This window comes from Aethalodelphis obliquidens, unplaced genomic scaffold (genome assembly GCF_003676395.1).
Source record: "Aethalodelphis obliquidens isolate GAN/ISIS:26980383/991018 unplaced genomic scaffold, ASM367639v1 scaffold20, whole genome shotgun sequence".
NCBI classification, from domain to species: Eukaryota; Metazoa; Chordata; class Mammalia; order Artiodactyla; family Delphinidae; genus Aethalodelphis; species Aethalodelphis obliquidens.
In genome coordinates, this window is record NW_020837964.1 from 18,954,905 (window position 1) to 19,075,708 (window position 120,804).

The 120,804-nt window shown below is 46.3% G+C and overlaps 4 protein-coding genes across 19 annotated transcripts; 2 read left to right on the forward strand and 2 right to left on the reverse strand.

Annotated features, from left to right (window-relative positions):
* The first annotated feature begins 1,340 nt into the window (after positions 1-1,340).
* On the forward strand, positions 1,341-26,009 carry TPPP3 (tubulin polymerization promoting protein family member 3). Of its 11 annotated transcripts, none has more exons than XR_003435464.1 (15): positions 1,341-1,597; positions 8,070-8,116; positions 9,513-9,755; positions 14,548-14,723; positions 15,018-15,168; positions 16,212-16,423; positions 16,835-16,959; positions 17,042-17,218; positions 17,492-17,604; positions 20,436-20,518; positions 20,757-20,850; positions 20,990-21,122; positions 22,558-22,580; positions 22,769-22,879; positions 24,883-24,995. XR_003435464.1 is itself a non-coding variant. In XM_027119592.1 (15 exons), exons 3-15 carry the CDS (start codon positions 9,513-9,515, stop codon positions 25,645-25,647), a joined length of 1,788 nt encoding a protein of 595 aa, XP_026975393.1. In that variant the 5' UTR covers positions 1,356-1,597; positions 8,070-8,116; the 3' UTR covers positions 25,648-26,009. The 11 variants fall into 11 exon arrangements, 7 of the variants coding, with proteins under 7 accessions (XP_026975395.1, XP_026975394.1, XP_026975396.1 ...); XR_003435467.1 differs by having other exon boundaries at positions 20,990-21,068; XR_003435465.1 differs by lacking the exons at positions 22,558-22,580; positions 22,769-22,879 and adding exons at positions 25,189-25,342; positions 25,459-26,009 and having other exon boundaries at positions 1,342-1,597; positions 24,883-25,076.
* A 4,035-nt stretch (positions 26,010-30,044) lies between these two features.
* LRRC36 (leucine rich repeat containing 36) lies at positions 30,045-64,543 on the reverse strand. Of its 3 annotated transcripts, none has more exons than XM_027119590.1 (11): positions 64,419-64,543; positions 61,966-62,054; positions 51,067-51,194; positions 48,941-48,992; positions 44,288-44,728; positions 40,953-41,242; positions 37,237-37,402; positions 35,294-35,439; positions 34,377-34,500; positions 31,685-31,799; positions 30,045-30,387 (listed from the first exon to the last, which is right to left on the reverse strand). In XM_027119590.1, the coding sequence occupies exons 1-11, from the start codon at positions 64,541-64,543 to the stop codon at positions 30,216-30,218; spliced, it is 1,848 nt and encodes a 615-aa protein (XP_026975391.1). In that variant the 3' UTR covers positions 30,045-30,215. The 3 variants fall into 3 exon arrangements, with proteins under 3 accessions (XP_026975391.1, XP_026975390.1, XP_026975392.1); XM_027119589.1 differs by having other exon boundaries at positions 35,294-35,481; XM_027119591.1 differs by lacking the exon at positions 31,685-31,799 and having other exon boundaries at positions 30,269-30,387; positions 35,294-35,481.
* Positions 64,544-76,440: 11,897 nt separating this feature from the next.
* KCTD19 (potassium channel tetramerization domain containing 19) lies at positions 76,441-108,743 on the forward strand. Of its 4 annotated transcripts, XM_027119601.1 has the most exons (16): positions 76,441-76,518; positions 81,602-81,898; positions 93,651-93,801; positions 94,602-94,793; positions 96,170-96,301; positions 98,162-98,372; positions 100,800-100,960; positions 102,241-102,344; positions 102,817-102,959; positions 103,151-103,234; positions 103,506-103,617; positions 104,014-104,641; positions 106,622-106,813; positions 106,991-107,145; positions 107,478-107,579; positions 108,496-108,743. In XM_027119601.1, the coding sequence occupies exons 1-16, from the start codon at positions 76,516-76,518 to the stop codon at positions 108,607-108,609; spliced, it is 2,781 nt and encodes a 926-aa protein (XP_026975402.1). In that variant the 5' UTR covers positions 76,441-76,515; the 3' UTR covers positions 108,610-108,743. The 4 variants fall into 4 exon arrangements, with proteins under 4 accessions (XP_026975402.1, XP_026975400.1, XP_026975403.1 ...); XM_027119599.1 differs by having other exon boundaries at positions 107,478-108,609; XM_027119600.1 differs by having other exon boundaries at positions 76,463-76,569; positions 107,478-108,609.
* Positions 108,744-108,870: 127 nt separating this feature from the next.
* On the reverse strand, positions 108,871-118,337 carry PLEKHG4 (pleckstrin homology and RhoGEF domain containing G4). Its single transcript, XM_027119603.1, has 22 exons — positions 118,226-118,337; positions 117,748-117,799; positions 115,645-116,379; positions 115,407-115,502; positions 115,208-115,331; positions 115,025-115,118; positions 114,864-114,938; positions 114,664-114,780; positions 114,408-114,506; positions 114,166-114,314; positions 113,875-114,013; positions 113,664-113,780; positions 113,307-113,489; positions 112,549-113,051; positions 112,227-112,473; positions 111,418-111,507; positions 111,115-111,336; positions 110,851-111,021; positions 110,599-110,776; positions 110,107-110,223; positions 109,724-109,960; positions 108,871-109,636 (listed from the first exon to the last, which is right to left on the reverse strand). The coding sequence occupies exons 3-22, from the start codon at positions 116,147-116,149 to the stop codon at positions 109,506-109,508; spliced, it is 3,594 nt and encodes a 1,197-aa protein (XP_026975404.1). The 5' UTR covers positions 116,150-116,379; positions 117,748-117,799; positions 118,226-118,337; the 3' UTR covers positions 108,871-109,505.
* Positions 118,338-120,804: the final 2,467 nt, after the last annotated feature.

Consider the following 120,804-nt stretch of genomic DNA (forward strand, 5'->3'; position numbering starts at 1 on the left):
GAGAGTCTGCAGGCCCTGGGACAGAGGAAGCAAGTGCCTGTCCCCTGGCAGCCCCGGTGCAGCAGGCATGGCCCCACAAGGCCCAAATCTAAAAGTCCTGTAGGTGGGTGGGACAATGGCTGTGGCCTTAGTACCAGAGAGGACCCATGACCAGACAGTGCTTCTCACAGTGTTTGCTCCTGCAGGAGATCCTGAGTCCTCGGAATAACCTGGGTAAAGAGAAGCCTAGTAGAGACCAAGACTGAATTTCCCATAAGCCTGGAATATGGGAGCTCCCAGTAGGATTTATGCTTGATTTAAAGGAAATAAAGAGGGCTTCCTTGGTGGCACAGTGGTTAAGAATCTGCCTGCCAAGGCAGAGTACACGGGTTCGATCCCTGGTCTGCGAAGATCCCACATGCTGTGGAGCAACTAAGCCCGTGTGCCACAACTACTGAGCCTGTGCTCTAGAGCCCGCAAGCCACAACTACTGAGCCCACGTGCCACAACTACTGAAGCCCACGTGGCTAGAGCCCATGCTCCGCAACAAGAGAAGCCACGACAATGAGAAGCTCGCACACCCCAACGAAGAGTAGTCCCCGCTCACTGCAACTAGAGAAAGCTCGCGCACAGCAACGAAGACCCAACACAGCCAAAAAATAAATAAATAAATTTATAAATAAATAAAGGAAATAAAGAAAGAAGATGTTATTATTACTACACCTACTATTATTTGGCTGCACCGTGGGTCTTGTGGGACCTTAGTTCCCCGACCAGAGATTGAACAGGACCAGGGATTGAACCCGACTAGAAATTGAATCCAGGCCATTGACAGTGAGAGCACAGAGTCCTAACCACTGGACTGCCAGGGAAGTCCCAGAAAGGAGATATTTTGAGCTCTTATACTTCACACTTTATATTATGGGCCACAATATGTATACTGTATTTATTTGTCTCTAGATCTGTCTTCCCCTTAGCCTGTAATCTCCCTGAAGGACAGGGATCTCGTGGGTGTTCCCCATGGTATGTCCAGTGCCCAGCACATACTCATTAAAAAGTGTGCAGGCTGACTGAGGGTCTCCCTGAGAGTGGTGGGCTCAGGGGGGAAACTGGAGGGGAACACCTCTGGGACAAGTTAGGATTTCGAGAAGACAAGCTGTGGATTGGGGGTGGGGAAAGTGGGTTTTTGAGAAGAAATGTTGGAAAGGAACGGAGAATGGTTGGGCTAGGACGCCAGGGGGTCCCTGGTGAGCCCCGCCCGGAGCCAGGGTGCCGGGGCGACGTGACGCAGCGCGGTTTGGCCGCTGTGGGGCGCCGTAGCCCGCGCCGTTGCCAGGGGAACGGGCCCGCGCCGGACTAGGCCCAGCCCGACTCAGCCTCGCCCCGCGGTACAGCCAGCCCGCTCGAGCCGGAGCCGGAGGTCTTGCGGGCCTAACCTCCCCCGCGCGGCCCGGGATGGGGCCCCGATCCGGGGCGCACCGCCTCCGGGTCTCGGGGACCGTCTCCGCTGCGAGAGTCTGAAGCGCCGCCGCCCTGGGGTGGGTGGACGGCCAGGCGTGGGGGCTGAGCCGCTGAGTGACCTTGGCAAGGCCGACCTGGCTCGGTGGACGACGCGCAGGTGAGGAGCCCCCGCTGCAGTTCTCATCTCGAAGCCTGGCCTGAGCCACGGGGCCAGAGCTGCCGCCGCCCGGCCGAGCTCTGCGCCTAGATCCCGCGGCCTGGGCTCCAGGTACCGGGCAGAGCGCCCGGCTTCCTTCTAGCATTCATCCGGTTCACAGATTTGCATTGACCGTCTGCTGTGTGCCAGGCTTTTTGCCAGGCGCGGGGCCACGGAGGGCTCCAGAGAGGACGCCGCGGTTCTCCAGAACCCGCAGTGTTAAGAAGGGGCGGGGCGGGGGGTGCGGGGAGCAGGCGCCAGATACACGACTAAAGTGATTTCAGGTCGGGTTAAATGCTCTGGTGCTGAAATGAAGGGAGGTGGTGAGGGAGGGTCCGCTCTATCATGTGACATTTAAGCCAAGAGCTGAAGGTTGAAAAGGAGCCAGCATTGTGATCAGGGTAACGGTGTTTCTGGAAGAGGCAAAAGCAAATGCAAAGATCTGGAGGGAGCAGGTCCAGAGGAACAGCAAGCATGAGGGGAGCCTTGAAGGATGCGGTGGCAGTTTCAACTTTATCCTAGCAGGAGAAGGAAACCATTGAGGAGTTTTGATGAATTTCAAGTTTTGAAAAGCTCATCTCACTCTGGTGAGGTGAGCAGTGTGATTGTGACAGGGCACACCAGGAAGTCAGTTGAGGGCAATCCTAGTTCTGCCAGTCTAGCTGTGCCTCCTAGAATTTACTTAGTCTCTCTGAGACTCAGTGTCCTCATCTGTGAAAGGGGCATATTGTTCTGCATGTTGTTTATGAGGGAAAAAGTGAGGGGCCATCGGCATCTGAGACCAATGACTAGAGAGGCCTATGAGAACAATTTGAAATGATAGGACCTACCTCAGAGAGTTGTGAGGGTTTAATAAGTGAACTCCATCAAAACACTTAAAGCAGTGCCTAGCACAGAATAAATGCCCTCTAAATGCTAGTGATGGTTATTGTTATTGTTGAAATACCGTAGGGGAGCAATGACTGGGGCTTGGATTAGGGTGATGGCAGCAGAAATGGTAAGAAGTGGCTTAACTTCCTTTCGTGAAGGAGAACTGGATTAAGAGATGGGTGAGGGGTGGTCCCTGTTTTTGTGGAACTGGTGGTTCACAGTGGGAGGTGGGTTTGTAAACAGATAATCACCATGAGATTCAATAAAAGCAACATTGGTACTTAATTAGCCAGGTTTTTTTCTTTTGTTTTTCTTACTTATCTGTTCTGTCACAACTTTGTTCTTAATGACGGTTTCTTGGTGGGTGTTCCTCAAGGCTTGCTTCTACCATCATGGGAGTTGATTTCCTGGTTAAAATCAAAAATGCTTGCCTCTGCTCACTGGCCTTGTTTCAGCTCCAAGTTGCTCCCTTCTTCTTGTCCTCTTTCCTTGGCTTAACTTGAATCCCAAATAGTTTGCAGTGGTTGCTTCAGGAAGAGAATGGCACAGGAAATGTCTGCAGACCACGTCAGCTCAGGAATGACTGAGGTTTCAAGCTTTTCCTGCCCTAGCATCAGACTTCTGCGTGTTGTTGATGTGAGGAGCCCAGCCACATATGAGACCAATGACTAGAGAGGTCTATGAGAAAGGCTTGAGGTTCCAATTCATTTTCTGGGAGTTGTTGTGATGTGTATCTCTTAGTCAAACTAGCCACTTCCCAGAATCTTAAGTCCAGAGACTTCTTTGGCACCTGTGGGTAATTCTAATAAACAAAGTACTTGCCCCTTGAAAGTTCTTTTATAAATGACATTTTGTGCTGTAAAACAGTGTGCACCATGCAGCATTTTCTTTCCAGCCCCTCCCTTAGATGGTTAAATTGGGCATCTGTTAAATCTCAGTGAAAATGGGTTTAAAAGTAGATCCTGGGAAAAAACCAGAAAACTTGTTTTGAAGTATCCATAGAAAATCACACACACAACAACCATAAATCCTCTAGCTAAAAGAAAAGATGGTTGGGAATGAAACCTTCCTGTGGCATGCACCTTCCCTTTGGGTTCTGGAGTCACGGGGAGCTGAGCTGACCTTCAGCTGAGAACTGGAACAAGGTCCTGCCCAGCTGCTCCTCTGTTGTGCTGCCTGGTTGTCTGATTCCAGCTTTAACAAAAGCCCTAACAGCTCACAGGGAGCTCTTCAGCTGAACAACTCAGGACTTCTTCCGAGAGTGAGAAAGCATTGAACTAAAACTGAGTGCTCTTTTGTAGCATGGTTGTTAGGCAAGATTTCCTTGTTTGCCTGGCGCAGTACTGGGCTCTAGATCACACGAGCACATTTGGTCCACATGGCAGCCCACTGGGGCCAGGAGGGTAAGAGATGACACCCTTCAGTTATTTATTTGATGAATTTTTTTTTTCAAAAGTAGTACCTGCACATGGTAAAAAAAAAAAAAAAAATCCAAACAGCACCAAGGAGTACATAGTAGAAGCAAATCTCTCTCATCCCCAGCCACTGGATCACCTTCTCACAGGCTATCTCTATGTTTGCTTTCTTGCATTTCTTTCCAGAGAGAATCTGTGCATATAGGAACGCAGGTGTCTATCCATCCACCTTGGTTTTCACTCACTCGCAGCACACTCTACAACTGTCCCACATCTTGCTTTTCTGCTTAACTGTGTATCAAAAGTCATTTCATCCCTCATTATTTTTGATGTTATATAGCATTCCATTGTGTGCATGTGCCATATATTTGTTTATATTGTTTTTTGTCCTTTATTATTACAAACAAGACTGCAATGAATCTTTGTGCACTTTATGAGCATATGTATAAGATAAATACCTAGAAATGGAATGTCTTGGCTCAAGGGTATGTGTGTTCTCAAGTTTGGTAGACATTACCAAATTGCTTTCCAGCTAACCTTTTTGAAAAATAAATAAAGGAGAGATCCAAAGAGATGGCTTTGTGAAATTTGCCCACCAGGTTCCTCCATCTGTGAGTGGCAATGCAGGGACCAGAACCAGGCTATGTCTCCAGGCCTAGCCCTCTTCCCTGGTTCCAACCTGTTTCTCCCTGTTGGTAACTCAGATCCTCAGGCCCTCCAAGCCCCCACATCAGCCCTGTCACCTCTCTTCTGACCCCATCACTGTACCTTCCCAGTTCTGTGGCCTCTACCAACAAACCCTCTGGTAACTAAGTAGATTCTTTCCTGAAATTCTCAGACATCTTGCAGAAATGCAGGGATGCCTACAGCCTCTCCAGGGCTGGTACTTTTCACCTCAGTCTGCTTCTTTTACAATGCTGTTCATGAATCTCAGAACAACATTCCTAAATATTTTTTTTTGGTGAGAGTAGAGGTGGGCAAGTGGGAAGTGGACCAGTCAGGTAACTATTCTGTAGTTCATAATGAGAATCTGAAATGGTAAGATTTTCCTCACTTAAATTAGGCATATAAATTAAGGTAGCCTGACCTTATTTGGAAAATGCTATTTTAGACTTTTAGCAAGTCAATGTTAACATAGATTATTGTCATCCTAGCAATGGCCTTCCCCTTGTTGGGACAGGGAGGGACCTGCACAGGCCCTCCAGCCTGCCTCAGAAGCCAGGTGGGCCCTTGGCTTACCAGGGCAGTGGCTACCTTTGGCCTAACACTCCACGGGGCCTCTTTGCTCTTGTCTTCTTTCTGTCTCCACCAGCTTAACTCTGTTGTTTGTTCGTGGCAGCAGAAGGTACTTGAGAATCTTTTGTCAAGGTCCACATACCTCTCAGCCCACCAAAGATGCAGCAGGGCATCAGGGAGCTTGTGGGCTTGACCCCCACTTCTCACCCAACTCCTCCCAGTACACAGGGCTGCTGGGCTGCTGCCCTCCCTAGGCCAGCCTGCTGTGGTGTCACCACCCCCCATGCCTTTTCGCTTCTTGCTCATGCCCTCCTTCCCAGTGTGAATAGAAAGCTTTCTAAAAATACCCATCACCTTTATGTCAACTCCCCTGTTTAAACTTTCTGTGATTCCCTGTGGCTCTTTCAACAGTGCCTAAACTTACTCACCTGGCCTCCTGTGATCACCTTGTTACTGAACCAAAGTCGGATCTGCTTGCCCAACACGTAGCAAAGCCAATCTGCTGACACCAGGCTGTGGTGAAGGCAAGTACAGTGTTTACTGCAGGATGCCAAGCAAAGGGAGTGGGAGACATGCCTCAGGTCCACTCCAGCTTGGTCTTTGAGTTAGAATTTTCTTTTTTTTTTTGGTGGGGGGAGGGAGGAGAACAAAGAGGCTGGGATTAATCATCGTCCTGTGACATTTTTGTGACATTTCTTAATTGTAGTTTCAGGAGTCAGAATGCCTCTGGTTTATGATTCTTTGGCCAGGTGGTCCATGGCTCAGGGATCTGTTAGCTCATCTTGCCCTGGAGAAACAACCTGAGTTTGTACATTAATGATGACATCTATAGTAGCAATTTTAGTACATTAACAATGTCATCGACAACAGCAGTTTTAGTCATGTGACTCTGGTTGTTTAGTGTTCAGTTAGCACAGGATTGAGGTCAGAGGTGACTTGAACGGGAATAAAGTTTTGGATAGAGAGATTAATCATAATCTTGGTTAGGGAACTTGGTTTTAGGGGCACTTGGTTTCAACCTAGGATCTGACCCTGCAACTTCCCAGGGCTCATCTCTCTCTCTCTCTCTCTCTCTCTCTCTCTCTCTCTCTCTCTCTCTGTGGATCTTGCTCTCTGACCCCAAACCCACCCACTCTGTGTTCTGTCATACTGAATGGCTGGCCCTTGCAGGGCTGCCAGAATACCCATTCACCCACTTCCCTGAAATCTGTCTGGGCCCCCAGAAAGCAAGCCCCTGAGGGCAGGAACATGGTCTCATCTTTAATGCACAAGGGGGCTGGACCGCAATAAGCACTGACTGGGCCAAGGCATGAGTGCACAAGCTGGCCATGTTGTCTGGTAGCAGAACCGCGCATCTTTTAATCTGGTCTCCTAGGGAAGTGCTGAGAGGGGTAGGACAGCCAGAGAAGTCCCTGGGTCTGGTGACAGTGCCTGGTCCCATCCATGCTTGAAGCCTCATCTTGGATTCTCTCCTACCTCCAAGCCCTTTTAATCAAAATTTTGGGGGCCAAAAGAATTTGTGGCCACCAACTCCACAAGGGAAAATATCATCAGTTAAGAGTTGGTTGTTTCAGGCTTTTGTTGCAGGTGGCATGGTACCAGGCTGCCACCCCTGCAAGGGACTTACACCCAACAGCACCATCCCCTCATCCATGGTCTCATACAAGTGGTACCTCTCTGGGCCAAGGGTACTGGGGTTCGGTATCAGAGCAACCCCTAAGGCTGTTTGTGGTAGGCCCCTGGCCTCAGGTGGTGACTCCTCCTGCCTCAGGTGTCAGGGATGCAGCAGCACTGGGGGTGCCTGTGGCCACAGCCAGCCCACTCTGGCAGTGAGGACCTGTCAGCCAGCCATGTACCTCTGCTTCTTTCTTTATAAACTACCTCAAGGTGTTGGGTTATTCAGGTGTGAGGATGGCAAAGAGAAAGTCAGGACTTAGGAATCCCAATTAATGGGTTCCCTTCAAAGAAGTTGCCCTGGTGACATGGCTGGAGAACCTATGTGGAAGCCACAGGGATTTGTCCTCCTGAGCAGAACTGCCCAGCTCAACTGTATACACTGGGCTTGACCAGATGATCTTTGTTTCCAAAAATCAAGGACAAAGATTTGCCACCTCTGGGGACATTCCAAATAAAGTGAGGCCAGCTTTTTGATCATCTTTGTCATCTTTGGTCAAAGCTGAGAAGTTTAGAATGGCAATCCAGTGGCCCAGCTCTTATGACAATGTGTTCCTTGGGACTACTAACTTAAGAAAGCGACTTGAACCAACCCCATCACTTTGGGCATAACCTCATAAAACCTCACAGAATATCAGATGCAGTAGCCTCCTCAGTCTGGAGAGATGAGGACACCCCAGAGGGCTATTTTAAGGGTAATCATAACGTCTACCATTTAGGGAACATTTATGTGTCAACGCTTTACCTACAGTTTTGCTGATCTATATACAGCCCTAGGTAGGCATCCCTACCCCTGTTTTTCAGATGAAGAAACTCAAGCCACTCAGCTAGTAAGTGAAGAACCAGGACTTGAACCTAGATCTGTTTCCTCCAAAGCTGGGGCTCTTTTTTCACCTTTCATTGCTTTTTACTGAAGACAAAGCAAGTGACCAAAGAATTCCAGTGGAGTCCCTGGGAGAAAACTAGGGTCACTCCATTTAGCTTTGTGATGAGGCTACTCAGACTCTCCAAGTTTGGTTTACAGGAGGCTCTGGGCCTCAGGTGGGATGAAGGGCAGAGTCGCTGAGTGTGAGTGTCTGGTAGCTAGGGTAACAGCCTTGGGGCTGGCGTGGGGCGGGGGGGGTGGTACGGGTGCCTGGCGACTGTGCAGATTGAAGACAGGGCAGAATGGCCCAGATGGCTTTGGGTGAGTCAGGATTCCTCATCATTTACCGTGCCCGCATTTCCTTTTATTTCAGATGTTTTCAAGTCAGAAAACATTTACTGAGCACCAACTGTGTACAAGGTATGTTCTGGGTGCTTGGGGAAGGGGTTGTGGGGAACAGAGATGAATGAATCACAGTACCTTTGCTGCCCTTAGGGGGAGCTGGCATAACAGGGGGGCAGACATGGAGATGGCAAAGTGTTCCAAACAGCAAAGTGACTTGCCCAATAAAGACTGAGCGTGAGGGCCCCCTGACTAACTTGGGACATCAGGGAAAGCTTCCTGGATGAGGTGATGCTTGCAGTGGGCTCTGAAGGTCAGGTCACATTTTGTTGGGTTTAGAAGTGAGGAAGGTGTTCAAGGCAGATGTGCTGAGCAGGGTCTGCCATACCCTTTGGCTTAGTCAGACTCCCTGGCCAACAGGCATGGACTCCTGAAAGGAGAGTCCAGCTGCCAGGGTTTTTTCTGCAGCTCTTGACCTTCCCACCAAGAGCTCCGAATTGGCCTGTCTACCCAGGTGGGGCACTGCCTGCCCAGGCTCTGGTCCCACCTCAGGCCCAGAAGATACTGGGGTTGGGCTCTTTCTCCTGTAATGACAGGCCTACCCGTCTGCCCTGCATGTATCTTTGAGCACTGAGTCAGCTCTTGGGCTGAGCGATGGTGGGATGGGGGTAAAGAGTGCTGCCATCTGGTGGTTTGGCTCTGACCAAGGCCTGTCTTTCCCTGAACTCCCTCAAGTGAGTCAAAGGCATCAGTTCACTTTTTTGTTCTCACTGTACCAGACCCACATTTACTTAGAGAAACACGGTCATTTCCACTGCTGGAGGGAACCAATGAGGATTCCTCCCCTCTCTTGTGTGCTGGCTTCTCTCCAGCCAAGAAGCCCCAGGTAGCTTATCTGAGGCACAGGGGACATGGTTCAGGGTCCCCTAGTCCTTAAAGGGATTACATGCTTGCTGAGGGGCAGAGGCCAGGTCCCTCTTTTGAACACCTCCACTCCCTGTTTCCCTAAGCAAAGTGTAACGGGGCCCTCTCTGACACTTGCATTTGGGCCTCAGGACAGAGGTGACTAATCCTGACAGAATCAGCATGTGTTCTCATCACTCTGGCCTCAGCCTGATATTGTTACCAGATGAGAACATGTCTTATTGGGTTTAACTCTGATGGCTGTGGAGACAGAGCAGAATAACAGGCAGTCACACTGTGAGCTGAATAAACCCTGGAACTTCCTACCTTGTCCTGGCTAGGACTGGGGCCAGAACTTGCTCTGGGGCTTTGAGACTAGCACTCTACTGCCATCCTCCCTCACTGCCAGGCTCCTCATGCTAGGGCCCCGGATTCCCCTGCAGAGTAGCTGGAGATGGCTTCACATACTAGCCTGCCCCTCCTGCTGAAACCTGACTGCAGGCACGGGGCTCTGGGCTCCAGCCTGGGCCTCCTCAGGCTAATGATCTTTCTACCCTTTCTCCCTCTGGAGATGAACATCTGCAACAAGCCCTCTAACAAGACAGCCCCTGAGAAGAATGTGTGGACAGCACCTGCACAGGCCAGCGGACCCTCCCCGGAGCTGCAGGGCCAGCGGTCCCGCCGGAATGGGTGGAGCTGGCCCCCTCACCCGCTCCAGATTGTGGCCTGGCTGCTGTACCTCTTCTTTGCTGTGATTGGCTTTGGGGTCCTTGTTCCCCTCCTGCCTCACCACTGGGTGCCTGCTGGCTATGCTGTATCCTTGGGAAAGTGTGGGACTGGTACATAGAGGAGTGGGGACAATGGATGGAGGGACATGGGCGAGGCCTGAAGCTGGGTTCCAGAGCCTCAGAGAGTGCAAATGGGCCCTGTCTCTGCCTGGGGGGACCAGTTGCCTACCTGCCTGGCCTCCAACCCCCATCTGACCCCTCTGCCTGATTGGGTGAGGGAACAGGCCTGACGAACCTTGGAGCGTTGAAAGCCCCACACAGATGGGAACCTCATCAACTGAGGTACCACGAGAGCAATTACAGAAGAGAACCTTAAAGCTCTCTTTAAGCTAATTGTGTCCAGAGCTCAACAAGGGATAAAAGAGAGTAACTTATTCCATTTATGAAATAATTTTTCACTTTTTGGAAAGAATAATGGTAGAATTCCTTTACATGGTAAGTTTCCTGGTACATTTAAAATATGGTTTTATTTACAGAGATTATTATGCTGTACCCAGGACTGTTTAGGAGCTCATCGATTTTATAAATCAGACTCTTTTAGGGTAAGGTTGAATTGACAAGAGGAGGGACAGATATGCCCTGGAAGCTCCTGGGAATTGTGACAAATATGAACTTGCCTGAACTTAGTGATGTGACTGCCCCAGCCCTGGCCACGACCCCCAGGAGCAGAGGATGTGGCTGCAAGTCTGGGCGGTAGAGGGGCAGCATGTGGCCATGTGCCCCAGGCCAGAGGGTGCCCATGAGAGTGTGCCTTGGTGTGTGTGCTTCATGGAGATGATTCTTTGGGCCTCTGCGAGAAGGTGGCCTGGGGTGAGCTAAAGGAGTTAGCAGGGATGAATTTGAAAGTCTCAGGCGTAGAGTCAGCACCCTTCACCTCAGCCCTTTCAGAGCTGCACAAGGCTGAGCAGCTTCTGCCAGCTCTCCGCATCTTAGCCTCCTCCTCTATCTGACAGGAGGAGTCCTGCTTGCTTCCCAGGCAGGGGACAAGGAGCACACAAGGATGTGTGTGTGTGAGCACCAGAACATATGAGCCATGAATGTGAGCATGCTCGCTTGGGAAACCATAGAGCCCCTGGCTGGTGGGTAGCCAGGGCAGGTGGGTGGAGAAAGACTCGAGAGAAGGTTGTTGGTCTCCGACGCCAGCAGTGTCACTGAGGGGCTTCCTGGTTCACTGGGGCCCAGGGCCTAGTCATCAACTTTGTACATGAAAACTAGACTTTCTCTGAGGTGACCAGCAGGGCTTAGTCAGTAGAATCTTAAGTAGAATGCTCTTAAGTAGAATGCTTCATGGAACATTCCTCCCATGATCCAGAATGGGTACACCACTCACTCAGGACTACCTGGCTTTCTGCCATCAGTGTACCTGGGAAGCCAGATTAATAACCACATGTTTTGGAGTGAGCAGAATCAGAGCAAATAACAGTAACCAAGAATAACTAGCATTTATTGAGCACTTATATGTGCCAGGCACTGTGCCAACCCCTATACATGGATGATCTTGTTCAACTCTCATAATAATCTGTAAGGAAGGTGTTCTCCCCACTTTCATAAAAGAAATTGGGGCTCAGAGAGATTATAAAGTTTTTTTTAAAAATTTTTATTTATTTTATTTTTGGCTGTGTTGGGTCTTTGTTGCTGCACGTGGGCTTTCCTCTGGTTGTGGCGAGCGGGGGCTACTCTTCATTGCGGTGCGAGGGCTTCTCATGCGGTGGCTTCTCTTGTTGTGGAGCATGGGCTCTAGGCGCTCAGGCTTCAGTAGTTGTGGCGCGTGGGCTCAGTAGTTGTGGCTTGCAGGCTCTAGAGCGCAGGCTCAGTAGTTGTGGCGCACGGGCTTAGTTGCTCTGCGGCATGTGGGATCTTCCCGGCCCAGGGCTCGAACCCGTGTCCCCTGCCTTGGCAGGCGAATTCTTAACCACTGTGCCACCAGGGAAGCCCTCAGAGAGATTAAATGACTTCCTCAGGTCACACAATTGCTACCCAGTGAGGCCAGAAGGACTGCTCAGGCAGTCTGACTCTGAGGCAGTGGGATGGTTTGAGGGTTTTGTCCTCCCCATATTTATTGCTTTGGGCAATGCTGGAGGCTCTTAGAACCACCTGGTTTGGCACTCCCATTTCCAGGCCTGAATGGTTCTCTGTCGTCCCATCAAAGCTACCTTCCTTCTGCAGGCTCCCTCAGGGGTCCCTGCAGAATGAGGTAGGGTAAGGGTGTATACCAAGCACTCACCTTGCACCTAGAACTTGCCTGGGCCCTAGGGTTGCAAAGATGGGTAAAACAGGGCCCCAGCTCTAGGTGTTCCGCTTCCAACAGGAGGAAAGCCTTGTAGATTGGAGATCATCACATGGTAAGTATGGGGGTAGGGATTCATACAGCAGACTGTGGGTGCAGGAGGAGGGCCACGTAGACCAACATCACCACCCAGATGCACCCACCTGTTGCTCTCAGCTCCCCTCCTTCCCTCTTCCTGGCCTCTCTAGGTACTTTTGGCTCTCCGCCCCTTTCCTTATCACCTATATCCAGTCAGTCATCAAGTCCTGTTGATTTTGCCTCCTAAAAATCTATTGTATTTGCCCTCTTTTCTCCCCACTGCCATCTGCCTCTTTTACCTAGATGACCATTTTGTTTCCAAACAGGTCTCCCCACACATGCTCTCACCCCGGCCAGTCCATCTCTATCCCTGCAGCCAGAGTGCCCTTTCAAAAAACAAATATGATAAAGTTACTCCCCAGCTTAACACCCTCTAATAGCTTCTTCCTGCCTTAAGGTTCAAGATCATCATGGCTCTCCACATTCTGGACTCTGCTTATCTCCCCAGCATCTTCTTATTTTATTTCCTCTGTTGTTCTCTGTTGCAACAACACTGGTCTCTGCCTGGAAGCTCCTAGCCTCTCTCTCCACCCCAATACCCAGCTAAGTTAGAAGTCAAGACCTAGCAGCTCATGGGCCAGTTTGGCCTACAGATTTTTTTTTTTTAATTGAGGGATAACGAACACACAAAATGGACATATCTTAAGTATTTCTTTGGCAGGTACATTTAAAAAATTATTTATTTCCTTGTCAACATTTAAAAAATGAGACGCCTCATATATCCGGACACAAATCCATATTTCTGGTTCCTTCTGAAAAGCCAGTATTTGGTGACATGGGCTCTCTTTCTTGCATGGCACCAATAAGCTGAGCTGGAACCACACATCTAGTTGGGACTCTGCTTGTTCCCAGTACCCACCCAGGCCCCCTTTCCTCTTTATATTACCTGCCATGTTCCTGTTATCTGTTTCTCTCTAAGTCTCAGCTGAGATGATACTTCCTCAGGGAAACTTTCCAGACCCCTTCAGACTAGATGAGGTCACCCAGTTACAAACTCACATAGTCCCCTGAACTTTCGTTATTGCAATCAACCTACTCTGTGTTTTCTGCCAGACTGTAGGCTCCTTGGGGCTAGGGACAAAGTCTGTCTTGCTCCTGCCATATCCTCAGTGCCTGGCATAGAGAAAGACCTCAGTAAATAGCTGAATGAATGAACCAGTGGGGTCGGGGGGAGGGAAGAAGTGTTGGAGCAGGCAGGAAACTAAATGTTTGCCCACATTCAGTGTGTCTGAAGAGAGCCTGGAATGGTAAGGAGTAGTGGTTGGTGATACCAGAGAGGTTTGAGAGGATCCAGAGGAAAAGGGGCCGTGAACACTGAGCTGAAGAGTAAACTTTAGCTTGAGAGCCACTGCAGGAGTTTAAGCAGGCAAGGCTTTAGGTTTAAGCTTTTCAGAGCTCACTACCCAAGTAAAGGGTACTCAAGGGGATGCAGACATGAGAAGCAGAGTCAGGAGACTATGGAATAACCCAGGCAAGAGGTGACAGCCTGACCCACAGCCAGGGCCGTAGGGATAGAGAGGTTGTGTTGGGCCACAGGATTGTCTCTTTCAGCTCTGGTATAGCACATTAGGGTGGGGCCTGGCTCCTGCAGACATGTAGGAAAATTTGGCTGCTAGGAAGAGGAAGAAAAAAAGGAGGTTGGACAGCTGATGGATGGAGGATAAGTGATGGAGAGATGATGTCTACTTGGCTAGCAAGAGGATGGATGGATGGATCGACAGATAGCTAGATGGAGGGTGGATGGCTGCCTGGGTGGAATCTATTAGTGAAGTTTTACACATTCACTTTGCAGTAAGTTGTCAGCATACTGTGTCCAGCATTTGGTCCAACTGCTGAGCCGATAGATCCTGGAAGATCTGTGTTTCAGGAAACACAGCCAGCCCCTGAACATGTTAGGCCATCCCAGACATTCAGCCCCAGGCCTCCAAGTACCTGGACTCTAGACTGGGGAGGCAGTGGATATATGAGGCCCTGTCTGCAAGTGATTCTCCAACTGGCCTGGCTGCTGGAAGAGGATGTCTTCTTCCTTCTCAGAGCTGACTTCCTGTGAAAGCGAGATAAACAAGCTTAGAACTTATATTTTGGGTCCTTCAACCTTTAGAGGATGATCTCTTTCGGTCTCATTTCACCATTTAAAATCGGAAACCAGGTCAGATTCTGAGGTAAGATCAGCCAGGGCCTACGCCAGGCCTGGATTAGTGAGGCCAGGGCCCTGTAGTTGGTCTCCTCAGCAGCAGCAGGCAGTGCTGGCTTGTGAGCTCCATTACCAGATAGCCCCTCTGCTCTTCCATATGGGGCGCAGGTATGAGGTGGCACAGGTAGGAGGTGGCACAGGCAGAGAGTCTCTGCACTGGGGAGTCACATGTAGGTAGAGAGCAGTTCTCTGGCCACAGGAAGCAGAAGTGGGGCTCTCAGCCGGCAGTGTGGAGTGAGTCTTTAACCTGTTGGGCCAGTGCATGGGCGCCATCTTTGCTGGTCACCTCGTGGTGCACCTGACTGCTGTTTCCATCGACCCAGCAGATGCCAATGTGCGGGACAAGAGCTATGCTGGGCCCCTGCCCATCTTCAACCGCAGCCAACATGCACACGTCATTGAAGACCTGCACTGCAACTTGTGCGACGTGGATGTGTGAGTGCGTGTGGACTGGGTGTGTGTGGCCGATGAGTGTGCCCGGGGAACTGCCAGTGGGAGCTGAAGGCAGACAGGGGCATGCCCAGGCTTTACAGTCATTCTGAAGCCTCAGAACCCTCTTATTTCACACAGTCAAGAATCTTAGTGGAGTGACAGAGAACTGGGTGAGGGAGAAGGTGATTGGAAACAGAAGATGAGGAATAGCATTTCCAACAAAGTAGGACAATTGGCCCTGCCACAAACACTTCTGATGACTAACTCCACCAGTAACCACCCCCCTTCTCTCACCAGCATTCCCAGGTATGGGCAGAGAGGGGAGCAACACTTGACTCCTTACCATGTGCTAAGTGCTTATGAACAACCACCCTGCAGAGTGGGCAACATCTTTCTCACTTCACAGAGGAGGAAGAGTCCAATGCTCAGAAAGGCTGAGTGGCCTGAGGTTGGTCATATGGCTACTGGGCAGCCAGATTCACAACCCAGCCTGCCTGGCCCCGAAGCCAATACTGCTATCCTTGTTTATGCACGAGGAATCTGAGGCCCAGAGAGGCCAAGTGACTTCTCCAGGTCACATTGAGGGGTCAGAATGTACAGAGCCCACACCCCCTTGGCTGGTCCAGACTGCCTCCCTAAGCCCATCTCTGGAGGATCCCAGTCTCCCAGCCTTAGGTAGGGGATCAGGGATGGGAGTATGGTTCAAGGCTAGCTCCACACTTTTAATATTAAGCCCCAAGCAGCCTGTTGAAGGGGTTCTGTCCACAGGACAGAGAAAGAGCCAATGGCATTAAGATGCTGAGGACTTTGGCATCAGACCATCCTTTCTTTCACTAGACACCAGTCAGCGCGTTGTTCCTCAGTGGATGCCCTGGCAGTTGCTGCGTATTCCAGGGCTCCATTCTGTTCTGGGGGAGGGGGTCGAAATTTATTCTTCCACTGTCCTTTGGCCTTTCCTGGTTCCTCCCTGGGGCAGGGAGACTCTCTTGCATTCCTAATGTAGCCTCACCTCACCTGACCCACTGCGGTGAACTGCTTACTGCTCACCCAGATGTCTGCTTACCCCTCTTCCTTTGGCTCCCTTTGGATTAGCCCAGATAGACTGGGGTTTTCTGGAAGAATGCCAGGAAAATTCCCATAGTCTGGCAGAGAAACAGGGACTCAAAAAATGGCGATGTCAGGAAGAGCAACGCAGGCCCTGGGTCCAGCAGCCTTGCTCTCTTCTGCTCCCTGGCCGGGCAGAGGGGGTCCTTGCTTGGAAAGGAAACTCCGTTTTCGTTTCACGCCACCATCACCCGGGTGCACTGTCCCAGAGCGGGACAGTATAACGCCGCCTACACCTCCTCCCGCCGCTGGGTACACCTCCCGTCCCCGCCCCCACCCCCACCCCGTCTCTTCAGAAGCGCTGCTTCCTCCGGGTGCGCCGCCCCACAGTGCCCCCCGCCAGAGGGCGCGCGTGCTCCCCTTTGACGCGCTCCGCTCTCCGCTTAGGCGCGGGTGGGTGACCCGCTCCAGGCGGGGAACCGGCAACCCCCAAGCCAGGCCGGGCAGCAAAAGGCGGGAGAAGCCCGCAACCGTGCTGTGCCCCCTCCCCACCGCAGGAGTGCTCGTTCCAAGCACTGCAGCGCCTGCAACAAATGCGTGTGCGGCTTCGACCACCACTGCAAGTGGCTCAACAACTGCGTGGGCGAGAGGAACTACCGGTGAGAGCCAGGCCCGGGCCACAGGGGTGCCTGGCGATGCCTGTGTCTGTGCGAGCCAGGGGCCTTGAACCTGTGTATGGGGCGGGGTGGTGATAGGGGTACTTGGGGGACCTGTGCGCTGGTGTGCGTTAGTGTGTGTGCTGGTCTGAGGGTGATGCTCCCGATGGCTTCCGCCTGAGAGCGATGAGGGTAGGTTTGGAGTCTTTCTCCTGCTGGCCCAGGGAAAGGTGGGGAGCCTGCTGGGGGTGGCCGCCTATATTCACATTTGCCCTAAGGCTTTGGCTTCGTGAGGAGTCAGGGCTGTGGGGTCAGAGGCCCAGCTCCCCATCCTAACCACCGGCCCTTCTGAGCTCTGGGCCCTTGCCCAGCTGGAGCACCTGGGTGCTGACAGCTGCCCACGGCTGGGCCCAGGCTCTTTCTACACAGTGTGGCATCTGCCTTACTGGGCGTCCTGCTCCTCGTGCTGGTGGCCACTTATGTCTTTGTGGAGTTCTTTGTCAACCCCATGCAGCTGCGTACCAACCGCCACTTTGAAGGTCAGTGTGGGCTCCAGGCCCACTCCCATCCCCCAACCCTGGGCATGTTCTGGTCACTGGTTACATCCCTGGCTGAGCACAGTCTGCCTGTGCCTTGCAGTCTTGAAGAATCACACAGATGTGTGGTTCGTGTTCCTGCCTGCTGCCCCTGTGGAGACACAGGCTCCTGCCATCCTGGCTCTGGCTGCCCTTCTCATCCTTCTGGGCCTGCTCTCCACAGCCCTGCTCGGCCACCTGCTCTGCTTCCACATTTATCTCAGTAAGTGGCCCTTGCCCCTACCCCCACATATACACCCACACCTGCCTTTCAGGGGATGGGAGTCCCTAAGCTGGAGGAAGTTACCCAGTTTGGGCTGTAGAGCCCTGAAACTATGCCCCTTCCTAGCGCTGGCTCTCTAATGGTGACCTGGTCTCACTCCATGGCTTAGTGTATATGGGGACAATGTTTAGCCTGTGGTTGGGTACCCTCCCTCACCTTCTGAACTCCAGGGTTCCTTTTCTATTGCACTGAGCCCTCTCTTCACCCCCTCAGTGTGGCACAAGCTCACCACCTATGAATACATCGTGCAGCATCGTCCGCCCCAGGAGGCAAAGGGGGCCCACAGGGAGCTTGAGTCATGTCCCCCCAGGATGCGGCCCATTCAGGTATAGAAGTGGCCCAGAGGGCTGAGGGAGTGGGAGAAGGGGTGTGGGAGGGGTGGTGGGCTGTGCAACGAGTAGCCAGTGACAAGACAGGGCAAAGGGAAGCGGGCCTGGAAGAGCAGCTGGGGTAGGGGGTGCTGGAGGCAGCAGAGGCGAGGGCAAGCCTGTACTAAGCACGTGCCTACTTGCTCAAGTGTGGGCACAGCCAGAGGAAGCCCTGTGTTTCCCCGACCCCAGGGGAAAGGCTCGAAGCATGTGCTGGAGGGCACAGAACATGGGAGCCTGGAAGCAGGCAGGTTGGGGCCGCAGGAGAAGAGAGAGGGATGGATCAAGGACTGGGTCACCAGGATAGAGCCATCAGTTCTTTCCACCTGTGACCCTGAGCCCTTATACCCATTACCTCATTTAAATCTTGAAACAGCCCATGAGGCAGGTAATGCTACTGTACCCATGTTGCAGATGAACAGATTGAGGCCAAGAAAGATTAAGCAAGCTGGGTCTAGGAAGAGTTAAGGTCTCTGCACTCTGAAGCAGGAATCCTCCAGCCCAGGCTCGGGGCCTGGCCAGCCCAGCTGTTGATCAGCCTATCCCCATTCCCATGCCCCTTGGCTTCCTGAGGTCAGCAGCTGGGGGTGGGGTGGTCCAGTCCTTGGAGCCCCCAGGGACTGGGAAGGCAGGGGGCCCAGGCAGGCCTTGTTGGGAAGGCTGAGCCCTGGATCCGAAGTCCTCATGGCAACTGGACACAAACACAGGCTGGTGGGTGGATTGGGGGAGTGCTTGGGACCCCACCTCTCCTGTTCTCATCGCCAGGGGTGGGCCAGGCTGCCAGGCCTGGGTAGGCCTGGGGGAGTGATGGCTGTTGGTGGAGACCCCCTCCCCCCCCCGCAACTGCCACACTGATGGGTACCTGCCCTGGTGCTGGGCACGGAACCCATGTAAGCACAGTGGCAGCCATCCCGGGAATGGGCACCATCCCTATCCCCACTTCACAGAGGAGACTGAGGCTCAGAGAGGTAGGCAGGAGACTTTCTCAAGCTTCACAGCCAGTGCCCATTGAGGCAGGGCTGGCCCTGGGATCCCCAGACTCGAATGCTCAGGACCCCTGCTCTGTAGTTACCGCCTGCTTAGGCTTTGGGGCCAGATGTGCCAGCAGCAAGGGCATTTAATACCATCGGAAAATGACCTGAGGGAGACGTCGGCAGAGGGAGAAGGGGTGTGTTTGTCCCATCGCGCAGAGGAGAGCTGAGGCTGAGAGGTGCCATGTACCATTCAGGAATGTGCAAGGGTTGAATGTCTCTGAGGGAGGATTGTAGGGACAGCTGGGGGAGGGGAATTTGAATGGGGACACCCTGGTGGCACCCTCATACTTCCCCAGCTGGCTAGGGCCTGGCTCCTGGCCCATTCTGGCCCCTCAGGCTTCTGAGACCATCCTCTACTGCTGCCCTGCCCTCTGCCCTACACTTCTAGAACCCAGGGGCACCAGGGTAGGCTTTGCCGCCTCTCTCCTGGGCCCTGGAGGGGTGCTAGGTGCACACTGGTGAAGAGGAAATGTGTGGGGGAAGGATTCCCTTGGCGTCCCAGCCCTTGTGACTGGCCTTTGACTCCTTCCTCTTCCCCAGGGCTCCTCTGCTCAGGCTGGCACCCCCACACTCCTCCCCAAAGGGCCAGCCTGGGCAGGTGTTGGGCACAGGGCTTGCCCAGGGTTCATTCTCTGCCTCTGTGTAGCCAGCCGGTGACTGGCTGGGCTCTGGCCCCCAGATCTGCTAGGGCCATCCAGCAGGCAGCCTCCCCACCCCCACCCTGAGCAGGAATGTGGGAGGGGCCCCACTCTGGAGCCGTTGCCCCCAAACATAGGCTTGTTTTAGAGACGGTGTTCCTGTTACAGTGTCGTCTCTGCATTAGTCAGGATGCCCGGGTCTCCATGGAAACGACTGCCGAGTCGCGACAGCTGTCCGGTGCCCTACCCCCAGCCACCCCACATCCTCCGCCAGGCTCCCTTCTCGGACTGTTTTTCCTGGCTTTTGTTTCCTCACCTGCAGTCCTCTTGGGTGCGGCTCGGCGCTTGCTGCATGCTGGGGTGCAAGCGTAGGCCACCCCTGCTACCTCCTGGCTTCAGACCCCTTCACTTTCAGGGGTTGGGTCTGCTACTCCCATGGTCACTGTGAGGATCAGCGACTAAACAAGACAGAGAACACCCATACGCCTGGTCCCAGGTGGGGCTGTGGCGCTGTTTTTTCCACCACCTATTGCTTCCCTTTACCGGTAGAAGTTGGGGAGACTGCTCATCCCCCCACTCCCCGCCAGCAGCTGAGATTGTGTCTGGTACTCTGAGGACTCAGCTCCGAGGGAACCATGGATTCCTGCAGGTAGCCTCGCAGCCTCGGGTGCACACCCGGGTGTGTGAACTGCCCAGTCTCCCAACTAGGGAAAAACATCGGTTCAGAGACTGGAGCCCTGGGAGGAGCCAGGAGCAGGAGAGGGCCTCTCTGAGTCCCTCTTCTCCCCAACCCAACTTGGCCAGAACAGCTCTAGACTGGGTACGTTGGACACATGAGGCTGGAGGCTTCCTGGAGGAGGTGGAGTTTGACTAAATGAAGTGAGGAAAATGGTGGGGGTGGGGTAAGGTACAAACACAGGTGTTTTAAGCCTCGTTCTGCATTGGGGTTTTCCCAGCATACCTGGGAAGCCTGAAGGACAGCCCTAGACCTCTGTGCCCAGACCTCCCACAGTGACCAGTAAGGGGGTGTTGCATCCAAGACAGAGTGGGCCCAGGACCCAGAAGGCCCTGGACCCACACCTGGCCTCCCAGCCTCCCTCACCTCCATCTTCCCCAGGAGATGGAGTTCTACATGCGGACCTTCAGCCATGTGCGCCCAGAGCCCCCTGGCCAGGCCAGGCCTGCCTCAGTGAATGCTAAGTGAGTGCAACCTGGGCAAGTGCCACCTCACATCTCCCGTTGGCATGGCAGGGCCATCGAGGTGGGAGAAAGGGGTTAGGCCAAAGCCAAGGCACAGGTCTTGGTCTAGGCTATCATGGCCTGGGACAGATCAATGCGCCTTTCCAGCTAGGAAGGGAGGCTTATTTTAGGACCTCCAACAGGGTGGGATTTGAAGGAACAACAGCATCCAGGATTTATCCTCCCACTTCCCCTTCAGCTCCTCCCGGTTCCTTGCCACCCGCGGCCACGTGGAGCCTCCACCGCCCTCCTCCCCAGAGACTCTCGCTCTGCCCCCCCGGATCCGACCCCAGGTAGGGGGGGACTGTGCTGGGCCCCCTGCCCAGGTGGAAGGGGATGGGAAAGAAGCCTCTACCCCTCTCCACTCCTGCGCGTCTTTTGGCGATGTGAGGTCTGGGGAAGGGGTACTCAGGCTTCCCCCTGTCTCTGCAGAAAAAAAGGAAGCGGCGCATGTATAAGGTACGGACCTCCAGAGCCTTGGACCGGGAGGCCCCGTTGTCCAGGCTGCCGGGTGAGCGCCCCTTCCTGACCGGATCCTGCTCGGGGAGCTACGAGGGAGGGAAAGGTAGGGCCCTAAGTGAGTAGCAGCTCCTAGTCTCACGTTCCCTTCCGGCCCCATAGGGCCGCGGACCCCCGGCCGCCGCTCTAGCTCGTCGTCGGATTCCGCTGACGCCAGCCCTGCAGGCGCCTACCACTCGGCGTCAGCCGAGTCCATGGACGAGATTCCAGTGGCTCAGACGCGCCTAGGCAGCGCCGGGCTGGCGCTGCAGGCGCGTGCGCCGGCCGTTTTCGTAAGCCCGAGTAGCGGCGATCCCGGTGCGCGGGGCGGCCCGGAAGCCGGTCCCGCTTAGCTGGGACAAGAAACAGGGATGGCGGAGGAAAGGCGGGACAGACTCTCTATGCAACACCCCCACCCCCGCCGTACTGAGTGCACTTTAGGGGCCGCTAAGGGCCGGCGGGATCGGCCCCCTCCCCCACGACTCAGCAATAACAGCCCCACCAGCCGTGATGCTCCAATAAACTTTTTTATGCTTTTGCGGAGTTAGTGCATACCTTCTTAATGGCAAGGGCCACGGGCCCTCCTGGAGCCGGACCATTGCAAGTCAGCCTAGGGGCAGAGGTTGAGGTGGGTTCCCCACACACACACACCGTACGCTGGGTGGCCACCCAGATTGTCATATGGAGAAGCTCAGGTACGGGGCTCCTGGTTGGGAAAGGTCCTGGAAGCTGCCTGGAGGAGGTTATTTTTCTTGAAGTTAGGGTTTGCACTTGGAGAGAGGAGGGGAAGCAGGCTTTGGGGTCGGGAGGCAGCAGCGGAAGCAGAGACTGCGAGGCTAACACCGGTTTGGGGTGGGAATAAATGAGGACGCGGACCCAGGAAGTCCAGGAGCTTTTCCCTGGCCGCGGGAGAGACGTCGGTGTACCAGCATTTTGGGGCTGGCACTCGTGATTCGTTTACTGTCCCCTCCCGCCCCCAATAACCCGGAGTTGTGACTTGGGATGCCACACGTTCATTGGAGAGCTGTGGTCTTGAGCCAGCTTTAGACCCCACTGTCACTAAGAGAAGGGACCTTACCACTCCTCTGCACGCCGCGCCCCCCCCCCCCGCCCCCCGCCAAAGGCCTTCGGTTGCTGCTCTGGGAAGTTGGATCTCCCCTGGAGGCAGGGATCAGCTTTGAACTTCAGGTCTGGTCACCCCAGCCATAGATGCAGCGGGATGAGACTATCGCAGCAGCTCCGCCCCCGCGGAGAGCGGAGAGGGCGAGGTCGGGTAGGTGGAGCCAGCGTGACCTTGGTCACTCTCCCGCCGAGACAGCCCCGGGGGTGGGACTCGCCGTCTCTATGGAGACCGAGAAACAAGGGAATAATACGGCGGAACCGCCCGGCCTGCAGTCCCGCCCCAGAGCCGGCAGGGAGCAGAGCTGCGGAGCCGCCTAGTCTCCTGCGTCCATCGGTCCATTCTTGCGTCTTTCTTTCTGTCCATCGAACGTGCACTGCAGGAACAGCCACGAGGGAGAAGCCGGTAGGAGACCCCGGCGCCGACCACTCTAATCAATATCCTGCACGATAAGAAGGGGGTGGGGTGGGAGCGGCCTGGGAGGGGTCCCAACCCTGGATGGTACCGAGTTGAGGACACCAGCTGAGTGGTCCTGCCCTGGGCCCAAACGTTCCACCCCCCACCCCCAACTCCTTGCTGACTGATTACTCCAGCTGTCCCAGCGGGAGCGAGCGTGGCCTGCAGACCCCTGGGACCGGGGCCTGTGACTTGGCACCACCTGATCAGCCTGAAATTACCAAGAATCCATCTTCTCACAGACAGAAGTGAGCACAGGTGCAGGGTCCTGCTAGGCCCCTGGAACAAGCATCCTGTGGCACTCAAGCTCCCCCAGACTTTACCCTTGGTGAACAAAGTGCGGGTCTCCTTCAGATTGCTGGTGGGAGATTGCAGTGTAGGGAGAGGGAAGGGGAGTGCTGTTTGAAAGGGATTCTGGACCCACCGAGTTGCTGCAGTGTAGGGGCTGTGGGTGATCCCAGTTCCAGAAACTGCAACTTAGGGATGGGTGAGTGTGGTGACCCGGGGAGGGTTTTCAGTGTTAAGGCCAGTGGTAGTGGAAGGCGGGTAGGCAGGCAGGCTCCAGGCTGTGGTCACTGGAGGCTCTATTATAAAAGGGAGAGGTGGAAGATAGTTGCTGAGGACACAACTGAGGGTGTGGTCAGGGGCTGCAGATGTATGGAGAGAGGGTGAGTTGTGAGGCTCTGGTTAGGGGTCTCAGTAAAGCCTGTGGGTGTGTGAACGGGGGACCCAGTCCCAGGGCTTCCCGTGTATGGATGGAAGTGGCTGCAGTGCAGGGCTGAGGGTGTGGTCAGGGAGGCCTCAGTACCAGGCTGTGTTACATGGAGGGAGTTTCAGTGCAGAGCTGAGGGTGTGGTTGGGGACTGCAGTGGGTACTGTGGGCAAGTGTGGGGAAGACCCTTTAGTGCAGGACTGAGGGTTATTACTGGGGGGCCTCAGTACAGGGCTGTTAGTATATGTGTGGGGCGTGCATGCTGAGGGAATGGCCCGGGGCCCTTTGTCCCAGGGTTGTGGGTGTGGTCAGGGGACTGCAGTAAGGGGTGTGGGGGGCACTTCAGGGCTGGTGTGGTCAGGGAGGTCTGAGTACCAGGTTAAGGGGTGTGGTCAGTGGGACTAAGGCCGAAGGTATGGAGGGCCAGGGCTAAGTGCACACAGCTGTGAGAGTGTGGACTAGTGTGGTGGTGCTCAGGGTGTGGCCAGGAGGCCTCCATAGAGGGCTGAAGGTGTAGACATTGGGGAAGTGTGCTTCAGCGCAGAGTGTAGGTGTGAGGATTACAGGGCCAAGGCCACGGTCTCACTTGCCGTCATGCCTCTAGGGGCTCATAACTCTACAACCCCCACTCAGGCTAGCCCCTCAATCTCCTGCTCCTCCTAAACTCCACAAATTGGGACGTTACAGCCCCAATGGCTGGAAAGGGGCCAGGAAGCCACGGTTGTGCCCCAGGTGCTGGGAGTGCTGATGTGCCCCACCCGTAAGCCCATTCTCCAGCCCAGCCCAGCAGCACTGGGAGCTTCTCCCTGAGCTGCCCTGACACCATCCTGCCCTTAGCAACATTCTCCAAGCAGTACCACCCTCCCTTAGCAACTGTCTCCAGGCTTCACAAACTGTGGCCAGGCCAGCCCCAAGTTCCCCTTCCCTCATGTTTTTGTTTAATAGCAAATAGTAACAAGGTCCCAGCTGGGCCAGCTGCACCCCTGCCTGTGCTCTGGCTCCCTTCTCAGCCTGGGCTGGGTCTTGCTGGGTCCTCATGACCCTGAGAGAGACACTGTCCTCACTAAATACCTGCCCAAGCAGCAGCCTGGCCTGGTCCTGACCCAGCCTGGCATGGAACTCCCAGGGAGGGGGCCCGCTCTGCCACCCTGACTTCCACCCAAGCAGGCCTTGTGCCAGGGCCAGACAAAGCCATGGCCCCAGCTGCTGCTCTCACAGTTTTTCTGGACAGTGCTACTCTGTTCCCAGCCTGGTGCGAGCATCATGATTTCATCTTCTGAACTCCACTCTGAGCCAGGCTGGCATTAAGTGACAGGACCTTTCCTCTCGGGGCTCTTCCTCACGGCTCTGGGGCCCAGTCAGACATTTGAGTACTGGCCCCTTTCTGCAGGCAGCTCCATCTCCAGCTCTGAGGGTATGTGGCAGAAGTGCCTGCAACTTCAACCTTGCAGGTTTTGAGGTAGAGGCAGTGATGCTCTGTGCCTTGGGGGGTGGGGGGGAGAGCTTGGCTAGGAGGTGACCAAGGTGGGTCCCTAACAGGGTGGCATGGCAGCGAGCACAGATGTGGCTGGGCTGGAGGAAAGCTTCCGCAAGTTTGCCATCCATGGTGATCCCAAGGCCAGTGGGCACGAGCTGAATGGCAAGAACTGGGCCAAGCTGTGCAAGGACTGCAAGGTGGCTGACGGAAAGGCTGTGACAGGGACTGATGTCGACATCGTCTTCTCCAAAGTCAAGTGAGCCCCAGGCATTCCCTGCTTCTGATGTTCCCAGAAGGGGAATTGGGGGGCTGGAACCAGGGAGGATGTGGAGAAGGGGGAAAACTCATGGTGTCCACATATCTGGCAGGGGGAAGTCTGCCCGGGTCATCAACTATGAGGAGTTCAAGAAGGCCCTAGAAGAGCTGGCACCCAAGCGATTCAAGGGGAAGAGCAAGGAGGAGGCCTTTGATGCCATCTGTCAGCTGGTGGCAGGCAAGGAACCAGCCAATGTGGGTGTTACTGTAAGTGCCCTGATGGTCTCGGCTGGCCACTGAGGGGGGGTATGGGGAATCTTGGCTGGGGTTGGAAGGGCTGGGCTCCCTAACCAGGTACCCCTGGGGGAACTCTGTCCAAACAGAAAGCAAAAACAGGGGGTGCTGTGGAACGCCTGACTGACACCAGCAAGTACACGGGCTCCCACAAGGAACGCTTCGACGAGAGCGGCAAGGGCAAGGGCATTGCTGGGCGGCAGGACATCCTGGATGACAGTGGCTATGTGAGTGCCTACAAGAATGCAGGTACCTATGATGCCAAGGTGAAGAAGTGAGGCCTGGGAAGGCCCCCCCTAGCACGGCTGCCCCTGCCAAAGGCTCAGGCCTGCGCCTAAGGGGCATGTGGAGCAAGAGAGCCCGGTCCCCTCCTTGCTGGATCTGCCGCCCAGCGCTTCCTGCCCAGCCCTATGGGGCCAGCCCACCAGACCTCTGACCCAGATTGCTCTGCATCCCCTTCCCCTTTTTCTTTCCCCCTCGACTTCTGTCTGTCTGAGGAGAGTCTGTGCCTATAGGCTCACCACCCCAGCCTCGCCCCGGGCATGGCTAACCCCTGCCTGCTTGCCTCATATTTAAGCTGCTGCTCTGGCCAAGTGCCTAATTCTTACCCGGACCTCAATAAAGCCACCTTTTGTACCAATATGGCCTGGTCAGGTATATGACAACAAGGGTAATGACATTCACACCCCACGACCCCTCTGTCATCAACCCCTTCCAAGTCGCACTCTGCTGATTCTTCCACTGGCATCCCTGCCCAGAAAAAGACACACACCAGGCCCCTTCCATTAGCACAGGGCCAGGCTGAATGAGGATGCTCTATAGGAAAATCAAAAGCCTTTTACCTCAGCCCTGACCTAGAGTTCTGACATCATGGCTATCTTCCCGCAATTAGGGCCTCAGTCTTGGCCTCTCGGCTTTCACAGCAGGTGGGGGCGATGAGACAGCAAACTCAGACTGGGCTAAGCATTGGTGGGGCCCAGTGCCAGGCCTCAGCTCTAAGCTTGCTGACAGGCCTCCACTCCAGAGGGCTACCAAGGTGAGTCATTCTGGGCTGCATCTCAGAATATCAGAAAATGCAAGACAGCAGACAGTAGACAGTTCAACTCCCAATTTTATAGCTGAGGAAACTCAGGCCCAGAGAGTGAAAGGGCCTCTGCAGAATAGAGGCCAGAACCATGCCTCTTGCCTCCCTGGCCAGGCTGTTTCTAACACAGCAAGCCCCAACGCTGATTTCCAAAAGTGAGGCTGGATGGCCAGCAATAGAACTTGGCACCCAACATCAGCCTTTGACAGGTGAGCAGGGTGTCCAACAGTGAAGGGGCCTCTTCTTGCTGATTCCCTCCCATCTGTTCATCATCCCAGGTTGCAGGGCGGTGGCGGGGAGGGTGTCCTCTCTCTGATCCTGAGAACTCCTGGGAGCTTTCAGATCAACCTTTTCTCCCCTCTGAGGTTCTCAGTGTTAGGCCAGAGTTATTCCCAAGTCTAAGGCTTTGGGGCCAACTCTCCCTCCTTCCTGCTGACAAGTGGGCTGGATGGAACTCAGGGACTGCCCAGAGTCCCTAAGAGTGCTAGAAAAGGCTTAAAAGGCACACATTCACAAATACTTTTTCTTGACCCAGATAATAAAGCAAAGCAGCACGACTGTTTATTCCCTCTCCCTCGGGCTGTTCTAGGACGTTCTTGCCCCAGGTGGCCCCGGAGTCCCTTGAGCCCAAAGTCACTTGGAGCGAGGGTAAAGAGTGGTAGTGTGGCTTGGAACAGAGACACTGGGGGGTGAGGTGAGAATTAGAGAGCAGAGATCATCACCTGGTCACAGCAGAGGCTTGCCTAATGGCTGACAGTTGTGGGATCTTCCTGACTCCGCTGACCTTGCATTGCTCAGGGAAGAGTTTCAGACAGCTCTACCTCTCCCACCAGCATACAGTAAGAGGAATACTTCCTCCAGCCCTGGGGAATTGGTTTAAATTGCAAGCTTACTTAAATTAGCATAATAGGAGAGAAACCCAAATCCTGCAAATTGGCCTGGTCCAGGTTATTAAGCTTTTAAGCTGCAGGTGAGATTACCATCCAGTGCGCATGGGAGCAGCAGTTTGGCCCCTCCTATGATTGGCAGTGTGGCTTAGAGGAGCCCAGAGAGAGAAGTGGAGGAGTCCCGAAACTCCACCTTGTAGGAGTAAAGCCCCCTCTTCTTTAAAAGTTATGGAGCCTGAGGGAAATCAAGGCCCACCCAGAGCCAGGAAGACCCTTAGTCTAGCAGAATCTGGTTCATGGCAGGAACTGACCAAACAATGCCACTTCAGCCCTTCAGTTATCACTGCTCCATCTCCCCATAGCCTCCTCATAGTGGAAAGCTTTGGGTACCCTTGCTAGCAAAGCCAGTTGGGCAAGGAAGAGAAGTTAGGATCTGTGGGATGGAGCCATTAAAACCCTCTATGTATAACTGGCGGGAAGGCCAAACCTCAGAGGGGCCCTGCCTCTCCTTTTGGAGAACTTCCCTGAGGACCTATTTTCTATCCCAGCCTTGTTTCCTTCTTTCTCCTAATAGTGCCAGGCCCAGGGTGAGGAATTCTTGTCCACTTATTTTCTACTTGCTTCAGGGGTCTTCCCCCACTCCATGTTGAGCCCACTTAGCCCCATAGGGCAACAGCTCTTTGGCCCTTCCCTTGATGCCACCAATCCCTACCCCTGCCCTCTGGACCAAGGGCCACACAGTGAAAATCAGAAACACAGTTGACCTCTGCATGAGTGGCCAGCAACCCTAGAGAGGGGCCTGGCCTAGGGTAGGACCAGCCACTTTCAGTGACAATAGAAAATAGAGTGGAAGGTGACTTAGTCTGGGTCAGGCTCTTTGCTTCTCCTTAGAGGTACCCTGAATAGGTTCTGGGCTAGCATTCATAGGAGATTCATAGGAGAAGGAAGCGAGGGCTGGGTTGTAGAAAGAAGTCCGTTATCCCTGCCCCCACCTCCCCTAGCCCCCATCGGCTGTCCAGTAAGTTGGCCTGTGCACTGGGCTGGGATGGTGAAATATGACAACACAGGGCTATGAGGCTACTAGCTAAGGCTGCCCTACCTGGGCAAGGCTTAGGCTCTTTGGAGGCCTCTCAATGGGGCCAAGACAGGCCCATGAGAGCGGGGAGGGGGGCTGTTCTTACTGACACTTCCAGAGAAAACGAGCTGACTCTAGCTCCCTCAGAGCCATGCAGCTCAAAGAAACTTATGGCTCCTCTGTGCATGCTCCTTTTGGGAACCTACATAAAATTGAGAGATCTGTAGATTTTATTTATAACTTAGAGATGTGTGATCTTAGTTGTGATCTTCATGTCTCATTATTACAGCAATAGCTCTCCTTCCCTGCACAGCACCTGGGTCAGGGGAGCAAATAAGTGCCTAATCTTTCCACCTGCCTCTCTCTCTGACATGACCCTGAAGATGAAGAGAAGTACAATATGACATTAGGTTAAACAGTCCTTTGCCCTGTAAAGCTCTCTGGCAACATTAGCTACTTGTGCAACCTTGAAGTAGAGACATACCTAGAGCCACTTGCATTATCTTTTCCCATTGATGCCTAATCAATCAGGATTAAAGAAAAGATTGATCCTCAGTCTGAAATACAAGGTACTGACATGTAAAGTGGATGCTGAGCCCAAAGCTAACTTTCAGAAGCCACACCTCTGGTCTGGACTGCACTAGCCTTCTCTCTTATCTCTCTAGCTCCTCTCTGGTCCACTCCACATGGCCGGAGGTCAATCTACTCTTCTTATAGAGTAGATTGCCTTCCCAATCTAAAATCTTTTGGGAGCCATGCGACCTAGCTCCTGTGTATCTCCTCTCAGGCCCTCCATTCCCTGAATGAACCATGTTCCTTCCCATTTCATGGCCATTGCTTATGCTATTTCTCTCTGCAGCTCTCCCCACTGCCTCTGCCCTCAATCCTATGCTTCGCCTGGTGACCTCCTATTCAATTCTTCAGGTCTTGGTTGAAAGATCATTTCTATAGGGGACATTTTCCTGATATCACACCTCTCTCCCAGGCTAGGACAGGTCCCCCAGTTATATACTGTCATAGCACCATGGCCTACATCTTCCCTGCCCGGTGATCCCTCTGGGGGCCTGACTCTCCTACTCTGTACTCTTGGCCTAGGAGGCTCTGCACCCCCTCTACCTGGTACCATTGTACTCATTCTGCCAAGCTTCCACTCAAACAAGTCCTCACTGATGCCTTCTTCAATTCTCCAGAGTAGGAATTACCTACTCTGTCTGTCTTTCCAGGATCTCTCTAGGCTTTTATTTAGGCCTGTTTGGTACCAATGGCAAGCTTTGAGCTCCATCACACAACTAAACCGTTGGCTGCTCCAGGAAGACACCGGACCTTGTCACCTTTTCACTATGGTGGGAGAAAACCCAAAACACGTTTGATGAACTGATCAATAGAGGTTCTCCAAAATTTCTGCTAACACAAAACATACCTGGCCATGGATATTCTTTTTAAACTTCCTACTACACAGTTTCAACTGACACTTGGGAAAAATGTCTAGTGTTCTTTTCTTTTTGACATTTTCAGCCAAACGTTTCTATGTGATGTGATGCCTAGGACTAAGTGCCAACTATTTATGTGGGCAGAAGGAAAGAACGACTTGATGGGAGGAGATAAAAAGAAATAAAAAGGACCAACATAGTCTAATTAAAATAAGATTTTTTTCTTAATCTTGTGAGTGAATACCACCATACTAGTGGCAATGACACTGAGAGCCCCCTGGGGCTGAAAGGGAAGCTGCAAAAAAGGTGTGCAGTGCTAGCTCCATAGACTAGGCTCTGGGACAGAGTCTGAAACACTCTGTATTAGATACTAACCCGTATCATGTGCCACTGGTGAGGAGGAAGACAGAGTGCTTTTCCCAAAGGGTGATGATCTCCCCAAATGATGACTCTTCTCAGGAGGCAGGAGTGCTTTCCCAGAATAACCTTTTTGCTCTTTAGTCAGCTGCTGCAGCAGATACTCATTAGTTACCACCAGGGATCTGAGGCATGGGGGAAAAAGACAGTCATGAAGTCATAAAAGCAAAGTAGTTGCCATTCTGACCTGAAATGTTTGCTAAAGATAAATGTAAAAAAAAAAATAAATAAAAATTAAAAAATAAATGTAAAATGAAGTAACATCTTTAAATAGAAAGAACTGTCTGATTTATGAGTTGGTTATTTTAAAAGCAGGCAGACAGTTTATTTATTCATTGCAGTTCTGTTTATGTTCCAGACTGACTGTAGCAATAACATAGTTCACATTTTATATAGTGATTGTTCTGATCTTTCCAAAGCACTTTCATGATGAAGTAAGTAGACGCACGGGGAGACTAGCACCTGACCAGACCTCCAATTTCTATCCCCAAATCTTAATTTCTACTTCTTCTAATCTATCCTGCCTCTGCAATTAAACTCATGGTGCTAGTCATGACTGTATTCTTGGACTCTGTATTACCATGTAATGTTGGAAGCTATCAGAGACTGCCCCTCCCCGCCAAAAAAGATGCATGCACAATGCTATTCACTGCAACACTATCTGCAACAGCAAGATACTGTAATGTCCATCAGTAGAGGACTAATTAAATACACACACAGTGGAGTCCTATGCATGTATAAAAAGAGTGAGAACTAACTCTATACACCACTGTGAAATGATTTCTAGATAAAATGTTAAAGCAACATTATGCCTCTTTTTATATAATAGAGGGGGAACACAAATACACACCCACACCTGCAATGGAAGGCTAGTGGGAAGGAAGGAAAGGATAGAGGAGACAGGTAAGGAAGCTAGATTTGTCTGAATTTATCTGATTTTGTGGATCTGACTTTGGGACCATGTAAGTTTTACATTAATTATACACAAGATTAAATCAAAATAATAAAAATATTCCCTATGAATCAAACAAAATGAAATGAATTGAACCTGTATATTGAATTGATGGTTTAACAACACACAGAAGAATTATTTCAAGTTACTCTAAAATATAGCATCACTAAAGATATATATCTTAATGTTCTCAGAGTGTGGTCCCTAGGCCAGAAGCAAGAGCATCACCTGGAAACTTACTAGAAATGCAAATTCTCAGTTCCCAACCCAGATCTGCTGAATCAGAAACTGGTGTGCTCTGGAAAGCAGTATTTTGATCCCTGAGCAAACTGGCCTGGATACAGGTGGTTTGCACACAGAATAGAGTTAATTTGAAAAGTATATAGATATTAACTTGCCAAGTAAAACAAAAGAGATAAAGGAAAGTAAATATCTGCTTCCAGAAGTCAGCTAGATGGACCCAGTCCTACCTCTGACTTTCGTGGAGAAGGGCCACTATCTCCTCCAGCTTTTTCAGCTGGGCAAGCTCCTGGTTCAGGCAAGCCACCTGCATGTTCAGCTGTTGGTTTTTGTGCAGAAGATCATCTACAAAGGTTACAGTAGCCAGGGGTGAGAGGATTCCAAGCGGCTAGTCTTTGAGCAGAGCTTAAGTGATCAGGGAGACATCTTGAAGAGTTGGGAGCCCCACTGCACCCACCTCCACCCTCCATTCATCATTCCCTCCCTTGGAAACAGCAGATATAGTGGCAAGAATATAGGGTTTCGCAACAGACATATCTGAATTAAAATTCAACCACTTAATCTTGCACGTTAGTTCATTTTGGTGAGTTTCACTAGAGCTAGTAACCCTGCCGGGTAGCACTGTTATAAGGAGTCAGTGAGACATCTGTGCTCACATAGCATAGGCAGTCAACACATATTTGGTCTCCTTGTATTCTCCATTTTAGTTCATGAATGTATGTCCTTCACTCTGTACGGAATATGTGAAAACATCTAGAACTGTGTCAGGCACATGAGAGTAGCTCAAGGAGTGCTTTCAGAAACTGGATTTGTGGCCAAGGCATATCTAGCTTTCCAAATATGTTGCCACTGCCTGCAATAATAAGGTAGGTAAAAGCACAGGAACTCTGGTCCTAAGCAAGTCAGTCTTCTAGAACAGTACTTAAACTTTAATGTGCTTACAGATCACCTGGGGATCTTTTTAGAAAACAGATTCTAATTCAGTAGGTCTGAGGTGAGGCCAGATGTTCTATAGGTCTAACAAGCTCCCAGGTGATGCTAATGTTGCGATGTGTGGCTCACATTTTGAGTAGCAAGGTTCTGGAAGGTGGAAATCAGGGCTGCAACAGCTGTATTTATCACCAGTAATCCAAAATAGAGAACTGGGTCTCATGGCTGATTGAAAATAGGTATCTAGGGCTTCCCTGGTGGCACAGTGGTTAAGAACCCGCCTGTCAATGCAGGGGACTATGGGTTCGAGCCCTGGTCTGGGAAGATCCCACATGCCACGGAGCAACTAAGTCCGTGCGCCACAGCTACTGAGCCTGTGCTCTAGAGCCTGCGAGCCACAACTACTGAAGCCCGCGTGCCTAGAGCCCGTGTTGCGCAACATGAGAAGCCACTGCAATGATAAGTCCGCACGCCTCAACGAAAAGTAGCCCCCGCTTGTCGCAACTAGAGAAAAGCCCGCGCGCAGCAACGGACACCCAACGCAGCCAAAAATAAATAAATTAAATAAATAAATTTATTTTTAAAAAAAGAAAGTAGGTATCTAGTGAATAAACACCTATTTATTTTCAATGCAGGTAAGTGGAGAATGATGTCTTGATTATTCAGGCTTATGAATATCAGATAGTGATGAGATTCAACTCTGGAAATTCAATGCTGATTTCCAAATCAAAATCCAAATACCCATAATGTTTGTTTGTGGGTGCTGAGCTAGAAGCTTAAAGTCGAGGTAGACTTTATATACCTAAACTATACTAATAATAAAGTAGTACAAATCAAGAATTCAATGGGATATTATTTTTCACTTATCATAATGGCAAAAAAATATAATACCCAGTGTTGGCAAGGGTGAAATGAAAAGGCATTCAAATACATACTTAACTGCCGATATGAGTGTAAACTGAAACCATCTTTCTTGGGAATGATGTGTGTAACCTCATGATGTGTGTAAACCTCAAAAATGTCCACATCTTTTGACCCACTAATTCTACTTCTAGGAATGTCTGCTAGGAAAATAGTCTAAAATGTACACAAAGATTTATATACACAGATATTAATAGCTGCATTATTTATCACAGCATAAATATTAGGACTCTTAGCTCCATCAGAAGAGAAGAAAGAGAATCTTAGAGAAGCATTTTCACTCTAGGGTCTTTTCTTCTATTTCAGGTCTTTCGAATGTTTGGAAATTCTTAGAATTAGAATTATTTATAATATAAAAGTGGCAGCTTTATTTATAATAGCTAACATTAAAAACAACTATATAGAGGACTGAATAGAGAAATATGGTATATTCGTGTAACATTATAGGAAATGCCTGTGCTATTAAATTAATAACATTAGGTTGTAGAAATCAATTGCCTAGGGTAGAGAGTAGCGGGAACTGAGTGCACAAGGGTCAAACCTTCTAGAGTACAGAAGTGTTCTGTATTTTGACTGGGATGGAGTTAAATGAATATACATATCTGTCAAAACTCATCAAACTTAAAATGTGTGTATTTTGTTGTATATAAATTAGTTTTTAAAAATCAAGACACAAATTTTAATTCTGAGTTAAATATATGTATAGGCATATGGTGAAAGAAAATATACCAAAAACACTAATTGTAGTTATTTCTGGGTAGTGAGATTATATTTTCCTTATATTTTTCAAACTTTCTGTAAAGAACACGATCTTCTGCTATAATCAGAAAAAACAAGTGTCTTTCTCAAAAATAATGACAATAATAACACATTTGTAAATGCTTTACACTGATAAAAGAGTAAACTCTTTTACTCTGGTAACTCAAGTCACCTGCATTACAACTCTGAAGCTAGATGGTTATTTCCATTTAGGAAGCCATGTGAGCTCTGGATGACGAAGCTTATTAAACGGGCCATCTATAAACAAACGGTTGTCTTGGGATGCACCACACATTGCTTTCCTGAACTTACCATAAGTGTGGGACTGGTGCCCACTCACAATCGAGGTGGTAGCACCTTCCTCCAATTGCTGGATTTTTTCTGACAAAATAAGGTTTTCCTCCAGCACTCTGACCAGTTTTTGCTTCAAACTTTCCTTTAGATTAGAAAACAAAATACAAACACATTAAGAATCTGAAATTCTGAGGACTGCTTTTAGAAAACTGAAAAAATCTTTCCTCTGTTTAGTGATAAACTGAATGGAGGTCAGCATCTCTCTTTCTCACTAGAATTTTAATTCATCAGTAAACATAGCTCAAGTGCAGCAAACAAATTTATCACATGCAATTGCAATCTTTCCTGTGAGTTATCCACTACTCTTGCAGAACAAGTGGTTGTTTTGACAAGTGGCCAGCATCTGAGTCACCTACCTAAAGTTTCTAGAAACTAAACTGGATGCCTGAAAATCCTCTAATGTTAAGAAAAGGGAGGAAAAAAGCCTAAGAATATGAGTCCCTTCTTTCCCTCCCAGAGCCAGCAGCCTAACACTCTAGGAATGGCCCCTGGTTTAGGGCTCTCCATCAGAAGGGAGGAAAGATAATCCCAGACACATCTAACTTCCCTCATCTGAATCAAACCATAACCTTCAAGAACATGGTCCTAAATGTTTTCATTCTAGGGCCTTTTTTTTTTTCTTTTTCCATTTCAACTCTTTCCTTAGAATTTTTGGATTAGGGCTAGGATTAGGGAGTCATCCCTGCAAAACCTCCAAGCTGTCCCTGCAAGTTTTGTGTTCCAGATTTGCACAGACTGACTTTTCTATATTTCAGTTCAGAAACATCTAGATGCTCATGGTGATGATGTTCTTTATGGCACAGACCTGTTCTAATCTTGTGCCCCATCCTTTTCTAGTAAAGGAAGAGTAGGAAAAGAAGCTGAGAGCAGCATACCATGTCATTAGGGACCAGCTGCCCCATCTTCTTCAGTTCCATCTCCCTCTTGTGGGAGGCTTTTGATGTATCTTCAGGACGTGAGTGACACCACTGCTGAGAAGGAGCAGGGACTACCAAAGTCAGAAGCAGATCTCGGGCAGGACCTGCCAAAAATTCAGGTTGGGCACATGGGCCAATCTTAAAAGCTAAAGCACAGAATTCCTGGTCAATAACTACCAGCTCTGTAGGACAAACAGGGTAATCTAATATCCCCTTTTTTCAAGAATTTAGTAAGTGGCTGTAAGAGATGTTTCATGATGGAGATAAAAAATTATGGGCTTCCCTGGTGGCGCAGTGGTTAAGAATCCGCCTGCCAATGCAGAGGACAAGGGTTCAAGCCCTGGTCTGGGAAGTTCCCACATGCCACGGAGCAACGAAGCCCGTGCGCCACAACTACTGAGACTGTGCTCTAGAGCCCGCGAGCTACAACAACTGAGCCCACGCGCCACAACTACGGAAGCCCGCGTGCCTAGAGCCTGTGCTCCGCAACAAGAGAAGCCACCGCAATGAGAAGCCCATGCACCACAACGAAGAGTAGCCCCCAGTCACTGCAACTAGAGAAAGCACACACGCAGCAAGGAAGACGCAATGCAGCCAAAAATAAATAAATAAATAAATAAATAAATAAAATTAATTTAAAAAATTATATCCCACATCTATGGAGAAACAACAGCAGACCCACGTGAGTGCATGCTCTGTGCTATTATCTAATCACTGATGAGTGGCTCCTGGGGATAATTTCCTACAAAACAAGAGCAAAGGATCAATGTGGGAAGGAAAGTAACTGGGCTAAGACTTCTTTTCCTGTATGTCCCTTTAGAAATGAAAAAAAGAGGGCTTCCCTGGTGGCGCAGTGGTTAAGAATCTGCCTGCCAATGCAGGGGGACACGGGTTTGAGCCCTGGTCCGGGAAGATCCCACATGCCTTGGAGCAACTAAGTCCGTGAGCCACAGCTACTGAAGCCCGCGTGCCTAGAGCCCGTGCTCCGCAACAAGAGAAGCCACCACAATGAGAAGCCCTCACACTGTAACAAAGAGTAGCCCCCACTCACCACAACTAGAGAAAGCCCGCGCACAGCAACGAAGACCCAGTGCAGCCAAAAATAAATAAATAAAAGAAATTTAAAAAAAAGAAAAATTAAGCCCAAACAACTTTAAAGTTTCTAGTTTTTTACTTAAACTTTTACCACCACCAACAGCTCCTTGAATTCTTCTTACATTAAACAACAAATAAACACATGGGGACAATATCTGCAAAACTGTTTTCTCCCAAGTTCCTAAAAAAGAAGCCCTAAAAAAGAGTCCACATCATTTAGTCACTGGAGTTTTTTGAATCATATTTTTCGAATCGAATATTTCAACAGGAATCTCAGAACTCTAATGATCAAACCCAATTTCTGTTGTATTTATTGTTGGCACTTTCCCAAGGATCATTAAATCCTTTTGTAATCATTAACATGACCATGCTCTATTTTATATCTTATCACTCAAAGACTGTCAAGAAAAACTTACAGGAGGAACAAGACAATTGGTACATGAGGGAAGAGTGCTGATAAAAACAAACAGGGAAGGGAATTCTCTAGAGGTCCAGTGGTTAGGACTCGGTGCTTTCACTGCAGTGGGCCCGGGGTTCGATCCCTGGTCGGGGAATTAAGATCCTGCAAGCTGTTCTGTGCAGCCAAAAACAAACAAGCAAACAAACAACAGGTTAGAAGAAGATTATAAGAAAAATGCAGGTTTGTCAATCACTGTGTGGCTGAGAAGTTTTGGTAAGTGATCATGAGAACAATTTTCCCTGCAAGTTAAGGGGACTGAGTGGCTTTTATCAGAACATAGAGCAGAAACACGAAGCAGAAGCAAGGTCTGAGCCCTTCTCCAGGAACTGAGAATGCACTCACTTACCCAGAAACTTCTTGTTGAGGAGGAGGGAGCCGGAACCGTTCCAGTGCTTATCCACAAGCTCCAGGAGCTGTCTGAGGACAGTGGCCACATGGGATGCTCTGGCAGAGATTGGGGGACTGTGGTTTCCTGGCAAACCATGCAAACTGCCCAGGTCACTAGAGAGAGGCTCAAGAAAAAAAACAAAAAAACCAACCATTTGTCATTCTAATGCAATAAGGGAGGTAAAAATCCAGACATTTAAAGTGTTAACATTGGGTTTCCCTGGTGGCGCAGTGGTTGAGAGTCCGCCTGCCGATACAGGGGACACGGGTTCGTGACCTGGTCCGGGAAGATCCCACCTGCCGCGGAGTGGCTGGGCCCGTGAGCCATGGCCGCTGAGCCTGCGCGTCTGGAGCCTGTGCTCCGCAATGGGAGAGGCCACAACAGTGAAAGGCCCACATACCGCAAAAAAAAAAAAAAAGTGTTAACATTAAAAAAAGAAAAAAAAGAAAGTTGGTTTCATCTTTCAGTTTGGATTTGAATAAAATATTAATGTCTAAGGCAAATACAATAATATATACAAGGATAATTTCAAAGGTAACAGTATCTTCTATGATAATTTTCTGTAGAGATTTTTAGAAGAAAAAAATGTTTTAACACCTATGTCTATGGCTCAATGTATTATGTTATGTAATATGGAAAGATTAAACTGCAGAACATTTTTTAAGGTATTATATATCATAAAATAAAATGGGGAGTAATTTAATAAAAGTCATAACTCATAAGCTTATATTTAGTATATTAATATATAATAAACATAAATATCCCATAACATTTTAAATGTTATGTTAAATGTTATTGTTGGACCCAGTACTAAAGATACTTTTTATTCAGTAAGAATCTTATGTATATAGATGTATAGGTAGAGCTCTCCAATGAAACTCCCAATTGTTTGTTCATTCAGATATGATGTATATGTCTATTTATTTAGTCATGTCTGAATGAATAAAAAACAATTGGGAATTTTACTGGACAGATCAATCTACAATCTTTTCTGTAGGGTCTCAAGGGACTTCAAGAAAGCTGTAATATATTAAAAACAGCCAAATTATTTCTCAATCTTTGGCTCTTTTGATATTAAAACTATAGATGATTAATTAGATAATGCTATCATATATGACAACTGTGAAGCAGAACACCAGACAGTGATACCTATGACTTGAGTCACACAGATGGTCTATAATTAATAAGGAAAAGCATTACAAATGGGATAAACATTTATTCAACAGATCTGTACTGAACACTGATCATGTGCATGGAGATTTCTACATAAGGACTGTGAACATATGAAGAAGTAAAAGATGAGGTCCTTAAGAAGTTAACAATCTGATTAGGAAGAAAAGTCATAGAAAAACTGGTCACACTACAATCCCACTTGAGAGGATCTTGTCAAAAATGGATATTTACTGTCATTGGTTTTTCATGTATTGGTAATTCTGTGTACGTATCATGGAACAACTTAGAAACACATACATGCCTTTATGTATTTTCTTTCATTTATCACAATGCAGTGAGAGTGGGGGATATTTTTTTTTATGAACTTTGGAATAATTTTGTTACTTTTAATTTTCAGCAAATTAAAAGCTGAAAAGCCATGCCTCATGGCTTTTTAAAATTTTTTTTTTTTTTTGTGGTACGTGGGCCTCTCGCTCTTGTGGCCTCTCCTGTTGCTCCGGACGCACAGGCTCAGCGGCCATGGCTCACGGGCCCAGCCGCTCCGCAGCATGTGGGATCTTCCCAGACCGGGGCACGAACCCGCGTCCCCTGCATCGGCAGGCGGACTCTCAACCACTGTGCCACCAGGGAAGCCCTAAAAATTAATTTTTATAATTTGTCTATGATTCTAAAGTCAGTTGGTCAAAAATAAATTTTCACAAATTCATGTTTGATTTAATTTTGTGTGTTTTTTTATATGGGATTATTTTTTATAACTTTTATTTATTTATTTAACATCTTTATTAGGGTATAATTGCTTTACAATGGTGTGTTAGTTTCTGCTTTATAACAAAGTGAATCAGTTATACATATACATATGTTCCCGTATCTCTTCCCTCATCTGTCTCCCTCCCTCCCACCCTCCCTATCCCACCCCTCCAGGCGGTCACAAAGCACCAATCTGATATTCCTGTGCTATGCGGCTGCTTCCCACTAGCTATCTACCTTACGTTTGGTAGTGTATATATGTCCATGCCTCTCTCTCGCTTTGTCACAGCTCACCCTTCCCCCTCCCCATATCCTCAAGTTATAACTTTTTAAATGCTATTCTGATTTATACCTTTCTAGAAACTGAACAGTGTATTTCTTTTATATTTATATTCAAACAGGTCTTTTACAACTTTTCATATAAAGAAATATAGTATCTAACAGGAAAAAATAAATGGGAATTTTTAAGATAGTCCAGAAAAGTGCATTGAGATTTTAATTGCTATTTTAACAATCCTATCACATGAAATAGAGGTGGAAAAATCTCCTAGAACACGTCTTATTAATATAGCACCCAAATATCCTAAGTGTTTCTGTACCTTCACCCTAAATACATTAACACCAGTGCTCTTTGTCTGGAAAAATAGGCATCAGTGGCTGAAAATGGAAAACAAAAAAGGACCAAAAAGTCAAAAAAGTATTACAAGACTGCCCCCTTTGGTGCACAAAAATTACAACCACCTCCAAAGTTTTGAAAACTGAATAGAAAGTATTTAAAGGGTAAAAAAACCAACCAATGAAACAACAAAACCCCCTTATAAACCCATGTCAATGTGCAAAAAGATTTCCATCAACTGAAAAATAAGTGACTAGAAATAGTTATTTTTGACCAAATCCCCTGCTTTCTCACAAGACAGTAAATGATTAAATGATTCGTATGACAAAGATTATGGGTTCAAGCGAACAGCATGCCCCAAGAGCTATAGTTCTTTTAACTAATGAGAAGAAAGCTTCATGATGGAAGTAGGGCCTGGAGAAAAATTAATATTCAAACAGATGAGAGGAGAGAAGAAGGCATTCTCCATGGAGGGATGTATGCAACGGCAGCAACAAAACTTAGTTACTAAGTAAGAACAACACTAACTATCATACTACAATTTTATGAAATGATTATATTGTATATGTGGGAATGGCTCTTGATTTGTTGTTCTTTCTCAGCTAAAAATCCCTTGGAAAATCTAATTTATCTTCTTAATCTAATTCATCTTGGAAAAAATTGGAATAATTTAAATTCCTGGACAGGAAAGCAATGCTTTTAGAAGAAAGATCCCAAGCAAGTTAGTGATTTGTAGCCAAGGCAAACGTGTAAACATGATAGGATTATAAACATCAATGCTACAGAGATCACTCTTCAGCCAACCCTGAGGCCCTGGCAACTTCTGCATTCCTTCCTGTGGTAAACTCTGTTCACCACTTCTCATTATCAATGTACTTCTCCACCATGTTTATGTTCTGGAAGTAGATTAGGGACCCTGCTCCCTGTGACATAAATGAGGAAATGCTGCAGAAGGGGAATGATCTTCCCAAGGGCAAAAGAATCACAGGCTTTGGCCTGGCAGTATTACCCACTGGCCTCTGAAAATCCCTTTGAATTTCTACCTCTTTTCATCCGAAGCACCACCACCAAAACAGAACCCCATTCTGCTCTTGGACCTGATGTGATTTTGCACAAGCACAAACAAGCCAACACTTGCCTCGCTGCCTGTAGCATCTCTGAAACCATGTTTTGGATTCAGGGTATCAAGGATATTTTCTTTCCGTTTGAATCCTCTTCTCGATGGGCTTAATGACCCCTTGGTCAAACTCTCTCTGTTTTCTGAAGTCCCAGTAGGCAACAGCAGTGTCTGCAGAGAGTCTCCCAGGATGGTGTTGTTTGGGAAAGAACCATGTGCTGGTGTTAAATCGCCGAGGCTGGTGGATAAGTTTTGCTCTGCATTCACCAGCAGAGCAGGGTCGCTGTTGAAGTGGGTTGTGGCATACAGATCTGTGAAGGAAACAGGCCAGGAGATGAACCTGCTCTTCAACTCTCTCATGTCTTACTTCCATCCTTACCCTGTCTGGAGTCCAAGGGTCATAATGATCTCTCCCTAGTATATACCCTCAACTTTCTGGACCCTTTCTCTCTCCCTCCACCTGACAAAACCCCAACTCTGGTTAAATCCAACTGTGCACATACTCCAAGCCTACAGCAGAGCAGTGGGAAGTGACTGGAGAACAACATATATCTCTTTCCAACATCTTCACTTTAAATTCATAACCACTATTTTAACTGGGCCCGGCTATCCTAATACATTACTCTAATCAATTTACTCTTCTATTCTTTTTTTTAATTTTAATTTATATTGGAGTATAGTTGATTAACAATGTTATATTAGTTTCAGGTGTACAGCAAAGTGATTCAGTTTTACATATACATGTATCTACTCTTTTCCAAATTCTTTTCTCATTTTTTAAAATGTTTATTTATTTATTTATTTGGCTGCGCTGGGTCTTAGTTGCAGCATGCAGGATCTTTAGTTGAGGCATGTGGGATCTAGTTCCCTGACCAGGGATCAAACCTGGGCCCCGTGCATTAGGAGCGAGGAGTCTTAGCCACTGGACCACCAGGGAAGTCCTACTCTTCTATTCTTTGAGATCACTATTTCACATCTCTCTTCTCCTCAAACTTCCAACACCTTCTCACTCTCAGTTGCTGATCTCTTTACTTCTCTGAGCGAAAGAGAGGCAATCAAAGAAAACATCTATGTGATCTAACCACTAAATCTACCAATTCCATCTGTATTTGTGTCTATAAATTCCCTCCCTTCCTTCTTGTAATAGATGAACTATCTGTGCTTCTATCCAAGGCCAACCTCTCCACTGGTGGACTGGATTCCATCTCCTCTTGACCACTCCCCAATTTTTTTTCTTGTAATTGTCCCTTTTCTCTCCTGCATCATCAATTTTCCCTCTACTGGATCATTTCCACCATGATCTCGATTCCATCCCCCTTCCAGCTACATTTCCATGTCTTTGCTCCCCTTCACTGCACAACTCCTTGAAGGGGTCATATATACTCGGTAACTCTACCGCTTCTCCTTTGATTCTTTCTTGAACTCACCTCAACAAGGCTTTTATTAACAACGCATCTCCTGAAGCTGCTCACTAATGCGTTGCCAAATACCATGATCATTTCTCAGTCCCAGAAGTGTTAAAGACATCTATTAAGGACATCTGACACTATATTTATAACTCCCTCCTTCTTGAAACATATTCTTCACTTGGCTTCCAGAATACCACTCCCTCTTGGCTTTTTTTTTTTCTCCTACCTTAGTAGCTGCCTCTTTCTTGCTCTCCATGATGGTTTCTCTTTATCTATGAGATTTCTAATTGTTGGAGGACTCAGAATAGTCCTCAGATATCTTTTCTATCTATATTCACTCCCTTGGGGAGATCTCATCTAGTCTGTTTTAATGCCATCCACACACTTCATTCCCAGCCCCACCTTCTTCCCTGAACTCCAGACTAATATGTCTACTTATCAAATTGGCATCTCTGAGAAGTTTTAATAGGCACCTCAAACTTAAGCTGACAAAGACCAACTCTTGGTATCCATCCTAAAACCTGTTCCTCACACTCTTTTCCATCTGAGTAAAATGGTAACTCTATTCTTCCAGTTATTCAGACTTGAAACCTAGGAGTTATCCTTGACCTTCCTTCTCTCACACTTCATCCTCAATCCACCAACAAATCATGGAGTGTTATCTTCAGAACATATTCAGAATCTATTTCTCACCACCTACACTGCTATCTCCCTAGTTCAAGCTACCATCATCTCTTATCCAGATTCTAATCTGTTAATTTTAAAAACTTCTATCCTTGCTCTCCATTGTCTATTCTCAACTCAGCAGCCAGAGTAATTCTTAAGTTAGATCATGTCACTCCTCTGCTACAAACTCTCCAACAGCTTCTGATCTCACCCAGAATAAATGTCTGGCTATCTGACTTCATCTATACTCTTTACCTGGCTCACTCTGCAGCAGCAGCCCTGGCCTCCTCATTGTTTCTTGAACATGCCAAGCATGTTCCAGCCTCAGGAACTTTGCACTTACTATTTCCACTGTCTAAAATTTCTCCCCCCAGTTATCCACATGGCTCACACTCTCACTTCATTCAAGTCTCTACTTTTATGATATCTCACCTGAGAAGCTTACCCTGACCATTCTATCTAAAACATCACCTCCTCCATATTACTCTCTAATACCCTTATGTTACTTTCCTTCACAACACTTACCATAACCTGACATATATTTTATGTTTATTTTTGTTTGCTACTTTATCTGCAGAGATAGAATAGTATCTGGCACATAGTGGGTATTCAATACATTTTGTTGAATAAATAAATAACTAAGGAGTGGTCTCTTACCCTTAAACTAGCTTTTTCTGAAAAAGTAACTCAGAATAGAAGTGCTTGTGGCCAGAGAAGACTAGATGTAACTAAAAATATGTCCCAGGATGCTATCAATATTTAACTAAAATAATATATAGTTATGAAACTGCATTTCTATAAATTGTCTATAAATTTTCTCTAATATATCTATCATGTTAAACACATACCCTGCAGATTTCTCAAGGCTCTATGGACCACTGGTGACTTTATTTATTTATTTATTTATTTTCAGCTTGCAGGATCTTAGTTCCCCAACCAGGGATTGAACCCACGCCCTAGGCAGTGAAAGTACAGAGTCCTAACCACTGGACTGCCAGGGAATTCCCCAATCTAAGAAATATTAATTCCAAAATTTCCAGTTATACTTCAATCTTCATGCCTATGAAAGAGGTGACTTTATTTATTTATTTATTTATTTTCAGCTTGCAGGATCTTAGTTCCCCAACCAGGGACTGAACCCACACCCTAGGCAGTGAAAGTACAGAGTCCTAACCACTGGACTGCCAGGGAATTCCCCAATCTAAGAAATATTAATTCCCAAATTTCCAGTTATACTTCAATCTTCATGCCTATGAAAGAGGTCTAACAGGAAGCTATTACCTGAACTAAGCTTCAAAAGCCTTCCAGTGCTGGAGTCAGGGTTTGACAGAGAAGTCGGTAAGTCTCCGCAGGAATGGGATGTGGTGGCCTTCATGTTATTTGAAGGTTTTGTGCTATATTCTCGGTAGTTCCTGCTTGTCTGAGGCCTTTTACCAAGACTTCCATGCAGGGATGGATTTTGAGAATAATGACTATCATAATTTTCTAGAGCAGCATCTGAAGGTAACTGATAGGGATGAATCTGTCTAGAATCACCCACATCCAGGCGTTTACCCAATGAGGCGTCATGGGTAAGCTGATAAGTATCAGGTTTTGGTATCAAATCCTTTTCTGGAGAAGAACCTGAAGACTTGTTGTCCAAAAAAGATATTCGGTACCCTTCTCTAGCCATCTTCTCTGGGGTTCGAACTGTGGATTGATGAGGCAAGTAGCGTCTGAATTCTAACCATCACCAAGGGGGAAAAAAAAACAAAAGACAATGAGAATTCTTCTTAGGGTATCCTTGTTCACTGGATATACCTCTGTCTACCAAAAAAAAGTTCTCAGGAAGAGATGGTTTATAATTTTTATAAATGGTAGCATAAAGTGATAAAAGGATTCCTACATGGAAAAACAAAACATGTTGGACATTGTGTAGACAGTAAAGAATCTGTAACATTCTGGAGACAAATTTCATGTCAACCTAATCCTGTAGGAATTTCCTTCTAAAACTGTAGTGTCAGAGTTTTCTATATACGATTTCTACTATTTTGGTGCACTCCCACATGACAAAAGTTGTGATCTTAGGTATTCAGACAATAGTTGGTAGGTCTATGATTTCATAGATGCCTCGCAATAAAGCTAAACTCACTCCTACCCCCAACCTCTACCCAGAGGATCTAGGTTCACACATTGGGAACCACTATCCTACGCCAATTAAATGGCAGGAAATGCAAAACCTATGAAAATCCCTAATCCAGCTATAAAGTATTTCTCTCAGACAGGTGTATCTGTCATCTCCAAAAAGCCTCAGAGTAGGGCAAGTAGAGTATCAGACAAAAAGAGAAGTCTTTGTGCTCCTTGGGGCTTTCAGAGATTCATACGCTTGAAGGCCTTCCTGAGTTAGTCACATTAACTTTAAAAAAGTGGAACCAAGTACCTTCTATCTCTACAGAACCTTTAAGAATATCAACATTTTTACCAAGGGCCAGTCTATACAGTAGGGGAAAGGTTATAGAACAATATCTTTATGTAAGAAAAAGAATCTAAGAACAAGTAATGAGATTAGATAATTCAGACTATCCCTCCTGTTGAAGATATTTAAAAAGTGGGATGATATACGTTCTTAAAAGCATCAAAGAGCTAATAAGCTAGTGAGGAATCTCTAGGCCAAAATCTAGAAAACAGCAAGAACTCATATAGGTGAGTCTAGCACTTAAAGTGACTTTTACCCTAAGGCGTTTTAGAGTGAAAGGTACAGAAGTCCAAGTTCAGGATCCATCCAAGGTAAGGAGTAGGAGAAACCACCCCCTCACCCACTCCCCACATTAATATGGAATCCTAATCAGGATACAATCTTCAAAGTAAAGGTAAACTGGAAATAAACCAGCCCTTGTACACTGGTAATCCAGGTTTGCATCATCTGGGTGGTCCAGGGATCCTCAAGCCTTAAGCTTGGATTAAGTTGATTCCAGGCTGATAGTTCCCCAGGCAACTGGTAGAAGCAAATGAAAATCTGATCTGGAAAAGATATCTTCATGTAAGACTTTAAATCATTCCTACAAATAGTTTTTAAAATACAATAGCCTTGGGGCTTCCCTGGTGGCGCAGTGGTTGAGAATCTGCCTGCTAATGCGGGGACACGGGTTCGAGCGCTGGTCTGGGAGGATCCCACATGCCGCGGAGCAACTAGGCCTAGGCCCGTGAGCCACAGCTACCGAGCGTGCGCGTCTGGAGCCTGTGCTCCGCAACGGGGGGCCGCGACTGTGAGAGGCCCGCGCACCGCGATGAAGAAAGGCCCCCGCTCACCGCCAACTGGAGAAAGCCCTCGCACAGAAACGAAGACCCAACACAGCCAAAAATAAAAAAATAAATAAGTAAATAAAATAAAATAAAATACAATAGCCAGCAAGTAGCCAAAACAAAAAAGGAAATAAGATAACACAAGTGAGAATGAGTAGAAAAACCAGACAACATGCACAAAAATTGGAATTAACAGATGCAGCCTATAAGATGGCTATTTTTACTATGTTTAAAGATATATAAAACAGCTGGGTGGGCTTCCCTGCTGGCGCAGTGGTTGGGGGTCCTCCTGCCAATGCAGGGGATGCGGGTTCGTGCCCTGGTCCGGGAGGATCCCGCATGCCGCGGAGCGGCTGGGCCCGTGGGCCGTGGCCGCTGGGCCTGCGCATCCGAAGCCTGTGCCGCCAAAAAAGTGACCCAGCAGATTTGAAAAAGAACCAAGTCGAATTTATAAAACTCAAAATAAACTACTGAGATTAAGAATTCAGAAGACAAGCTTAACAACAGATTAGACACAGCTGAAAAGAATGTTAGTGAATTTAAATATGGGTCAGAAGGAGTTATCCAGAATGCGGATCAAACCAAAGAAAGATAAAAAATATAAAAGAGTAAGAGACAAAGAGGACAAAGTGAAAGAGGACATACATTTACTTAATCAAGAGTCCCAGAAGGACAAGATAGAAAAAATGGGACATAAATAATTTTTGAAGCACTTTACAGAAATGAGACAGAATTCACAAATTCAAGTGTAATAAATACCAAACAGGATAAACAAAAAGAAGTCCACACACCATAGTGAAATGCAGAAAATCAAAGACAATTGGAAAATCTTAAAAGCAGTCAGAGGAAAAATAAGACAGATTATCCTTGCAGGAGTGACAAATTTCTAGCTCAGTGGTCCCCAACCTTTTTGGCACCAGGGACCGGTTTTCGTGGGAGACAATTTTTCCATGGACCTGGTCGGGGGCGTGGGGGTGTTTCAGGTGGTGATGCAAGTGATGGTTCAGCCAGTGATGCAAGCGATGGTTCAGCTGGTAATGCAAGCAATGGGGAGCGATGGGGAGCGGTAGATGAAGCTTCGCTCGCTCTCCCGTCGCTCACCTCCTGCTGTGCAGGCCCAGGGATGGGGGTGGGGGGGACCCCTGTTCTAGCTGACTTCTCAAAAGCAACTACAAAAGATAGAATACAGTGGAATACCTTCAATATTTTGAAAGAAATAACTGCCAACATAGAAACTTATACCCAGGGCTTCCCTGGTGGCGCAGTGGTTGAGAATCTGCTTGCCAATGCAGGGGACATGGGTTCGAGCCCTGGTCTGGGAAGATCCTACATGCCGCGGAGCAACTAGGCCCATGAGCCACAACTACTGAGCCTGCGCGTCTGGAGCCTGTGCTCCGCAACAAGAGAGGCCGCGATAGTGAGAGGCCCACGCACTGTGATGAAGAGTGGTCCCCGCTCGCTGCAACTAGAGAAAGCCCTCGCACAGAAACAAAGACCCAACACAGTCAAAAGTAATAAAAAAAAAAAAAAAGAAAGAAACTTATACCCAGCCAAAATACCCTTTAAGAATGATAGTGAAATTGGGGCATTTTCAGACAAAAACTGAAAGAATTCATCACGAGTAGATCCACACTAAAGAAAATTCTAAAAGATGTACTATAAGCTAGAGGAAAACCATCTCAGAAGTGAAGTCTGGGATTTAAAAAAAAGAGATGTAAAGGGACTGCCCTGGCAGTCCAGTGGTTTAGAATCCATGCTTCCAATACAGGGGGTGCGGGTTTGATCCTTGGTCAGGGAACAAAGATCCCACATGCCGCGTGGTGCGGCCAAAAAATTAAAATAAAAAAAAAGAGCAAAGTGGTAAATACATGGATAAATTTAAATGAACAATGACTTTATAAAAATAGTATCTTGTGAATTTTAAAAATATAGAGAATTAAAATCTATAATAATAATACATAAATCAGGAGGGATTAAAAGGAGTAAATTACTTTAAGGTCTTTGAATTACACAAGAGAAGAGTTAAAGTATTGATTAATTTTAAAGTTGAATAAGTTAAGGACACATATTATAGTTTTGGGAATAATACCAAAAGCATAGAAACAGTGTGTAACTTGTAAACTAGCAGAAAGAAAAAAATGGATGAATAAAAACATAATAGGGCTTCCCTGGTGGCGCAGTGGTTGAGAGTCCGCCTGCCGATGCAGGGGACGTGGGTTCGTGACCCGGTCCGGGAAGATCCCACCTGCCGCGGAGCGGCTGGGCCCGTGAGCCATGGCCGCTGATCCTGCGTGTCCGGAGCCTGTGCTCCACAATGGGAGAGGCCACAACAGTGAGAGGCCCGCGTACCACAAAAAAAACAAAAACAAAAACAAAAAACATAATAAATCCAAAAGAAGGCAAGAAAGGTAAAAGAAACAAGGAATAGTCAGCCAATACAAAAAGTCAAGAACAAAGGAAGTCAGAATATCCACTCTTCAACCTGAAAGACCTCACAGGTCACTAAGCATCCAGGGCAGCCCCTTACGAAAGCAGAAGAGAATTCATCACGTAGTCTCCCAGGACTGAGACATCTCCATCTTCTCCCAAATCCCATCACACCTAGATTTCTCCGACTAGTGTGGAGAAAAATACTGTAAGCAAAATATTTACCATCTTCCTGGTGATTCTCACTTGGTATCTCCTTTCTTGCCACTTCCTGCATCTAAAAAAAAGTTTGAAAGTTTAGGAGAAGGGAGTCAATGGGCATTCAGACATGAGTTTAACTAGAACAGGGAGGTTCAGAATACTTTCCTATTAGTAAGCAAGTCCATCCTTGCAAACTAGGGAAAAAGATCTTCAAGCAAAGGTCCAGATTTAAGCTTATTTTAAAACAGTCACAATACAAAGAGATTCTAGAGTTGCTCTGGAGCAGATAAGGAGATGCCTTGAAAAGACAAAATATCCTTAGATGGTAAAGGACATACCAAACAGTGAAATATTGTATTTTCTCTGCTTTAGATAACTCAGCATAGAAGTTAGATGGTACCACCTTTTCCAACTTATTTCTGCTTGAAGAACTCCCATACTTACTTTACCTCTAGTAAAGCTGAGTATCAACCATGGGAGCTACTGAGACTTTTTAATAGGCTGAAAATTAATCTAAGGCATAATTAAGCAAGGATTGATACAAAGTAGAAAGCTTTCTAGAGTTTGCTTTTTACAAAATCATCTTCAAGTATTCAGCATCTTTTTGGTAGTTATGCAGAGAAAGTAATCTTACTTCCTATTTCTTAAACTAAGAGGACATAGAGTAGGCTATTCAATTTCTTCTTCTCTCGCACTTCAAGAAGTAATTTCAAAGTTTTTAATCTAAAAAGTGCTATTTAATGTTAACTGTAGATTATAGTATATTTTGTCTCCATTTCATTTAAAAGAATACCAAATTTTTAAAAAAATGGTAATTGAAATAGTTTCTAAATTACCCAAGTAGAATCTCCAAAAACAAAGAAACCAACTAAATGTTAATCTGTCTTTTTATAAAATGAAGGTATTATAAATTCAACCTGAAATCTTACTATCTTTTTCTTTGTACAGTGTTGATTATCCAAACTGTAGATTAATGAGTCTTTCCTTCTCTTCTTTCTCCTTCTGGCTATTTTCAGCAAACTTATTGCTCATAATTTATCAATAAAAATATAGACAAAAGGAGAAGTTGAAGTGGTCAATTCTGCCTCCTGCATCATATTCATTCATATAAATAAGTAATGGACTCCCACCAATTTTTTTCTCTAAAAACTTATTTTTAATTCTTCCCTCATCTTGTATGATCTCTTCCTGTTCATTGCCCACAACTTCTATGCCATCTTTACTGCTTAACTTTTCTTTTTTTTGTGCTTCAATGAAGAGGCAGTGTTGGGAGAGCCACCCCTGAGATGTTAAGATCCAGTAATTAAAAGGCAGAGGTAGAAAATGTAAAGAAGCCAGGCAACAGGAAATGGAGACATTGGGTAGAGAGGAGAAAACTGAAAACCAGACAAAACCTGTAACAGTTGTATCCCTGTTTGAGTGCCAAAATGCCTGGCATAAAATGTGCTAAAGTTATATGTATAAATATACTACATCTCTGCTGATGCAGGGGACACGGGTTCGTGCCCCGGTCCGGGAAGATCCCACCAAAAAAAAAAAAAATATACTACATCTGATCAGGTACTGGGGGAGAGGGAAAGGGGAGATTGAAATTAATGGAGAAGGCCCTTTGCATCCTGTCTTGTGCTTTCCTTTTAAAGTGTCTAACATGCCTTCATCAAAAAAGTCCTCTTAAGTCAGACAGAGAAAGACAATATCATATATAGCTTATATGTGGAGTCTTAAAAAATGATACAAATGAACTTATTTACAAAACAGAACTAGAGTCACAGATGTAGAAAACAAACTTAATGGTTACCAAGGGGGAAGGGGAGAGGGATAAATTGGGAGATTGGGATTGACATATACACACTACTATACATAAAACAGATAACTAATAAGAACCTGCTGTATAGCACAGGGAACTCTACTCAATGCTCTGTAATGACCTATCAGGAAAAGAATCTAAAAAAGAGTGGATATATGTATATGTATAACTGATTCACTTTGCTGTACAGCAGAAACTAACACAACATTGTAAATCAACTACACTCCAATAAAAATTAATTTTAAAAAGTCCTTTTAGACCTTCACAATAATTGAGAGTCCACTGGATTATTAGCATTAATCATTGATTAGTCAACAGATCAGCAGGAAAGTGAGTACATTACCTGTGTCCCCAGTGGCAAAGTGTCTAATTTCTGATCTGGTATACCATTGTCCTGGGTTACAGAAGTACTTGTTGGGGAATCCTTTATTTCCCAGTTTGGGAAGGGAATAAAAAGTCCTTTGTTTGAGCCTGTGTCAAAAGAAAAGGCATACAATGAAGCACTGACCAGACTTTAAAGGCAACATGTCATATGGAAAGATACTAGAAGAGAAGTCACAAGATTGAGAGTTAGTCCTGGTGCCACTACTTGGAGACCACGTGAACTTGGACAAACTGCTTAACCTCTCTCAATCTCTCCACTTGTAAAACAGTGATGATAAAATCTAAATTTCCTATCTCTTAGAGTTGAGGTGAGGTTAAAACAAGACAATGGATATGAAATGGCTTCATAAATTATGAAATGCTCAAGAGAAATTAAGAAGAAGGCAAATATTTTACATACTTCTGAAGTGAATATATAATAAACTTTGACACCAATTCAACAATCTCCAGCTACAGGGGGAGATGGCTGGAAATAGACTCCTGACATCAGGCATCTCCAGGGCTTTAATCAACAGTCTGCAATGATTTGTCATTTTAAATCAGCTTCATCATTTCAAACCAGCTTCTTTCTGCCTTGATTTCCTCATTTGTTCAAAGAAAAAGACTAATCAGGACCTATTTCATAGAAACGAATGCCAAATCCTTAGGTTTCCCAGTATTTTTGCCTACCATTAGAGAAACAACTTTAAAAATAGAAAGGAAAAACAAACAAAAACTGTATCCTATCCTGGCCACCTCAAAAAGAGTTTGTTAGGATTTCTATTAGATTGTAACACTTGTACAAAAGTTTTTGCATATCCTTGATCAATACTTATTAATTGCAGAATTCTGGGATTTGGGGTCTTCTGGGGGACCCATGGATGAAAATAAGAGGTTTCTGTTTAGGGAGGTTTTTTTCTCTAGTAGGATTGGATAAGAATTAAGATAGTTTCCAAAGTCTGGGCCTTAGTCAAACAGTGTGCTCTTCTGCTAGTTCCCATGTTTAGGCTCTGGCAACAGAAAGCTACTATAAGGCAGGGCAACTGAGAATACAGAGTGAGAATAAAGCCAGCCTTTCGAAAATCCAGCCCTTTAGTCCATTTGGAGCTCTAAAATGCTTCTTATTTCTGAGTTGCCTTTTGGGAATGAAATGTCCTACTACTTCAATACAAGATGTTCTTCCACCCTTGTACTTGACAGAACTGTATTTCTCAAAGTGACATAAGCTGTCAAAGTTTATGTTCTGTGGTTCCTTTGCAGTAGCAACACAGGAAAAAAAAAAACCAAGGTGAAGCAGAAATTGCTGATTTTAACCTGATTCTTAGTAGAAAATTAGAATGGTTAGTAAGCTGTGACTTTGGGTTCAAGGCTCCTCTTAACCCTTTCCTACAGAACAACACAAACTTCCCAGGTGTCCAAGACCCAGCTCCATCCTGGTTTTTGTTCTACCCTGCTAATGCTCTTTTTTAGATTCACAGGTTCTTTTTCTTTCAACCTACCTCTTGGTTCAAACAAATCCCCCAAGGTCCAAACTCTTTGCTGGATGCTATCATACCTTCTCTTTGGTGTCAGCTATCTCCCAAATCTGGTTGACCTTAAATCTAAATCTCTTAACTCTGATCTGTCGTTTCATGTCCAGACTTAAGTTTTTTGAACTGCCCCCCAAAGTGTGCCCTATAGACAACTAAAAAGTCAGTATTTTCTTTTTTTGTGTGTGTGGGATTTTAATTCCCCGACCAGAGACTGAATCTGGGCCCAGCAGTGAAAGTGCTGAGTCCTAACCACTGGACCACCAGAGAATTCCCAATTATTTTCTAAATCGAACTCATAATCTTCACTTCCAGGCCTACTTCTGCTGATGGTCCTCACCTCCATCCCTAACCCTCGTCTTAATACTGGCATTCCTATTCACCCAATCCCTCAAGATAGAAACTTGTTCTTTGATGTTCTCTCTCTCATCTCAAATGTCAATCAATTATCAAATTTTATAGAATCACTTTTTTTGGTGGGGGGAATCTTTATTTTAATTGAGGTATAATGTACATGCCATGTAAGTCACCCTTTTACAGAATACAATTCAGTGATTTTTACTGTATTCACAAAGTTGTACAACCATCACCACCTTCACTTTCATCACCCCAAAACAAACCAAATTAACTGTCACTCTCAATTCTCTCCTCCCCACCAGGCCCTAGCAAACATCAAATAGGATTTGCTTATTCTGGACATTTCATGTAGATGGAATAATATGTTTGACCTTTTGTATCTGGTTTCTGTCAAGTAGCATGATGCTTTCAAGATAAATATTGTAGCATGTATCAGTACTTCAATCATTTTTAGGCTGAAAAATATGCCTTATATGGATATGCCATTATTTTGTTTCTCCATTCATCAGTTGATAGACTTTTCGGCTATTATGGATAATGCTGATTTCATTCCTGTACAAGTCTTTGTGTGGACATATGTTTTCATTTCTCTTGGGTATACATCTAGGAGTGGAATTGCTGGGTCAAATGGTAACTCTAACTTTTTGAGGAACTTCTAAATTGTTTTCCAAAGAAGCTATACCATTTTCCTTTCCCACCAGAAATGTATGAGGGTTCCAATTTTTCCACATCTTTGCTGTCACTTGTTATCTGTCCTTTTGATTCTAGCCATCCTAGTGGGTGTGAAATGGTATCTTCCTTGTGGTTTTGATTTGCATTTCCCTGATGGCTAGTGATGTTGAATATCTTTCATGTGCTTGTTGGCTAGTTGCATAACTTCTTTAGAGAAATGTCTATTCAATCTTTTGCCCATTTTCTAATTGGGTTGTTTGTCTTTTTGTTATTGATTTGTAAGAGTTTTTTGTATAGAATGGATACTAGACCCTTGTCAGATATATGATTTGCAAATATTGCCTCCCATTCTGTGGGTTACTTTATTACTTTCTTTGTTTTTTTAATTAATTTATTATTATTATTATTATTTTGGCCACACCTCGCGGCATGAGGGATCTTGTAAGTTCCCCAACCAGGGATGGAACCCATGCTCCCTCCAGTGGAAGCATGAAGTCCTAACCACTGGACTGCCAGGGAATTCCCCAGCTTTTTTAACTTTCTTGATAGTGTCCTTTGAAACACAAAAGTTTTAAATTTTTATAAAGTGTGACTCATCTATTTTTTCTTTGGTTGTTACACTTTTGGTGTCATATTCAAGATATAGGCTCACTCCTGAAAAAGATAAACCGACACCTTGCTCTGCTACATTATGACTAAGCATGTCATGGAAAAATCAGGAAAAATCAGGAAAAAGAAACAATTTGCATTCTGAGATAATTTTTTTCTTGTCTTATACTTCAATTTATTTTCAGGAAAAATCAGGAAAAAGAAACAATTTGCATTCTGAGATAATTTTTTTCTTGTCTTATACTTCAATTTATTTTCTTCTTTTTCTTCAGATGTAAAATATATCCAACACTTAATTCCAAAAGCAAATGTATTTATGACATTGTTGTCCAGCCCAGGTTTTTATACCCATATAACCAATGTGATAGGACCATAATTCATTATCTTTTTACCACTGAAAATTGTTTTATATTTTTAATGACAGAGAAATGGCTTATAATGCTGATGCTTGTGGCAAAGAACTAATAGTTGGCTACTTCAATTACCAGTAATCTTATATGGATGAGGCCCTGCTTCACACATTTGGCCAAAAACCTTGTAACCCATCTGAGGTAGAAACAGAGATGCACTACCCAGATCCCTTTCAAGGAGGACTTGATTTACTCTTCAGAGTGTGTCTCAGCTACAGAGAATTACCTCCTGGTGTCATGCCCTTCCAGAGGCAGTCCATATGCAGTGACCAAATGGGGTCCAGGGGCAGTCCTTGCTCTAGAGCTGTCCCTCTGCTCAACTCTCCTTCCTCCCCTTCCTTTCGATATTGATCTCTAATAAACATCTTGTACCCTAGATTCCACTGAGATAAAATTTTGAGAGCAGAAATAATGGGTCTAACACTAGCCTCCAAAATAAATGAAGGGGACTTCCCTGGTGGTCCAAAGGTTAAGACTCCGCGCTCCCAATGCAGGGGGCCCAGGTTCGATCCCTGGTCAGGGAACTAGATCCCCATGCTGCAACTAAGAGTCCGCCACAACTAAAGACCCCACACGTGGCAATAAAGATCCTGCGTGCTGCAACTAAGACCCAGTGCAGCCAAATAAATAAAGAAATATTTAAAACAAAACAAAAAAACCCAAAATAAATGAAGATTTGCTATTTCCTTTAAATTGCTTATCCCCAATGAGGACAACTTAATCCCCGACTTTTGAAATAATATATATGATATATATTATCATATATTATTAGTATATATAAATTATAATATATATTATAGTGTATATAATATATATTAATATATGATAGCCATTGTAGATATAATAATAATGAAAGGAAATTATAGTTTTTCCCGTCATGAACAGACTGCCTAAGTAACCTTGTGTTTTTCCGCCTTAAATACCTGATATGTATTTCATTCAAAATTCAACTCTTTGAAGTTTGGACTCCCTAGCAAAACATTGCAGGTAAAAACACTTAATGTTTTATCTCCAAGTTTTCTTTTCATATCCTCAATGATTTAATCAATCTGTACCTCCTCATTTGCATTCACACTGCTATTATTGCCCTATGTCAGGACATGTCCTTATTATCTCCCATTGGGACTACTGTTCAAATTTAGAGTTATCTCTCTGTCACACATTTAATCATGCTTACCACCTAAAACACCTTTGCTACCCATTTTCAAGAGAATAAAATGAAAATGTTTAGTAAAGAGGCCCTTTGCCACTCGGCTTTAGTCAAGCACCTTAGCTCCAGTCACAAGCTGAGTCAATTTCCTAATCTGTCACACCTGTTTTTTCTACTTCTCTATGCACTTAACACCAAACTATGCCCAATGAATTCTATTTGAATGCCCAACCTAAATGTCTCCTTTTTGTGAAGTCTTTTCCCAGGTCCCCAGTCAGTACTAACTGCTAGTGCCTCTCCCCCATAGTTCTTTATCTCTATCACAGTCGAACTCATGTCTCAGCCTGACTTGTAACCTAATAGCTATGATAAATCTCTCTGGTGTGGGAGTATCTGAAGATCTGACACTGTTGTGTCATTTCCTAATGTGCCTAGCCTCTAACACAAGATTTTCCAGTTGATACACACTTGTTCGCTGAATTGCTCTCACATCCATTGTGTCAGAGATTGACAGTTGCCCTCCACTATATCCTTTATTCACCTCTTAGAACCCCCAATAACATCCCTAGACTGCCACCATCTAGATTTCTATATGAGGGAGAAATGAACTTCTATCTGCCACAAAACCTTTCCTCATTTGCTCCTAGCACACCTTAAGCCTCTATAGCATATGCCTATCTACATTAGTGTTTCTCAAACTCAACATCCTCATAAACTCTGAAATATGAATCCAGTTTGAGAAACTTCAATTTAAGAAACTCAGTGTATAAAAAGATATTTTAAAAAGCAGATTATATTGGGTGACAGTTTGCAAATTTCTCACAGAACTAAACACTTGGTATTTATCCGAAGGAGTTGAAAGCTTATGTCCATACAAACACCTGCAAATAGATGTCTATAGCAGCTTTTTTCATAATTGCCCAAACCTGGGAACAATCAAGATGTTTTTCAGTAGGTGAATGGATAAACAAATATTCCGGATAATAATAATGGAATATTATTAAGCACTAAAAAGAAAGTAGCTACCAAGTCATGAAAAAATACAAAGGAAACTTCAATGCATATTACTAAGTAGATGAAGCCAATCTGAAAAGGCTACATACTGTACAATTCCAACTATATGACATTCTGGAAAAGGCAAAACTGTGGAGACAGGGGAAGATGGCAGAGTAAGAAGCATCTGGCATCTGTCTCCCACCTAGGTAACAACTGCACTGGCAGAATTCTGTCGTAACTATTTTGGAATTCTGGAGTCTACTGAAGACTTGCAACTTCTGGGGGAAGACGTGGAAGGTAAATTAGGGTTAATTTTACTTAATTCAGTTCTTAGCAAAGTAGCAGCTATCCATCACTCATTCCTCATACAAAAGAATGAAGCTGGACCCTTACCTAACACATACACAAAAATTAACTCAGAATGGACCAAAGACCTAAATGTAACACCTTAAACTATAAAACTCTTAGAAGAAAACATAGGGAAAATGCTTCATGACACTGGATTTGGCAATGTGACACCAAAAGCAAAGCAACAAAAGAAAAAATAGACAAATTGAACATCATGAAAAATTAAGGGGCTTCCCTGGTGGCACAGTGGTTAAGAATCTGCCTGCCAATGCAGGGGACACAGGTTCGAGCCCTGGTCCAGAAAGATCCCACATGCCGCGGAGCAACTAAGCCTGTGTGCCACAACTGTTGAGCCTGCGTTCTAGAGCCCGTGAGCCACAACTACTGAACCCACATGCCACAACTACTGAAGCCCGCGTGCCTAGAGCCCATGCTCCGCAACGAGAAGCCACCGCAATGAGAAGCCCACGCACTGCTACGAAGAGTAGCCCCTGCTCGCAGCAACTAGAGAAAGCCCACACGCAGCAACAAAGACCCAACACAGCCAAAAATAAATAAAATAAATAAATTTATTTTTAAAAATTTTGTGCCTCTAAAAACAATATCCACAGAGTAACAAGGCAACCCACAGAATGGGAGAAAATATTTGCAAATCATATATCTGATAAGGGATTAATAGCTAGAATATATAGAGAACTGCTAACACTCAGCAACAAAAAAACAAACAACCTGATTCAATAGCAAAGGACCTGAATAGACATTTCTCCAAACGAAGATATACAAATGGTCAATAAGCACACAAAAAAATATTCAACATCACTGATCATTAGGGAAATACAAATTTAAAAATACAAGATACCACCTCACACCCATTAGGATGGCTACTATCAAAAAAACAGAAAATAACAAACGTTGGGAAGGATGTAGAGAAATCAGAACTCTTGCGCATTGTTCGTGGGAATATAAAATGGTACAGCTGCTATGGACAACAGTATGGCAGTTCCTAAAAAAAATTAAAAATAAAATTACTATATGATCCAGTAATTTCAGTTTTGGGTGCAAACCCCAAAGAAGTGAAAGCAGGGTCTTGAGAGATATTTGTATACCCATGTTCATAGCAGCATTATTCACAATAGCTAAAACATGGGAGCAACCCAAGTGTCCATCAACAAGTGAATGGATAAACAAAATGTGCCACAACTAACTGCACTCTAGAGCCCGTGCTCTGCAACAAGAGAAGCCACCACAACAAGAAGCCCAGGCACCGCAATGAAGAGTAGCCCCCACTTGCCGCAACTAGAGAAAGCCTGTGAGCAGAAACAAAGACCCAACGCAGCCAAAAATAAATTAATAAAAATAAATAAATCTATTAAAAAATATATGGAGATGGTAAAAAGATCAGTGGTTGCCAGGGGTCAGAAGGGGAGAAAGGGATGGCTAGGTGAGCACAGAGTATAGGGCAGTGAAACTATTCTGTGTGACACTAAAATGGCAGATACATGTTATTATACATTTGCGAAAGCCATAGAATGTACAACAGTAAGAATGAACCCTAAAGTAAACTAAGGACTTTGGGTGATGATGTGTCACTGTAGATTCATCAGTTCTAACAAAAGCACCACTCTGATGCCTGATGTTGGTAGTGGGGGAGGCCTTGCATGTGTGGAGGCAGGAGGCATATGGGAACTCTGTACTTCTACTCAGTTTTGCTGTAAATCTAAAGCTGTTCTAAAAAATATTCTATTTTTTAAATAGCAGACTAATACTGCAAAAGAGTATTTTTGCTTTTACATCTTTTAAATATTTTTCATAACTGCATCAAACAAAAGTACAAAATTAAAGGGTCTCACATTGCCTATGGACCTCTAAGATATATCCCTGGACTAGGAGTCCACAACCCTGAGTGTGAGGAATACTGATCTGTATCATTCATTTGGCGTTTTCATATGCACTGCCTGAAATTGTGTTACTTAGCTCTTTCATGTTTGTTTCATTATCCTAATTATGTTGCAAGTGATTCATGGAATGGCTACATTTTCTATTTCCAGAATATATGTTCTAGAAGATAAATTATGTGAGTCTACAAAAAAAGGAAAAGAATTTTGGTTGGCAAATCAAAAAATTTCACTAAAAAGAATGGACTTTGAGTAGGGTCATAAAGAAAGATCAGGATTTTGATTCAAGCATTCCAAGCAGAGGGGACAGCATTAGTTCAGGGGCAGAAGAGAGAAAAAGGAAGAACTATGTGAGAAGGAGGGAGTGGTTTGGTTTGATTGAAGCATTGGATACTGTAGTTGAGAAACAGGAGATAAGGTTTCAGGGTAGGTTGAAGAGATAACCTGCAGCCACTGTTTAGAGAAGCCCTGTGGGTCAGATTAAGGACTCTTAATTCAGTAGGTGAGTGGGAGTCATGCAAGTTTTTGAGCAGGCAAGTATAATAATCACAGCTGAGTTTTAAGAGAATGAAAGAAGAGACTGGGAGGCAGCATGGTGTAATGTTTAAGAGGACTTTGACAGATGGACTAGAGTTTGAATCCCAGCTCTACCACTTACTATATAATTAGAGCAAGTTATTTCACCTCTTTGGGCCACAGTTTCCTCACGTGTAAAACAAGGATAATTATAACCACCTTCAAGATTGTTGTGAGGATTAAATGAAACAATACACAGGGCCTAGCCCAGAGTCTATACTCAGTAAATGATAGCTATTAGGCATGCCTGTTAAGAGACTATTAGAAAAGGGAAAAGGCTTGTTAATTGTGAATCATAGTGTAAGGTATGAACATTCAGCTGGACTTTAGGGGAGGGGCAGCATCAACCCCCGCTCTGGTTCTGAGCCTCAGCAATGGGAAAGTGGTGGTAACACTAATGAAACCCTAAGAGCTGTTTAGGGCTGGAGGAAAGGGGTCCATTTGGTTTTCTAACATGTTTAGCTTGAGGGGCTGGAAAATTATTCAGTGGTGATTCCAAGTGTATATTAATAGTTGGTCAACAGAAATGGGGGACTGGTGCAGAGAAACTGGTACAAGTTGTCAAAGCTAGAGCAACATATTTAAGAGTCATCTACAGGGAGGAAATAAAGCAAGCTGTGGAAATAGATGAGATCAATAGGGCAAAGAGTAGAGAAAGAAGAGAGTCTGAAGGCATAGCCTAGGTATGCTTATTTTAGGGGTATGGGAAAAGAGAGAGGGAACTTTGAAAGAGTCAAAGGTTATGTGGTTAGGAGACTAGGATGAGGATCCATGACAGTGAGCTTCCCTGCCATCCTAAATGATTGGTAGAAAGCACTGTTTTGAACAACTGAGCTAGTGGGAAATATTTTTCAGAAAGTTTTCTCCTAGCCTGTGGCACAACCATTAACGTGGTATAACCACTTTAGTCATGTTGGATTACCAACAGTGCTTACAGGCAACACTCCCCAGGGATCTGGCACAAACATAATTTTCAGGGGAAAGCAAAGCTCTTTAACGTTTCAACATGGCAAAATAAATTTTACGTTAAAAAAAATTCCAGCAACAGCTGGAGCTTCCAAGAACCTTTAGAAATAGGCCCTGTGTCTAGTAAAGCAGTTTGTTCTCAGTAAAGACCGTGCACTTTAAAACGTTATAATTCATGGAGGGACTCTGTGTGTGCTAATGATGTAATATGATATAAATGAAATTTAACTCAGCTCATACAAATAAAGGCAGTCAAATTATGCTTTAGTGTATCTTTGTCTTTCTGGAAATGGATATATAAATGCTTGTACCTAGAAAAAAACCAAGAAAGCTATATACCAAATTAACTGGGATTCTTTTTAGGGGACAGGGTTCTGAGTGATTAAAATATTGTTCTTCATGCTTTTCAGTATTTGCCAAAATTATTACAATAGAATTTCATCAATTTTGAAATATAAAAAATGCTATTTAAGATGAAGTAGAGCAATCCATGGTCCGTGACTTACATGTGCTAAGACTTCCAAGAAAGGAAAATAAAAATCATACCTCACTATGGCTTATTTTACCATGAAATACTGTGAAAATAACTTGTCAATTAATGTCTACATAGATAGATAAGAAGTCAGGAAATAAAATATTGTATGTTACAAACTGAAAACTCTTAATGTCTAAACTGCATAGTCAATCTATTAGTTATTGTTGAGATTTTAAGGATTAATTTTTAGAGTTTGTATATAATTCAATAGACCCTTCAAAGGGACAGAGGCCTTGATACAAAAGAAAGTTTTCTCAATTAAAAGGTCATCTGATGAGTACCAAATTAATCTGTAAGGGCACATTGAATGCAATTTCTCCAATGGAAAGCTTTCTCCTAGCCTGTGGCATGACCATTAATGTGGCATAACCACTTTATTCACGTTGGATTACCAATAGTGTGTACGGGCAACAATCCCCAAGAATATAGCACAACCACAAGAGATTCTGTAGCTGCGAAGGTTCAAGGTGGAGAAGCCCAGAAGGCTAATGGTGTGAGCTGCATTGATGCAGATGAGTCCTGAGTCTCTGGTTAATGAATCCTGTGGAGATCAGTAATGCAATTTTCAGGATGGCCTAATGATATAAAGTGATGTAAGTGAAATTGAACTGAGTACAGCTTGTGCACTTTGATGGGTTTTGGCTTAGGCCTACTCAGTAAATAGGGCCCTTCTGGCAGTGAAAGAAAAGAGGAAAAATACAAGCCACTAAATCTTGTGCTTTCTTCAAGTGTGTGTTATTTCTCAACTATTTCGTCTTCATCCTACTCAAGATTGGCCATGAAAACAGAAACAACTAATGTTTTAATCATTTTGTGATCAGAAAGGGAAAACTTACCAATTTCAATCCTGTCATCAACATCAGTGCTGACTTTTGATGCAGTGCTCTCATTTGCTACACAGTTTTTCACTGTCTTCTCCCTAGAGCTACCACATCGAATAATTTATTTAAAACTCAAAAGAAGCTTCTGAGAGCACCAGTAAAGGCTATTTAGAAAACATTATTTCAGGGTGATCAGATTTCTTTTTTCAAATGCTCTAGAACATATTATTTTCACAAATATTTCAGTTAAAGCTATTTTTTAAAAAGTCATATTTTTATTGGGAATAATGAGAGAGAAAGACACTCTAGTTCAGCTTTAAAAGCATGAAAGCCAGAAAGTTCAGAACTTACTCTGTTTTCTTGACACAAACTTAGGTCTGGGTGATTGAGGGAATAGTATTTCATATTATAAAATAATAATATTTTCTTTTGTATTAAAAAACTCATAGTTAGGACACAGAAAAGAAGGTTCTTCTACCAAGAATTATAATGGAGACAACTATAGCCATTAGTTTGAAAAAGAGACAAGAAAGGCAAGTGTTTGCACTTGGTTGATGTAGTATAGTAAGATTGGGAAGTACAGATTGGGAAATACAGTAAGTACAGACAGCCTAGACTATAAGCCAGGCACTTTACACCCACCATTTCATTTAATCATAAAAGCTCTCCTATTAATCTATTATCACCATTTTATAGGTTGGGGGACCTGGGACTCAGAAAGGCTTTAAAAAAAAACCTTCACCCAAGGTTGGAGAGCTTATAAAGTATTAATGTTAATACCAGGCACTTGAGCAACATTTTACCTCTGTTTTTGCAGTCACTATAAGGTAACTAAACAGAAATATAGTGGTGAAAATTATTTGCCTCACTAGTAAGTTTATTCAGTTATACATTAACTCATCTTTGGATTTCTATAGTAAACAAGGTACCCCAATGCATATAAAATAGGAATTAATTTACAAAGTACATATACAAATAATTTTTAAGACATATTCCATTTCTTTCTACAGCAGGGTGAATTTTAATCTATGTAAATTAACCTCAATAAACTTGACTTTAAAAAAAAGGGAGCTTAAAGAAATAGGGAACTAAGGCTGCTCTCTGAGGATTACATTATAAAATATATAATGGATCAGAGCAGAGACAGGCAAAGTCAGTGGAAACAGGCAAGATCCCAGGCCAACAGGCACTGACTTCATTCATTCATCATTCAACAAATTACTCCTTAGCACCTTAAATGGGCCAGACATTGTTCTAGGCACTAGGGATACTGCAGTAAACAAGACAAGCAAGGTCTTTGTTCTCATGGAGCTTATGGTCTAGTGGAGGGGAAAGACAATAAAGAAGTAAACAAATAAAAAACATTCTGGGGAAGAATATTTAATGTTGTGTGGATATTTTCATATTTTATCAAATTAAAAAAGGTATGTATAGGAAGAAAATTACTATAAAATAAATGTAATATATTTATTATTTTATATTTACATATTGATTGTATAATATATAATGTTATATATTGTTATAATATATAAACATGCACACACAAAACACACACACACACACATATACCTAAGACTAAGAGGATATTTACCATAATATAATTAGTATTAATTTCTGGGTAGTGGGATTATGAGTGGCTTATTCCTTGTTTTTTTCTCTACTTTCCATATTCTCAACAATAAACCCACATTACTTTTACCATCAGAAAAAAGTACTAATAGATATATCTACATGTGTATATAGGTACACAGATGTCTGGAAGGATGCATACCAAACATTACTAGTAGTTAACTCGGTAGCAAAATATGGGGTGATTTTGACTTTTTTTCCCTGTACTTCTGTATTATTTAAATTGTTTATAATAAACTTCTATTTTTCAAAAATAATAAAGCAACTTTTTTTTAAAAGCATGAGTTTTGGGGTAGAAAATATGGTACCTTACTCTGATAGAATTTTGGTAATAAGAAATAGAAAAAAATCTACCATTCAGATACTTTAGAGCTTAAAAGTCCATTTACTTTTGGTTTTGTACAGAAATGCTTCCCTTATCATTCTTTAACAAATTTATCTCTAACGACCCTGCCCATGGTAACGTAATCCTCCTAATTCAATGGGAAAAGACCATGTACTGATTTATAACTCTACCAAGAAAGGGTTGGTATACACTTATGGGGATGATAAGTAATACCATAATATCCCTATCTATAAACTTTGAACAACAACTTTAGAGAATGTACAACGATTATATCCAAAGAAGACCCAATAGTTCAAGAAAGCAGAAATGTTCCACTGAGGGCCAGATTCTCACCCCAGATAAATCTCAAAATGTTGCATAGATACTTTCATTTCTGATCTGAGGCTTCTTACAACTTGTAGAGATTTCTGCTGCAAAATGAAGAAAGTTAAGCAGGAATTCACTATTCTCTGTCCAGAACCAAACTAAAAAAAATTTTTGTAAAAAATCTTACCTTTTTTCCACCTCTAAAAGAAAATTTTCATTGTTACCCAACTGACTGAAATGCAGCTTGGCAGCCTTTCTCTCACTTTCTCGTATGGCTCGGTCATCTAGAGGCAAAAACCGTGGTCTGAGCATGTTTCTTTTTGAAGTAAACAGTTATGGGTCAGAAAAGCATATTCACAGAGTAAAAACTAAAGATCAGTCTCATCTTTTGTTAGAGATGGGTCACAGAATAATGCTATTATGTTGTCACTGGAGCACTAGTAACTCAGGGAGACTACAGGGACACCATAGCAACAACTGCCACATAAGTGTAACTACCTCTGCAGCAAAGTACAGCTTGGGCAGCAAACAATCCAAATGGCCTAATCTTAAAGCTGAAAGTTACACCATTTCTGAAAGACTTTTCTTAGTTCCTCTATAATAACTTTCCCAGGGGCATGTAACATAGAAGTTTATATCAATAAGAAATGTATACTCGACAATAAAATTATAAAGAAATACAGACTAACTCATTTGAAGGAATATTTATTGTTCCTTGACAACTAAGCCCCAAAGAGTTGTTGTATTCGTCTTCTATTGCTAATTCAGTTACAAAGTTGGGGCACCTGGAAAAATAAGTCTCAACCTGGAAACTTTTTGTTGGGGAGGAAGTGGTGGTGAAACCATCAACCGAAGAAAACTAAAGCTGGAAGTAACTGATAAAATCATAGATTGTCATTCAATAAACAATAAAAGGACTCGTCATACATCCTGCCAAAACAAAAGAGTTACATAAATATTGACTAATAAACAAATATATCCTGCCAGTGCATACTCTGGGCCAACATCCAAAAGGTTAGGAGGCAGCTGGTTTAAAGTAAGATTCTGGGGCAAAGAACAGGGGAGGAGGGTCTCACCCAGTTTCTCCAGAGTTTGTAGCGTGTACACAGCAAAGAGCCTATAATCTGTATCTTTCCTGACAACTGGATTGAGTCTCAAATCTAGTTCTTTGAGGAAGGTTAAAGGCTGTAGGCGGGACACCTCCACTAAGGAAGGAATGTTGTTATAATATAAATTCAGGTCTTGGAGTGAATATAAATACTGGATGCCCTGCAAGGAAAAGACTACATTGTGAAACTGCACATTGGGAAGCACTAGGAATCTCACAGATAAAGATGGAAATACAACTATTACTTTCCATCCTTAAACAGTTACCTGAGACACCCATGAGAAAGGCAGGGTTGAAATTCCCATTTACTTGCCTGAGAATAAGAATGCTGCAGCCCATGGGCACTGGATGTGCTATACATTAAATAATTCATAGATATCATACATTTCCTCCTTTATAAGCTCTGACATCCAAATATCTGCGGTCAGTTCTCTACTTTTGTTGCCCCCCATCACTCTCCCAATCCAATCCTTCTCAGTGGTAGCCAGGCCAAGTCACTTTTGCACTTCTCTCACCCTTGCTATAACCACTCTCCTGACCCCAGGAGCACCTCAATTTAAAAGGGGAGGGAGGGAGGCAAAAGAAAGATGGTTCTGGGGAGAACGGCAGGGAAAAAAATTAAGTGTGTATGTATATGTTCTTATATCTCAAGACCTCACTTTTAGGGTGAATGGACCATATGGCAAAACAAAACAATGCGATCTCCAAGTCTTCCCTCCTGGACCAGTCAAGAGCCCCTTTTGTCCTTGTTTCCCCCTTCAGAGTTACTGCCACCCTACAAGCTCCCCATCCTCCAATCAGTCAGTTCTCCTTGGTAGAAATGTTCTGCCTTCTTCTGTTCTATTTCTGTGGACTTAGCAACCCCACCCCCCCTCCCCCCACTTCTCTAGCAACAGTACAATCAGAACTGGGACACTGGAGAAGAAAAGCCACAATTTTTCTCCTTTGCTAAAACTTACTATTGAAAATAATTGTTTAATTTTCATGTATTTGGCTAGTTAGGTGCTTGTGCCCAACACTAAATTTAAGGACAATATTTCAAAACATGTACATATATGTATAATCACATACTGTTAGTAGTAAAAATGGTTACCATAAAAGGAACTCTGTCATTGAGAGTTATTTCAGAAAGGTTAAATTATTTTCCATCATGTATTTATAAAATAATGTTTTTATTCTCCTCTCATTTAAAATTAACCTTTTTATAACTGCAGGAAGTTTAGAAAACTCAAAGATATATTCAAAACATTTCTGAATAGAACACTGTTTACAGTTGGATGCATTTCTTTCTGGCTTTTTTCAGTTCCACTAACTTCTACATTGTGAAAGGGTCAATGGTTGGGAATATTTATCAGTGCTTTTGGCCTCACTCTCAGGGCAGTACACCATTAGGACTGTCTTTAAATGTGTCTGATGTCCCAGCTCAAGTAATCTTTTAATGTCTCATTGTAAAAGTCAAGGAAACAATTCTTATCCTCCTCTCATGTTTCCCAGTTGGCATAAATTCATGTATTCCCCAACGCTACACTAGAACTAAACACAAAACATTTCTCCCCTGGGAAAATTAAGCAAAATGATTCAGAACTGCTAGAGATGAATACATGCAGATAAATCATAGATGCAAAAAAATTTGTAAAACTAACGTTTATTAAGTACTTCCTATATGCCAAACACTACAGGAGCCTTATATATGTAATATTTGATTACACGTGCTAATTTGATTAATCTTCACAACAGTTTTCAGCCAATTTACAGAAATGGAACAAAAGAGAGTAAAAAAGCAAATGACAGCAATGTTCACTCAATTTTTTTTAGTCTGAAAAGAGCAATCAGATAAAAATACATATGAGAAGAGGAGACCTAAATAACTCTGTACTAATACTTTCTGAAATTTGTGGGCCAAATACAAAGGGCTGTTATCAAAGAGTCTAAAGACCTAGTTCAACTTGGAATTTCTGCTTTTAGAATCCTAGTAGGAAATTTGATCTAGCTTGGATTTCTTCTTTTGGGGCCCTTAGTTTTAGACCTTGAGATTGGGTCTAATTTGTATTGTTGAACAAGTTTCCCCTAAGAAATGCAAAACTGGAGGAATAATCCAGATCATTAACCAATCCTGGATAGAATCTGTCTTTCACCTTCAGTCTTGCACAGAAGGGCTTTATCAAGACAGCCCCATAGCTGGGCAAAAAGGGAACAGTGGAAGAAATACCATTTGGGGGTCTATGCAAAGAAAATAAAACTTCCATCTCTGTGTGTGTGGGCATTTATATTTGTAGAGCTCTTTCTGTGTGTTTGCTAATCCTCACACTTTCTGCTTAAGCATGCTCCCACCTACTTTCCTAAACTGCCCTCTGCACCACCACCTCCTGGCATGGAAATTTTTGTTTTTAAGACCATCATCTCCTCCCCCTCCTAGAAAAAACTCACAGTAGCAACTTAGGCCATGCACCAACATCATCAGAATCCCCTGGGAATGCCCTGGACCCACCACAGATTTATTAACTTAGAGTCTCTCTCGGAATAGGGACTAAGACTCTGTACTTTTATTATTATTATATATTTATTTATTATTATTATTTTTTTTTGGCCATGCCGCATGGCTTGTAGAATCTTAGTTCCCTGACCAGGGATTGAACCTGAGCCCTCAGCAGTGAAAGCAGAGTCCTAATTGCTGGACCACCAGGGAATTCCCAAGAATCTGTACTTTTAACAGTGCTCCTCATAATTTTTTTAACACACATTAAAAATTGTACTATTGCCCTAAGCAGTGATAGTTTAATATAGTTTTCTCTCAGTATAAAAGGAATTTTTTCCCAATATCTTATAATAAAAAAATGTCAAACATAAAAGAATTTCACAGTGAATAGTAAAATTTAGTTTGGAAACATTTAAAAGGAAGATGCTATATTCCCCAGGCTGATATTATCTACCTTTTATTTCTTCCCATCAAAAAAATAAACTGACTGGTCATAGAATGTAGAACTTACCTTCAGGCTAGTGATCAAATTTCTTGATAAATCTAAGGATCGGAGACTTTTAAAATTTCTGAAGGCATCACCAATGGAATGGATTTTTCCAGCGTAAGATCCCTGCAATGAAAGAGACTCCACCAGTTCTGAAAAGAGATCATCAGTAGATATATTATGATCTCGGCTTGGATAAAGAGCAGAGTCACTGAAAACAGGCCTTCCTTCCTCCCGTATCTCATCTGTGAAAGATCCTACATTCAAGGCTCATAAGAAGATCAGATCATCCTTTTAAAAGCATCAGTATGGGGCTTCCCTGGTGGCGCAGTGGTTGAGAGTCCGCCTGACGATGCAGGGGACATGGGTCCGGGAAGATCCCACATGCCATGGAGCGGCTGGGCCCGTGAGCCATGGCCGCTGAGCCTGTGCATCCGGAGCCTGTGCATCCGGAGCCTGTGCTCCGCAACGGGAGAGGCCACAACAGTGAGAGGCCCGCGCAAAAAAAGCATCAATATGGTCTTACGCAGTGACGCCAAGCCTTGGTTTTACAGAACCCTTGAGTTCTCTAATTACCCTGAAGGATGTAGTAAAAGTCTCCAAAAGTTCTCAAAACAAACAAATTCAGCAATCCCACTGCGAGGATTTAGCCCTATAGATAATACTCACAACATTTTGCCAGGATATATAATGTAGACCAGAAGGATGTCAATCACAGGAAAGTTTTAGGAGGAAGGAAGGGAGGGAGGGAGGGAGGAAAAGGAGAAAAAGAAAACTGTCAAAGAGCCCATCAGGAGAAGAGTAGAACTAGATGGCCTAAGCAGCAGTTCATTGATACAATGGACAATGTACTAGATCTGTGACCTTGTACAAGTCACTTAACTTCTCTGTGCATCAGTTTCCTTATCTGTAAAATGGAGATAATAGTACTTACCTCACAAGATGTTGTAGGGATTAAATGAATATATATATATATGTGTGTATATAAAGATATATACATATATATGTGTATGTATACAAAACTTAGAATAGTGCCTGACACATGGTGCTATATACATGTTAATTATTGTTATGCAGTCATTAAAAAGAATGAGGTAGATTTGTAGATGCTCATATGGAAAGATCTCCAAGACATTAAGTGAGGGAAAAGTATGACTCTGTGTCTGGGTGTGTGATTGTGTTTTAAAGAATATATATGTGTGTGTGTGTGTAGGTATGTGGGTATATGTGTATATATATATATGTATATACACACATACATATGTACATGCATACATATATGTCAACTAGACTTCTAACAGCACTGAAAAGAGGAGAATCTCAAAACTGCCAATAGGAGCTCACTGGCAAGTGTGGCGGGCCAAAATGAGAACAGCAACCAAAACTGGAAGGAGTTTCTGCAGAATCCCATTTGCAGGTGACTGCCAGGGGATTGCATTGAAATAAGCTCTTAAGGTGCTGGAGCAGTCTGGAGCAGTCTAGGACCTATAAACTATAAAAAGTATGAAACTGAAGATCCCTTTCAAGGCAAGCCTCATCCCTGAGAGAAATCAGTGGGAGTAGAATCCACATTGAAGGGGATAGAGACAATAGGTTCAAAAGAAAGAGAAGGTCCAGATACAAGTCAGGGAGGGAGGCAGAGATGGCAGTTCTCCGCAAACTTAAAGCCCTATTTTTAGTACTTTGTGAACACAACAGAAGAGGGAGCTCCAAAACCTTGAAACTAGGAAAGCTATTCTGGCCCACTCTTCCCATCTAAAAGTATAGAAAACGTAATGCACTTTAACAAAGAGACACAGAAAAGGTTTACAGTCATATTTTATATGAGGTTATTAAAACAAAAAAGAAAAAAGAGCAGAATAGCATCCTTAAAGAATGAAAGCACTCCAAAAAGATACATCCACAAAACAAATGAAAATTTTAACTTAGTATTTCAAAACAAATTTCAAAAGCTAAAAGATGTCATAACAAAATATAACAGTTCTCAAAACATGCTCCCTAGACCCCTGGAGGTCCCTGAGACATGTACAGGGGTCCACAAAATCAAAACTATTTTTAAAAATTATTTTCATAATAATATTAGAACATTAATAGCTCTTTTTGCTGTGTTGACATTTGCACGTATGGTGTAAAAGCAAAAACTACTGAGGCCTTAGGATGAGTCAAGGCAGTGGCATCAAACTTCATTCTTAGTCATTGTATTCGTCACCATTGTATGCTTGCAGTTAAAAAAAAAAGCCACTTTCTCTTAAGAATGCCCTTGAAAAAGCAATAAAAATGGTTAATTTTCGTAAATCTTGACGCTTGAGTATGTCTTTTTTATATTGTGTGACCAAACAGGAAGTACGCATGAAGTACTTCTGCTTAATACTGAAGTATGGTGGGTGCCTTGAGGGAAAACACTTGTGTGGATTTTGAGATGCCAGCTTAACTAACACCCCCCCTTTTTTTTTTAGAACACCATTTTTACCTGAAAAATCTGACATACTATGGTTATTCAGACTTGAATAGTTGGCAGACATTTTCTTGAAAATAAAGTGAGGCTGTCACTTCAGGAAAACAAGTGACAGCAACTGTTGTCAATTATAACATATGAGCTTCCAAGCTGAAATTAGAATTTTGATAAACTTGTATTTGCCATCATAAACTTGATAGATTCCAAAACCTAAAGATATCTCTGATGAGATTTGTGATGATACTAACAAACATGATTTTTTAATGTTACAAAATGAACTTTGCCAGTATTTGGAAGACAGACATAACTCAGTGAGTTAATATTTTTCAAATGACGGATGCCTGATGTTATTACAAAATCATACACGGGTAAAAGATCTGTTTAAATGCAAAATTACCTGGGGAATTCCCTGGTGGTCCAGTGATTGAGTCCGCCTTCTAATTCAGGGGACGCAGGTTTGATACCTGGTCGGGGAACTAGGATCCCACGTGCCACGGGGCAACTAAGCCCTCGCCACAACTACTGAGCACGTGTACCTCAACTAGAGAGCCCGTGTGCCGCAAACTAAGGGGTCAAACGCTCTGCAGTCTGTGCATTGCAACTAGAGAGAAGCCTGTGTGCCACAAGGAAAGATCCTGTGTGCTGCAAGACCCGACGCAGCCAAAAATTAAAAAAAATAAAAATAAATGCAAGATTACCAATGGATTTTTTTTTTTTTTTTTGCGGTACGCGGGCCTCTCACTGTTGTGGCCTCTCCCGTTGCGGAGCACAGGCTCCGGATGCGCAGGCTCAGCGGCCATGGCTCATGGGCCCAACCGCTCCGTGGCATGTGGGATCCTCCCGGACCGGGGCACGAACCCGTGTCCCCTGCATCGGCAGGCGGACCCTCAACCACTGCACCACCAGGGAAGCCCCTGCAGTGATCATTTTGCAATGTATACAAACATCGAACCATTATACTGTATGCCTGAAACTAAGTTAATGTTATATGTCAATTATATCTCAATTAAAAGATTAAAAAAAATTTTTTTAAAGAATCAGTGGTTGCCAGAGGTTACATACTGTATGATTACAACTATATGACATTCTGAAAAAGGCAACAGGAAAAAGGTCAGTGGTTTCCAGGGGTTCAGTGGTGAGGAATGGAAGAATAGGTGGAGCACTGGGGACTTTTAGGGCAGTGAAACTGTTCTGTTGATACTGTAATGGTGGACACATGACTATACATTTGTCAAAACCCCCAGAACTGTACAACACAAAGAGTGAACCCTAATGTAAACTATCGACTTTAGTTAATAATAACGTATTATTATTGGTTCAACAACCATAACAAATGTACCATGTGAATGCAAGATATTAATAATAGGAAAACTGAGAGGGGATATGGGGGAGGTGTGATGGGGGGAAGAGTATATGGGAACTCTTTTATCCTTTCTTTCCTGTACAAACTGTGCCTCAGGATAACCAAATAGTTGGCATGAGGAAATATCTTTTTATATAAGTATTACAACTAACAAATACTAAAGAATTTTAAAATTATCATTTTGCAATCCCGAATGAATTAATGGATCCTAGGCAATCATATTCAATGATAATATCACAAAAAGAACACCAGATGTTATATACTTCCTGATGGAAGTATACACCACCACTTATGAAGTGGTCTTGCAAAAAAACCCAAAAAAACAGGGACTTCCCGGGTTGCGCAGTGGTTAAGAATCCGCCCGCCAGTGCAGGAGACACGGGTTCGATCCCTGGTCCTGGAAGATCCCACATGCTGAGGAGCAACTAAGCCCTTTCACCACAACTATTGAGCCTGTGCTCTAGAGCCCACGAGCCACAACTAACTGAGCCCGTGTGCTGCAACTACTGAAGCCCACGTGTCCAGAGCCCATGCTCTGCAACAAGGGAAGCCACTGCAGTGAGAAGCCCGCACACCTCAATGAAGAGTAGCCTCCCCTCACCACAACTAGAGAAAGCCTGTGCACAGCAATGAAGACCCAACGCAGCCAAAAATAAAATAAAAATCAAACCTGAATGTGATCAAGCCTTATCTAACTACCAATTCATAGGAAATACAAGGAACAGAGGTAAATGTTAAACATCCTAGGAATGTAGTGAGCAAAATCCAGATTGTAAGAAATTATTCAGGACATGACTAGTTTCTTCAAAAACAATAGAAAATACAAGAAAAATAATGGGAAGAACCTGTAGATCAACTAAGATTTAAGGTAAATATCAACCAATTGCAATAGACCTTACATAGATCCTGATTCCAAAAATTAAAAAAAAAAAGAAAAACTGTATAGGACAGTGGGGAAATTAGAAAACTAATTGGATATTTGATAATATTAAGAAATTACTGTTAAGTATTTTTAGGTTTTATATGTGATTTTTAAAAAAGAGTTCCAGGGACTTCCCTTGTGGTGCAGTGGTTAAGAATCTGCCTGGCAATGCAGGGTCCACGGGATCGAGCTCTGGTGGGGGAAGATCCTACATGCCGCGGAGCTACTGAGCCTGTGCTCTGGAGCCCCTGCTCTGCAACAAGAGAAGTCACCTCAATGAAGAGTAGCCCCCGCTTGCCATAACTAGAGAAAGCCCACGTGCAGCAACGAAGACTCAAAGCAGCCAAAAATAAGTTAATTAATTAAAAAGATTTACTGTTAAGCCATGGTAATTACAAAAGTCTGATATTGGTGCAGAAGTAGATAAACTGAACAATGGAACAGAACAGAAAACCCAGAAACAGACCCATATTTATAAAGTGACTTGGAATATAGCAGAGATAACACTACAAAATAGGTTCTGGGAAAACTGGCTATTAGCATAGAAAAGTACAATTATATTATATCACATATCATATATAAAAATAAACTCCAAATAGATTAGATTTTTTTTAAATTTGGAATCCATTGTTTCCAGATATCAAACGAAACAGATCATAGTTAATTAATTAATTAATTTATTTATTTTTTGGCTTCGTTGGGTCTTCATTGCTGCGCTCAGGCTTTCTCTAGTTGCGGGGAGCGGGGGCTACCCTTCATTGCGGTGCGCGGGCTTCTCATTGTGGTGGCTTCTCTTGTTGTGGAGCACGGGCTCTAGGTGTGTGGGCTTCAGTAGTTGTGGCGCACAGGCTTAGCTGCTCCGCGGCATGTGGGATCTTCCCCTACCAGGGCTTGGGCCCGTGTCCCCTGCATGAGCAGGCGGATTCTTAACCACTGAGCCACCAGGGAAGCCCCTGGATAGATTAGACATAATGTGAAAAGCAAAGTTGCAGAATTTTTAGAAAAAAAATGGAGGACCCTATTACATCAGTGTAGGGGAAAACTTCATAAATAAGACACAAAAATCACACATCATAAGGAAAAATAAACTTGACTACCTTAAGATGAAAAATTTCTGCATGACAAAGGATAAATATTTATTAGAAATTTTTAGTACAGAGAAATATAACAAAGAAAACAAACATACAGAAAAGGTCTATAATTGTACCACCAAGATTATCCCTTTGGATATTAAAAAGAAAGTAATGCTTATTACACAGCCAGAAAATTCTAACAGTACAGAAAAGTACAGAATAAAAGTAAAAGCCTCTCTCCCCCAAGGTGACCACAGTGATTTTATATAGAAGAATTTTAGAATGCATATACCAGCACATCCATTTAACTGAAAAGTATCCATGTTTTGGGAATTCCCTGGCCATCCAGGGGTTAGGACTCTGCTCGCTCACTGCCCAGGGCCTGGGTTCAATCCCTCGTTGGGGAATGAAGATGTGCAAGCCACGTGGCGGAAGGATAGAAAGAAAGAAAGAAAGAAGGAAGGAAGGGAGGAAAGAAAAGTATCCATGTTTTATTGGTAAGTAAAAAAAGCAACTTGCCAAATAGTATATATGCTCTATTCCTTAAAAAAATAAAAAAGGATACCTATGTATATATGTTTGTATAAGCAACAGAAAAGGAGAGGGAAGAATATTCTTTTACTTTAGATACTTTTGTTATCATTTGAATTGTCAGAATGAGCACAATTTTGTTATTCACATGTAATAAAAACAAGCTAACAAGCAAAAAAAAAAAATCCTGCCACATATTATTCTAGCTGGAAAATGGAAGGGGTATGTGCCCCCCCAAATCAAATTGAATAAATTTTTAAAAAAGAAGGAAAAAAGAAAAGAAAGGTACACCAGTATGTCAAGCCAATGATGCTTTTCTTAGATAACCTGTAAATTAGGGGAGCTCAAAGTATTAATAGTTTGGAAAAGAAAAACCTGAAATATCTACATCAATCTATCTATATGCACACCAAACCATTATCTTTGGGGTGGGGTGGAGGATTTCCAGAAGAAGGACCGATTAATACCCTCTTTGCTCACTCATGTAGTGTTTGACTGTTACCAGCATGTATTAATTTTGATAAATTTTAAATAACAAATAAGTTAAATAAAATAAAACCAAGTTATTGCATATCTCACAAATAAAAAGTACTAGAGGAAGAAAGGTAACTTTGTTACGGTTAGAGCGCAGGCTCTGGAATCAGAGTCCTGGGTTAATAAACTCTGGCTGCATTACTTACGGCTGTGCGGCTTCGGGCAAGAGTCTAAACCCAATTTTCCTCAACTGTAAAATAGGAACAGTAACAGCATCTGCTTCACAGGCTTGTTATGGGGATTAAATAATGCAGGGAAAGCATTTAACACAGGGCCTGCCATTACGATGCAGTGAATTTAGGAAGGCTAAAAGTTGAATCAGGAACGCTGATAATTTTCCCAACATTTCTACTCCTTAAAAACTTAGAAAGCAAGCTGTGTGAGTCAGACCCCAGGTCAGAGGTGGGGTCAGCAGTCATTCCGCCCGTTTTACCTCTAGGACGAAGTCAAGGTACTGATCTAAACGCCTCGAGAGATCAGCTGCTATTCCTTTTACATCAGACCCCTTTCTGAGTCTCATAAGGAGGCTACGCATCCAGATGGATCAAATGAATCGCCAAGTTCTCGAGGTGAAGACTGGACGAAGAGAGGGGCTGATGAAGGAACATCCTTTCCCATTTCACCCCAACCAGGAAAAGCCCTCCTGGGTCGTTAGTTTCCAAAACTGCCAAAATTAACGCCCTTTGTGGCTCCTCAATAGCACCCCGACCTCAAAAGCCCTTCTCACCGCGCTTCCCTTCTCCCGCCAATGCCCCTCTTGGGGCTCATTTTCCTTCCACTAGTTCATACTGTCCAGTTCTGTGTTCCTGGCCTCAGGGTCCGCGTAACCTTGTTTCTCCTTTTCCATTTTAGACTCGGCTTCTCTCCCTCAATTTCTCGCCCTCCGCCCCAGACTCCCCAGTTACTTCAGTTCCTTCACCTCTACTTCACTGTAACCCTTCCGCTTCAGTAAGCCCTCCTCCGCCTCAGAGATCGCTCCTCCACCGCCGTTCCCCGCCATCTACCTCATATTCCTCTGCCTCCCCCTGTTTTCTCCCCTCAGCCTCTAACCCCAAGCTCCCGATCCAGGCCCTCCCGGCCTGGCCCTACCGGATTGCTCCAGGGTCAGCGCCCCCAAGCGGCGGATGCCCTCCTCGTCCAGCTCCCACTGCTCCGCCATTCCCGCCCACCTGCCCCACTCCGCCGCTCACCTGTCACCGCCCGCGAGGCCGCCCGGCGCGCTCCAAGCCCCGCCCCACGCTTCCAGGCCCCGCCCTGCCCCGCGCGCCGCCGCGCTTCCGGGGGCCGTTATTGCCCGGGTCACGCTCCTGCCCACCCGCCTCAGGACCCTAGACCATGGTATGGAGCCCGCCCTGGCGGGAGCCCCAAAACCGCTAAAACTGCGAATGGGTGAGATGTGGCGGAGGATTAGGGCTGTGGGGTTAGGAACCTGACTCTGGGACACGGGGTGGATATAGCCCCAGCTTTGAAGGGTTTGGGGGCTAGTTCTGAGGAGTCAGAAGAGAGTTGAAGTGTTATATAGCTCTGAGGGTGTGGGGGACGCCAGGTCTGAAGGGTGGGAGTGTGCTTCTGACGCGGTGGTCTCCATATCTCTAGTTCTTGGGAATGTTGTCTCTGAGGCAAGGCGGTGGGCGGGAGAGTGACCGTGGTGGGTGTGGGGGGATCTGAAGGATTGGGTTGGAGGGCAGCTCTCTGAGGCATGATGGGAAGCTCCAGATATAAAACGTTGTCTCTGAGGAGTTGAGGTCCTGTCTTTTTTTTTTTTTTTTAAATTTTATTTATTTTTGGCTGTGTTGGGTGTTCGTTGCTGTGCGAGGGCTTTCTCTAGTTGCGGCAAGCGAGGGCCACTCTTCATCGCAGTGCGCGGGCCTCTCACTATCGCGGCCTCTCGTTGCGGAGCACAGGCTCCAGACGCGCAGGCTCAGTAGTTGTGGCTCACGGGCCTAGTTGCTCCGCGGCATGTGGGATCTTCCCAGACCAGGGCTCGAACCCGTGTCCCCTGCATCGGCAGGCGGATTCTTAACCACTGCACCACCAGGGAAGCCCGAGGTCCTGTCTTTAGAGCATGAGGCAGTTCTAGTTCTAGAAACTGATTTGAAAGGAGCTCCTCTGGGAGAGAGGGCTCAGCGTGGAAAAGAGAGATACCCTTTGGGATGCGGTCGGATGACTATGCTGGGGCTACCCCATTTCCTGCAGTCAATCTGGCAAGAAGCCTTTTGTCCTTCAAGTACTACAGGCCCCCAGCCTGTGACTGAGGGCTCTTCCCAGGCCGGGGTAGTTCTGCACTAACCATCTCCTGAGCAGTCTTTGGGAAGAAAACTCTGGAAAGCATAACCACATCCTTAACCCCAACCCTCCCTCCAGCAGGCTTCTCTTGAGAGCCCACCTGTGGATGGGCCATGTACCTGTAAGAAGGAGGCAAACTCTGTGGCAAGACCTCTTGCCATACCCTATCTTTAAAGAGGAACTGAGACCAGAACTGTGGCTCACCTTCAAGGAGCAGGTTTTATTTGGCACCCAAAATATGCACACTTGGGACACTTTCACTGAGCTCTCAACCAGCCTGTCACCTTTAAGGAAAATAGAAAGCAAAATCAAGAGTCCTTGCATATTTATGCTTTCTGGTCTAGGTGGGGTCCTTAGTTACCCTCAGCTTGTCATGTTCAGCCTTACCTATGTTTAGAAAGGCCAGGACTTAAAAGCTTTGATTAGCTCACTAGATTGGCTTTTCCAGCTCTGCTTCTGTGAGTCGTGACACCATTACAGTTTGTAATCTTTCTCTTCATGTCCCTTTTAATTCTTCTAGCCTCAAACGAGCCATGTATAATTGTTTTTCTTTATATCTGAATATATCAACAAGGCTTGTTAGAAGAGAACCCCACCCCCTTCTTTATTGCATGCATTTATTTTCCTAACTCAGCTGTCAAAATAGGAGATGCAGATTTCTGTTGGAGAAGTGGGCTTTTCCTGCCTTGAGAAACCACCTCTTATTTTAACGTTTTTTCCCCCCACCAACATTTTAATACAAATTTTGAAACATTCAGAAATTTTGGGAGAATTTTACGGTGAAACTATATACCCACCACCTAGATTCTACAATGAACATTTTGCTGTAATTGTTTAATTACATATCCTCTATCCATCCTTCTATCAATTCATCTTAGCTTTTGATAAATTTTAAAATAAGTTACAAATATTGGTACATTGCACCCCAATCACTTCAGCATGCATAATGTTTACCTAGAATTTTTAACCTAAAACCATCAGTTATTTTTTTACCAGCAAAACAGGTTTGTTTGGGAGCAGTAAAGAACTGCAACTCAGGACATGCAACCAGGGTGAACCACATGCAAGTCGGGTAAAGCAAAAGAGGAAACTCTTTTATAGGGAGAAGGGGAAGTTGGGAGGGGCTGTTATAAACCAAAAAATCCATTGGAGGAAACTGGGAGTTTGAAGTATAGTGACTTTTCATTGGCTGAGTTGTGCCAGGCAAGGAGAAAATCTTTCTTCCTCCTGCTGGCCAATAGTAAGGTAGTATCACCTCCTGCTGGAGCTTTGAGTTATGTCTCTTCCGTTGGATCTTTTATTGACCTTGAGTGGCATGTGTGTGAGAGCTCCCTCTTCTGGCCTCCTGACTCCATTTTAGTGAGGCTTCCCTTTATTTTCACAAATTCAGTATTGTTTTATGGTTCTTTTTTAGGTAAAATGTTACATACTATTTACAACTCTAAATTTTTTATAAGAGTAGTGCTCCTTGAGTGTTTTTTTTGTCTATTAATATAATTTATTATAACAATAGGCCACATGATCATCTCTAGTGACCAGAATATGGTTTGGTTTTTTTTTTACATCTTTATTGGAGTATAATTGCTTTACAATGGTGTGTTAGTTTCTGCTTTACTTGAGTGTTTTTTTTTTTTAAGGTCTGATACAGATTGTTTGTATGTTTGATGGCTTTCTGCTTTTTTATAGTGTTGATAAGTTAGGTCATCTTGAAGCAAAATGGACAATTTGTTTATGAATAGATAACCTTCAACTTTTAACAATGAACTGAGGAAGGTTAATGATCTTTGCTGCTTTGTATATATAAAAAGGAACCCACAGCATTCAGCCATCCTGCCATGGCCTTAATAATGTAATGTCTCTGCAGGTATGATTCCAAAAGAGCCCTGACATAGTCAGTGGGGAGGGGAGCACCTCATCATAACTCTTTCAAAAAGAGCTTTATTAAGATATAATTCACATACCTTTCAATTTACTATTTTAAAGTGTACTATTCAGTGGTTTTTAGTATGGTCACAGAGCTGTGCAGCCATCACCACAATCAATTTTAGAACATTTCCATCATCCCAAAGAGAAATTCCATACGTATTACTAGTCATTTTCCATTTCCCCTCCAACCTCCCCAGCCCTAGGCAACCACTAATCTATTCTCTCTCTCTCTAAATTTGCCTATTCTGCACATTACATATAGATGGAATAATATGTGGTCTTTAGCATCTGGCTTCTTTCACTTTGCATAATGTTTCAAGGTTTCGTCTATGTTCTAACATGTATCAGTACTTCATTCCTTTTTATTGACAAATAGCATTGCATTGTATGAATACATTACAGTTTGTTTACTAGTTCATCAGCTGATGGACATTTTGGTTGTTTCTACTTTTGGGCTATTATAAATAATTCTTCTATGAATGCCTGCAGATTTTGCTTGCAAATTTGCCTGCAAATTTTGTTTGGTCATAGGTTTTCATTCCTCTTGCACTTATCTCTGGAAGTGGATTTGCGAACCATGTAAGAACTCTGTGTTTAATGTTTTGAGGAACCACTGAACTGTTTTGCAGAGCAGCTGCACCATTTTACACTCCCATCAGCAGTGTATGAGATTTCTAATTTCTCCAGTCTTTGTCAACACTTGTTATTATCTTTTTTTTTTTTTTTTTTTGCGCTACGCGGGCCTCTCACTGTTGTGGCCTCTCCCGTTGTGGAGCACAGACTCTGGACGCGCAGGCTCAGCGGCATGGCTCACAGGCCTAGCCGCTCCGCGGCATGTGGGATCTTCCCGGACCGGGGCATGAACCCGTGTCCCCTGCATTGGCAGGCGGACTCTCAACCACTGTGCCACCAGGAAAGCCCATTATCTATTATTTTGATTCAGGTCATCCTAGTGGGTGTTAAATGGTATCTCATTGTGAGTTTTGCTTTGCATTTCCCTAATGACTAATGAGGCTAAGTATGTTTTCATGTGCTATTGGCCATTTGTGAATCTTCTTTGAAGAAATGTCTATTTAGATTCTTAACCCACTTTTAAATTTGGTTATTTGTCTTTCTATTATTGAGTAGTAAATGTTCTTTTTACATAGTCTAAGTACAGATTCTTTATCAGATAGATGATTTGTTCCATTATATGTGTTGTCTTTTTACTTTCTGATGATGTCTTTTGAAGCACAAATGTTTTTACTTTTGATGAAGTTTTATTTATTTATTGGTTTGTTTATTTATTTATTTCACTTTTGCTTTTTGTATCTTATCTAAGAAGGCATTGCATAATCCAAGGTCATGAAGATTTTGTTTTCTTTTAAGGGTTTTGTATCTTTACCTCTTATTTTTAGGTTTATGATCCATTTGGTGTTAATTTTTTGTATGGTGTGGGGTAGGAATCCAACTTTTTTTTTTTTTTTTTTTGCATGTGGATGTCCAGTTGTTCCAGCACCAGTTTTTGAAAAGGCTCTTCTTTACCCATTGTCTTTTCTTGGCTCTCTTGTCAAAATTAATTAACCATAAATGCAATGGTTTATTTCTGGACTCTTAATTCCATTTCAGTTATTCAAATGTCTGTCCTTGTGCAGTAGCACACCATCTTGATTACTGTAGTATGTTTTTGCTTTGTTTTTTTTGTTTGTTCTTGTAGTATGTTTTGAAAGTGTGAAGTGTGAATCCTCAAATTTCATTCTCCTTTTTCAAGATTGTTTTGATTATTCTGGGTCCCTTGTATTTCCATATGAATTTTAACATCAGCTTGTCAATTTTTGCAAAAGAAAAAAAAGCAGTTGGAATTTTCATAGGGATTGTGTTCAATTGTACAATAGATCAATTTGAAGAGTATTGCTACCATAACAGTATTGTCTTCTGAATTCTTAATTACTTTGTTCTTTTTGATACTATTGTGAATGGAATTGTTTTCTTAATTTCATTTTTGTGTTGTTCATTGCTAGTGTATAAAAATACAGTTGATTTTTTATATTGATCTGTACCCTTCAACCTTCTTGAACTCATTTCTAATAATTTAATAGTGAATTCCTCAGGATTTTCTTTATGCAAGATCACATCATCTACAAATAGAAATAATTTTACTTCTTCCTTTCCAATATGGATGCTTTTTATTTCCTTTTATTGCATAGATCTCTTTTCATTTTCCCTTTAGGAGGAGCCTGGTATGCCTCATGAATCAGCAGAGGATTTGTTTCATTTCAATGTCGGGGGCTGGCATTTCTCAGTTCCCAGAAGCAAACTCGCTCAGTTCCCAGACTCCCTGTTATGGAAGGAGGCTTCAGCGTTGACCTCTTCGGAAAGCCAGAGGCTGTTCATTGACAGAGATGGTTCCACATTCAGGCATGTGCATTATTACCTCTACACCTCCAAACTCTCCTTCTCCAGTTGTGCAGAACTGAACTTGCTCTATGAGCAAGCACTGGCTTTGCAGCTGATGCCTTTGCTGCAGGTAAGATACTCTTGTCTTCCAGGAGTGGTGATCAGTAACATAGGCCTTACATCACTAAAATATTGTGTCCTTTTATATATTCGTTGCTGAGATGATCCTCTTAATGAGGAAGTGTGATGAGTTAGATAAGGTAATAAACGGTACACTAGAAATGCATGTTCTGAATAAAGGATTTCATCCTGACTGTGCCTTATCTATGCCAGCAGCCACCACAGACCCAGGATAGGACTTTCCACGGCCTGAAAGGGTGTTCTTGACTCTTGGAAATCCTAGCTTAAGCTTCTTCTTTCTTTTGTTGTTGAATTTTAAAAGGTGGAAACACTAGAAATTGTAGGATTTTCTACATACACTGTGTCTGAGATTTAAAATCTAAAAGACTTGTCAAGAACATTACTTCTCGGGACTTCCCTGGTGGCCCAGTGGTTAAGAATCCTCCTGCCAATGCAGGGGACATGTGTTCGATCCCTGTTCCGGGAAGATCCCACATGCCGCGGAGCAACTAAGCCTGTGTGCCACAACTGCTGAGCCTGCGCTCTAGAGCCCGAGAGCCACAACTACTGAGCCCATGTGCCTAGAGCCCGTGCTTCAGAACAAGAGAAGCCACCACAATGAGAAGCCTACTCGCCGCAACTAGAGAAAGCCCGTGCGCAGCAACGAAGACCCAATGCAGCCAAAAAATAATTAATTAATTAATTTTTAAAAAAAGGACATCACTTCTCACTGTGCCTGTTAGGTACACAGTGTTCACTTACAGCAAAGTAAAACGTCCTCCAAACTGCAGAATCTTTCATTTGTCTTCACTTCTCTGTTTTCCAAGACTTCTTTTCTCGGTGTAAGAGCTTTAAATACTTTTACTTTTAAACCATCATAGTGTCACTGAAGAACATTACCTTCTTTCCTAATTTTTCTCCAGACTACAGAAATCATTTCTGTGGTTTATCTTAATTAGTTTATTCTTAGTTTTTGAACAATGATATTTTTTTAACCTGGAAGAACTAAATATTATGACTGGGAAGGACCATTGGCCATGCTCCATGTTAATCCTACTGTCTGGACAAGGTGTTGTTTATTCTGTCTTCACGAGCGCTGACTGACAAGCCACAGTGCAGCTCAGTGCACTACGAACTATGCCTCTCCAACACCTCAAAGAAGAGAATTGAGGTAGACCATGCATATCTGGGTCATATGGGAATGAGAACATTTCATAATGCATGTTTTTATGGACACTGTTTACAAAATCAGTGTTTTCTCTTAAAAGGTATTATACATTTGTAAATCAAAATCTTTAACATACTCCAGTGCAAGTTGTCGTATATTCTTTTCTTTTTATTTTTTTTAAAGTTACCTACCTGAAATAAAAATTTTTTCAACTATCCCAGGAACTGAGTACTAGAATTGCTTACAATTGGCTTCTAAATCACTTAAACAGCCCAGATTGTCAAGATGGCTGCTGATTTTTGTGGGGGGGCGGTTGCACCACACGGCTTGTTTACCGACCAGGGATCGAACCTGGGCCTCTGGCAGTGGAAACGCGGAGTCCTTACCACTGGACTGCCAGGGAATTCCCAAGATTGCTAATGATTCTATACCAAAGCACCATTTTGTGGGGAAAAGGAGGGAGTCACTTGCAGAAAATCAAAGAGATCAAGGCAATTTTTTGAAGAACAATTTTAAAGAGCACAAGCCTATTATACAGTTTATCAGCCCTTTAATTCCTTTGATGTCCTTACTTCCCAAATTGAAACAAAATATATTTGGGAAGCAACTTCTAAATGGGAGATAACAACTCAGAAGCCAATGAATTGGTCCAATTCCAAAGTTCCAAGTTGTGTGAGCAGTAGTATTTGAGGAATCATATGGATCTGCCTCCCTAAAACAGACCAAAAAATAAGTGCTTATGTTTTGGAAATCGTGCTCTAAATAAACATTTAGGCCGGCCCAGCTGAAGTGGTATTTATTCATTGAAGCAGGGTGTAAATATAGCTGGAGAATCAACAGCAATCTCAAGCAAATCAACAGCCTCACTCGTTTCCATCGCTTTCCCCACTCCTAAGGCCTGTCCACATACTCAGGTTCTTGCCTAAATGTACAAACATTTTGCTTGGAGAAAATGGAGTTTGCCAGTTCTCGTCTAAAGACGCTTCTCAGGCAGCCCACCTTAATGCATTCAGCCAGTATTTATTGAAAGCACTGTGGTTACCAGGCATTATTCCTATGGGCTTTAAGGAAAACATAGGATGATCCAATAAAAATATAATATAAACCACATATGTGAGCCACGTGTGTAATTTAAATTTTTCTAGTAGCCACATTAAAAAAAAAACAAGTGAAATTAATTTTAATAATATATTTTATTTAACCCAGTATATTTAAATACTGTCATTTCAATATGTAATGAATATTTTAAAATTAATATATTTTACATTCTTTTTATGTACTAAGTCTTCAAAATCTGATGTGTATTTTACACTTAAAGCACATCTCAGATTCAGACTATCACATTTCAAGTACTCAATAGCCATATATGGCTAATGGCTACCATATTGGACAGCACATATCTAAATTGTTCTAACCTGTTAGTGCTGCTCACTGTAGAGTCCTTCAGATTTAGCCCCTAGCAATAAAAATGGGACTTTGCCTCCCACTAACTAAAGTTCCCATGCACGCAACAGGAGGCATATCCTACACAGGATTATCTATAATATAGTAAACTTTGTTGGAAAGCCATATAGGAGCCAACAAGTAGAATGAGATGGGAAGCTTCTGGAGGACAGGTGCCTGAGCTCACACTGCTGCTCTGCTCTCTACCCTTCCTCATCCCCTCACATCCCTACCCTTTATCTCTCCCGTCCCCCAGCCCTGTCCACCTGCCCACCCCACCTCCCCCTGGCCTGTAGCTTTGGCCTTCAAAGGGCACGCTCAATACCTATTATTGTCTTGATTCTAAGTGTAACATTTATTGTGTATTGAGCACTAATCACAGGCCAAGCACTGGAGATATAGGCATAAACCATACAGCCATACAAGGTCAGATAGAGGTGTGTGCTATGAAGAATAGAGCAGTGTTTCCTGTGTAATAGTGAAGGAGGATGGCATTTCTGTATTCTAGAACTTCTTGGGGTTTCAGAATGTGTTTATATGATTTTCTTTTTGTATGTATAGTTTTTATTCTGTCAGTCACTGCCCTCATAGTACTGGAATTTAGTTGAAAGAATAAAGCATTTACATCTAATCTGCTTGTTTTGTAATGTACTGATGTGTAGTATGTGGTAAGGAGATAGCAAGTGACTGAGGCCAGCTACTCCTTTAGAAAGAGTGGTCAGGGCTGGCCTCATTGACAAAGCAACATTTGAGCAGAAGACCGAATGAAAAAGGGACAAGTCATGCAGACGTCTGGGAAAGAGCTTTGAGGCATAAGGAACAACAAACACAAATGCCCTGAGGTTAAACGAGTGACTTGGGAGAGGCAGACTCAGCAGCCATTGTCAGGTGCAATGAGAAGTAAGGAGATGCCAGGACTTCCCTGGTGGTCTAGTGGTTAAGACTCCGCGCTTCCAGTGCAGGGGGTGTGGGTTCAACCCCTGGCCGGGGAACTAAGATTCCACATGCCATTCAGTGTGGGAAAAAAACAAAAAAAGTAGGGAGATGCCAGAAACAGATAAGGTCAGAGGAGGCTATGGACCAGATCTTGCAGAGTCTCACAGGTGACACTGAAGACCCAGGATTTATTCTAAATGTTATAGGCACCTCTCGGAGATGTTTAAAGAAAGAAGAAAAATTATCAAATTTAACATTTTAAAAGATCATTAGACCTTGGGTTAAGCAGTGTTTTCTCAGGTACAACATCAAAAGCACAAGCAACAAAGGAAAAAATAGATGAATTTTGAATTTCATCAAAATTTTAAAATTTTGTGCTTCAAAGGACACCATCAAGAAAGTAAAAAGACCACACACAGAATGGAACAAAATATTTGCAAATCACATATCTGATAAGGGACATGTATCCAGAATATATAAAGAACACTTACAACTAAACAACAGAAAGACAATCAAATATTAAAGTGAGCAAAGGATTTGAGTAGACATTTCTCCAAAGAAGATATACAAATGGGCAATAAGCACATGAAAAATGCTCAATATCATTAGCCATCAAAGAAATGCAAATCAAAACCATGATGAATTACCACTTCACATCCACTAGAATGCCTCTCATCAAAAAGACAGTAACCGGTGTTGGCAAAGATATGGAGAAACTGGAACCTTCATACATTGCTGATGGGAATGTAAATTTGTGCAACCTCTTTGGAAAACAGTCTGGCAGTTCCTCAAAAAGTTAAACATATCATTATGACCCAGCAGTTCCACTCCCACATATATACCCAAGAGAAATTAAAACCTACAGGATGTCCACACAAACACTTGTAGACAAATGTTCATAGCAGCATTATTCATAATAGCCAAAAAGTGGAAACAACCTGTATGTTCATCAGCTGATAAATGGACAAACAAAATGATATATCCATACAATGGATTATTATTTGTCAATAAAAAGGAATGAAGTACTGATACACGTAACAACAAAGATGAACTTTGAAATGTTATGCTAAGTGAAAGAAGTCAGACACAAAAGACTATATACTGTATGATTCCATTTATATAAAATGTGCAGAATACACAAAGTTAATAGGGACAGAAAGTAGATTAGTGGTTGCCTAAGGCCAAGGTATGGGGTGAGAAGGATAGGGTGAGCAAAAATAGGCAATGGACTGTAAATGGGTACAGGGTTTCTTTTTATCATGTTAAAATAGATTGTGATGATGGTTGCACAACTCTGTAAACATACTTAAAATCATTGAATTGTATAAGTGCGTAAATTTTATCATTTATATATAATATAAAACTTATTCACATTAGATATAATATGAAATATATTTCAATAGAGCTATAAAAACATCATTAACTTCTGGCTTGACATTAGACCTGGAGTCAGCAAACTATTTACATCCCATGGACCAAATCCAGCCTACTACCTTTTTTGTACAACCTGTGAGCTAAGAATTGCTTTTACAGTTTTAGATGGTTGAAAAAAATCAAAAGAAAATATTTTGTGGCACATAAAAATTATATGAAATTCAGATTTCAGTGTTCATTAACAAACTTTTATTGGAACACACCAAGCTTATTTGTTTATATATTGTCTATAGCTGTTCTCAAGCCACAATACAGAGTTGAATAGTTGCAACAGGGACTATATTCTCAAAGCCTAAAATATTTACTATCTGGCCTTTTACAGAAAAAATTTTGTTGACCCCTGGCCTAGACTCTACTGGGGCAAGGGAGGAGCAGGAAGACAAGTTAGGAGGCTCCTGAAGCATTCAAATGAAAGATAGTGATGGTTTGGCCTAAGGTGGTAATGGTAGATTTAGAAGTGTTCAAATTCTGTATATGTCTTGATGACAGAACTGATAGGGTTTGCTGATGAATTGGAGGTAGAGTGAGAGAGAATGGATAACTCCTCTGTTTGTATCCTGGGCAATCAGGTGAAAGATGTATTCTGAGGTGCAGGCTCAGAGGGAAAAATGAGGAGTTTGGATTTGAATGTATTAAGTTTGAGAGGCAAGAAAATGGTGTTTGTTAAACATCCAAGTGGTGATGGGGAGGAGGCAGCCAGGTGTATATGTGTGGAATTCATGGAAGCAGTCAGGTCTAGAGACATAAATTTGGAGTCATCAAAGTTGGTATGTAAATCCATGAGCCTGGATGCTTAGGAATGTCATATCTTGTTCACAGGGGAGATATAAACTAGTCATTACAGGTCTGTACATTAATGTCACAGTGCTTCCTAGGACCGTCTGTAATTTGGGAAGTCCCCTTTGTGTAACTGTAAGCTGCTCCAAGCCTCTCATGCTATCAGCTTGGTTGGGAGTCATAGCTGCTACGGCAGAGTGTGAGATTTTTCTTCAGGGTAACTCACAAGGGTTCAAGGTTCATGGCAGACTGTTGATTCCCTTTCACTTGCCCCCTTGAAGTCCACTGAGGACTTAGTACGTTGACAGTATATGCTGCTTGCGTTTCCTTTTTCATTGCCTTCTGAGGACTTCTAAGTTTGGAAACTTAAATCGTTCCACCTGTGAGTGTTCGGCTACCAGCAAGCAACCCAAAAACGCCTGCATTCCTTGTGCTCAAGGGAGCCAGAGAGTTTTTATGTTGATCACACAAATGATGCTTTTAAGAAAACAGACCACGGACGAGTCTCACATTTCCTATTACTCATGATGTGAAGACAGATTACCACTGTGATCTTGTAAAGGAAGATTATGTAAACAGCAGATATTTATCCCAACAGTGTAGCTCATCTGTGGATATGGGTAAGTGGACAGCTCAAGTGTAAATGCCTTGACATGGCATCAGGGCTCCTCACAGGACAGCCCATCTGCTTGTCCTGACTCATATCCCAACACATATACATACCTACATGCATGCATGGGCACATACGCATGCACATATGCGCGCGCACACACACACACACACACCCCTCAGTGTTCAGGCATGTCACTGAGCACCCTAAATGCTTTCTCTCCACACCTTTTCACTTGCTGTTCCCTCTTTCTAGAATGCTTCCCCTTCAAGATTTAGCCTAAATGAGGCCCACTGGAAGACTAGCCTGACATTTCCAGGTAGAGTTTTGCCTCTCTGCTCTCAGATCAGTGCTAATTCTGTTGAGACCATGTATTCATAATGTCTTTCTCCCTCACTAGCTTGTATTCTTTTCATGTTCACATTCCCAGCATCTCAGTACTGGGCCTGTAACAGGTGTTTAATAAATATCTTCTGAGAGAACATTGAATGATATACCCAAGATGACCTGTGAAGGCTGAATCTACTTCAGGGTGAGGGGGCTGGAGCTGGCAGTGGAGGGGCAGGTTTGAGACGATGATACGTGTGTCTTATTTGGCTTGTTTGGCTGATAGCAGCTGTTCTGAATATCCTTTTGTTCTACCGGCCTTGCTTCCTTTGAGCTTCCAAGTGGTGCTGGCCCTCCTTGTCTTTACAAAGCAGTTGGAGATTTGCAATCTCCCCCAAGCTCTCTTACCATCACATTCCTTCCAACAGTCCACATCAGAGCATAAGGCATCTCTGAGCACTGCTGCTGCTTTGGAAAACCTCCGTTAAGTCCCAAGGCTCTGCCAGTAGGGCATTTGTCAGCCATCTTTTGGCAACCACATACACACACACACACACACACACACACACACACACACACACACACTTGCCCCTGTGCCATCAGTCTTATGTTCCATCTGATTGACATATTTTTTCACTATTATCTAGGCCGAAAGCAATATCAGTTATCCTTGTGCTAGCGAGTAGCCATTTGAATTCAGGTCTGTATTTCCCTAAAGAAATCCTCCCTGTAATAACTTTCTGGGCCATAATATATAAAGAGTAAAAGTACTAGAAGTAATATTCAGGCAGAAAAAAAGGGAATTGAAGTCCACAGAAGACCAGCCACATGCTCTGTGGCAACTTCAGTCAGCAAAGCCAAAGGACAGCTGGAAGCATGGGCTCTCTGAAGTGCTCTTCACTCATTCATTCATTCATTCCACAAAAATATATTGAGATCCCACAGACACTATTGTGGGTGCTGCAAATACAGCAGAGAACAAAACAGGCAGGGTCCTCCTGGCCTTGGAGATTATATCTATTAGAGGAGACTGGCAGACAGTAAATAAATAAGTAGGTGTTATTGAGACCAACAAGGCATGTTGAAGGGGTTAAGGGATGCTTCCCATGGATTCTTACAGCACCCAAATGGCTTCCCATGAGAAGAAGCCCTTGTATTTCTAGAAATCAGAGCAAGGATTGGCTGAGAAAGTTTAGAAAAAAACCTAGTTGAGGCTCCTGGGCCTAATGCTTCCAGCATGTCTTGAGTGGCAGGAATTGCGATCTTTGTAGATTTACTTGTTTGTGTGTTTTTGTTTTTTTTTTTTCCTTTTCAAGATTTGTCAAGCACACCTTTTTTGGGGGAAAATGGTACTGCTTACACTTTACATTAGTGGAAGTAGCAGGAAATGGAGATTTCATTTCTATAAATTAGATCATTCTTCCCTCAACTAGCACATCTCTCAAGCTAGTTGGACTCTCATTACTGACCCGCCCCAAAGGACACACCTGGGTACCAAAGAGCACCTCCAAATAGTGCATCTAGGTCCATCCTCAAACAGGTTGTTCTCCCAGGTAGGGATTTCCCTCCCCCAACATGTCGCCTCCCCAGTGGCTGATTTAGAGTTGTTCAAGGGCACCACTGTTTCTTCCACTGAGAATCTCGGGATTTGAATCTGCAGATAAAGTAAATGGCAGGTTCAGGTTCCAGTGATTCGGTTAGCTTAGGATAGGCTTGGAATGATATGCTGTCTCTTGCAAGCTCTCCCTAGTTTCACTTCCTTTTCATGCTACTTCACCCAATGTCTTTCAATCCATTACCGATCAGACCCAAGCTGAGCCCTTTCTTCCTGTCATCCTGTCTCCATCTCCTTCATCCCTGTCTTTCACCCCATTAGATCTTCCCTCTGGACTCCAGCTCCCAAGTTGGAATTGCTGCCTCCACTGTCCTCTGAACTCTCTGGTCTCTGCCCATTGTAATCCTAAGCTGGCTTTTCCTATGGTTTTGGATTCTCACCATCTTTCTCAGTTTTTATGAGTGCAGTCTGCTTCTCTGCCAGCTCCTTTTGGCTCCCCCATGTCTCATTTTGCTTTTCATTCCAGAGGACTCAGCCCTCCAGCCCTCCATTTTTATGCATTCTTTCATTCAACACAGCGGTTCTGAGCACTTACTACATACTAGGCTCTAGACTAGAAGCTGGGGTTGCATCAATCCAGTCCTTTTTCCAGGAGCCTCAGTAGAGGGGGACGGACAGGGCTGAAACCAAGCCAGAAGCTGAGATAGAAAAGTTTGCAGGGGTCTGTGGGGACAGAGGGGGAGGATGAACCACTCTGGCTGGGGGAGGCTCCAGGCTCTTCAGGCAGGGAAGGGAGGAGAGAGGTATTTTGGGAAGAGGGAACAGCATACATAAAGTTGAGGAGGTATCACTGAACATGGTGTGTCTTTGGAGTTTTATGCAGTTAATGTCACAGATGATGGGGTGGAGACAGAAAGAATGGTGGCAGGTGAAGCTGGAAAGGTAGTTTGAGATTTGACCACTAAAAGGAAGGAAACTAACATAATATTTCCTTTAATCCTTACAACATCTTCCAGATTTTACTGTCTCCACTTTGCATGTGAGGAGCCTGAGGCTTGCAGAGGTTAAGTGACAAATGGGAGGCAGCTGGTTAAGAAAAGTGGTTAAGAGCACAGGCTCTAGCATCCTGAGTTCCAGTCCTAGCATCTCCACTTACTTGGGGCACTGAGTACTCTTTCTTTTCCTGGATCTTTTTTCCTATTTGCTAAAAGAGAGTGATAGTACTAGAGCCTACTTTGTGAGTGGGGGGACGTTATGAGGATTCAGTTTAAAAGTGCCTGAGCAGTAAATGTTAGCTCTTAAGTGTCAGAGTCAAGACTGAAACCCCAGTCTGTCTGAGTTCAAGGCCCTTGTATTGCTCGTGTATACCCTGCTCCTGGTTCTTGATTGTGAAGGAGCTTACGTGCACTGCTAAAGAGAATTTGGACTTGATCCCATAGGTAATGGGGAGCACTGAAGATTTTTAGGATGGGGAGTGGTTTGGACTCATTTTCCTGTTTGAAAAATCACTGAGTGGAGAGGGCCTGGGGACAAGGAGACCAGGACTGGGGGAACGGAGAGGAGAGAAGGGGTGGTGCCAAGAGCAGAAGATGGAGTCCTAGGACTTGCTGGCTGACTGGGTGGAGATAGTGTGAATATCATTCAAATCACAGTCCCTGCTTTGAATCCTTCAATGGCTTCTCTTAACCAGGGTATAGACTCCTCATCCCAGCTGACAGCTCTTCACTCTCTGGCTCTTATTTACTGCTCTGAATTCACCTCACACACTCCCTCAACCTCCATACACCTTAAACAAAGCCACATTCAAGGCAGAGAAGCAGGTGGCTGAGCATATATCCCTACCTACTGTCCCCCTGACCCTGTCCTGTCCCTTCTGTGCACAGTCACCATTTTCCTTTCTTTGCCTCACAGCACAAATACTGCCAGGCTATTATCCCTCACCTTAACTCAATAATCCTGCCCACCCACTGATACAGAATCTGTTCCAGCCTCTCAGTAACCTTGCTGGCACCTCATTTTTATTCCTCTTTGCCCAAGACCAACTACTCCCTCATACGGAAATCAACCTCTCACTGATTTTCCTCCTGAGAACGGCTACAGTTTGACATAGAAGCTAAAGTCGTGTGCAGTCTTGAGCAAAGAGAGACAAGAAAGCTTGGGTCCCCTTCCAATGCTGTCGAAAGAAATCCCAAAGTTCCTGGAGGTCCTGAAACTTCATAACTGATGCTGCCTCTTATCTCAGTATATGTAAACTGTGGGATCCAGGCACAGTATCTGACTGGCCCTAGTGTTGTACAAGTATTTCTCGAATGAATGAATGACAGACTCACTTCTGCTGTTTCACGCGTGCACTGTTCTCCTCCATTGTCAGTGCCAACAGGAAAGCACTCCACATGACCCTGCCATTGTCCAGTCCTTCCACAAATCCATCAGCCCCCCAAAGTGGGGAAGATTACCCGCTCTGGTCCTCTCCTTTTACAGACCTTAAGCAGTTATGAGGGTGCATTTTATAGCCATGGCCACCAGAGGGCTCTTCTCAAAGCTCAGGATTCCCTTGAGCAGCTTCACAAGAGCTTCACCTGTGTAGCCAAGCAGGTTCTTTTATTAGTTTCATACTGCATCTGAGGTGTTCTGTCCATTCTGAGGCTCTTAGAGAAAGAACTGGTCATGTGGTGCCTTTAGAGGACTACTTTTCCAGCTATTTCCAAAAATTTCTTGGGAAAATACTATTTTCTTCTAAGGAAGGGACAGAAAAAATGGGCTTGATGTTATGGTAATCTGCGCCCTGTGCAGGACTTTTTAGGGAGGGTAGGTCCCTGAATGTGGGCAGCATGAAGACTCTACTCTGGGCTTCAGCCCAACCTAGCTGGAGTGCTCCATTCCAGCCTCAGCCCACCCCTGGTCACCTGCTCCTTCAAGTGGAGAAGCTGGACTTGGAAGACTGCTTGGGCAACTCACAAATCCTTTGACTGCAACTGTTTCATCAGCAAAGTGGGAATGCAAACACCACATCTATCTCACAGAGCTGTGTCAGGGTAAATGAGCAAATGTAGGTAAAAGTGCTTTGAAAAGTGTGATGCTCAGTGCCACCTCCATTTCCCTACTTAAATAAATCACATTCCAGGATTAGGATGAGCACAAACAATAAGCAGATCACAATTATAACAGGTCAAAAGGGTTTCTGAACTCTTGAGGAGAACTGATAGCAGAAAATCTCAAGTTTTTAATTATTAAATATAAATTACTCTTAAGATTGCATAAGATAAATTTCTATCAATCAAAATTATAATCCAGAAAAAATTGTTTCAAAATCAGAAAAGAAATAGTCATTGATATTTTGAATATCAGCATATCATCTTATAGATGTACATTTTTACATTTTTGTAAGTGACTATTTCAAAACATTTTACCAAAGTAAGTCACAAACTATTTTTCCTGGTATTTTACCCTAGAATTGGTAGATAGTTACTTGGTTTAAAATTTTCAAAGCAATAATCTTCTTTATCTCACAGACTCTAGATAATCTGAAGGAAGGGAAATACCATCTACGTGTGAGGCCTGCAGACATACCTGTTGCTGAGAGAGCATCTTTGAACTACTGGCGAACATGGAAGTGTATCAGCAAACCCTCAGAATTTCCTATAAAAAGCCCAGCCTTCACAGGTATAACCACAGGCTGACCTTTTCTGAAGCCCAGACCAGCTTCCCTTCTCACTCTAACAGAAGTGGCTTCAATCCAGAGAGTGCCCTGACTTCTGAACTAGTTCTGGATGATTCCTCTACCTTCCTGTCATCTCCTTTGAGCTTGTACCTGCCACATGCCCTCTCCATGACTTCTTACTCACTGGAACTAAACATCCTTCTCCATGTTCATTCCCCTGCATGCTGGTTTCACTTGGGCAAGGCTGGGCTGCATTCCACCCCGTCCTATTGGTCAGGGCACTCCACCATACTTTCAAGTCACCTCTAACCACCACACAAGGAATGTCCCCAAATGATCACTGTCTGGTGGGTGCCTTGCAGCATAGATACACCTACCTGGGACACCAGAATAGCCATTCATGATTATTGATGGGTTTTGAGCTTTCGGGAGAGTCAAAAGGATCTATTTTATCTGTAGGTCATCTATTTTATCTGTGGTTGGTTAGATCAATTCAAAAAAAACAAATAGGTAACCAGTGTGAATTTAATGACTGACTATATAAGCCAAAATTTCACATGTCCCACTGCCCTTCACTGCAGAAAAACTAGATTTCCATGCCCTGCTCCCCACCACACTTCTGCCAAACCTAGGGTTACATCTGAAAAGAGTGAGTGAGAAGAAGGAGGTATCTGGCAGGGACCATCTCTGGGGTGATCTCTTCAGCTTCCTCTGGGGCCCCTGGGTCAGTGACAGCCCTGCCCACTTCTGAGAGCCCTGGCCTCTGGGAGGTGGTGACACCCCTCTGCATGTTCTCCTCCAGGCCTACATGATAAGGCACCTTTGGGACTTATGGATACACCACTGTTAGACACAGAAGAGGACGTGCACTACTGCTTCCTGCCCCTAGACCTAGTGGCCAAGTATCCAAGCCTGGTAACTGAAGACAATCTGCTATGGCTGGCTAAGACCGTGGCCCTCATCGAGTGCGAGTGCAGCGAGTTCCGCTTCATTGGTGATTGCTCTATCTGGGGGGTTGGGGGAGGGAGAGTGGGGGGAGGGGGGTGGGGGTGGCAGCAGGCTGATAGGACCCATCCACCCCTCCTAACCCCACACCACTTGGAGGCCCAGCTTGGGGCTTAGGGCCTCAGGAGCTTCCCTGGGCAGAGCTAGTGGAAGCGTGACAGAGCCTTCCTGGAAGCAAATGGATTCCCAGCATTAGACTCCCACTAGCCTCAGGGCTATTTTATTCCCTGTTCATTTTGGAATGGCCTGGGTGTAAAGGGGCACTGGAAACTAGCTGCAGTGGTGTCACGGGCCACAGGAGTTGGTGTAAAGGGCAAGACCCTGAGCTGGACTCCAAACTACTTACCTCTCTGCCTTTATGTATCCAACTGGGCTCTAGACCTCAGTTCCTCTCACCATAAAATGAGGGAATAGGGTTGTTTCAAAGGATGGTCCCTTCCTCCTCTCACTTCCACTAAACTCAGGATAAAAGGGAAGAAGGGTGGATGGTGAAATGTTCCCCAGAATCATTGTAGAATTGTCCACCTGAGCTAGTGGCCTAAGGAGGGATGAGATCTTCAAGCCTGGACAGAAGAGAGCGTCCCTCTTCCACCAGGACAGGTTCTGGTGGGGTGTGAACTGAACTGATTCCAAGATGCTGCTGCTGCCTGTATGAATAGGGCAGGAAATACCCAAATTGTACTAGGGACCAAATGCCTGGAACCCCAGCCTTTCATAGTCACAGTCACCTGGAATGTTGTCTATAATGTGCTTCTGAATCTCCAAGTTGATTCACACAGGACAGTAGCATTGGCTCCATCTCTGCCTCCCACACTGCAGACCAAATGCCTGGAACCCCAACCTTTCATAGTCACAGTCACCTGGAAAGTTGTCTATAATGTGCTTCTGAATCTCCAAGTTGATTCACACAGGACAGTAGCATTGGCTCCATCTCTGCCTCCCACACTGCAGTCCAGGCAGGGAAAAACTGCAAGAGCCACCTGCCAACCCAGGCTCAGCCAGGGCCTTCCTCTCTAAGTGGCAAGACAACTCCCTCTTTTGGAATGACCTGCTCTTGGGTCAAGACTCACAGGGTAAGTCTCAGGGCCAGTGTGTGCTCACCAGGAAGACCTGGCTTGGGAGCCCCAGGCCAGCCAATGGGAAGCCACACCCACGGACTCAGACACAGGAAAACAAAGTAATTTGGGGTTTTTCACCTTGAAAACCACAGACTGAAAGCTAATCTAACCAGGTATGTTTAGAAATTGTTTTGGAACAAGGAGCCCCTAGGATAAGTTGTAGCACCAAAAACCTGCCAAAACCTGGACCTGCAATTAGATCAGAAATAACCTTGTTAACCCATTTTGTTTCCTTTTGTTTTTCAAGTGAATTTTCTCCGCTCACAGAAGATTTTACTACCAGATAATTTCTCCAACATAGATGTGTTAGAAGCAGAAGTGGAAATTCTGGAAATCCCTGAGCTCAGTGAAGCTGTGAGGTTGTACCGAATGAACATGGGTATGTCACCAGGGGAACCTTGGCCTCCCCTTGACATCCTGGGGCAGTCTGGGCTTTAGCCAGAAAAGCCAAAAACAAACATCTTCCCTCCCACAACCACTCTGGGCTTTGGGTGGTAGTGAGAGAAGCGGGTGTTCTGGCTGACTTAGAATCTGAGAAGACAAATTTCAGTCTGAAACCCAGTGTGCCCTCTGTCTGCTCAGTCTTGCCACTGACCTGTAGGTAGCTCAGCCCAGCCTGGGTGGGGAAACCGGGCCAGAGTGTCCAGGGGAGGGAAGTTGGGCCTGAGGCCGGGCTTCCCAAGGTCAGGGGAGGTCTGCCCTCCTTGTGGATGTGTCAAGCAACTGGGAACTTGTAACTAACCCCTACCTGCCACTCCCATCCTTCCTCTTCCAGGCATAGCTGGAGGGCGTGGGAAATTCCCCATAGGACTTCAGTTATCCCCCACACACCCCAGTTCCTTTCTCCCCCCTACTTTAAATCCCTGGCTGCTGTGCCTGTTTCTGCCTGCTCCTGACACTTCCTGACCCTGGTCCAGGCCTTCAAGTTCCCGGCCCAACCTCATTCCAATTTGCTCCTCATATTTTTTATTTGCCTTTCACCATCCCATTTCCCAAATCCTGCATGTCTATGGACGCTACTGTGCATGTTGCAGGAGCTAGCTACCTTAGTGTGGCCTCAGCTGGCATTCTGAGAATATATAGAACTGTCTTGCACATGTGAAGTTTGGCCTGCATGTCACCAGATACTTATTCCATGGGAATCAGACTTTCCCTACTTTTAGGCCAGCTCTCCCAGACTCCTCCCCAGGCAAGTGGAGTCCTATCCTATTTGGGGGTAGTGGCATCCTGCTGCAGGTCTCAGGAGCCTGTCTTGGGATCTTACAACCCACTTCAAAGGGTGTAAGTTCAAATCTCTCCCCCAAAGACTTCTGTTCCTTCAGAGAACATGGGTCAGAGAGATGAGTAGACCGGTGCATGCTGCACAAGAGCTATGTTAAGTTGGAAGGGAAGCATGCCTGTGGACAGGCTCTGTAAGCCATAAAGCAGCCCCCAAACACAAAGCATGTTTTTTGTCTTTTATAAAGCACCATAACTAAGGGAAACAGCTCTCGTAGCCTTGGAGGTAGAGGCGCTCTCAAATCTCAGCTCTGCCCCACCTAGCTTTGGTATTTGGGGCAAGGTTCTTAACTGGCCTCTCAGGACACAGTTTCCTCATCTATGATAAGAGGAGAGTACTACCCCTCTTGTAGGATTGGAGATGACCCATGAAAATCACCTGGCAGCTTGCCACTGGCCCAGTGTTGCCACTGGAACAGGGTCCTGTAGACTGTGCATTGTGCCCACTGCAGGAGAACAAGGTTTCACCCATAAGCCCGCAATTCAAATATCCAACCTGAAAGTAACACTACACAGTGTGTCTCCGGGGAAAATTCTGCCCAAGAGTGATAGGGACTGTGAATCCGGGAAGCCTGTAATGCACATTAGGTTCAATGCTGTGGTTGTCATTCTTTACCCATGGATAATTAGAGCAGAGTTTGGAACTAAGGGAAATTCCTGCAGAGGCTGGGGCCAGATGGCTGTTATTCTGAAATTCAAATGTTAGTGATAACAGCTAATTAATCTACCCCCCATACCCACCCCGCCTCTCAACAAATAGTTTTGACCTCTAAACCTGACTGAATATAAGAAAAACTATACTGATTTCGAGCGGATCCATATTTGGCTGTGCAAGGAAATAAGCTCCCTCAAAGTCTCTTTAGTTACTGATTTAAGGCAGCAGTAGGAAGCAAGACCCAAAGCTTCCAGTACAGTTATGACCATGAGGGATCTAGGAGTCACCCCTTTCTCTCTGGCACAGGTGGCTGTTCCCGGACCTCCTGTCCTCCTCCAAGCCCTGGGAAGGGGGGCCGTGCAGCAGGCCTAGAGTCTGTGAAGCCACTGTACATGATGACCCTGGGTCTGCTTGTCAAGTACCCAGACTCCGCACTAGGACAGCTCCGCATCGAGAGCACTCTGGATGGAAGTAGACTGTACATCACTGGGAACGGGGTCCTCTTCCAGCACGTTAAGTAAGGCCCTCCTCAGAGCACAGCTTGGTCCCACTCAGGCTGAGCTTTACCTTTCTTGAGGAACCAACCTGGGGCCCTGCCCATGAGCCAGAGATTGTGTCCTTGGGGACAAAATGATCATTTTAGCCACTCCCACTACCCACACCAGCACCACCAAATTTGGGCCTCGGAGGAGAGGCCTGGTGCCAAGGTATAAGGTTCCCAAGGTTCAAAGGTCTCACACTGTTTCATATTTCCATCCTCTGTGATCTATTGCTCTGGTTCTAGCCCGGTGCTAGGTCTGAGGTGACCAGGCCAATCACAACACTTAGGATGCTGGATAGTCCCCCTCCTTCAAAGGTCCTCCCCACAACCCTTGGGAGGCTCACTGACACACAGAAAGAGCCAGGGGTGAGCCCCCCCCAAGAAGCAAGGCAAGGCAGTCTTCCTGGAGGAGGTGATACCTGGCCTCTGCCTTATGGGATGAGCTCAGAATGTTCCCTTTAGTGCAGGGGCATGGATTCTAATCCTGTTTTTTTAATTAATTTAATCAATTCGTTAATTAATTAATTAATTTATGGCTGCGTTGGGTCTTTGTTGCTGTGCACGGGCTTTCTCTAGTTGTGGCGAGAGGGGGCTACTCTTCGTTGCAGTACATGGGCTTCTCATTGCAGTGGCTTCTCTTGTTGTGGAGCACCTGCTCTATGCACGCGGGCCTCAGCAGTTGTGGTGCACGGGCTTCAGTAGTTGTGGCTCGTGGGCTCTAGAGCACAGGCTCAGTAGTTGTGATGCATGGGCTTAGTTGCTCCGCGACATGTGGGATCTTCCCGGAACAGCACTCGAACCCATGTCCCCTGCATTGGCAGGCGGGTTCTTAACCACTGCACCACCAGGGAAGCCCCTAATCCTGTTTTTTTTGGGTTTTTTTAGATATTTGCCATGTATTTCTTCTTAGGTCTTTTTTTTAAAATTAATTAATTAATTTATATATATATATATTTAACATCTTTATTGGGGTATAATTGCTTTACAATGGTGTGTTAGTTTCTGCTTTATAACAAAGTGAATCAGTTATACATATACATATGTTCCCATATCTCTTCCCTCTTGTGTCTCCCTCCCTCCCACCCTCCCTATCCCACCCCTCCAGGCAGTCACAAAGCACCGAGCCGATATCCCTGTGCCATGCGGCTGCTTCCCACTAGCTATCTACCTTAAGTTTGTTAGTGTATATGTGTCCATGCCTCTCTCTCGCCCTGTCACAGCTCACCCTTCCCCCTCCCCATATCCTCAAGTCCGTTCTCCAGTAGGTCTGTGTCTTTATTCCTGTCTTACCCCTAGGTTCTTCATGACATTATTTTTTTTTTCTTAAATTCCATATATATGTGTTAGCATACGGTATTTGTCTTTTTCTTTCTGACTTACTTCACTCTGTATGTCTTACTTCACCCTGTCTAGGTCTATCCACCTCATTACAAATAGCTCAATTTCGTTTCTTTTTATGCCTGAGTAATATATATTTTTTCTTTTTGGCTGTGTTGGGTCTTCGTTTCTGTGCGAGGGCTTTCTCTAGCGGCGGCAAGCAGGGGCCACTCTTCATCGCAGTGCGCGGGCCTCTCACTATCGCGGCCTCTCTTGTTGCGGAGCACAGGCTCCAGACGCGCAGGCTCAGTAGTTGTAGCTCATGGGCCTAGTTGCTCCGCGGCATGTGGGACCTTCCCAGACCAGGGCTCGAACCCATGTCCCCTGCATTGACAGGCAGATTCTCAACCACTGCGCCACCAGGGAAGCCCCCTAATCCTGTTTTATAGAAAGGTAAACAGGTTCCGAGTAGGGCAACTCTCTTAGGCTCACAAAATACACTGGTACCAAAACTAAAGATAGAAGTGGGTTTTCCTGAGCACCTGGGGAGAGGGTCAGCCAACCCCAAACACCGTCTTACCCCAAAACTGTCATTTGTGGCCCACACCATCCATTTCTCCCGGAGATGTCCCACCCCTGATGTCACAGGGCACAGAGGGCAAAGACAAGTGCCTTTGGAGGTGGGGGGTTTCCTGGGCATACAAGGTATCAGTAATCTCCCAAACCGTGACAGGCTGCCACATAGTGACTGAGATGTCTTGGGCAGATATTTATGGGGGCAAAAATGGAGTGACTGGGCCCTGGCCTGGATTCTGGAACCTGAGACAGGGCTTGGAGGCTTGCAATTAGTCAATTTAGAGGGCTTTGCTGAAATAGGTCAAGCTCAGCTGCAAAAGGGTGAGCCTATATGTCCAAGTATACCCCCTCTATGAGACGTCATCAGAAACCAGTTAAGGAAATGATGTTAGTGGCCACAGGCTTGAGTTAGTGTAAGGGCAAGACATTCTAGACATGGAAGGTTGACAGGCTGTACTCCCTTGGGGTACAGTGCTGAAGCTCTCTGTGACAGACCTTTCCTCTGGGCAGGAACTGGCTGGGGACTTGCCAGCTGCCCCTGACTGAGACCATTTCTGAGGTGTACGAGCTCTGTGCCTTCCTGGACAAGAGGGACATCACCTATGAGCCAATGAAAGTGGCTCTGAAGACTCATCTGGAGCCGAGGACTCTGGCACCCATGGATGTGCTCAGTAAATAAAGAAGCTTCTCAGTTTGAATTCAACATCAGAGGAGGGTCTAGGGGATCACAGAGGAAAGATAAGGCTGGCTAGAACCAGGAACTGTAGATGGAACAGAAAAGGAAAGCTAGACTAACATCTGTGGGTTTCACCTAAAAGGAAACTTTCCTGTTAGGTGACCCCTCCCCACCCCAAGCCCACAGGTAGCCTCAAGTAGTCCAGGCTGAGCTGTGCAGACTGACCCAGTTGGGGAGCCACATGGGACCCCAAGGGCATGCCTGCTCTGGCTCTGGGAGCCGATGCTATGCCCATTTGGTCCTCGCAGCCATCCAGGGAAGAATGATCCCTGGGTCCATTTAACAAAAAAAGCAGAGGCTCAGGGAGGTAACTTGCTTATATTACTAGATCATGGTCAAGCTGGGATTTAAATCTGAGTCTAAAGCCAGTGTTGTTTCACCAGCTGCCTATAACTGTTTCCTAACAAAAAGTGTTTTAGATCAATTTATGCTATATTACTATCATTCAGCAACATTCAGTACTTATTTGAGCACCTACCATATACCAGGACAGTAGATAACACTAGAGGTACAGAAGAGAGCAAAACAGACCCAGTTTCTATCTTCATGAGGTTCACAATCTATATACCTCTTGGTTATATCATCTATTTATATACCCTTCATTCATTACAAAGCTCATTAGAAACTGGTTCTTAAGACAGAACAAAGCCTAAATCTAGTCACCCCAGGAAAAGGGTCATGAGTTCATCTTCCCAGAATAAAGCCCCATTCTCCAGACATGCCTCAAGGCTTGGTCTCTATAGAAGTGATAGTGATTTGATGAGACGCTGGCTCTATGATATTTGCCAAACCATAAGCACAAACATACAGAGGGACTCCTAGCTCCGGTCTGAGTGGCCATGTGGAAAATTACACACCCAGCCAGAAACCAGAAGCAGTTAGCAAGGTAGGTAGAAAAGTACATTAGCCAAGCTTTCTTGGGAGAGGTGGGCCAGGGGAAGAACAGCAGTGCCCTTGGGGTTGGTGGCCCTCCCCTAACCCAGAGTCACCAGCTGACCCTCCAAGCTGCTATTGACACCCAGGAAACCATATGGTGAGCCACAGGGAAGGCCTGAGGAGCAGAAAAGGTTGATGTCAGGGATTTCTGCTGCTTCTCAGACTAGGCAACAGAATATGACTGATGAAGATATTGTGTCTTAACATGTAATGGACAAAATGCCCTACCTAATTTCCCTTTTGGCCACGTGATGTGTTCCCTCTCATTGATTTCCTTAGATGAGGAGTGGACGGCAGAAATCACTGTGTATTCCCCTCAACAGATCGTCAAAGTTTATGTTGGAAGCCACTGGTATGCAACCACCTTGCAGACCCTGCTGAAGGTACTGCTGGCCTGAGGCTGCCCTCGTCTCCTTTTGGCTTCTGCGGCTGAGAAGATTCTGTCACCTGACCCGTACACAGCCTTCAGCACCTGATTAAAACAAGGACCTTCCCTCTGCTCCATGGCCCAAAGTGCTTTTATTCTATGAGCAGCATTCTGGGAAGGCTTTAGGAGTTTGGGTAGGGATGAGGCCAGTCTGAGGGGCCTGGACTGAGCAGAACATAGGGTGAGGTTCCAGATGCCTCAAGAGAGTGGTCTAGGAGCCAGCAAAACTTGAAGCAGAGATGATGTGCTTCTCCCTAGATGCTCTGCTCCTCATTATGGCTCCTTGTGGCCAACAAGATAAGGAGATGGAAATCCCAAAGCCTCTGCTCTAGAATGGTTAGGAAAACAAAGAGAAGGCTGACCTGCCCCTTAATAAGGATGTAGCCCTTTAACAGACTAACAAGAGTCTGGTGTCCAACCCTTTGCAGTATCCAGAACTGCTGTCCAACCCTCAGAGAGTGTACTGGATCACATATGGACAGACCCTGCTGATCCACGGGGATGGCCAAATGTTTCGACACATTCTCAACTTCCTGAGACTTGGAAAACTATTTTTACCATCTGAATTTAAGTGAGTGAAGGAAGGAAATCATATAATGAAACCCTATCCCTCTTCAAGACGGAAATTTGAGTTTGTAGCCTTCAGGGAGATTATATTATTTCCAACATGTGAACTGCTGTTCAAGGCAGCAGCTCTGGAGGCTTATAACCCCACCCACACTCCCACCCCAGATGCCCAGTGCGACATCTTGTCATTTGCAGGGAATGGCCCCTCCTCTGCCAGGAGGTGGAGGAATACCACATCCCATCCCTCTCAGAAGCCCTTATCCAATGTGAGGCATACAAGTAAGGAAACTGCTCCTGACACCATGTTCTAAAGTTTGAACCTTTATATTCCTCTTGGGAATCCTGTCCTAAGTCTCACCTCCCAGTAGGACCTGTTCTCCTTAGAGGTAAGGGGGTGGAACAGGCCCAGGATTGGGCAGGGACCTAAGCAAAACCCTTTAAAGCCCCTTCTCCCCTGCTGTCTAGAGTTAACTCCCAGCCAGAGGGCAGACCTGGTCAATGGACTAGTGGAAGCTTCTGCTTACTAACCAAACCCTCTTGGAGTCTGCAGGTCATGGATCCAGGAGAAAGAATCTGGAAATGAAGTTTTTCCCATCAGAAGGCTGCATGTGGTGACAGAAGGGCCAGGGTCACTGGTGGAGTTCAGTAGAGATGCCAAAGAAGTAAGTCCCAGCATTCTTTGGTTTGGTGTTATCCTGAAAGAGCACCAGCACAGGGCTCAGAGGGCAGACCGCTACTGAGGGGTATGGCAAATTGAAAGAGCCGGGCCTACATGGCTCCTGGCACAGTGACTGGTTTCTGAACCTGGAGGGAGACACCAGGAAATGCTGGCTGCCTGTGGCCTGGGATGTTGATATGTCCCTTTGGTGTGTGAAAGGACCCTGGGCTGGTACCACCCCCACTCAGACTGAGCAAATATCAAATGTAAGACCCATGTGGGGGATGGGATTGTTCTGGGTAAGCAAGTGAAGTCTTAGAGACCCAGCTTATGAGATCTTGGGTAAGGCTTCGATGTGGAAGCACAAAATGCCCAGAGCTGCTGTGCCCTCCCTCTCCAGACCACAGCTTGCATACCTATGGAGTTCCAAGACTGCAGTGACAGGACTCCACGGAACAAGGCCAAGGGGACCCTGGCCAGGTCCAGCCAGATAGAGGAGGCTGAGCAGTACTTCCAGACAATCCAGGTGTCCCTATGCCGAGGTGCCAAGAGGGCGGGTAATCCCAGCACATACTCACACTGTCCTGGTCTATGTGCCAACCCTAGACACTGGGGAGCCCACCCTGAGAGTCCTCCCAAGAAGAAGTGTACCACAGTCAACCTCACACAGAAATCTGAAAGCAAAGACCCTCCTGTCACCCCCATGCAAAAACTCATCTCCCTGGTAAGGGAATGGGACATGGTCAATTGCAAACAATGGGAATTCCAGCCACTGCCAGGCCCCCCGAGCAGCTCTTTGGAGGAAGCCACCCTGAAGCTCCCCTCAGGAGGTGAGGCTGTTTCCCAGCCCAGCACCTCAGCTTCCTGGAAAGGCCATTACACAGCCTCAGAGAAGGACCCAGGCCCACAGGCAGGGGCTGGAGCTGGAACCAAAGACAAGGAGCCAGAGCCAACCTTTAAGCCATACTTCCCCATGAAAAGAGCTGTCACCTTGAAGGACTGGGGCAAGCAGAGCCCAAAGGAGAGAGGTGAGTCCTGTCCCATCCTTGACCTAATTCTCATTTACAACAGAGAAGGCAAACCTTGGCCAAGACCACAGAGCGAGTCAGTGATTAAGGGGGACTAGAGCTCTGCACTCACTGATGCCAAGCAGAAGACCCAGAAATGACAGGCACACTGGCATGACTTGGAGGCTTGAGAAACTACTTGAGGCATATGGGAGGAAGTGCCTATAAAGTGATAGGAGCACAGAGAAGGGTTGGGGGCTGAGGAGTCAGCAGGGGAAAGAAGGAGAAGCCTTGGGTGCTTGAGGAAACACAAATCATGCGTCTAGCAGCTGGAGACCAGGCTTCACATGAAGTGATAAAGAGATAAGGCTGAAGACATAAGGAAATCAGGACAGGTCTTGTGGGTCAGGTTCAGGACCTAGCAGTTTGTTCTGATCCTAAGGGGAGCGGACAGCCACTGAAGCATTCTAAATAAGGAAGCAAGCAGTCAGGTGTGCATTTAGAAAGTTTGTTCCAGGGCAGAGGAAATGCAGCAGCAGGAGGATACGTGTTAGAAATGCCAAGATCATTCTAGATGAAACAAGTTAGGCAGTTGGAAGAAGCAGGAAAGTATCAGGCCAAGGAGGGGGCAGGTTTCTGGTTTGGGTGATTGCAAGGGGGTGGATGGTTACTGAGGTAGGAAGGACAAGAGAAGTAGGACTTGGGGAAGATGACACATTGCATGTGAGGTACTGATGGACATCCAAGGGGAGAAGTCCAGAAGACAGGAGGGTATATGGGGACTGGGCTGAATAGACAGGTGTGTGTGTGGTGGGGAAGTGTGGAGCAGCCCAGGGAAGTGAGCTGAGAACTGCTATGACGGACTGTTTCCTCTGCTCCTTCAAAGTCCTTCCTACAGTATTCTGTCATTTTCCCTTTTAGTGGCTCAGGCCCTGCTTGGAGGGGTCTCCTTGGGCCCTACCTGTGAGCCCCAAGTTGGTTTCTCAAGCATATTTTTTTAAATTTATTTTTGGCTGCGCTGGTCTTTGTTGCTGCACACGAGCTTTCTCTAGTCGTGGCAAGCTGGGGCTACTCTTAATTGCAGTGTGCAGGCTTTCTCATTGTGGTGGCTTCTCTTGTTGTGGAGCATGGGCTCTAGGACCATGGGCTTCAGGAGTTGCAGCACGCGGGCTCAGTAGTTGTGGCTTGAGGGCTCTAGAGCACAGACTTAGTAGTTGTGGCGCACAGGCTTAGCTGCTCCGCAGCATGTGGGATCTTCCCGGAACAGGGATCGAACCCATGTCCCCTGCATGCGCAGGCGGATTCTTTTCTTTTTTTTAATAAATTTATTTATTTATTTTTGGCTGCGTTGGGTCTTTGTTACTGTGCACGGGCTTTCTCTAGTTGTAGCGAGCGGGGGCTACTCTTCATTGCAGTGGCTGGGCTTATTGCGGTGGCTTCTGTTGTTGCGGAGCATGGGCTCTAGGTACGTGGGCTTCAGTAGTTGTGGCTCGAGGGCTCTAGAGCGCAGGCGCAGTAGTTGTGGCACGCGGGCTTAGTTGCTCTGCAGCACATGGGATCTTCCTGGAGCAGGAATCAAACCTATGTCCCCTGCATTGGCAGGCAGATTCTTAACCACTGTGCCACCAGGGAAGTCCCTCAAGCGTATTCGTCAAAATGGATATGCATCAGCAACTCCCCACAAAAGCTCCTCTCATAATTTTACTAAGATTTCCAGTCCCCAGCTGGGTTATTATCAGCTCTATTTACTACCAGTCCTAGTTCAACAAAGGATTTGGAAATTTCCTTGGAGTTCTGAAATTCAGGATTTGGCTTGCAGTGATTCAAGGGCAATGTAGAGAGGAGAGCCAGAACATGCCCCTGCCAGCCCAGGGTACCACTTCTGAGAAGCTGGAGGCAAAGGCTCGTGACTGACTGTACTGGTCTGTTGCCAGAGGTCTCCTCCCTGCTTGGGCTCTGAGGTGGCTTAAGGAGAGCCCTCTCCCCGTGTTGTTTTCACAGAAAGTCCTGCCCCTGAGCAGTCTGTGCCTGAGGCCAGTGAGGTGGACAGCACAGGGGTCATCCTCAAAGTGACCCACCCCCCTGTGGTGGGTAGTGATGGCTCCTGCATGTTCTTTGAGGACAGCATCATCTATACCACACAGATGGACAACCTCACACACATGCCACCCACAGCCAGCCCCCAGCCCCGAGGTAAGGCTCTGGAGCCATGCCTGGCCCTGCACTTCCTTGCGGAGATGCCTGAGCCCTCACCCAGGGTACTTCAGGGATACAGTCTCCCTTGGAAGCCCTACACCTCTCCCTTACTCCGGGCTGGCTCTAAGGCTCTAGCCGTGGCAGATGTGGCCACATCCACTCTCTCCTCCACAGAGGTGACTTTCCTGAGTTTCTCTCTGTCCTGGGAAGAGATGTTTTACGCACAGAAATGTCACTGCTTCCTGACTGACATCATTCTGGATTCCATCAGGCAAAAGGACCCCAAAGCCATCACAGCCAAGGTGGTCTCCCTGGCCAACCGGCTGTGGGTATGTGTGATAGGCCTCAGGCCTTGTTCCTTCTCCACTTTCCCTTGCCTCCACGGTAAGTAGGCAAGGCAAGAGGAAGCAAGCCAAGATACAGGGTCAGGGGAGTAAGGGGAAGAGATCAGGGGCAGAAGGGCAGGGACAGGGAGACAGGGCAGCAGCATCTGGGCCAAGCCTTGGCCAAGAGGCAGTTTGAACTGATAGTATCCTCTGACCTCTGCAGCTCCTGCAGGCCCAGGGAAGCCCCTGCTCTGCATCCCACTCTGAGGGGCTGGGAGCAAATGTGTGTCACACTGCTGCCCCCAGCCCTGCCTGACTGTGGGCTCTTCTGGCAGACTCTGAACATCAGCCCCAAGCAGTTTGTGGTGGACTTGCTGGCCATCACTGGCTTCAAGGATGACCGGTACACCCAGGAACATCTGTACAGCTGGGTGGAGGTGAGGGCTTCCTGCACCCCACTGGGAATGGCGACCCTCCAGATGCCTCAGATGGACACTGTCTTGCTGCATGAGGGCCAGGCCAGTGCTGCCCAGAAGGCAAGACAGGCAACTAAACCTCTAGTCTCTGGTCCCAGGGAGGAAGGAACAATGGATGAAATTAACCTGTCTAGAGTGGTCAAAAAGCAGTATTCAGGCCACTGGTTTTTGTAGTTTTCCTCCCATTTTACCAATTTAGCCTTCATCACTAACAACCCTGACTATACTCAGGGAAGCACATTCTACGAGCTCAAGGTTTTGGGGTGCTGAAATCCGAGAAACTACTGGGAGTCAGATAGATGTTTTCAATGACTGATACCAACTTCACCTACTCAGCCATGATGTCAGTACTTCTCTACATTCCTTTTACACTTAAGCTGCTTTAAAGCAGTTTTTACAAAGAAAAGGAAAATGTTCAATAAGGGCAAAGGAATGACTCAGGTTTTTTGTTTTTTGATTCCTTAAAATAATTTTAGGATTCACATTTTTATTTTAACATTGTAGGTGAAAAAGATTTAGCTAATTTTTCATTAATCTGGCATTTCTGTAATCAAGTACATTACTATAACATCTTTCACTATAAACACAAAAGTGCCAAGTTACTATCCTCTGTCTAGTCTATTGAGTGGAAAGTGAAATCAGCATCTACGACTAGAAAGTGGAAAACCAGTGGCAGGAAACATGCACTTTTGGCCCTTTATTCATTCTGTTGTGTTCCCTGGTAGCCACTCGAAACCACAGGTCTGTGAGACGCCTTTAGGCAGAAGTGAGCTCAACAGCATCAAGTAGCCTTGCCTTGACCCTGCCCCCACCCAGATAGGAGGACCCCATCCACATAGCCAGGAAGTCAGGAATAAGACCAGCCTTTTCCTTCCAGCTCACGCTGCCTTTTGCCAGGAAATATGGCCGCTGTGTGGACCTGCTCATCCAGAGGGGCCTGTCAAGGTCTGTCTCTTACTCTCTCCTGAGCAAGTATTTACAAGATGGCTAAGGTGCCCAGAGAAGCTGCCCCACAAACACCCCATCCCATCGCCAAGGTTCATTTTAACCGGGGATGTCCCCAGAATGTGTGTGCCCGTCCAAGGGTGTGTTAGTTTATTTTTTATTATAAACAATAAATCACAAGTCAAGGGTCTGGACTCAGTCTCTGAGACACCAAAGACCTTACAACCAGTGAAATAATCTTAAACTGAAATCTATTCAAAAAGCTTTGAATCAATATAACCAAACTGACCCAGGAAAGAAGGGCCTGGGCCTAGGGAGCCAGGGCAGGCAAGAGTAAGAGTCCAACAGGGATGAGCTTGGCTTTGAGACCAGGGGTTGGGAAGCAGTGGCTAGGAACCCACCTGTATTCCTACTGAGGGGTGGGGCAGCCCAGTCACTAGATGTCCCACCAGCCTACAGCATAGAAACAAACACCCACCCTCTGTTCTGGGTGGGAACAACTGGGGTGGGAGCTGGAGATGGGGAGAGAAAAAGGGGACATGAGGCCAGGGGCCCAGAATCAGGGTGCTCATTTAGGCTCTGCAACCAGCATCCCCTGGAGAGGTCCCTGCTGATCTGTCCAATGACACAGACATCAGAAAGGGTAGTCGACAGGGCTGTGCATGTGGGCTGGAAGCGACCCAGGTGCCACCCATGGCCTGGTCATAGCAGATCTTGAGAGAGGTGATGTTCCTTGGATCTAGCAACTCCTGGATCCACGGCCCACCTTCAAGCCCAGGCTCAGACCTGTGGTGCAAAGCTAGGCACGAACATGTATTTCCCTGGCTCGGGGTCCAGGTGGTGTCTCTGAGGAATGGCTCTGACCTACCACCCCCATTTCCACCTAAAAGCAAGGCAGCCATAGGCCCAGGCAGGGCTGAGAAAGGGCTGGTGGGTATAAGGCTAAATGGAACTCACATAGGACAAGTCCTCCAGGCCCCTGCCCAGGGCCTGCCCTGACACACAGCTGCTGTCCGAGCCACTGGAGCCACTGGCTGACGGGCACTGGGAGGAGACCTCTGAGTCCTCAGGAACTAGTAAGGGAGACTGGGTGAGCTGTCAGCAGAGGAGGCCCAGACCCCAAGCCATGACCTCCTGCCTCTGGCCAAGCCCAGACCTACTCAAAGATGGCTGGCTGCCCAGCTCAGCTTCAGTCTCCAGTGCTGCTTCCTCTGGGAAGCCGGTGGAATACAGGGGCCAGCGGAAGCCCAGAACAGCTGGGTCTCTGTACAGATGCAGGTTGAGGGACCCCAGTACAGAGCAAGAAGCAGGATCTCCAGAAAGGGAGCTTGAGGCCCCCAGGTAAGGGCTGTCATAGTCAAATGGGGCCACAGCAATGGAGGCCCTAGAGCGAACTTCTGTATGAGAAAGAGGGTCAGGTTGGGACAGGCCAGAGCCCAGGTGGGCCAAGGTCCTGAGGTGAGCGCAGGCTAGGGCTGACAGAGGTCCATGTTGCCACCTGTGCAGCTCTCCTCACCCCAACCCCCTGCAGCCTGCCTGCTACCTTGGCACTTCAGGATATAGTTGATGGTGCGGTCGTTGATAGCTTCTTTGCTGGGGGCGATGTCCTGGAAGGCCTTGTTCCCCACACCCAAGGACACCATCTCAGCCATGCGCACCTCTGGGTGGAGAGTGGACATCTGGACATGAGTCCAGCCCTTTATCACTCTTTCCCCTTATATTAGTCTCTCCTGTACACCCATAGCCTGCAGATTGTCCTGTGCACTGAGCCCTTCCCAACAATCCCATGAGGTGTCATAATTCTCTTCTTAAAGATGAGGTCTCTGACACTCAGAGGTTAATACTGTGTGCACAGTCTGAGACTGACTGCAGGACTGCCTGACTTTGGAGTTCTTTCCCCTGTGCTGGCTGCTGCTGAGGGACTTTTCCACCCTCCCAAGTATTTCCAGGTCCCTAGGCCCTCCTTGGGGCCCCTCTGGGACAATGTAAGCTCTCCAAGGAGGGGAGTGTGGGGTGAAATGGGGCAGGGACCCACCCTTGTTGTGGACAGCCTGCCTCCAGAGCAGGCGGGAGATGTCAGCTGTCCAAGCCTGCTTCGTGGCCAAGCTGGCAGCTTGTAGCACAAAGGTGTCCCTGGCCTTGCGACGGCGAAACCAGACCTCAAAGCGCAGGTTGCTATCCCCAGAGCACTCAGTGAGGCCAAGGTCTGCCATCTGTGTGGCCAGGAAAGGAGCTTAGTGAGGCACTGGGGGTGCAGGGAGCAGAGGGAGGGGTTGGGTGGGCCTACCTTGAAGGAGCGCTTGTAGGCAAATGTGTCGATGCCTTTGGGTCCTCGGCGAGGCTTGCTGAAAAGCAACAGCTCCTCAAAGAGGAAAACACGACGCAGGGACTTGTGGCGCCCAGAGCACACCGTGAACTCATCCTGTCGGACCAACTGCCCCTGTTCCTTGAGGTTGACCTGCCAAGTTGGGGCCCAGTGGGTTCCCAGCCTCTTCTAACCCCCTCCCTTCACACCCACTGCCCCTGCCCACCACAGCCTGCGATGACTCACGTCACAGCCCTGGATGGCATCCATGGCTAGCAAGTCATTGCCGTGTCGCAGCTGGAAGCGCACAAGGCTCTGGGCAGCCCGCAGGGCACTCAGCTCTGGCACGGTTCCCCCGCAGGCCCGTACCAGCTCTTGCAGCAGCAGTGTGTACTTGCTCATGCGCTGGATGGGCTTCAGCAGATAGGAGGCCAAGTCCAAGTGGTCCCCCAGTGCTTGCTGCTTGTCCTGCCAGGTGCGTCAGAGACCGTCAGGGAGCTTCAGGTTACCTGCTCCATCCCCCCTTCCACTAGTCTCAGGCTCACCTACCCTGAAAAAGATGTGACCGTAGCTGGTCATCAGGGCATCGGAGCATGGTTTATTCTTGCTGTAGAGTGCGTACATCCCAAACTGCACCCTCTGCAAAGATACACAGCTTGCTCTGGTACAAATGGGCCAGCATCCAAGGGGGCCAAACCACTCTCAGTTTGGGAGGATCAAAATGCCTAAAGGTCCCAAGGAGGCCTCCCCACACAGAGCCAATGTGCCCTGCTTTGAATGATGGGTGATCTGGCAAGAGACACTGTGTGGAGAGGGGCTTGCCCTCAGGCCCTCTGGGGAAGAAGTCCCGCATACAGCTTTGCTGCTCCCACAGCTCTGAGGGCAGTGCTCTAATCTCACCTCACCTCAGACTACACCTTCCCTTGCTCACTACACTATGCTACACTGACTTCTCTCTTCCTTGACCACTGGGCCTCTTTCCTGCCCAGGGCTTTGCACTTGATCTTTCCTCTGGGTGGAATGCTCTGACTGCAGCCCCTCCCTCTGGCCTTAGCTCAAACATCAGCTCCTCTAAGCGGCCTCTCTAATTGCTCTCTCTAAAGGGGATACCTCTGCCTTGCTGCTAACTCACAATCACCTATCTATCCCATTTTTCCCCCCTAACCTCAACTATAACATGGAATTATCTTTTTTACTTTTATGTCTCCTCTGCTAAACTAAGAGCACCCTGAAAAACGGACCGCTTGGTCCTGGTCATAGCTGTACCCATCACAGGGCCTGACCCCAAGCACGTGCCCAGTAGCTCTCTGTTGAATGTGGCAGAATCAGCCAGGGCCTGTACGGCCTGAGGAGCTTACATGGCGCAGGAAAGCATAGGCCACCCGGGGTGGGTGCTGGGTACAGGCCTCCAGCTCACGCAAGAAGAAATGGCGGTGGAAGTCCCGCAGCTTCTCCAGGTTGCCAAAGAGGTGGGCGCGCTGGCCACGGAGGCCCTGGGGCACATCAGGGCGATCCAGCTCGGGGAAGTAGTTCTCCATGGTATAGTCAAGAGCACGGACATACTCCCGCTCTGTAGCCACCATCTCCGCCAGCACCAGATGGAGTCTACCAGGTAGGTGGAATCAGGACCCAAGACATCTGCCCTGCCACACTGCCCTCCCCGCCCTGCTCACTGCCTACCTGTTGGGACTCCTGGGTTCAGAGCCACCTGGCGGAGGCATGGTGGGGCATGACCCTGACTGGGCACCAACTCCAGCCTCTGGTCTGTGGCAGGCAGCCACAATGGCCTCATGGTGGCAGTGGTGGGCAGATTCTCTGAGACTCAGTCCCAGATTCCGATCAAGGCTGTATGCCTTCCTCAGGGGAGGGGAAGGAGATACAGCCAGTACCCGGCTGACACACAAGCTAGCTGTGCTACCTGTCAGTGATGGCTTCACAGCAGCTTCCGACTTCTGGTCCAGGGCCAGCCAGGTGTCCTGGCACCGCGCCCAGGCCCAGCGGCACTCCTGGCGGATACCCTCAGATCCCAGCCCTGTGGCTAGAGCCCACATCTTTCGGAAGTGGGCAGGAGGCAAGTCAGGATGCTTGGTCCAATGCAACTGCAGCCGTTGCAGCACAACCCCTGGGCGTTCCTGTTCCAGCTCTGCCAACACCCGCTGCCCCTCCTCAGCCCACATCAAGGCCTGCAACACCAAAGCCAGATAGGCATTGAGGAAGGATCCCACCAAGACTGCTGAGCCTTCTCCTCTACCTCCCCCCATCCCCACAGAATGTTGGCCCCAGGCTGCATCCTCAGTGGTAGGATTTTGGGGTCAGACTGAAGGCAAGAAAAGAAAACAGGCAAGGTATACAACGAAGCCCAAGCTGTCGTAGAGCCGAGCAGCCGCCCCTCTGGCTTCACTGACCGCCTGGAGCCAGGGGTGGGACCCCTCACCCACCTGCCTGAAGAGCTGCAACAGCCTCTCAGCATCCGCCAGCCGCTGCCGCCGCTGGGCTAAAGCCCTACAGAAGTCAGTCAGCTGGGCTTGCAGGGTCAGAAAGCGGGCCCCAGCGGGGCCCAGTTCAGCCGCATCCCAGCCAACCAGTGGCTGCAGAAGTTTCTCCCCTTGCCTGACCTGCTCCTGGAGACAGAGACTGGGCTCACCAAGCCGGGGCCTGGTAGTGCAGCCCGCGAGCCCTGGTCTTTTCCACAGATGTCTACATGTCCTCATCAGTCACTTCTGTGAAGACCTTCCCTCCACCCCCAACCCATTCCCCTCTCTCTCCGTGCTCAATGAACAAGTAACTAAACTCACCTGGGCAATTCGGTCCAGGTCTCCAAAAGGGCCTTGGGCCTGAAGCAGCATGTCCAATGAGGGTTCCCTTGGCTCCTCAAGTGCTGGCCAACCCACCTGCTGTAGCCACACTTCAATCTGGAGGAGTACAAAGAAAGAAAAGAGAGCTGCTGTGGGGTGGGGGTGATGCTTGAGACGAAAGGTGACGCCCACCTGGGCAGATAGTTCTCACCTGGTGCAGCTCGCCCTCCTGGGCCTCCAGCATCTGGACCAACTCCAGTGCTTGTACTCGCTGGTTACTCTGCAGGGTCAGTTGGTGCAGCAATCCATCCACACGACCATACAGCTCCTCAACCTCGTCCACTGCAGGCCTGGTGCATGGTACATGTCTTAGCGCCCCTGCTGAGTGCCTAGCTCCACTCCACCCTGTCCTAGGACCACAATCCTGGCTGGTTCTGAGCCAGCCACTGAGTCCTTGGCATGGGATATGGTGGGCTGGGGTAAGATTTGGGCTTGCACCTACCTGTAGTCTGGGCTCAGGGTCACCTCTGGAACCTCCTGCTTCAGCCATGCCAGCTCCAAGGCTCCCTGGCACTGTAGCCATGCCAACTGAGGTGAGTCTAGCACATGCTGCATCAGGACCCGTGCCTGCTGCAGCAGCCGACCAACTTCCTGTGATTAAGGGCAACAGGCAGTGGAAGTGTGCATGGGAGAAGAGGAAGAAGATAGGGAGCATTGAGGGAGGTGCTGAAAGGAGACACTCACCCCAGACTCCATGGGCTGGGGCACAGCCTTCATGCTCTCAATGGCCCCCTGGAGCAGGGCACAAAGCACCTGGCAGCTCTGCTGTAGGGTTTCCAGACGCTGTGAGCAGAGGTAGGCATGACCAGGGCAGTGCACAGTGCTAGTCCCAGGCATCTTGGATCCCAGGCCACTGCACTGCTCAAGCCAGCCCAGGGGAGCCTCCTCTGCTGGCCAGATTGCCTGCCTACCCACCCTATGCCCCACCCAGTGCACTGACCATCCGGAAGCCCAGCCAGGCCTGGTGGCAGTAAGGCAGGCCTCCTCCTAGTGAAGTGGGCAACCCCGAGGTGGAGATGTGGGTCAGCAGGCTCTGATCAGAGGACAGCTGCTCTAACTGCAGAAAAAGAAGATGTAGTGGACTCAGGCCTGGTGGGGAAGTGCCCCACCTCCACCCTGGCCAAATGGCTCAGTCCCTACCTGCAGCCCTGAAGGCACCTCCTGAGGCATCTTTCCTATTAGCAGCACCTGGTGCACCGACCCTGGGGCTGCTTCCTGCAAGGAATCTGAGCTCAGCCCTGCTCCTAACCCTATAAAAAGGGTTGTGGGGGGGAAGAGGAGAGCTATAATCCTGTACTCACTTGCAGCTGGCTGAGCCCCCAGAAGAGGGAAGAGATTGGGGAACAAATTCGGGCGTCCACTAACACGGTCAGTCCCAGGGCCTGTACTTTGGGCCTAAAGGAGCAGGCTTTGGTTCAGTATCTGTTTCCACAACCCTGCCATCCCCTTGCTCAGGTTCTGTCCCCCAACCTCCACCCCGCAACCTGGGGATGCTTCGCAGGTAGAGCAGGAGGCGGATGAGTTCATGGCTGCTGCACTTGGGGTGAAGCCAGGCCGGGTTATGGGCACTCAGGAGCAGCACTGCCCTGCCTTCTACATCCCGAGTGCCTGTGCAGAGAAGGCAGTGAACACCTGCACAATCAAGTCACCCCACCTCTTCTGCCTCTAGTGTCTCCCAGTTACCTGGCAGGGCAGCCAGGCCACTGGCAAGCAGCTCCCAGGCGAGGTCTTGGGCCAGGAGGCAGTCAGTGGACTTAAGGAGCCTGGATCCGTTGGGGTCTTGGGAAGGAAAATGGCTTGGGTCTACATTGGGCCATTTACCCAGAGACCCCTACGTGAACTTGGGCTTTAGCCTGAGTAGAGTCAGAGGCCTCCCCACATCCAGGTACCCTCACTCCCTTCCAAGACTTTCCTTCCTTACCTGCCTCCAGTAGCTCTGATGATGTCTCAGATAAAAGATCCCCGAGGTTCACAGGGTCACTGTCCAACCCTTCAGGGTCCAAGCGGATTGGCATTGCCCTGCCTGAAACTGAGTCCCCTGCCAAGCCTCCTCCTTGGCTGTCATTCTCACCCTGTGCCAGACTAAGGTGGGAGAACATTGGGCATAGGAGGATCTCCATTCCAGAGGAGGCTGGTTCCTCCCGCTGGACTAAGGAACCTCCTAATATACCCCTCTGGCCATCCCCCGACCCATCTGCAACCTTCTGTCCTGGAGTTGACTGAAGCTCACTAGGCAGAGGGCTGCCCTGTAGCCCTTCCCCCTGGGCTGCCCCTGCTGGTGGGCTCGGAGGATTGGGGTCCTGCATCTGGAGAGCAGCTTCCCCCTCATCCCAGGCATCTCTGAAACTGCACACAGCAAACCTCCAGTCGGTGGCGTGGCCCTGGGAGGCTGACGACTCATCCCCCTCCTCCAGGGGCCCTTCCATCACCCCTTCCTTAAGGGTGGGCCTACTCCCGGCAAGTGGCAGAGGAGCTAAGCCCTCGGTGTGAACTGAGGCCTCAGCTCATCCAGGAAACAGGTTGAAGATGGTCGGGTAGGGCTGAGCAGGTGATGCAGGTAGAAGGCACTAGGCCGTAGGAGGTGCCAGTCTTGGTGCTCGGCTGTGCCAGTCTTGGTGCTCGGCTCAGGGAGCGCAGTCAGTGCCGCAGTTCAGGCCTGAGGAGCGGGGAGAAGAGCCGGTGTCTCTCCCTCCAGCTCACGGCTCGCGGTTCCACGCTCACTTGGGCCTTCGCCGTGAGCGCCCCAAGCTCGAACGCGCACTTGCCGCCACGCTGGGCGGGCCTACGCAGGTGGGACGCTCACGGGGTGGGCGGAGCGCTGCCTCGTGCTCGCGCTCCCGTGGGCCCAGCCGACCCTGGCGCCCCCCTCCCCCCGCCACCCGGGGACTCGCGCGCCCGCTCCCTCGCTCGCCCGCCCGCCGCGCTCACGCCCGGGGTACGCGCCGAGGGGAACCCCGAACCCGGGAGGCCAGGCAGCCAGAGCCCTCGAACGTACCACACCGCCGCCTCGACGGCGGGTACGGCGCGGCGCCTGGCGTTGACGGGCGCCGCCTCCTGGCCGCGGGGGCGGGAACGACCGCGGCAGAGGACCGCGCGCCACGCCGCACCGCCTCCTGGGGGCCGGAGGACGCAGCCACAGCCCACCCGCCAGGCCCGACGGCAGCCGCCTGAGCCGGCCGGAAAGCGCGAAAACGCGGGCTCTCGCAGCGCCCCCGGCCCATCCACCCCCTCGTCCCCCGCGGGCCCGGACGCCTCAGCTTCACCGCCCTCCCCCGCGCCGCCGCCCAAGACCCCTCTGACTCTGACTTGGCTTCTCAGTTCGCCGGTTGGGGCAGCGACCAACGGCCTTCCCACCGCGCCTGCTCAGCGCGCCGGAAGCGCTCCTCCGCTGGGGAAGGCGGCGTAGGTGCGCGAGGGTGAGTGAGCAAGGGCTTCGCCTGGGGCTGAGGGAAGGGGCTTGCAGGTGGCGGCGTAGGGGAGGGGGGCGCTTCTGCTCTTGAGTGCACGCAGGATGCGGGGAGCCCTACCACAGCCTCCCTCAGCAAGACAAGGAGCACTCGTTCCTGTCAGCTGGGAGAAGAAAAGTGTGGGCCCAAGGGCCCAGGAGGCCTCTAGGAAGACACCCTAAACCCAGGCCAGCTGCTTGGTGCTGCTGGCAGCCAATAGGGGTATCTTCATGGAGGGTGGGAGGGAGGGGCCCTTCCGTTGCAGACCCCATCTTCCTTCCAGTCCTCAGTCCCAGGCACCAAGAGCCAGGTTCTATTATCCCATGATGGGCTGCTGTTTGGGTTAGAGAGAAGGAGGAGGCAGGGAGGGGCTCTGTGGTGGGAGCTGACCCAGACCTGCCAGGAATCCACCAATCCGCCAGGCCCAGCCCCACCACTCGCTTGCGCTTGCGTTCCTGCACTTCTTTCATATACACTGCCTCCCCAGCCCCACACCCCTCCCACAAAATCCCACCGAGGAGGCTGAGACTGAGGTCAGGATTCTGGAACCAGAGGACCAGCTCTGCTCTTCCACTTACCTGATGGGTGAGCTCCAGCAACTCAGTTGTCTTTGAGCCTCATCTTTCTCACCTGTAAAAAAAAAAAAGGAAGAAAAAAGAAAAGAAAGTCATTCTTTCCTCCTGGGATTGCCCCGAGAAATAGGAAAGATCCTGTATGTCGAAGGTCCCCTTGCTGTCAGCTCTTGGGCGGTGTTCGTGTCCTGCCCCTCATTTCATCCTCAGTTGGGGGACCCTGAACTGGTGAAGTCACTTGGACAGTTGACCCGTGAGATCTCTCCCAGCTCTGAGGTGTGAAGTCCCTTTGGTGCATGTGGGCCTGCTGTACCATAACATGCTTAGGCCCTTGGTTCCTTGTGGGGAGAGGGCAGTGGGTACAGTGGCTTCCCTGGCTCTAAGGTAGTCACCTCCTTCATGAGCCCAGGGAAGCTGCCAGAGGAGGGAACCTGGGCATCAGAAGCAGGCACAGAGGGAACAATAGCCATCCTCCCCTCCCCACCATCGCAGCTGCCACGTCAGCACCAAGTCCAGGTTCTCAGAGCAGCTGCCCAGGAGCCTTCTTCATGAGGGCATCTGGCTGTGAGTGAGGAGCCTTGGAGTTGTCCTGCTCCATCCCCAACCCCCAGCAGGCCCTCTCATCCCACCCTCCTCTAGCTTCAGTGAGCATCAGGACCAACCTTGGCTCCCTCCCCAGCTGTCCTAGAGCCGCCCCACTGAGTCACTGCCTCCAGCTCCCTCCCTCCCCTTCTGCTGCCCACTGTCTGCCCACCCCCACCCACCAGCCAGGCCCCCTGTGAGCCCTAAGAGCTGGTTGGACCTGCTGGCAGGCACATGTACCCCTCCAGTGCTAAGAGAGACCTCAAGCCACAGGCCATAACTGACCCCAGCACCCCTGAGCGCAGGCAGACAGACTGATTCAGCAGCAGGGCCAGGCCTTGGTTTATTCACTGTACATAGAGTGTATGCTGTAAGCTTTGCGAAGACAGACTGTGTTTTATCCACGTCTATACTTCTAGCACCTAGCACAGGGCCTGGAATAAATGTTGAGGGGTGCCTGAGACTGGTCGCACTACCCCTGTCCTCCTGAGGTTCCCCATTTATGAGCCAGGTGTAAACCAGAGTCGCAAATGGAGACAGATTCAGAGGCTCGGTCTGAAAGGGATGCAGAAGAGGCAAAGAGCTGCAGAATGCACAGCCCCAGGATGGCAAAGATACAGATAGAAATGGGGACAAACTGAGCCTAGTGGGGAGCACTGGGGGCTGGGCCTGGAGCCAGCCTGTGCCAATGACCACAGCAGGCTCTGTGGGCTGAGCTTGCAGGACTGAACAATGACTCATGGGGCCCATCTCTGTGGCTCTCCTGGCAGCAAAATCTACTCACAGCAGCCTTTTCCACTGAGATCATAAAATGGGGATAGGCCTCCCTCCCCTGCCCCTTCCCCAGCCTTCCCTCAGCTTTGCATTTCTTACCAACATGACTCAACCAAAAATGAAGTGGGAGCTCTGTGCCTCAAGGAGCCTAGTGATAAGAGATCCACAATCATTGCCCTCATTCCATCCCAAACCTTGCATACCCTTTTTAGTACTGCCCCAGACAGTTAAGTTGACAGATACCCTAAACCCTCCAGATCTCTCTCACCTCTGGCCTGAATAACTCCAGACTCCTTAGTGTGGTCTTCAAGACCTTCTAGAGGCATCACAGCCTTCCTGACCAGCTCTTACACAGGCCTGGAAAACTCATCTGATCACAAGTCTTGTCTCAAACTGTCTCCTGTACCTGGTATGCCCATGTCCATCTCGCCAGGTCAAAATCCTTCCTCCTTCAAGGCACTGGAGGCCACTTCTGCCATCCTGCCTAGTCAGGTGGTGACTTGCTTGCTCTCCTGCATCCCAGGTGCCTGCCTCCTCCCGGCTGTGCTCACCTGCTTTCTTACCCTCAGTCTGCTCATCTCTGACCAACCCTATTTGCCTGGAAGTCCCCCCTTTCTTTTACCCAGCTCCAGGCCCAGGAGCCCCTCTGCACCCCCCTCCCCTACACCATCAGTTGTCTGATGATGGGGATTTTATTTCTAAACCTTTCTAATCTCATAATTTTTGAAGGATGTGGTGTCTGGACCACCTTCCTCTGGAGACCTGGTTAAGATTACAAATGGCTGGGCTCCCGTAGACCTGCTGAGTCAGAACCTTTGGGGTAGGCCCAGGAATCTGTGTTTGACAAGCTCCCAGTGATACTGAGGTCTGAGAATGACTGCCTGCCCTCTTCAGCACAAGCACCTTCACATCCCTGGGCTGCTGGAGGAGCCTCCCAACAGGTCTTCCATTTCTAGCCTTTCCTCCTACCAGCCCTTCCTCCACGTGGGGTTTCACACATCCTCCACCTGGCACCAGCTACATTCGAGCTCCCTAATGCGCATCACTGCCCACACTCCCCAGATCATAATTCTCCAGACTGGCTTTCTGCCACCTCCAAAACTCAGTGGGGTTACCCCACCCAAGCCTTTGTGTCCCTGGCTGGTCTGTCCCCAGCACATCACCCACTGCTCCTTGCTTTTCACCATGTGTGCTCCAGATATCTTTTATTCACGCTGCTCTTCCCACCTAGAATGCACCCATGCAATTTTGCCCATGTTGTCAGAGCCCCTCCACACACACACACACTCATGCTCCTCCCAAAGCCCTCCCAGATTTCCTCAAGGCCTCATATGTTCCTTGGCTTGTAATGTGACACCAATGATGACAAACATAATCCCTTACCATGGGCCAGGCTGTGTACTAGGTTTTTCCATTTCATCAGCTAATCCAGACAGCAACCTTATGAAGTAAGTATGATTGTTACCTCATTTTAGAGATGAAGACACTGAGGCTCAGAGAGAATATGTGACATACCTAAGATAACATAGCCAGTGAGTGAGAGCTGGGACTAACCAGCTGGGCCTTAACACTGCCAACTATAAGCAGTGTGAGGGCAAAGCCTAAAAGTCACTCTTCCTTCTCTTCACACCTTCCCCAGGCGTGACACAGAAAAAATGTTGACTAAATTTGTAACCTTTGCAGTGTGTTGGGTCCTTCAGATCTGTA

Excerpts from the sequence above, each read along its gene's own strand:
- TPPP3 (XM_027119592.1), top strand. The coding sequence starts at position 9,513 with ATGAACATCTGCAACAAGCCCTCTAACAAGACAGCCCCTGAGAAGAAT. Across the intron at positions 17,219-17,491 it reads CTGCTTCCACATTTATCTCA|TGTGGCACAAGCTCACCACC; the intron begins GTAAGTGGCCCT and ends TCACCCCCTCAG. Across the intron at positions 20,851-20,989 it reads CCCCCCGGATCCGACCCCAG|AAAAAAAGGAAGCGGCGCAT; the intron begins GTAGGGGGGGAC and ends CTGTCTCTGCAG.
- LRRC36 (XM_027119589.1), bottom strand. The coding sequence starts at position 64,543 with ATGCTCAGACCACGGTTTTTGCCTCTAGATGACCGAGCCATACGAGAA. Across the intron at positions 37,403-40,952 it reads GAGATGCTACAGGCAGCGAG|CCTCTCTCTAGTGACCTGGG; the intron begins GCAAGTGTTGGC and ends TTTTTTCTTGAG. Across the intron at positions 31,800-34,376 it reads GCACCAGTCCCACACTTATG|ATGATCTTCTGCACAAAAAC; the intron begins GTAAGTTCAGGA and ends TAACCTTTGTAG.
- KCTD19 (XM_027119599.1), top strand. Across the intron at positions 98,373-100,799 it reads GTCCTCTTCCAGCACGTTAA|GAACTGGCTGGGGACTTGCC; the intron begins GTAAGGCCCTCC and ends TCCTCTGGGCAG. Across the intron at positions 103,235-103,505 it reads ATCCAATGTGAGGCATACAA|GTCATGGATCCAGGAGAAAG; the intron begins GTAAGGAAACTG and ends TGGAGTCTGCAG.
- PLEKHG4 (XM_027119603.1), bottom strand. The coding sequence starts at position 116,149 with ATGGAAGGGCCCCTGGAGGAGGGGGATGAGTCGTCAGCCTCCCAGGGC. Across the intron at positions 115,332-115,406 it reads TGGCCTGGCTGCCCTGCCAG|GCACTCGGGATGTAGAAGGC; the intron begins GTAACTGGGAGA and ends TTCTCTGCACAG. Across the intron at positions 109,961-110,106 it reads CTATATCCTGAAGTGCCAAG|AAGTTCGCTCTAGGGCCTCC; the intron begins GTAGCAGGCAGG and ends TTTCTCATACAG.